General features: G+C 32.6%; 7 protein-coding genes and 1 pseudogene across 8 annotated transcripts; 7 read left to right on the forward strand and 1 right to left on the reverse strand.

Moving 5' to 3' along the window:
* Positions 1-5,468: 5,468 nt before the first annotated feature.
* LOC106642046 (uncharacterized) lies at positions 5,469-15,722 on the forward strand. Its single transcript, XM_089597273.1, has 7 exons — positions 5,469-5,663; positions 6,916-7,751; positions 9,273-9,855; positions 10,173-10,585; positions 10,675-10,861; positions 11,325-11,566; positions 15,581-15,722. The coding sequence occupies exons 1-7, from the start codon at positions 5,469-5,471 to the stop codon at positions 15,720-15,722; spliced, it is 2,598 nt and encodes an 865-aa protein (XP_089453399.1).
* A 3,339-nt stretch (positions 15,723-19,061) lies between these two features.
* Positions 19,062-23,231, forward strand: LOC106642047 (odorant receptor 70a-like). The gene is made up of 7 exons (XM_089597274.1): positions 19,062-19,122; positions 20,144-20,410; positions 21,199-21,691; positions 21,764-21,863; positions 21,941-22,057; positions 22,887-23,042; positions 23,145-23,231. The coding sequence occupies exons 1-7, from the start codon at positions 19,062-19,064 to the stop codon at positions 23,229-23,231; spliced, it is 1,281 nt and encodes a 426-aa protein (XP_089453400.1).
* Positions 23,232-29,902: 6,671 nt separating this feature from the next.
* LOC111643104 (uncharacterized) lies at positions 29,903-40,391 on the forward strand. The gene is made up of 12 exons (XM_089597275.1): positions 29,903-30,176; positions 30,489-30,975; positions 32,145-32,238; positions 32,452-32,574; positions 32,638-32,793; positions 33,217-33,265; positions 37,041-37,313; positions 37,786-38,266; positions 38,978-39,071; positions 39,164-39,292; positions 40,067-40,222; positions 40,332-40,391. The coding sequence occupies exons 1-12, from the start codon at positions 29,903-29,905 to the stop codon at positions 40,389-40,391; spliced, it is 2,376 nt and encodes a 791-aa protein (XP_089453401.1).
* LOC106642091 (uncharacterized) lies at positions 36,019-119,237 on the reverse strand. Its single transcript, XM_089597435.1, has 19 exons — positions 118,688-119,237; positions 93,748-93,979; positions 93,092-93,205; positions 92,773-92,910; positions 92,483-92,704; positions 86,788-92,152; positions 86,066-86,245; positions 83,481-85,274; positions 83,203-83,254; positions 82,669-82,743; positions 80,356-80,545; positions 79,981-80,076; positions 79,556-79,900; positions 74,050-74,223; positions 71,958-72,000; positions 71,772-71,881; positions 68,521-68,639; positions 64,888-65,037; positions 36,019-36,258 (listed from the first exon to the last, which is right to left on the reverse strand). The coding sequence occupies exons 2-18, from the start codon at positions 93,883-93,885 to the stop codon at positions 64,980-64,982; spliced, it is 9,213 nt and encodes a 3,070-aa protein (XP_089453561.1). The 5' UTR covers positions 93,886-93,979; positions 118,688-119,237; the 3' UTR covers positions 36,019-36,258; positions 64,888-64,979.
* Positions 41,882-44,685, forward strand: LOC106642048 (odorant receptor 4-like). The gene is made up of 6 exons (XM_089597276.1): positions 41,882-42,029; positions 42,395-42,881; positions 43,412-43,530; positions 43,755-43,843; positions 43,908-44,063; positions 44,614-44,685. Exons 1-6 carry the CDS (start codon positions 41,882-41,884, stop codon positions 44,683-44,685), a joined length of 1,071 nt encoding a protein of 356 aa, XP_089453402.1.
* LOC106642050 (odorant receptor 4-like) lies at positions 48,526-52,975 on the forward strand. 2 transcript variants are annotated; one of them, XM_014356680.2, is made up of 6 exons: positions 48,526-48,779; positions 49,729-50,209; positions 50,708-50,807; positions 50,888-51,016; positions 52,673-52,828; positions 52,916-52,975. In XM_014356680.2, exons 1-6 carry the CDS (start codon positions 48,632-48,634, stop codon positions 52,973-52,975), a joined length of 1,074 nt encoding a protein of 357 aa, XP_014212166.2. In that variant the 5' UTR covers positions 48,526-48,631. The 2 variants fall into 2 exon arrangements, with proteins under 2 accessions (XP_014212166.2, XP_089453562.1); XM_089597436.1 differs by having other exon boundaries at positions 49,735-50,209.
* On the forward strand, positions 54,545-55,417 carry LOC106642051 (uncharacterized; annotated as a pseudogene).
* Positions 66,498-67,683, forward strand: LOC149373376 (uncharacterized). Its single transcript, XM_089597445.1, has 4 exons — positions 66,498-66,671; positions 66,797-66,914; positions 66,990-67,143; positions 67,539-67,683. Exons 1-4 carry the CDS (start codon positions 66,498-66,500, stop codon positions 67,681-67,683), a joined length of 591 nt encoding a protein of 196 aa, XP_089453571.1.
* Positions 119,238-121,896: the final 2,659 nt, after the last annotated feature.

A 121,896-nucleotide genomic window follows, 5' to 3' on the forward strand; every position in this document is an offset into this window, starting at 1 on the left:
CCAGCGATGCCATCATCATCATCCGCTTGTATGCGTCTGGCGTTCGATGAAGACGTTATGACATCTAGATTACAATGGTTTGATCGTGGGTGAAAGGTACCATTGTAAAACGACGTGGGTGCAGTTGTCACGGAAAAAAAGGTTTTTTTCGCAAGAAAGAGACGAAGCGCGTGTATATCTACTTACTTGGAGCCCAATGATGAAAATCCAACGAGCCAAGCGTATGATTTGGGGCCCGTGCAAGTGCGCGCGAGATTGATTTACAGGATGCCTATTATCTTTCCACGGCATCATCCTTTCTTGCTCCTTAAATTTTCGTACGTATGTACATGTATGATTATTTCGGTCGATTTATTTTCCGTCGAGTGCAACGAAAAACCGCGATCGATTTACAAGTAGCCTGGGGTGAGTGACATATATATGCACGTGTACGGATGCTGGGTTAAAAATGTTGAACGTGAGAAATCTCTTTTTTTTTTTTCTCTCTTTCTCCTCGTACCGGCGCATAATTCGAAAGTGAGTTATTCCGAAGAAAGAGAAAATCCAGCTTGGTCGTGACTCTCCGCGAGAGATTTTTTATCAGCATTACCTTTGGGTCGGGCTTGGTTGGTGGTGCGCGGTGCGCTTCACACGAATGGTTGCGTAAGACGATTTTACATCCCGCCGATGACACGCGGCTAATAAATGGCAGTCGCAACCATTGTCGATTAATGTCAATTTTACTTGCCTCTTCTTATCTTCTACTTCACAGCTCTACTCGAAAATGTATAACCATCTACCAACTGAAATGGTATGCCAGACAGTTTTTGTGGTTACACATTGAAATGATTTATTATTTATAATAATTTTAATACCCTTTGATACCCATCACCCATACGTTATTGTTATCTTGGAAACTTAAACGGGGATCGTGTGATATTGCATAATTTAGCAGAGAGACAAAAAGACAATTGCAGGTGGAAAATTGGTCGTAATACTGTAAGTGTAAGCCAAGTGGCTTAATTCATACAAAACAGTTTGTCTTGCATGTTGCATGTGAGAAACGGCCAATCTACGAGTCACCAGAGCAAAAAGTGTTATTTAAATAACAGGACTTGATTTTGTTTTTGTTCCGTTATCGTATCCAACTGAGTATTAGTATTAATTTAAACCAACAAACGATTTTTTGGCCATTTTAAAAAGTTTTTCGATATTAAGTGTTTTCATAACAACCCTATAGGTGAAATTGGTCAATACAAACAAGTGTATTTTTAGAAGATCTATAACTTTTGTATTGAACATTTTGTCTAAAAATGTGATGAGCAAAAAATAAATGGCGTTAAACGATTTTTAGCGATTTTTGCCGATTGAACCGTTAATACAGCACTGTGAAAAAAACTTTTTGTACAAAAAAGTTTTATTTCATTGAGATCTACAACTCTATTTTTTTGACGCAAACGTGCAAAATGTATGTGAAAAAAGTTATTGCTGAAAAACTGGTTTTTTCGTCTTAGAGAGCTGCACTAAAATTGCTGTAAAAATTTTTCCTTTCTATGAAACTTGTACAAATGTAAATCACCAGCTTAGACATCCAACTCAAAGTTACGAACAAAATTTCAGCTCATTTGGGTCACAATTACTTCAAGTGGTCAAAAAACTTGACATCGTACATACATACTTCCACACATACACTATGTGACCGCTGATCACTGACTAACTCAAATCACATACACATTAGAAGACATGGAGAGACATATAGATATACTAATACGATACTAAATAATTCTGTAAGTCTACCAAGTCTGAACTACACACCTTCGATAGTTCAATATGTATGGACTACGAACACGTGTAATTTATCAGGATTAATGGAAACTGAAGTTCACCTGTGCAACTAAGAACGCCACAGCTCAAGTGGACTGGCGATAGGACATGGGTTTTTCTTGTCGTATACCTACAATCTATTAATGAGACTACTTTCTTCAAATCCAAAAACTAACTTCTTAAATGGAATGAACGTGGTAAAGATAGGAATTTTGTTTCATAGACTAATCACGGGCATCGTTTAATCTTAGTTTTACATGCCTTGATATTATCACGACAGAGGCCCACGGAGAATAAAAAAAATCCTACTTGTAAATAATCAAGTTGATAAAATCCATCCGAACTACGTGGCAGTATGGGTTATTTTTGTACTCAAGATTTGTGTGATCAAAATTATTGTAAATTTTTTGCTAAGATTTTATAGATTTATGGAGGACTTTGAATACACAAAAAAAGAGACAAGGAAAAAATGGCCAAGTCAGATAATCGAGAGCATTAAAAAAACATCTATGGATTACGGGTCAAGTAGAAAAGTTGAAATTGAACCGACATTGTGCATTTGCGTTTTATATTATAAAGTATTGTTAAAATTAAATTCTTTTTAAAGTATCAATATTAAGGAAAAAAAAAAAAAAACATTTTAATCCAACGTATCTGACATCATACCATTAGTCGATCTGTGAGAAAAATTAATGAAAAAAAATCGTTAATCAATAGCAGTACTGGGAGCGATATTAACAAAAAAAAAGTAGTGAATGTATTCAATACAAGTGCAGCCTCGATCTTGTCATACTTAAGCTCATTATTCTCCTTACAATTGTTAAAGATGTAGTCGTTGTTTCCCTGATGTGTGAAAACTTTATCGAGCACCTGTTCATCATAGCCGTTGGAATCACTTATACACACATAAAAATAACACGCGTCATGTACGTGTGCCGATTTTAGATCGCAATCATCTCATACACTTTCCATTCTGAACCAGATCATTCGTATTCTACTCACTATATTTATGCAGTACAGGGAATTTTCGAATAACACATTTTTCTATTGTGTATATTCTACCAAGTCTTTCAGGCAGTAGTCATACATTTCAGGGTTTTTTTTCTGCAAAAATGCTTTTTTTTTATTTTGGTTTTTAACTGAAGTTTCTTGATCGTAAACCAAAAAGACACGATAAAAAATCATAATAAACATATTGCTTTCTGGTGTCTATGTGTAGTTAAATGTTACTTTAATCCACGTCTTTGAACTTATCCATTGCTTTTTTCAAATAAATCTACGCATAAAGTATTAATTGTTTTTGCCAAATTTTTTTTTGTCCAAGAGAAAAAGATTTTTGTTAAAAAAACACAAAATTTTTATAGCGTAACTGAGAAAGATAAAGAAATTTGTCATTGTATTCTTGTAATATTTTGCTAGTTGAGAAGCTTTTCTGAATACATCTTAAACTACTTATCTCTGTTGACCTGTTTGCTTGAAATAGTATTGTAAAAAAAGCCTGATAAGAGACTTATTGTTCAAAGAGGAAAAAAACAAACTTTACTCAAAACCTTTCTACCGTAATTTTTTCTAAAAATTTCAGCATTTACTTTCGTAACGATTTTTTTGACAAACATCCTGTGCATGTGTGCAGCTCAAAACCAAATGAAACGATGACGTAATTTATCGATTGATCAATGATGAAATACACACGTACGAGCAAAAAAAAAAAACACCTTTAAAAGTTGTATTTTTGGGTATTGAAATACAAACGTCCTTTTCGCGATCAAACAAAATAGTTGGCTTGATTTATAGCTCTAGATGGAATGAATATTGTCAAAACAGAGAAAAAAATGCTTCTAAATTGCGTCCAAAACAGAGCTGAATTGGCTATTTTTGTTTTCCTTTCGGTCAATATAATCATGCCAGTCGGGTTTCTAGATTTACGAATCAAAGACAAACAGCAAAAAAAAAAAAAAAAAAAAACAGAGAGATACAAACGAACGGGACACCCGAGAAAGTAGAAGTGAAACACTTGTACAACACATTCTTATGTATGAATTTGACTCAATGACATTATTCACATCTAATACTTTGCAATATGTATATTTGCTTGTTTCTGTAAAAGTTACGTAAACATATCCCACCTTTTTTTAAAAAAGGATGTCGGAAAAAAAAAAAAAAAAACTCATAGTTTTTTGTCGCTAAGTAAAAAAAAAAAAAAACTTATTATTATTTTTAGATCGGATAATGTATGCCAGTGACAAATAAATGCCGAAAAATGTGCATTGACAGCCAAATTTATAGAAAACTCAGTTGCACCATTATCTAAAATTTTTCGAATTTCGCAGGAAAGAAAAAAAAAAAAAAAAACTTGAAAATACCGTAACATCGCGAGGGGGGGGGGCATCACCGCAAAGAAGCGACAAATCGGCAAAAAGGGCGCGGCGACGACGAGGGGAAAGGGTCCATCGGGGCCCACTGTAAAATTCACATGGATGCGCACACGAGCGCGACCGAGGGAAAGTACCACCTATTCGCCGGTCCGAGCAATTCACACACGGCGACGTGTAGAGAGAGAGAGAGAGAGAGAAAAAGAGAAAAGAGGAAGTAGGTCGGTGAGAATATAAGTCGCTGGCTCGAGCCGCCGCCGTCGCGTTCAAGCGGTGATAGATATAACACGGTCGGCAAGGCCCCCCTCGAGTCTACCGCGGCGACGATATGGGCCCGACAGTCAGTCTCGCCAGGCTATTCCGGGAGTTACGACAGGTGTGCGCGAGGAGAGCCCACGAGCAGTAAAACTGCATATATACAATATACACCCACAATTTGTACATGTTGGCTGCTGTCACTCGTTTGCCGGTCGATCGGTGTCCCTATACTTTGGCTGTCGACGGTTTTCTGGCTTGATTGATCTCGCGTCGAGCGAAAAATGGTGCTAGGACCGATTGCCACTGACTGTTGTTGGTAGATTTTTTTTTTTTTTTTTTTTTTTTTCCTCAACGTTTTGAACCTCCAAAGAAGAGTACTGCGACCAGTGGTTGCTGATATTTGATAAGCTTTCGTTGGTATCGGGGGTGAGGAAGCGAGAGCGAGTGCAACCGAGGATTCACAAGTACGTACGAGAAGAGGTCGGTTTTCGACTCCAAACAGCTATGGAGGGATCCAAGGTAATGATTCTCGATGTAAGAAAAAATAACATAAATTAACAAAAACATGGAGAAATTCTATTAAAAGTAGTACGTTGTGTCGATCACGTGAATTTTCATCACAGTTTACGAGGTTTTTTAAAATTTTGGTGAATCAACGATATTACTGGGTGTAAAGATAAGACTAGAATACTTTCTCTTGGCGGATGACATTTTCTGGCTTGACAATCGGAAAGATTACGACAGAGTGCTTCCTCGTTCTATAGATTACATGCGTTTGTTCGTTAGAAATGTGTCTCTTATTTACCGTAAATTTCACCGAAATTTCTTCCGCAAGGTATAAATCACCGCGGCAAAAATTACCAAAAGTGGGTAAAAACGTCCGCGACGCTTGCTCTGTCTTTGCTGTATTATATATGCTGTAAAAATATATATACCTGCAGCTTTGATCTCTGTTGTATGGCACATCCCAAACATCGTACTCATGCGTGAACCCACAGTTTCTCCTCCATAACGGGCGCATTTCCTCTGCGTATCATGCGACTATTAGTATTTCCTTCCGCGTCCATAGAGAAAGGAAAGCGAGTTCCGGATTCGGAAATACACATGCACGGATGGATATGCGGAACAAAGAGGGAAGAGATGCCGGGAACTAGATCGCGAGCAGCAGCTGTGCTATATGCAATTGCCGGACAGCCGCGGACGCACGGCCAATTAGCGCCTTATTCGCGCGTACGCTTATGAAAAAAAAAAAAAAATACTGTTCCTCGCTGGTCGGTTGTGCTCCCGTGGATTTCTGGAGCGCGAAAACCCGACGAAAACGGCGAGGATCGTGTACACGTACGCTCTTTTTTTCCAACGTATGCATCAGCCACTCGGTGGATTACAGATGAGATGGAATTATGTACACCTTTTTCCAGAGTTTTACATTTGCATTTCAATTTTCTTTCATTTATCGTTACGTGCGCTTGTTGTTGACTATGAACGGCCGAATCGTTTGGCTCACGCAAACATCGGGTAAATGTTTAAACTGGGAAGCTGCCAAAGGTTCGGGGAACTGAAATATTAACGAAAGCAGCGAAAAAGCCACAGTTACAACGGCTACATTGTTTCGCCCTGGATGTTCCGAAAAGTGCGAGAATTAGTGTACAAACGACCCGACTCGTTACGAAAAATTGCAAGAGCACTGTAAACGTCCTAATCGTCGCTCATTACCCCCAACTATCCATCAACTTTACTCCCGTCGAATAATCGACCACTGTTGTTCTAAGCGCGTCGAATAAACATTCATCGAAATATATCTCTTTTTCTTTCCCCGAATTCCAGAGCCACGAAAAAATGGTCCCTCGTGTTTCATGTCGTTGGATTAGGTCTCCTTGCCATAAGGGGATTGGTGATTTTCTTTTACCACAAAAACATAATCTGGCAAGTTCAATTAAATCACACATACTGTAAAATCCAAGTGTGTCAAAGTGCACGTTTATGTATAACAAAAGCGTATAACCGAAATTTTTTTTTTTCATAAAGTGCATTACAGTTATAATCTTGATAAATGTTTTAAGAAAAACCAAATTGATAGTTCGTGAACCATCCCAACTATTATATTAAATTAATATAATTAAACAATCTTTTTTCCCCTAACGATTGACATACGAAGGCTGTAGAGAGTAAAACGTCTCAGTAAAAGATTTTTACACACTCGGAAACGTGTTAAATTGGTTTTTGTCCAATAACCACTTGGTGCACCATAGATTTAGTTTTTTGTTTTTTAAATTCTCATCAACGCCACGATGATATATTTAAAAAAAAAAAAAAAGCGAAAATTTCAACTTGACACTTTAAACGTGTTATGTTGAGACACACTTGGATTTACAGTGACATGGTTAAACGCGCGAAGAGAAAAAAAAAAAGAAAAAAAAAAAAAAAGAAACAAAAAACCCTTGGTTGGCAGCAACCATTGGAAATATAATGTCTCTGCTCACAGGTGGTGCTGGCCCTGGCCCTGTTGGCCGCCGTCTCCCCGTCCCTCGGCGAAACCACGAGTCCCCCGGGCGAGCTGCCCAAGCCCAGTTACGCGCGCACCATGCTCAAGGTGTCCCGCAGCCTGCCCGGCGAGACCGAGGAGCTCAAGATCCGCACGGCCGAGGGCAGCCTGGCCACCCTCATCGTCAAGCGCCGCGAAAAGTCCGTCGTCGAGACCCCATCGGCCCAAGGGAGCAACGACACCGACGCCCCCGCGACCACCATCGGCTACCAAAACGTCGACGTGGACCCCTGGAACCGCTCCCCCGAGCACGACCAGCGCCGCCAGAAGATCGAGGCTGCGAGGAACTGGGTGCCCCTGAGCCGCACCGCCGACTCCTGGAGGCCCCTCGGCGAGCCCTTGTCGGGGCGCTCGTGGCCGGAGGCCACCCGGGCCGTGCAACGGGTCCCCGCGGACGCGAACTCGAGCGAGCAGCTCTTGCGGTACGCGCTCTTGCCGCACGAGCCAAGGCGCACGGTGCGCACCAACGTCGGGGCGAACCTGTCCAAGAACCGGGAGGGCAAGGGCACGCCGGCTGAGGTGGTGGTGAGGTCCGAGATAAACGTCAAGCCCCAGCCGGGGTCTACCGGGCAGCAGGGGAAGCGGGCGCCAGTGGCGGTGGACGCGGATGGTATGCCGGTGGTGTACGGCAGGCGGGTGCCCGACGAGCCGATCGACAAGGTGCAGGTCTGGAGGAACGCGCGGGTGATCAATGACCGGTTGGTCACGGAGCCGGCCAAGGGTCTGGAAGAGTCCGGGGGAAGCTTCGACACCTTCTTCGAGGATGTCAATCGGAGGTGAGGGGGATGATTTTACCTTTTGGGGCGTCTCTCGCGCTATGTACCCATTGTCTGCTTATCTGTCCGAGTGTGTCGGTGTCTCTACTGGGATATCGAGTTTTATTGTTATCACAACAAATTTTATCATGATGTTTTTTTTTTTTTCTTTTCTTTTCTTTTCTTTTCAATTTTGTGGCCAGCCACTCGAGTTTGATTTTCGAAAATACGTTTTTTAGCGATTTTTCCGGCAAAAAAAAGTTTTTGTTTCCAAAATAGTTACATACTTGAACAGTGGCTTTGTTTCTCATGGTGAAAGGCAATAAAATTTTTTTTTTTAATAATTTTTTCATAATATCTCGACAAATGTGCTTAGCATTTAATTAAAGTCGATGAAAATAAACAAATATTATGCTTTAATTTTTGGTACACATACTAAAAGTAATTGAATTAATTATTATTTACTTATTTTTTATTTTTTTAAATTCTATTTTACTAAAAAAAAAAAAAAAAGCGTTGCTTTTCGGTGTCTAAAGCTATAGAAATTGGCACGATTTTCCAATACATGTGAACTTTTTGTGCTACTGTACGTATACGAATGTACGAAATTAGTCGTATTCTAAAATTTCGGCCTTTTCATTCAATGATCTGTAGCCAAAAAAAAAATTTTTTTCTTTTTTATGTAATCAATATCAACACTTGATATTTATTTATTACCTGACAGCTTATTTGGCCAAGACGGGGACAGAGATGATGTCTCCAACAGGGAACTTTGTAGACAAAAAATACACGAATCAGCTAAAACATGGCCTCGTGCTAAATTTTACATAACTTTTTATACATACTGTGTTTCATTACGTCCCAACCAAAAAAAGATCTCATTCAAAGTATCTATAATTTGTCCGAACTTATAAAAAAAGCTTCACGTAAATTTATACCACATTCCTGTACAAAAAGAACGATTCGAAAAATATTTTCTTCTTTTTTACCCCAAGAGGCGTACTCTTTGAGGTGCAACGGCTGAAAATTCAACTCTGTGAATTTCTACCACAGTCGAGAGGATTTTACGACAATCCAAAGTATTCTAGAATGTTTTGAAATTTTTGGAAATAGTCCAAACCTTCCCAGAACAACCTGGAACACCCCGAAATGTCGTAGAGTAACCTCGAGTATGAAAAAATGCTCTGGACCATTGCAGAAACTTTTGGCCCTTACACCACCGAAGGTATACGCCCTCTACGGTAAAAATATAATCTTGATCAAAAGGGCACGAGAGGTCCCTTTGTCATGTCTTAACTATTATTCACCACCTAATAATAAATACATACAATTTGTTTCATATGATAATCATAAAAAAAATCTAAAGAATTTCCAGCAAGGAGACACTGTATAATGTGCCCGTAAGCTGGTGTGGTGTTTAACTATTATATACATTGATTAATTTTACGTGATGAGATTTGGTTATTCAATCATCTCTAAAAAAAAAAAAAAAAAAAAAAATTACCAGCAAATTCATTGATAAAGACCCCATCTGTTTCCTAGATATGGAAAGTTGGCGGACTACAGCGGCTCGCAAAAGCCCAAGCCCTACCGCAACGAGGTCCTCGGGGCCGAGGTGTACGAGTCGGCCGAGGACACGTACCGCCCGAGCATCCGCAAGCGCATGCTGCAGCCGGAAATCTTGTCAGCCGCCTACCCAAACTCCCGGTTCTACTCGCCGCCCGACACGACCAAGCCAAGCGTGGCGGCCGTGAAACCGGGCACCCGGGCTCCAGTCCTCCAGTACGCCCACCCAGAGTTGGGCGTGCAGCCAGCCAAGGCCGTCGCCAAGAGCGAGCTGCCCAACAACAAAGCGTCGAGGAAGCACGAGGAGACTATGACCTACACCGAGGCCCCGCTGCTCCAACAATACGCCCCACCTTCGGGGAGCAGCAATGGGGAGCAGAGGCACCAGAAGAGACGCTACGTCCTCAACGAGAAGAACATCATTGACTCGTACAACTACAAGAACTACTACCCCTACACCCCGCACTACTACGGGCTCAAGAGGCCCGCTGTCGAGCCTCCGCTCTGGGTCAAGATTTCGGAGGGCATCAAGAACCAATTCACCGATGGAGTCGCCAAGGTCAGGTCATTTCCTTCCAATACCAACCACATTTTATACATTTGGCTAAAATAAAAGACGAAGAACTTTTCCATCCGTTCCTTCATCCCAAACCCGTACGCAGGTGGAAAATAATTCTTTCACGAGTTTTAACGCTATTTCAAGCACAGCCGGGGTAACTTTGATCTGTCTCGGGCCCTATTGCGGAACCATGGCGTGCGGTATAACTTTCGACAATGTGGTCCGGGACAGATGAAAGACTGGGGGCACACTTGACACTTTTGATGGGCGGGATGAAAAAAAAAAAAACCGAGTCTAACGAAAATCGATGCGAGTAGATGTCGGAGCTGACCAAACCCGTGCTCGACCCGTTGGCCGAGGCGACCCGCAAGATCTCGGAGAACCTCGGCTTGTCGCGCTCCCAGGATCCCGCCCAGGACAAGGTGGGCAGCGTGGCGACCGGCTCGTCCATATTGATCCCGGCGCTCGGGCTCATGGCATCCGGTGCCGCGCTGGGTATTGGCGCCGTGGCAGTTGGCCGTTACCTGGACGTGGACGTGCTCAAGCGTTCCAACGCCGGTGGTGAGCATTTCGACGCCGATGACGAGAGAGCTCTCGAGGCCGTAGCTGGGACGCGTGGCGAGCTGCAAGGGCAACCCAGCGTCAATCAGATTTACCTGCTGGTGGAGGGTGATGGCTACGATGGGGGAGCGAGTAGGAAGAAAAGGAGCAGCGATGATACCGGTTCCAGGTGAGATTGGGATTTGACGTTTCGTTTGGAATAACTGATCGTTCGATTGTGGATTTTCATGAATGCCCGTCTGTATAACTCCACCGTAGGAATATCCAAAGAAAGGGTGCAGATCCGATCGCGGAAATCGTTGAGATCGATTCCCCGTCTCGATCGCTCGATGACACCATTTCCGACGAAGGCAACAACGTCCAACTGGACAACGAAGAGGACTTTGCCGAGGCCATCGTTCAAAAGGCCTTTGAGGCCATCACGAGTAGAACAAAAAAAGATAAAGTACGTTATAAGAATTATAATTGTTACCAATAGTATTTTCATCGTTAAATTTTATCTATCGAATAGCTCATACGATAGGTAGTCTGCTCTCGTGGCTTTATATGAACTCGTGCCAAAAATTACCGTTTCAACGAATTTCAAATCGGATGCTATCTATCGTTCGCTTTCCACAGTACGTGCATACAGTGTCGATTTACTGAGAGCTAATATACTTGGAGTTTGTTGAGTAATGTACCGGTGATCCTTGCCTTGAAGAACACATACTGCTTAATGGATCATACCTGGCAATTCCTCTTGACGAACAATATATACAACCGAAATAATCCAACGACAGTTTTATATTATGTTAGATATTATGATTAACCTTATTAGGAGGACACCAATACATGAAATAATAGTTAAACATAATTTCGTCGAGTTTGAATTTTCTAATGGAGCTTGATACCCTTGCATTTTCATGAAGAAGAGCGAGAGATTAACGGAAGATACGCCAACGGCACGAAAGAAGCGAAGCCTCAGTGATGACGAACTCGACGACGCCTTGCAAAATTTGGACAAAGTAGAGGTGGCTGAAGGAAGTAGCCATATACCTGGTGACTGGTCGAACACGCCCTGCGCCAAGAAAATATTCTGCGACGCCATGGTCAAGCGCGGCTCCGACGCCCACATGGTCATGGACAAGAAGATGTACGGGCTTTTGAGGATGTGAGTTTTTTTTTTCTTGTTTCGTAAGTAGTCTGGACTAAGTCACGGGTCCAGGTGGGATTTAAGGGATAATCCATTACTTTTGTCACTCGCTCTCCTTTACTGGACAGGTCGGTCAAATGATTTTAATTTGCACTGAGCAGAGAGATCGATGTCCCAGTTCTCGGCCATTTGGCTTATTTTTTCAATATAAATTTTCAAAACATAGACAAATCGGGTAGTTATTCAGACACTAAACAATTACCTTTTCAATACAAATCAACGTATATATCCAATTGAAGATGTAGCGAAGGCCTATAAAAGAAAAACGTGACCGACTATTGGAACATTTCGTCTGGTGCTTAAGTGACCGAGTACTGGGGCAACGACCTTGTGTGAAACGCAAAAAAAAAAACAGACCTTTGCGTCCTTGTAACAAAAATTGTATATTAATGTCGGATAAGTCGCAAAAAGTAGCTTATTTAATTTGATCATTTTTTCAAATGCTAGTCAATTTGAATTTTTCTACTAAAAAAATTTCCGATGATGATTGTGGCATGATGATGTACAAGCTGTTTGTTAATTTATACAACATGCGAGTTCCCTTTGCACTGTAACGTCAGAATATTTGCAAATTATTTTGCAAACTTCATCGGATGAGAGACGTGAACCTCCTTCCGATCGACGCGCATAAAAAAAATCTTCTCCGTAACCCGTTTCAATGGGGGAAAAAAAAAAATTCGTAATCCCTTCGAATATCTTTCGATACCTTGATCATCGTCCTCTCGAACGAAGTTTCCCTGCCGTAAATTTATACGACCCGACGGTTGCAAGCCCAGCTAGGAAGCGGAAACGACCAAGCAAGTATCTCCAACTTTCGCGTCGTAAAGAATCAGTTTCTTTTTTTTCTCTCGCGTAATCTCTTTACAACAGCGCGCTGAGTGTCCGAGCTGCTTCGAAATAAATACACCCTAGTATCGCGCGCAGGAACCGCCAAGAGTTGCCAAAAGTAAAAAAATTTGTGACCGGTGATTAACCGAAGGTCGATAGTATTAAAATATGCCTGTGATATTTTTCAAAAAAATTTCGGATATTTGTGAAAATTGTTATAATTTGACATCAAGTATCGTTTCCACGATTCTAACGTATAGAACATAGACGTGCGTGCGTTGGCCTAAAAATATTAGCTGAGGACCATTCAAATGTTTTAACTTTTAAATATGATTTATGTAACGCGTGCACTTTAAGAATTTTAAAAATTTACTGTGGTTGAAAAAAAAAAGATTTGTTCTCATTTTTTGAATAATTTTTTCGGCAATGAGCAAAGCTTCCAATTTTAAGCACTCGATATTGTCATCATGCAGAGTAATTTTTATTTTCTAATTTTTTTTAAGAAAATGACTGCATTAATAACTAAAGTTACGATTAAATTACAAAAACATGGCTTCCTAAAGTTTTCAAAAGCTGTGACCTACCTGTGGTGAGAAACGGTACATTCATTTATAAATGATCACTACACGGCAAAATAGGTAAAATCCTCTGTAATATACTGTAAATGTACTCCTTTGTATCACCAAGGAGCGTTAGAAACATTTTCCAGAGTATCAAAGAAATGTCAAAGCATTAGAAGACCCTTTCCGTAAACCAAAATTCACAAGGTCTATATACAGTGTCGGGAGAAAGAGGTGGTATACGACGGGGAGGAGGAGGTAAAAGAAAGAATGTGCTCGGATAACTTTCCTCTCGGCTCGTGCGGGCTTTCGCTTAAACCGCTGCTGCATATCGTTCCACTGACTGATACTCGGCTCGTCGGCCAGCACGACGAGACTTTTACCTCCTAGAATTAGCACAGTTTTCACTTGCTGGATGCAGGCGCGCGAATCGATCGTGTCGCCAAATCCGAGAATACTATTTTTTTTTTTTTTTTTTCATGGGAAAAAAAAACAATTTGAGCACTTTTTTTGACAAAAACAAAAATATGCACACTCAAGCTTAACCTTGACTCTTAATCGAATTGGATGTTACTTTTTTTTGGGGGGGTATTTTCAACCCCTTCCCCCCACGCTTACACTTTGACACTCTGTCAGGTGTAGTAGAGAAATTGTTTCATGCAGACACGAAAGCTAGTTGTTTACCAGATGTGTGACCATTAGGATTCAATACTTTTTTCACACGACAGTTACTATCTAACGGATAACGCGAAGAAATAAATTTTTTTTTTTTCATGTTTTATATGCGATACTTTGAGCTGATGTGTATAAATATTTTTCCTACCTCAAGCGTTTTTGTTTATCTAATTTTTTTTTTATATCTGGACGTTCGTTGAACCCTTGGTTGGAAAAACAGCTCAAGTATGGTTTGAATGTATGAGTAATAGAATTATAGCTTACTTTGAGTCGGTATTTTTCGTCTCGATCGTAAACTTTATCCACACAAAAGTTACCCAGAATGATATACTATTGACCATTATTCGCGAAAAGCTATATAAATCGTTTTATTATTCTTAAGGTACTTGAATTGTACTTGTTTATTTAATTACTTTCGGCTTCGTAAAGTACACAGTTCCGAACGCAAACAGTAACCAATGGCTCCGATGCCCCGCGAAACTTTTCCACAAGCAGTAACCGCCAACGAAGGGGGGGGGGGGAATAAAGAGCGCGTTCCAATAGTCTCGACGTCAAAAATAAATTGCGAATCAATCGTCTCGGAGCGAACGAATCGATCACCGTCGCCCAGCATATTTGGGTCAACCGCGCACAAGCATAAAGAAAAACACACCGGCCCATCGTTCTTGGCCGAAGCGCATGTAATGTACACGAGAGCATGCCCGAGGCGCCCCAAGTGTGTCCAATATATGGGCACGTACCTATTTCCGAGTTTTTCCCGGATTACTTTCAGCTGTTCAACACTTTGTTGCTCCAAGTGGAATGTACCTGCCGAGAGTGTTAACTCATAGTACATTTGATCCATCGATGAAGCACCAATAAACCCATCAAGTCGTGGAGCATCGAAATGACGTTTAACTAGCGTGTATTTCTATACCTATATCCACGAAAAATCGAATAAAAGTACCGGTTACGCGCCATTTGATTAACGCGGTGGGGGGGTCGAGAAAAGCGGCAATTAAAACGTGTATGCATATTCAATCGCGTGGATAGCTCGGTATGCTCTAATAATACGCCGTTAACGCTTTTAAATGGCCATTTATTTCATCGTTATCGCACGTGCGGGTAAATTTAGCCGTTCGATCTTTCAACGATAAGCCAATGATTGCTTGGATCCTTTTTTTTTTTTTTTTATCGCGCACTGGATGGTTCACACGTACCATTTCACACGCCACAAAAATCCTCGCTCCCCACAGCATTTGATATGTCGTTCGAATGAATTCAATGGCGATTGTACGCTTTCAGCTGATCTCATTTAATTTTTTTTGAGCCAAATAGGCTAATTCTGTACTCAGCATACAACTCCTGAGATCGGGTGTCGGGTGCTCAAGTGCTAAAATTCAACGTGCCTCTTGAGATTTATATTATAATTAAAATCAATTCAAACTATAATATAGTGAAAGCATGTTAACAACTGAAGGGTAAAGCTCAACTTTTTTCCCCGTGCAGTAAGTGATTTCAAAATCAATATTAAAATTATACTTGATGAGTTAAAAGTGTTCAATGCATCATGAAAATAAAATAAAAGTACACTTACCAAGTGGGTGATTCCTCGACGGGTTGCCGATGAATTTATTTCGATGTCGTTTTCGGTTCAGTAAATAAACTATGAAATCTGACGTGGTCACAAGACCTTTTACAGAAACCCCTTGACTTCGTGGTATTGAATGATCGTATAAATCACTACTTCGTCGTGTATTTTTACAAATACTCCGAACTTCCAGAAATCTGCAACAAGCCGAGCTCTGAATGTCTGAAATCAGACAACGAGACAAAAACACGCGTGTACAATCGAAAATGAATTAGCCAAGTGGCATCCTTTCTTTCCCGGAAGGCCAAGATTTCACAAGAGTAATTTCATTGCCCGCAGGATCCAGCCGGCAGCTGCGGTCCAAGTGTCGGCCCACTTCGACGAGGTCATGGAAGCGGTGAGGAGGCACGACTGCGCGGTCTTCTCGTGTCCGCAGGCCAAAACGCCGCGGTCAGAGACGTTCAGCGCCCCGAGCGCTTGACCGATCATTTCCCGGAGGCCGATTTTTTTCCCTCTCCTCCATTTGGGTGAGTACCTTATAATATTACGCGCAGCCTGTACTCTTCGTCCACGGGGTTTTGCTTTCATGGTTAATTTTGTGCACGTTTCCTTCTTACCCTCGTACCGTCATTGCTTTCGCAGTACCTTACGGTTGCTCAAACATTTCAACAAGAAATAAAGGATTCCTCTCTGATTAATTTCTGGAGATAAGATTTCACATTTTCTTTTCTTGTTTTACTAGTAAAGCACGTAATTTAAAATATTTCGAAGGAATCCTGTGTCCTTTGTTATAGGCCAATTATTGAATTGAATTTGATCAAGGACCAACATAAATACCCTTTGACGTATGCTTGGGTCGCATATTACAAAGCCCAACACAGTCGAAAGTTGCGAAGATAACCAAAGTAACCATTTGAATTTTTCATGGCACTACACGAAATAAAATTAAAAATTCTTCCGAATCAGTGTAAAAAATAATTAAGTATAGTAATCACGCACTTTTACTTGAACTGCTGTCATTTAAATATTTACCAAGACAATTCTTGTACGCACGAAATGAGTGTCCCAAACAGTTTTTCGAAAAAATTTCTGCGTTATATCCTTATACTCTCACTTTATTTGATTTTTCCCGTTCAGGACAAATTCACGGGAACTCACTCGCTGACTTTGAAGTCACAAAAGCTCCTCGAAAGACTTTTAAAATCTCTGACTCGAAACGACTAGAGACTTTTTGCATCGGTACTAATTTCAAAAGCGTATAGCTATTCGTTCACAGTTAATTAACGTTTTCTTGTTTTCCAGGTCTCTTTCTCGTTCCCGAAAGGACCATAGCTGCCGCAATAAAAGTGCGCAACTTCCCCGTCAAAGCTGTACATATACTTTTGTCTTCACGCGAAGGACAAGCTGCTTTTTGATTACCGATTTTTCTTTTAACGATTCAAGAGCATAATATTGAGACATTCATTACGGTGGCAGCTACCCTCATCCATCAAAACAAGTTAAATTATTTTGTTATATCAATACTATTATTACTTTTAAGTTTTGCGTACATGTGCGAGCGTCGAGGCTTTTACATTATAATATGTGTTGTTACGTCATGTTGTGGAAGTTGAAAAATACTTCATATTTTATTTAAAGATATGCGTTTCTGTTATGCAAGTGTATATATACATACATGAATATATAAATTATATTATGTATCGATTATTTTATTTAATTACTACTATTTTTATTGTTGTTGGAGTTCTACATTTTTTAAATTATATGTAACAAAATAATAATACATTATTATGTTTACCTACCTCTTGTGTTGTATTTATTATATCCTGAAGATTATTCATTGTATTATATTTAAGTATTTGTTTGTTTTCAAATTTGTTAAAAACATTTAATTTACCGTGGAGGGTTACGGAAGTAATACATACAAGTAGTGTATATGTTTTAAATCTGCTGGTTGTATGTCCATTTGTTTGCCTTAAACTACCAAAGCGTAATAATTACCGAGTACAAAAGCTACAACTTTTTGACACTCAGTGGGCGAAAATTCCGGCTTTGAGTTCTCTTCAGTTTTGTTATGTACGTGCAAACTTGTGTGAGAAAAAAAATCTTGGCTTATTCTATGTGCAGACATCCAAAGTTGAACTTTGTACACTATACGGTACAGAATATTATTTTTATACTTAAGCTGAAAATAAATTTTGTCATTTATAGTATTAAATTAACATTTTACATAAAATTATACAATACACTTTCACAAGTGTACTTGTAAAAATCAAACAAATTTTGCAACTAAAGTTTTGTTTTGAAATATCAAAAAAAAAAAAAAAAAAAAATTGAAATAAAAAAAAATAAAAAATAAATGTGCATGCTTTTTCTTCGAGCAAGTTCTTTCTTCGAAAAAAATAAATGTGTTCCTACCCTTAAAACAAAAATAAAAGTGAGAAACATTAAAATATTAAAATATTTTCTTAAAAAATTATTATTATTAGTACGTATACTTTAAATTAAGTTACAGTTTCCGATGATTTCTCACTACATGCACACATATTCTTTGACTATTCATTCATTGTACACCATATTACATTGTCAGTTACTCATCTCAAAAAAATATCGGATTGGATTTAAAATACAGTACGTAGCATTACTTAAAACTATTTAATACTAAAAAATCCTTCAATAATAAAAGTGTAAATTCCAGTAGCTCCAGACTGCAGAATAAAATAAAAATCAGTATTTTACTTATACCTTTTCTAATTAATATTTTAGAATAGAAACATTGAACTATTTTAAGCTAGTTTATCAAAAATAAAGAAACTAATAATGAATAAAAAAAAATTTTTTTTACCATAACTTGTACTTTTACACGTACATAGAACAGTTTGAGATCTTGTCAAAAAATAACTTTTTATGTAATAAATTTTCAAATAGAATGTAACTTGACTTCGAAAAATTATTGTAATAAAAATGGTTTTTTGATCACTGCACTAAAAAGTGGGCACTCTACAAGGAATTGCACATTCTACATTCTACAAGAAAATGATACACACATTACAGATGAGAAGTGGATTTTGAACAAACTACATATTTTAACAAGCTTTATGATGAAAAAAAGAAAAAGAAAATCGTATTAAAATTACTGATAAAATTAATCCAATCACAGTGACCATTATTATTTAGTGTTTAAGATCTATTTACGTCTATTTATGGTTGAAAAAAGTGAAGGAACATTGAAAAAAAGTTTTTTTCAATTATTTTGCCGTAAAAAGATAATTATTTTCACGCTCTACGAGCAAATAAATGTAATAATCAACAATACAATAAATTACAGAAAAGAGGGAACCCGACAATTGGTTACAATTTAAGGAAGATACCTTTGTAAAATTAGCACTGTCGAGTACCCATGTTACAATGATACTTTTTGCCGTGGAAAAGTTATGGCTGTTGTACCTCACGCAGAAAAGCGTCCCATACTCAATCTATTATCAATTGGGGAGATCCACTTAAACGTACGGATCAATTTAATGACAGGGTATAGGACGAGCTTGTTATTCGGCTGTATTATTGAAAGGTTTTGGATACTGCGGCCGCTAAAAATGAGCAATGTTCGAGCAAGTCTCTTGAAATATTGATGACCAAAAAAACGTAAGTAATTACGTGAAAAACGTACCAGCTATCGTTTAAAAAAAAATTAAGTGGCTGGAGGACGGTAAATTTCGTCGAGCATGCGCTCTTTATCTTAAAGCTTTACAGTTCTGCGAAATGGTCAGTGTTGTACGTATCTCCCGTACCATAGGGTCAGCTCGAATTTTCCGTAACTATGATGGGACTTCTAGAGAAAAAAGTTGTTTCAAAGAAAAATATTATAAATCAAACTACCAGTGGTACGTCTCATGTCAAAACTGATTTATTTCCTTTTGCTCTCTAGTGTGTAACTAAAAATAATTTTTCGCTACGTTAGATTGGAAATTAAACTCAATTATCCGAACGGGGCAACACAAGATAAAATAAATAACTCACAATCACGTATACAAGTTTTTATTCAGGACATTGTATGCTGAGTTTAAACTTCATCATCATTATCTAGTTTAAAAATAAATTTTAAATATCTTAAATAATAGTTTTAAATGTAATTTGAAATTTCACTTAAAAGTTTTTTTAAATTAAAGATAACTTTATGAAAATAGATCTTTTTTTCAACCCAACTTCTTTGGATTTTGAAAACAACGTAGTTGTTATTATTTTCTTCCGGCCAATGAACTTTGGACGGTAATGTGTTTTTAAAACTATTTTTTTTATTTTCAAGATTATTATTACTTGTCATTGTTTGTCATTAGGACTTGAAAAAAACGTTATAAAAATTTATTTGTATTTTTGTAGGATTTGTTTGCATTAAAAATTGTACAAATACTTTTTCAAAACTGCTAACTTGCGTGCAGTGCGCCGCAACACACACAAGTTGAAGTATTTTTTTCAATCATAAGTAGTTCAACGGTGTCCAGATGCTGTAATTGTTATAAATCGTTTTCAATTAATCCAAAAATTATTTTATAACAAACTTTTTTATTTGTGGCAAGCTTTCACATAAAAAATTTTCCCAGCAGACTATCGTTTTCCATTAAACTGAACAAAGGTTGTTCATCTTAAATTACGTTTTTTGCAAACTATTCTTGGATATTGTATCAATCCAAAAGAATTTAAGTCATCAAGAACATTATCCAATTCCACGTGTGATTAAAAAACCAATTTTTCTTCGTTTCACTTTCAGTCAATAGTTGTATTGTGGGTGTTTAAACTTTTTGCTCCGTCCAAGATTCAAAGTAGTCATGCTTCAAAATGAAATTAATAAAATTCGCAGTAATAATAAGTAGTATTATTATGAGTACAGTGAAATTATTATTTCAGGTTACGACCACGAAATCGGGCCTTGTCGTTTTTTCTTGCGCCTACTCGGAGCATGGCCTGATTTCGGTTACAAAAACGGTTGGACATCGATGATTCGGTTTCTAACATCTGTGACAACCATGTTTCTTTTTGCCACTGTCTCGCAAACCATAAAGATGTTGCTTTCATGGAGAGATCTCAATACTGTTACCAAAATATTGAACAACTGTAATATCCCTACGACGATAGCTATGGTGAAAATAATCAGTATTTGGTACCATAAACATGGTAGAATATTACAATTATAATAGAAAATAGTTAGATTTAAGAGTAAACCTGAAAAATGATACAAAGAAATGATCTTCCAATGATCGTAGCTGTTCAAATTTTATTAAAACTGACAAGGTTTCGCTTTTGTTATTAAAATATTTTTTAGTCTTATAGTATATATTACTCACCATGGAAGTAAAAGTAAAAAATAATGTATCAAATAGAAGGCAGTTGACAGCTGGTGAATAACATATTATGATTATCTGATCAGAGAAGAGTCTTTTGTTTTTCTCCCGTGGGTCATATGCGATGGTGGAAAAGAAAACTTCTTCGCCGTGCGCAGTAGTGCGAAAAAAGCCACTTTCTTACCACAATTATTTTCTTTTTACTTGTTACCGTAGCCCGGATATTTAAACGTTGTCATTTTTGTTAAAATTTAAACAGCCACTAAAAACGCAGTCATATATTATGTTCATTGACGCTATTTGCATGGAAAAAATGCAGGGCTAGATCACAAGAATTATGTAGCTTTTGTGGGCCAAAAAGCTGGTGATTTTCGACAGTGAAGACGAATTTTTTGGTTTAGCGTTAAATAGTCTTTTTTGTGCTTTAAAGTAAAAAAATTTCCATAAAATTTGTTATAAAAAATGTCAGCCTTATAAATATACAAAACAAATGCATTATTAATTATTTTTAATGTTATGACTTATCAAAGATAAAATTGATTGACTTATGTTTTTTAACGAATTTTTTTCATCGCATAAAAAGGATGGATCTTTAATTAATACGTCATTTTGTGCCAATAGATCTGAAATACTTGGTTCGTGAAGTCTTTACGGACTGGACAGTACAAAATTCCGAGAAAAAACTTGCACTTATGTGGAGAAACGCCAGGATGAGTAGATTTTTCTCGATGGGATGCATTTTTTTGACCGAAGGGACGCTTTTGATGCAATGTATGGTGGGCCTGCTCGAGCCGATATCTTATGCCCTTGGTAAGAAAACCAATGGAACCGAGTGGCCTTTGTACATGATAGGCTCATTTCCGTACGATACTCAAGTCAGTCCAAATTACCAAATTTCGATGTTTGGCCAGCTACTCTCTAACGTTTTTGCATCCATAGCATTTTCTACCAGTGATTCGTTTTTCGTCGTTCTTATGCTGCACTTGATTTCCCAGCTCTCGATTCTTAAGCTGGAATTACTTAAACTACCTAAAAAAATTAATAATATCAACGACAAGCTGGAATTCATCGACAGATTTTCTTTAATACACATGAGATACAATCAGTTATGGAGGTAAACGTGAATAATGTTAATGATGTTCTGCAATACAACCAATATTTGGGAATTTTTTAATTTTTTTCACAGGTTTTCCATGACCATAGAAGAAACTTTCAGTACGATGTTTCTCATACAGATGGTACCCTGTATTTTTGTTTTGTGTACTCAAGGTTATCAACTTATCATGGTATGCAGCTTACTTGGCTGTTAAAAGTATCTAACATGAAAGTAATTAGGGTCTCAAAAGATTTATAATATTTTTAGATAACAGCTGCCGAAAATACATCTCCATTGGAATTGTTGTTTATGATATATTTTTTGATTTTATTTTTATTCACGATTTTCTTGTACTGTTATATTTCAGAACTATTACGACAGGAAGTAAGTTGCTGATTTTTTGTAAATTTTCTTGTAATTTTCGATTTTATTTTTGGAACCGATACATTCTTTCAATATTTATAAAAATTGTAGTGACGTACATTGATTAGTCATCTTAGAAAAACAATGAAATCTTTCACTCCAAGTGTATGTAAAAATAAAATTATTTTCTATACGAGGGCCAAGACTATGTCATAATACGAGAGTTAAAACTCATTTCATATTTAATTAGAAACGGTTGTTTGTAACATTAAATTCTTTCTTTATATTGTTCTTTTTAAAAGCTTTAATTGAAAATACTACAATTATTTCAAACTCTAACTTGAGAGGGGGAAAATTCATAACTATCTGACCATATCACTTGAGTTTTTTAAATTGATTTCTGAAAACATGAAACAATGTATTGATACTATTGTTGAACGAAAAATCTTGAAGAATTAAAATTTATACTTGTATAAATAAATCCTGCAGGAATACCTGAAGGATTTCTTACACGGCAAAAAAATTCTGGCAAAAAATACAAAGCCAGTAATCTTTTAAAATGAAATAAACGCTTTGTTTCAGTTAAGAAAGATTTCTATCTTACAGGAAAAACATGAATTTCTTGCAAGAATTTTTGCAGAATTTCTTTATACGATTGAATTTCACGAATTAGTAAATAAATTTCACTCCAAGAATACAATACGATTTTTAATAAAAAAAATTCTCAAATTATTATTTTTACGAAATCTACATATTTTTTCTACACCTACATCACTTTATCCTTACATTACAACTGAATGTAATAAAAACAAATATTGTGCTTTTTAATTAGAAATACTTTTGGTTACAGAGTGTTGAAATCAGCCATGCAGCATACAATTGTGATTGGTTCATTTTGCCAGCTAAACAAGCACGATTACTAGTTTTCATGATTAATCGAGCACAGCATCCATTTTTAATAACAGTTGGAAAATTTGCTAATTTCTCGTTGCAGTTATATTGTCAAGTAAGTTTTATGCAGTATTCGTAAACATTAAAATTTTTTTAATAAGTTATTTAACAAAAGACATTTTAAAAAAGTACTAATGCAAATTACTATTTTTTTTAGATTTTAAAAACCTCTGCTGGTTATTTATCAATGTTACTGGCTGTGAAAAATAAAATGTCCTTGGAAACTTCTACTAAAACAATTTAAAGTATCAATAAATGCTTTTTATCCAAACATAACCATGATAAAAAATTTACAAAAAGTTAGCAAGATCCAGTCATAGTGAGAAAAATATTTTTGTGAACAATAAATAATTCCCTTAATCACAAGCTTCTCAGCTGGAAAACTCTGTAGCATCAAGGATTAAACTTATTTACTCAGTGCTCCTTACCTCTTTCACCAAATTACCCTACGTATGAGAGTTGGATTCATGAACTAATTATTTGTTGATGAATAATATTTTTAAAGATTTGTTTACAAGAGTGTGCAAGTGACTTCCGTGTTGTTGCTATAGTTTTAAAATAAGTCACTATTTTGCATTTATGGTTGGAAACTTTTGATTTTTCAGTAAATTATGTTTGAGCCCCAGTCGAAGCAAATTTCTTGATTTATAATACTAGGAAGTCTAGATGCTTCATTGATTGATGTAATAGTCAAATATGTAGTTACAAAATTTCTCAATTTTTTTGTCGTTTTGCACTACACTCATTAAAAATAATTAGCAAATAAATCCTTAACTTCACTTGGATAAAAAAAAAAAATTGAATAAATAAGCAAGTATAAAATCTCATTTTAGAAAATCACCAATTCCTCAATTTTGCTTTTTATTCTCAACACTTAAGTCTGGATACTTTTTGAATTTTCCTTCACCAACTTCTGACAACCAACAGTTACTTAAATTTTCCTTCACCATTGGACCAAGTGAAATATAAGTCCCATTCCATATTTGTTGCGTTGGCTAAAATCGTATCCATAAAACTTTAGGTTAATAGAATGTGAAAATAGTTCCGTCCACAAATGAGAGATCTACTTGACCTATAGACTGATATAGCAACATATCGCTACAAGCTTTGGTTACTTGTTAACTTTTTCTAGTATAAATAAGGAATATTTATTTGAGCAAACGTCTTTCATTTATTTGTAACTAAAAAGTTGTACTTGATTGTAGCCATGTATAAAAACTTTGTTTTATGCAAGTTTAAAACTATTTAATTAGTCAGTATCAACTGTTTCAATCGGCCTCATTTTCTAGTTCTATTTGTATCTTTTTGATTATTGTCTATTTTTCTGTCAATCCTTCGGAATGTCGTAGTTACTCGATTTTATCAGGCATAATCTTGGATCATTGTTACGAACTTCATTCATTTTACGCTGTTCAAATTTATGTGTGTGCTATTCTATATGTTACAAATCGCACTGAGATTTTTGTAGAAGTAAAAATGTATACTAAATTTTAGAACCAGAAGTGTTTATACCACATGGTTTAAATAGCATATATCTATCTATCTATCTATCTATCTATCTATCTATCTATCTATTTTGGATTCACGTTTTTTCGAAGCCAATGTTTTTTAAAATAAATTTTGTATGATTAATTATTATGTTCGATGCAAGCTTTATAATTTTTCCCGTATTATATGAAAAAAGAGCTAGTATGTGGTGAGCTGTATTGCGTATGCACATCAATGACATCAACGTATTCTATAATTACATTGTCCAGTAGAAGCTTGAGAGCATTGTCTCTGTATACTATAAAAAAGAGGCAGGCATATGGTGAGCCAAATTAAATATGCATGAAAACAACAACATATTCGTATAATTATCTTATGCGATGAAAGCTTGAGAGAGTTCTTTTTCCACATTTTATAAGAAATGAGCGGAACTTGTGGTAGATTAAATTAAGTATGCAAGCTATAGTATGTTATTTTACAGAGAAAATAAAATTCTCTCACGTAATATATTATTGGCTACTTATATCTTTTCAAACTTTTCATCAAAACAATGGACATTTACGATGATGGGTAATTACGTTTCAAATGACTAATTGTACTCTCCAGCAGATAGAAGGGCTTTCATGAGTGACATTTTTTTCTGCAATTTATTAACTAAAATAATGATTGAGCCAGGTTAACATGAATTAATTAGTATTACTTGTTATAATGTCCAGCTCAAACTTTTAACCATATAATGCTCGTAACAGTTTATATCTTTTAACAGAAATGAAAAAAAATTGGAAAACATCTACAGAAGATGAGCAAAAAGCTATGTGGAAGAACGTCAAATTATGCAGAATAATTTTAATTTCTTGTGCTGCTTTAACATATGGAACTGGAGTAACCTATGGTTTACATATGCTAATATGTATAGTAATTTTTTTGTCTTGAAATATCCACCATTTTTAATAGTATTTGTTGACATAATAAGTTGGAACATGATACTTCATAGAAGACAATAATTTCATGTCATGAAAAAGAAATTTTAATATCTTTTAATGCAAATAATTTAAGTCTTTATTAATATTTAAAAATGTTTAAAAAAAATTCATTCAATAAAACTCTAGTTGTTCACTGTTTCAACATGCGGAAAGGTAGTTGTTAAATATGTAAATGTTTCATTCAAATTGCATTCACATTTATGCAAATTACATATGTAAATATGAAATTTATATCATAGGAAACAGAGAAAAACAATAAAATATACATTCACAAGCTATAAATTAAGATTTTTATTAAATTTTAAGGCTTAGTTATTGCATAGAAGGCAGTTTCAATCCAATATTTTTGGTGCAGATGAATCTTTACATAATTACTATATGTTTACAAGGTTATCAACTAGTTATGGTAAGCCAATACACTTTTCTCCCATGATATGCTAATTAATATAAAAATGTATGTTATATGTAGATTATAGGTACAAAAAATCTTGAAGAAAGTGCAGCGACTTTAGTATTTATTGTAGTTTTTACATCAGCATGTATTTTGAGTCTTTTCACTTACTGCTTTGTTGCCGAAAAACTTCGATCCGAGGTATTTAAAAGTAAAAAATTATTTTTAACATCTATTTATTTATAGTATATTTGAAATGTGTAGAGCTCGAATATTTTCCACGTCATATATGATATACCTTGGTACGAAATGAAGCCTTCGGAATCTAAAATGATACTAAACATAATGCAAGCTGCAGCGAATCCATTTACACTTTCTGCTGGAAAATTTGTGGAACTTTCTTTTAATTAATTTATGCAAATTTAATAATCTTGAAATCTCTTAAATTAAAATTTTTTAAATACATTTTTCCAATTCAAACATCGTTTGGGTGTTCATTACTTAGTGCCCATCACAAACTGTATGTAGGAGGTGTTAAATGTTAACCCAACTAGTAATTTCTCATCCATCTTTCATTACCCATCTAAAAGGTAAACCCTGTCCCAACTTTCCCAATTAATTTTTTTGATGCCCATTTTTTCATCCTTATCCCGAACTTCCAAACTGAATACCCTACCCCAGGACGCCCGTGAAGTCTCCCCCTATGTCACAATAAGGTGCAGAGATAACTACAAGACTCGAGAACAAATCTCGACCAGATTAATCTTAATTTTTTTAACATCAAATTTTTCCTCAGCGAGTCTTTTTTACGAACTCGAGTGCCTTGAATGGTTAAAATAATAGCTGAAATTACCCTACCGCTTACAATCTCGCAAAAAACTTAAAATCTATAAAAATTTGCTAATTAATTATTGTCTTTAATTGTCCTATATTACTAAGTTGTTAAGGTGGAGCTTTCCACATTACCCCTCGCACCTCTAGTGCGCCTCCCATCATCTCCCCGAAAAATTCGATTGTTATCTCTGTTGCGTTAACCCGATAAAATAATACCCAGAGCCTACCGAGTCCCCCCTCCCGCACGAATTTTAGAGCCACCCGCAGCAACCCAGCAAAATAAGGAAACATTCCGTGAACTTATCCTTTATTTTCACCACATAAAACTTTCTGTTACTTTTTTCATGCCCCCTATGCCCCTTCCCTCACATAATTTTCAATGTTACCCTGCATCCACTTGCAATCCCCACACTAAATTTAGAACACATGCCATTGTTCCAGCAACCCCTTTAATTGTTTTGTTCTCGTCCCACCCTCCATAATATATTGAAAACCACTGTTGTCTTTAGCAGTATGTAGTTATCTATTTTTTCCCCACCGCTCAGGAGGCAAATAGACCGTTTTTATACTTATTAGCAACGAGAACAAAGAACATTAAATATGATTATTACTTCATACGAAATCGAATAAGCACAAAATCTGAGGTGTGTCGACCTTTGTTTGTTTTTATTATTTCTTTCGTACATTAAGTTTTAAATGGTCACGTACAATTCTACGACATGATATGATCATATGCATTATTACAATACGTTTATCACGGAGTTTTATGAGAGTCGAATGAGAATTTATCTCATGTTCATAAATTTTATAGGTACTGAATTGTTCAGCAGGATACTTATCGATACTATTGGCGATACAAAAAGATAAAAATGATACGCAATAGTGTGGGTTGGTATTCAAATTTATCATTTATCATGAGGAAAAAATAGCTAATATTTCCTACTGTGGGTGGTTTTTTTTTTTTTTTCTACCTTTAGACGTTTACTGCGTCCTCAGTAGGAAGAATAGAGTTCGTATCTGCTGCGCATCCATCCAGGACAATCACAAGGAGTCCTTCGAGCCCAGTAATCACTTTGGAGAAATGCACACCGATGGCGAAAATTAATATTTCATTTCATATTGATTCTTTTCATTGGATTTATTTTGTGACTTCTATGATTGCTGCCGAGACCACAAGAATTACAACAGTATTGAAGTGGCATTGAAAGTACAAAAAATGGCATTGAAGTAGACTTGGTATATTAGAATTAGTGAAGAAACACTACACTGAGTCGAATCATTGAACAAATAACAAATGGAAAAGTCTTTTTGGCCTCCACAAAGCGATAGCAGAATCATAACTACTACCAAGAGGTGATATCAACCTCATTTACAAGTGTGTTATTACAGGTGGTGCAGGGTTCTACGTATGAAAGTTTATTCAGTGGACCATGAAATGTCACGGCTATATAATATTATGGGGCTAGTCCGGTAGGATGTTACCTTCTACTTAACGCCACATAATTCATCGTATTTATTGATGATGCAGAACATCAATAAAACGCAAATAATTGAATTTATGAGCTGCTGTTAGAAATAACTTATCTCTCCATTAGAAACCAATAAATTTTTTATTAAATTGTGAATCTATTCATTTGTTTTTTTGTGGGTACCTTTAATAAACTTTAAAAAAATTTTGTGACCATCACATTTACTCTTAAAAGTACTTTACATATTCATACGTCCTTCCGTTGATTACAGTAACTTTTTTTTGTTACTCAGCCACATTTCTGCTCCTCAAAGTTACTTGGTTGATTACTTTCCTTTTTAGCTTACACTTTTTTTGTTGTACACATGTCTTGCCATCTTCATTTTTTCTAGCTGGGGCCCGATAAATACTACCATGTCATACTTGAAAACAATCCAATAATGAATTTTCATCACAATGACACGTACCCAGAAATGAAATGGACTTAAATTTAAATTAGAATACAAGAAAACAAAAAATTTGTTTTCCTGCTCTATTTTTTACAGATATCAATAGAGATGTTTGTGTGGTCAAAAAGTTGTAGATATTATTGAAACACAACTTTTTTGTATTGAACACTGTAGTTTTTAATTATAACTATAATGATTTAGAAGTCACTGATCATCTAAAAACAATAAAAAAAATAAATAAATAGTTTTTGGCCTGTTACGGTATAAAGTTGACCATAAAAAAATAAATTGTAAATACGAAAGTGGTGGATCTTAAAAAAATATAAGTATTCCAATTTTACACGTATATTTCTCAAAATCTGTATAATATATTCTCAAAATTTAAGAAAAAATTCATATCCAAAATATGATCATTGCGCTCAAAATAACGATGATTTACAAAAAAGTTTTTACAAATTGTACGAAAACGGTTATTGTATAAACTTTGTGCTCTAGCATTAAATCCAGCAGTAATCATGCCTTACAAGTGATAGGGTAGTTTTTGGTCGGATAAGTGCCATCGTCTCCAGGGCTATTTTGCGGCCCAAGGGATCTGCGAAGCAGGGCTCGAGGGACGTAATGTATACACGGAGCGACGGCGCTTACGTGGCGAATCCTAACTCAGGCGTTTTTGAGAGGCTGGTGTGCCCTCATTAGTAAAATTTTTTTTTTTTTGTGTAAATGAAACCCCTTGTAAATTAAAACTTTAGGAGTACGTTTGGCACGACTTACTTGATGGTATACCTAAAAGTTTGACCAACTCCAGGCTTTTAAATTACTGCAATTTATTCAGATTCTTCGGTATCTTGGTTTGAGATTTTTTTTATCGTATCTTTTGTACATCTAACACTTGGTTTTGTTACACCCCTTTTTTTAACGGGACATGAGTATCTAACATTTTATTGTAAAGTATTCAAGTGCAGTATTCGCTGCTTACACACGACTGAGGGATGTGTGAAATTTCCACGTATAGAATGCGGCCTCTCTCAGAAAAACTGTACAGCTAGGGAGCATATTAAGCATGCACCAACGTGGCAAAATCGATTATTGTAAGACCATCTCGCAGTGTGCAGAGAAATTGTCATGAAGTACGTAATTGACCATTTATACATAAGTGCTGATAACAAGACCTATTATAAAGTTTTCTTGGAGAAAGAAACACTAGATGCAATGTCACAACTTTACTATTATTGATGTTTTATTCTCGAAGAGAAACGCCACGTCCATTTGCAATATTACATTTACTGCAGTAGCAAGTTAAAAATGGTTCGATCAGGTTACGACGAGTGCGTCAATATTCCTCGTTTTATGATGAAAATTATGGGAGTCTGGCCGAATTCAAATGCCAATTTAGGCTCGAAGATTTTGATTTATACAACACTTTTTTGTATAATTTTTTTTGTCATCTCACCGCAAACCACGCAATTGTTTTATACAGAGGGTGATTTAAATCTCATTCTCGCTATTTTAACGGAAGCAGATATGATAATAACAATCGCTTGCATCAAATTCATTGGATTATTTTATAATAGACGTGGTAAGTTTATTCGACCCATTATACTCTTACTTAGATATGCATGTAATGATATTCCATCCACATGAGAATAATGAAATTCATATTTCATGGAAAGTCTTTTTTTCTTTGTAAACTTTTTAATTTAAGCATAAAAAAATAATTCACTAGACCAGAAACAACTATTTCTATAAACACAATCTTTCGAAAATTTGTTTAAACAAGAAACTTAATACATCAAAACTGTTAAAATTGTCCACTTATAGCTATAAATATTTCAAAATTGAAACTTCGACAGACAGAGATAATACCTAAAAAAGATTTTTTTGTCAAAAGATCTTAGCTATCTTCTAACTGAACTGGAAAAGGATTGGAAAACATCCACAGAAGCTGAGCAAAAAGCTATGTGGAAGAATGTCAAATTGTGCAGAATAATTTTAATTTCTTGTGCTGCTTTAACATACGGAACTTTGTTAACGTATACTTTACGTATGATAATAATTTTAAATGCCCATTTCAAACAAGAAAACAGTATTGCAAACATTTCAATGGATAAACCATTGCTACTTAATTCCAAGTTTTATTTTGACACACAAGAAAGGCCGATTTTTGAATTAATTTGGATCATGCAGTTTCTTTCACTGTTTGTCAGTGGCACAGCGTTTACCTCATTTGATGGGTTTTTCATATTATTAATTTTGCATTTGTGTGCGCAGTTATCCAATCTACAATTGTTCATACAAAATATGACCAAAAAAAACAGTCAAGAAAGTTTTGTAAAGTTTATAAGCCTATGTGTAAACAGGCACATTCATCTTCAGAAGTAAGTAAGATTAATGATATTAAATATCATCTTTGTCTTTTTGCTTTGAAGCATTTAACATTCTTGGTAGAGCTTGAAAAATAAATCTCTAACCTACAGCGGAAAGCTCAGTAGCATATAAAGGCTTTATATCACATAAAATATTTAAATGGAGTTTTTGAAATTTATATCGTTAAAGTGTAGCAATGTAACATAAAAACGAATAAGAGTGATCATTTTTTATTTGATTAATTTTTTTAAGGAATATTTAGACAAAAAACTGTATTAATTGTGAGTTTACATAAAATCAAATGGTACGGGATGTGCTAGTTATTTTATTATTTTCCTGTAATACAGCATGCAAGTTTTTTTTTTTAACAAAATGTTTTTATAGCATATCAAAAGAAGTAAAAAAAAAAAAACATTGGGGACATCGTAACACAAACTTTATGTGCAAAAATTATATATAGGTAGGAGATGTAGTGTGTATTCATAAAGACAAAAAAAACAAAAACACAACTTTTTTCTCTTAAAGTAATGTAGAGTTTGTATAATAAATAATAACATGTTAAAATATTTATAAATAGTTACAAAAAAAAAAAAAAAACAATAACTTAGACTGAACGAAGCGAATCTAACGTAACTATAGTGTATTTCAGAAATGAAAAGCTAAGAATGTTCAAAACATATGGATCAGCAATGAATAAAAAACTAGTTTTTAGTGTTTTACTATACACATATCAAATAGTCGAATTTGTATCAATACTATACGATGTAACTCAAATAATCCAAAATCCCTAATTTGCAGTAACTGTTTCTTCAACCTAAGTCTGAATTAGCTGTTTCTATAATCAAACTGTCAATGTAATAACATGCTTTTGATAACAATTTTATTTTCTAAAGTTTTATTGTACGAGTATATGTAAAAAAACAAATCCATTCACTATTCAACTAGACAAACTGTTAATATAGTATAGACATAATGTTGCTTATAAATGTATGTAAGTGTGCATTACAACTCCTACCCCATAGAATTGAAAAATATTTAAAAAGATAATACTTAAACAGATAGTCATTAATTGCCTAAAAATACGAAAAGGTAGTTTAAACTGTGAGACATAAAAATTATTTTACAGGAAAAACCTACACTACATACATACTTTCAATTAAGAAGCCTATTAATTTTACAGACTGGCTTACTGCATAGAAGATAATTTTAATCACATATTTTTGGTGCAGATGATTCTTTATACATTAACGATATGTTTACAAGGTTATCAAATAGTTACGGTAAGTAAACACACTTTTTTTACACGATTTGAATTCATACAATACATTTTTCCGCCTTCTAACCTCAAAATAGCGCCTTGGTGACTTGATTTTGGGTTCTCAGGCGGAAAAATAGTAAACGAAACGCGTTCGAAAAGGCTTCTTTACGAACCTCGTCATCGGATCCTTTGCAAACTCTTACGTAATATACTATTGTGTTATCCGTAGATTCTACGTATGAAAAATTTTAAAGACAGTATATCTACCATAGTATTTATTATAGTTTTTACATCAGCATGTATTTTGAGTCTTTTCACGTACTGTTTTGTTGCCGAAAAACTTCGATCCGAGGTATTTAAAAGTGAGAAATTATTTTTATCATCTATTTATTTATAATATGTTTAAAATGTGTAGAGCTCGAATATTTTCCACGTCATATATGATATACCTTGGTACGAAATGAAGCCTTCGGAATCTAAAATGATACTAAACATAATGCAAGCTGCAGCGAATCCATTTACACTTTCTGCAGGAAAATTTGTGGAACTTTCTTTTAATTTTTTTGCCAAGGTATGTTTATAAAATTTGTATACCTGCATTAATTCACATTATGAGAATTTTTAATAATACTAAAACATATTATCTGTGAGAATAACGTGAACATACGATAACGTGAATTATATAATTATATACCTTAATAACATATAAAAGAATTGCATAAATCAGATTTCTTTAGAGTGTATATGAAAGCGCCTAGATTAAATCAATCATAAAGTCGAAAAATGTATTAAGATTATGCAACAGATGTATTAGTGATTCTCTGAGTAACATGGCTCCAAAGCCACATGGTTATGATTACTTCGAGAATCACTATAGTCGACAGAAAGAAGTCCCAAAGTTTCATAAAATTAATTAAATTTTCATTAACGATGCGCTTGTCACGGGGCTTTATAAGTTGAATGAAAATGTATCTTACATGCATAAATGTTGTAGGTACTGAAGTGTTCAGCAGGATACGTGTCAATGCTGTTAGCAGTACAAAATGATAACGATGACATGCAATAACACGGGTTGGTCTTTAAATTCGGTGAATCAGAAGTAAAAGCATTATTTGTGTATTTACTCTTTTGATTAAACATATAATTGCAATGCCACCTAATATAAAAAAAAATTTCCACAGTGTGGCATCGAAGTTAGCGTAGTATTAGAATTAGCGAGAAACATTGTGTTGAGTCAAACACGTTAGCACATATGACGAATGGAAAAGCTCTCTTGGCCTCTATAAAGTCAAACCAGATCCATAACCCAAGATCTGAATCAACCTTTTCCAGTGGATCTTCACAATAACAGCTAGATTGTGCGTGCAACCAGCAGTGCATGATAGTAAATCAGCTTCATCGTAACTTCAAGCACGTAAGGCACTACACCAAGTGCTGATGGGTGTTCAAGTCTACACAAACGGTATATTTACGATTAGATGGTGGGTTCTAAGTATCATAGTTTATTAAGGGTGTCATTAAATTTTTCAAAGAACATGCTTATAAACATTACAGGGCTACTTTAATATAATGCAACCTTATGTTTAACGCCACTGAATGCTGCATTTGTCTTTATTGTGGAAAATATCAACAAAATGTAACTAGTTGATAAGATGAGCTGTTCTAAATAAACTTTTTTTCTGTTGGCACTTATAAATTATTGACAAAGTTGTGTACCTTCTTATTTCTTGTTGGATACCTTAATCATATATTTGTAAAAAAACTTGTCTGATCGTAATAATCGACAAGAAAGCATTAATTAACCAAGGCTACAAAGTGACGAGTGTTTACTGCCTGCTCGCGTTGGAATGGACTTAGATTGCATATTTAATGGGTATTATCTGAAACACGTCTCCAGCCAAAAAAATTAGAAAAACTTACATTCAAAAATCCAGTCCCTTTCAGCTCGGCCAATCCTGAAAACTGCGTTTTCCATTGCAGTCACCTACCGAATTGTCAATATTACAATATTCAACGTTTAGTTTTTGATATGTATATGTTAAAAAGTTCAACATCCCAATTTGTGCAACACGTATATTGTGTCTCAAATTGCACACTAGGATTTCAGTCTATTATTCCGATCTACGTTATGGCTGATTTCTAATTGGGTAGTGGTAAGTAAAAAAAAAAACAGACTGCCACCAGAGGAATGTTACGAGAAGTGCAATTTGGTCGTAAAATCAGGGAAGGCCAAAGATCGGAAGTGACAACAAACTGAACTTTAGGGTATTATGTAAAAATCCAACTCTACATTAATAACTGTAACTGTAAATAACTTACATTATCTATATTAATTTTAATAATTTTTTTGGATGCATTGAAAATGTTTTTTGGTAATACATGAGTTGGTAAGATAATTTATTTATAAAAATTACATGGACGATAGGTGATTTTGGGGAAAAATGTAATTTGGAAAAAAAATTATTCAAAAAACTTATTTGATATTTATTGTTTTATAATTAAACAAAAAACTGAATCACGTGTGATCGTCGAAAGTCCTTCTAAGAATGTTGATTGGCATATGTTGGTTATTAATAAATAATTAAAAACTTTAAATTATTACGTATGTATTAATAACTTAGTGCTGAAGAGTTTTAAGATAAATGTTCAAGAAAAAAACGATTTAAGCGTTTAGATATTTTTGTATGTGCGGTTGTTTTAATTTTTCAGGTAATTTATACAATAAAAAAAAATTTTTTTTTAAATTATAACATCGTATGCATAACCATAGGTGTGATTATGTCAACCACATCGTTAATCTGTGTCAATTTAGGAAAGAAAGCTTGACATGCAATAGTTGCTCGTATAACTTTAAATTTGAAGTATAAAATAGCTTAAGTGTGCTACATAGTGCATTGAAAAATGTACCACCATATTAAGGATAAGACGATATTTTTACAAAGTTTTTTTTGTACAGCTCCCCGACAAAACTCCTTATTAAACCTCGAGCTTATGAAAAACGTTCTTTAGGCATGAAAAAGACCAGTACAGATTAAAAAAAATATTGAGAGGACGTAACATGCAGTTCAATTGTATTGTGGGCGTGCTGAGACATCATAAAATATTAACAAGGCATACTAAACAAACTTCAACGACCGAACAACAACTTATACCTTGAAAAAGTTTGAGAAAGTATTCATCTTATACGAGTAAGTATATCCAATTTCTTGTCGTTAGTATAGTAAAATTAGTACAGCATTAGTATAGATGGTTACATTAAAATAATAATTAACATGATTAAAAAATAATATACATGTGGTAGTCGAAATTTTATAAAATATTTCTGTCCATTAAGATTTTCAAAGAATTGCAAATTCATTGACTCGTTACGTCAAGGCTTTTTTCTAAAAACTTCTCAGTAAAGGAAACTAATGGAAGTAAAGGGTTCATAAATGTAGAAAAATTTTTTACCTTATGCTTTGATCCTTCTGTGAAACAATTTATTTGTATAATATATTTGTGTTTCATTTACTTTCATATCTAAACTGTTTCGTCATTCAATTCCATTTGTACATTCGTAGTAGGGTATATATTTTTAAATATATTAGTTTTGTAAATGAACGATTCATCACGTAGTCAATCACTAAATCAATTCAAAATAGCTATCGACATAATCAACAAGATTTTTTTATCATATTTTTTTTAATTATTAATTTAATTCAATTAACAAATAACTTGAGATACTTTTTGTACTATGTCCTTTTATTTTAATGTTATCTGAATGAACAGATAAAAATTAAAAGGTTATAAAGTAGGTTTACTTTTGCGTTATCTGGAAATCAAACTGTTCGATTAGCAAAACATTCGAATGGCTTGTGCTCCCTCTCAGCTTATACCTCTAACTTTCAGTAAGTCCATAGTTCAAAAATTCGAGCATGCGCTGTTCAGTTCAAAACAAGAAAGACCACGATAAAAGTACTACTTATGGTTTGCAGTGCTGGAAAAGTTTGCGTCTTGTAAACTTCATGATGGACGGAATGGAAGGTATTGACTACATCTGAAATAATAAAAATCAATTTATTATCTGAAAGAATTACAATTTTCATAAAGTTAAGATATTTTTTAAACAGTAAAATAATTATAATACAAAATTTTTACAAGTTTACAGAAAATAAGTGAAAATTTAAGTTATATTGATACTTATTTCGAATGATATCGATTACAAGTTCTAAAGTATTAGCTATTTATTTGTCATAGTACGATTTTGCATTATTACCATTTTCTACACAATAAAATTTTGTTTATTTCTATAAAAGTAATCAATATTCAGTGACAGTAATTAAACCAAAACATAGAAATTTAATACCTTTTTAGTAAAATATTTTTAAAACCATTGGAAAGTTACGATTTATGTGGTTTTCGTAGTTCATCATCAAAAAATGAACTTACTTAAAGGGACGTTTTAATAAACTTTTAACTATAATAATTTCTTGTATCGCCCTCGATGATATCAATCTTATTGTATTTGATCTTTTCGAGAAAGAATTAGCTGTGAGGAAGAATTAGAAATTAAATTTTTTAATTAACTTCATTTCAGTCTTCTACTCTCAAACCAAATATACATTCATAAAATAGCAATCATAAGCATAATTGTAAGTTTTATTGAAATTTTTCAACAAAAATGATGAAATTGCACTTTTCTTAGTACTTAAAAAAAATTGTGCTATGCTATAAATCTATTTGATTTTTACTATTTTCAACCGTGCATATTTTTAAATAAAATTTATACTAAAATTTATATTATTTTCTAAAAACTTTTATTCCAAAATTACATTGCAGGATTTCGACATGCATTTGGTATTTGTCAGATGAACCTCAAGATAGTAGGACTATGGCCTAACTTAAATGATTCAAAAGCTAAGGATATTATTTCATTGTTACGTTTGATAATAACGTTTTTTACAATGATAACCTTTGTAACGATGGCCCAAACGACAAAATTACTTATGATTTGGGGTGACTTAAACTCAATGATAGATACCCTTTCTACAGCAAGTTTACCAATTACTGTGGCGGTGCTAAAAACAATTTTATTTATCAACCATAAGAGAGGTAAGCAATGTTTTTTTCAAGTATGCCAATAGTCAACATTACCCAGGAATCTCAGAATTTCTTCTAATATTATAGGACACAATAATAGACTTAATATTTGAAAAATTTATGTACAATTCGAAAGGTCTGAAATTTTGTACAATTTTTTAAGAACTCAGATTCCTGGCAAGCAATAAAATTTAATTTGCTTGATTAAAAAATCATTCAACTTATTCTTTACTGTTTAGTTTCAAAATTTTATTCTGCGTCATATTTTAAAGAAGCCGGGTAGCAGTGCAATTTACAATTTATTTTTCACAATTTATTTATACTCATTTTTTTGACTTTACATGTGAAAGTTTTTGTTTATTAAAGCCAATATAATTTTTTTTATGCATTAGGAGACTCAGAACTAAAATCATTAATGATATTTATTACATTACAAGAATTATGAAATGATAAATCTTAATAAAAAAAAAATTTTGTTTTAAAGAAATAGCAGCATTGTTATTATCTGTCTTCAAAGATTGGAGTGCTTATAAATCAGAAAAAGAAGTAAGAAATATGTTCACAAATGCCCAAACTACACGGAAAATATCATATATCTGTATGTGTCTTGGAATCGGTTCTGTTAATGGTTACGTAGCCATACGTATGAGCCAGGAGATGGATGTACTACCTGGACAGATAAATAAACGAGAACCAATGCTCATTTCATATTTTCCCTATGACTATAAGCCAAGCCCAATTTACGAAATCACTTGGCTACTTCAATACGCGGGAGCCATCCTAGCAACGTTTATCTACTCTGGTATCCATTGTCTTTTTGTAGGTTTAGTTTTACATCTTGGAGGTCAAGTGAAAAATCTCAGATTAAGTATGAAGGTCTTAGAATTCGATGATAAGAACCAGCATGAGACAAGATTCAAACAGGAGATAGGATTTATTGTGGAAAGACACGAACATCTGAACAGGTATTGGTCAATGTATAAGTGTACATATTTCAATGTGATACAACATAACGAAAATAAAAAAGTTTTTGTAACAAACATTTACTTAATACATTAAAAAATTCCAAATGACCTTTCTTTGGACTTGTGACTCATCTATATACGAGTAATTAGTTCATATAAGAGGCCCTCAAATATTGACCATAGCCGTTGAAAATTATCATTAGCCACCTTAAATTAGTGTTTTTCAAACAATACATATCTAAGACGCTTGTATTTAAAAAAATACATTGGAAGTAATTATTTTTCTGCATACCCCCGCCGAAAGTGCTTTATATATGCCCTGCTTCAAAACAGATAATCAGCTCTTTCGACGAGGGTATGCAGAAAAATAGTTTCTTCGCAGCCTTTCATATATGAATTGAAAAAAATGCATATTTAATGCTATGAAAATTGTATGTTATCTACTCTATTCCATAATAACAATACATCATTATTTAATTTAAAAAATTTTTCACATTATTCTTTACACCTTGTTAATTTTTTCAGCACTATAAAAATTAAAATATGTTAAGAAGTATATATTTAGTTTTTCTTTTAACGATCAAATAGTTGAAGTTTAAAGTTACATAGAATTATATTAGAAATGAATAGTTTTTGAAAGTTATTTTGTTAGATGTAAGATGCGTTCTGTAATATATTGAAATATTCTTAATCTCTTTAAAACATTTTAAGATTTGCAAGACGGATAGAAAACGTTTTTAATGGGATGCTTTTAGCTGAAATTATTTGTTGCACAGTAGAAATCTGTCTACAGCTATTTCTTTTAGTTACGGTAAATTTTTTCATAGATAAGTATGTACATATTAAATATTTTTTTACTTTGAAACGTATGGCTTAAATTATTTTTTAATGTTCTAGTTGATTTCTGCTGACAAAAAAAATATATACTTGCCACTTCTGCAAATTATTTTTATGATGATATACGTAATGCACATCGGAACTCATATATTTATTTTTTGTTTCGTAGCTGAAAAACTGCAGGATGAGGTATTTTTAAAGATAATCATATGTATTTATTGGTACCTCTACTCTTATTCGTAAACTTTCCCCTAAAACTTGTACTCAATGCCCGACTAGTAGATAAATCAATCTAGAAAATTAGTACCACTTTTTTTGTATTGATCATTTTGGTTAATATTGTCGTCCTTAAACTTGAAAAAAAAAATCGTTTTAAAATACCCAAAAAATCGTTTTGAAATGGTTGACAAATTGATTTGTAATATATAATATTATCTTATTACTTTACATTAGGTTAAAAAATATAATATTTACTTGGATACGATATTAAACTATAAAAATGATCTCCAACTAAAATCTTATAGTTAAAATAACACTTTCTGCTTTGGCAAACCGTAGATTACTCGTGCATTAAATGTAAGACTTAACTATTTGCGTAAATTTAGTCACTTGTTTTTTTTAAAACTATATCCCAGCTTTTGTTCCGTAACTTTGTCTAAAAATATTAATCCTGTATACGTATCTATTTATGTGTTTTATTAATTTTAATATGTTTATTTTTCGGAGGCTTTTTTTATAATTTCTCTTTGTATCTTTTTTTTTTAATTTAATTTTTTCTCTATTCATAAATTATTTTTGGATTAATATTATAACTGTGGTATTACGCACATTCTAATTAGACTTGTAATAGATTTTACATCTCTTGTTTTCAATAAGTCATCAATGTATAATTTTGTCATTTGCTATAACTTTTAGTGATAAATTTATTTCAACAAACTAATTCTGTGAATTATCTTGTTTTAGAGCTTGTTGATTCGTGAATCTGCATATAATTTCCAATGGTACGAGATGTCACCAGAAAATTCGAAACTTCTGTTGCTGATAATTCAAAGATCACAAAAACCGTTAGCAGTGACAGCAGGAAAATTTTGTCCCTTTTCCTTACATCTTTTTGCCCAAGTATGTTCATTTTTTATTATATTTTGTTTCTGATACTTACATTTTCATCTATTACTATGCACTTCTAAAAGAATTTTATTTTAGAAAATAAATCATGTTTGTATTTTAGATTATCAAAACTTCAGGTGGATATTTATCAATGTTACTTGCTATAAAAGATAGAATGTGAGTTGTCGTTTTCTATTTTTAGTAAGATCTAAATTTAAAAAAAATACAACTCCCAATGACAGTCCAAACATCACAATGAGATTATTTATTACAAACTTACAAAGAATTATACTTAATGATATAAAAAAAGGTATTTCGTAAAATTATTACGTACATTTATTTACAGAAGTCCAAAAAAGAGGTTTCCCACATACTCACATTATTGTAACTTTGCACCCCGTTGATAAGCTACATACAGTTAACGATATCGATAAATAGATATCTGCAGAAATTTTTATCGATAACATCATGCTTAAAAATATTGATAATAGAACATATGCTTCGTGAGTATGCGTACAGAGATACACGTACTAACACGGACAATTCTGCAAGACGTGTGTTCGTCGGCGAAGTCTGCTCATAAACATACAACACTTGCATATAACAACAAAAATGTTTTTAAGTACTATAGGATAGATCATTATCCACACAACTAACAATTCTGTATTTTTTGTCACATACTCCATCATCTACCAAAAAAAACCTACTACCTCCAGTAAAAATTAATACTCCTCCATGTGGGCCTTCTAAAAACTATAATTGGCTTTATTGACAATCGAAATCTTACTTGACGATACATCTTGAAATGTTGAAGTGCATATTTGTCATGACTAACTTGATAATACGTATAACTTATGTAGGCAGCATCCCAACTTCCGAACATGGCGATTGATACCTCAATTAATGGTTGGTCATCAGTAATATAATAAAAGTGTACTTATGAGTTTGAAATTTTTACATACACTTTCAATTAATTATACTTCATTTTTAACTACATTAATATTCTACGAACTAAAATGTATAGAAGTCCCGCACCAGAACAAACTCGAGCAGATACGAGAAAGCTCAAACTTATCTAGAAATTTTGGAACCTTGGATTATGATTACATTGAGCAATTTTATACATACGGCGAAATTAATTTGTCTACAGCACTTTTCTTTAGTACGTAAGTACAATACGTTGTACTACACGGTACTGTAACAAAGTATTTTATATCCCTACCACTGTAGAATACGTAAGATTTCTATGTGTAGGACAAAGCCCCTCTTAGAAAAAAAGTGTAGAGCTCGAGAGAAATATAAAGTATGCATGAAGATGGAAACAACGATTATTGTAAGACCAGCTCGCAGTGTGCAGAGAAATTGTCATAAATTACGTAATTGACCATTTATACATAAGTGCTGATAACAAGACCTATTATAAAGTTTTCTTGGAGAAAGAAACACTAGATGCAATGTCACAACTTTACTATTATGAATTTTCTTTTCTCAATGAAGAATAATTCGCTCTCCTATGCATGATAACACTTATTGTTGAATATGGTTCGATCAGGTTACGACGAGTGCGTTAGTATAACTCGTTTTACAATGAAGAGTATGGGAGTCTGGCCGAATGCTAAATCTAATTTCAATTTGCGCCCACAAATTTTGTTTTTCTTTTCACTTTCCTCAATGGTCTTCTTCATAGTTCTACCACAAACTACGCAGTTGTTTTACACAGAGGGTGATTTGGACTTAATTCTTGATATTTTAACAACAGCAGACATAATCATCACGATTGCTTGTCTCAAACTCATTGGAATATTATATAATAGACGTGGTAAGTTTATTCAATTTATTATACTGTTATTAGAACTAGAAAAAATATTTCATTCACATTATATAAATAATAAATTTTAAATTCAATACAGTGTAGGTTTCCTTCAATCTTTACATTTTTAAATTTAAGTATAATAAAATTATTGAATACACAAAAAAATAATTGTTTATTGATACTAAATTTCAAAAAAAATTTCATTAAAAAAAAACTTTGTATCATACTATGACTGTAAACATTGTTTACTTTTTACTATACGTGTATTTTAAGATAAAATTCGAATTGAAACAGTACTTAAAAGAGAATTCTTCCTACGAAAAAAATTGATTATCTGAACTAATAAGAATTACATTAATTTTTTATCAAAGATCTTAGCTATCTTCTAACTGAACTAGAAAAGGATTGGAAAACATCCACAGAAGCTGAGCAAAAAGCTATGTGGAAGAACATCAAATTATGCAGAATAATTTTAATTTCTTGTGCTGTTTTAACATACGGAACTGTAGTAACGTATGCGCTACACATACTAATAATTTTAAATGCCCATTTCAAACAAGAAAACAGTATTGCAAACATTTCAATGGATAAACCATTATTTTTTAATTCCAAATTTTTCTTCGACACACAAAAAAGGCCGATTTTTGAATTGATATGGATCATGCAGTTTTTTGCAGCAATTATTAGTGCTGCAGCGTTTACCTCATTTGATGGATTTTTCATACTTTTGATTTTGCATTTGTGTGCGCAGTTATCTAATCTACAGTTGAGCATACGAAATATAAGCAGAAAAAGAAAGCAACAAAGTTTTGTAAAGTTAATAAGCACACTTGTAAACAGGCATATTTATCTCAAGAAGTAAGTAAGATTACTACTATTATTAAATACAATCCTTATTTTTTTGCTCTGAAATATTCAACATCCGTAATAAAGCTTGGAAAAATCTCCAATTTACAACACAACATTCAATATAATACAACGACTTCGATTTTTTTAATTCTCAAAGTTTCATAGACAACCTGCAATATCAATTGTTTTTATACATGAATTAAAGAATGAAATAATAATAAGCATAGGTTTCTACGTATACATATATACTACCTAATCATTTCAAAGTGTGATTCAAATATTCTTAGTAGCTTGAGATGATCGTTTAAATAAAAAGTAATTTGGAAAATGTTGTTGGCATGAGACATTGTAGATATTCTTACAAAGGGAAAAATAGTAAATTTCTTCACAAATATGCATCTCTTTAAATTAGGCAGTGTTTTAGAATTCAAGTAGGCAATTTTAAAATGTAAATATAGATATTATTTTATAGAGAACAGGAAAAATCTACAATATGTACTTGTTCATGCCATAAATTAAGAATTCGAACAATTTTACAGGCTCACTTATTGTATAGAAGACAATTTTAACCAAATATTTTTGGTGCAGATGATTCTTTATATATTCACAATATGTTTACAAGGCTATCAAATAGTTACGGTAAGTTATAGTAATTTTTGTCACTGGTGTGCATCTTCTCTATGGTAATCACCGGACAGATGCGGACCAGTGGCGAATGCTATTCTCCCTACTGAGGGTGGCGTGAAATGCTAAAGTTAAAAATAAAATAAATAAAACGCCCGAGGTAGAGACAATCACTTTTTAATACTGTTCGAATTAATAAAAATAAAAATTTATTTGATACTTAGATTCTTGGTATGAAAAATTTCAAAGATGCTGCAGCCACTTTAGTATTCATAGTAGTTTTTACATTAGCCAACATTTTGAGTCTCTTCACTTATTGCTTTGTTGCCGAAAAACTTCGATCCGAGGTATTCAAACATTGACGGATATTTCTATTTTTTTGTTTATTTTTAATGCATCGAATATGTACAGAGCACGAGTATTTTCCAAGCTATATATAATATACCTTGGTATGAATATAAGTCAACGGAATCTAAAATGATACTAAACATAATGCAAGCTGCAGCGAATCCGTTTACACTTTCTGCCGGAAAATTTGTGGAGCTTTCTTTCCAATACTTTGCAAAGGTATGTTTATAAAAGAAAAAATTACAAAAAATATTTATTTAAATTATTATTTAAGGCCCATGCCTTGTTACGCAAATTTGAAATAAGACAAAATAAGTTATCGTTTGGGTACTTCAGTTTAATATAAAGATTAATTTCAGAGCGAAAAGGGTACTTTAAAAGCATTTAATGTTTTTTGTATACATACAAAGAAAATATTAAATGATTTATAATAAAAACATTAAATGTATACATACAAAAAATATTAAATGCTTTGGAAGATTATGATCTTAGGTTCATTACACAAATTCAATGACTTACGTTACATTGTCGAAAAATGTAATCAGATTTGAAACACATGGTTAGTGATTCTTAAGGAAATGATATGACTCTAGTGTCACATGTTCACTTATACTAACGTTACATTACCATTACGTTGATGATCACTACAGTTGACGGAAACAATAGTCCAAAAATTTAATAAAATTTAATTATTTTTTATGCAATACATAGCTTGTCATAAGGCTTTATATGATTTAAGTGAGAATTTTTATATTCATTAATATTATAGGTACTAAAGTGTTCAGCAGGATACTTATCAATGCTATTAGCAGTACAAAAGGGTAATAATGCAACCCAATAAAGCTAGATAGCATTCCATTCAGCAAATCAGAAGGGAAATATTTTTCATAACAATTCTCTTAAATGGGTATGTATGATTTTACGATGCTTTCTCTTTGATTAAGCCGAAATAAAAATAATTTAACAACATGTCATTAAGGTGAGGGTAGTATTAGAATTCACAAAGAAACATTATGATGAGTCAAATCGATGAATATATAAATGACACATAAAAAAGTCCTCTGGGCCTCTACAAAAACATTGGTCGCCAAATCATAACAACCAGAATTAGACCGAATCAGCTCCTCTTAGAGATGTTATAACAGCTATATTGTGGATGCTACCAGCCATGCACGCTAAATATTTAATTTAATAATTTGTCATTAATTTAAACATTTTTCTGATCGAATAAGAAAATTTTTCGATTGTAACATTCCTGACTCATGCGAAACAGCACAACAGCTCGCATAAATTGTACCATTGATTTGCCATACACTTATACTACTCACAAAAATTCTGCGATTTTCAAACACCAATAATTTCCATCAACTATCTTAATTCAGTTTGTTTCATTTTCTTTTTAGCCACGCTTATCTCTGAGTTTTAATTCTCTGTAAGTATAATTTAAGCTTTTTTTTCGAGATTTTCTAAAACTCTCTTTTTAGCCTTTCATTAATTTAAAAATCTTTTGCTTCATCACGCATATCTTTTCGTCCATTACAGTTTCTCCTACAGTTACCAAGCTATTTTAATATTCTTTAAATTTACTTGGTGAATAACGAATTTTTCTTTTTAATTTCTATTAAAACTATTTTTTTTGGCAACTACTCTTTTGTTTTTCATACAACCATTTCCATAGTCCGTTGGTATTTTGTATTCCAGCTATTCACTTAGTAACTTGTTATATTTATTTGCTTGGCAACTCTTAACATTTATTTTTTCTAGCCATAGCTGTAAAAGTTTTATGTTAAAAATCATATCATAAGTTTATTTAGATATTGCCGTCGAAATAATTATTCCCTGAATGATTTCTGGTAAAAGATGTTTAGGAAGATGTGTAAAACAAAATATCAAAATGTCAACTTAGGATTTCTCCTACAAATTTTTTTATCGCACAATTAAGAGGGAAAAATGTATTTTTTTATTAATGACTTTTACGTAAATTTTCAAGAAAAAATAGACAGTATTTTTAGGAATAACGGAAAATTTTATGAAATTAACGGGTGTAACATTTATTTTTTAAATGAAATTCAAATGAGCAGAAATTTGTTAACTACGGCCATGAAGTGGTACTCTAAATAGGTGCTAGCTTTGTTATAAATCTTTAAAACTGCTTTTTGATTCAATTTTTTTACTTATGTAAGTATGTTTGTAATCATGTAAAGTGATAAATATGTTGTGAATTAGAATATACTAGGTATTACACGATAAAAAAATCCCAAAATTGATTTTAGTTTTAGAAATAAATAGTGGCGGATACAAATAAGCTGAATAAAGTATAAAAAATTTCTAAAATCCCGAAAGAATATTATTTTATGTAAATAATAATGTTTCAGAAAAAATAAAAAATGTTAGCGTATGTATCTTTTTCATTCAATGTAGCATCGGAGCATATAAAAAGAGTTTACCTGTAAGTGCAGACATATTTTGACAGCAAGTAAAACGATTACCGAATGAATGAAGATAGAGGAAAAAGATGTCTTTCGCCCAATTGGAATCACTGATCTATCGGCTCCGGAAATTTTTGGGAGACTTTAAATTGCTGTTCCAAAATAAATTGTAAGGGTTCTTGTCAATACCATAAAATAAGACATTATTGTAGCAACATATGATTAAATTTAGACCAAACTAGTTGTTTTAATACTTCATAGTTTGACGTTACAGGTGATCTACATGGAGTTGCAAAAGTCGAAGTACTAGAAGAAACCATAATAGAAACAAAAATTAGAAAATAATTGAAAAAACATTATGTAATAAAAAGTTGATGAATATACTTTTATACATTCACAGTTATGAACAATGTTTGTCCACTACTGCATAAAAAACTTACTTTAGAATGATTTTGTATCTTATCATTTTGTTATTGCTGTTATGTATTTTGAAAATTTTTCGTTTACTTATTAGCATAATCATAAAAAAACTTTGTTTTGGTATGTATTTTGAATTTTGTTTTTACCAATTCACGTGGAATTCATTTCATTTTTTAACTAATTTTTTTAATTTTTAGTATTTTTTGTAAGAATAACTATACTTTTACTCAACGCTCAAAACTATACTTTCTTCCTTTAGAATATTTTAACTTTGGCTTTAGTCATCTATTTTTTGAATTTTTTGTAATACGACTTCTATTCCTACGACATTCTTCTTTGTACCATTTATTTATTTAGTTAAGAAGTGGTATACTTCTTCTAAGTTTATTTAAAAGTGTATCTTTCTCAATTGTTGTATGACACTTCAATTTTTGTGGATCCCATTCACGCCATGCAGACTTTATTAACTTCTACCACATGAATTTTATTTCACTCGAATATTCAAAGATATGCAGCTGACTTGTATGTTAATTTTAAGACCAAAAATTTTAAATGACTTGGTACATAATTATTCTGGAATAACATCATCTAGAAAACATCAGCATTTATTAATTTTTGAGATAACATTTAATATCAGTGTTGTATACAAATCACTATAGTTTCGAATACGTAAAAGAATAACAAATAAGTCTACAATGACCATGTATTGTATTAAGTACTCTTTTATAATTTATTATTATAATTAAAAATTATTTGAACTGACTTCGTTATTATGACACTTTTGTTTGATTAATTATCAGATTTTTTTATCAAAATAAGTATTATGTCTGTTAAGATAATAAATACATCAAAACTAGATTTTTGTAAAATAAATAATTTATTTTGTTAGCAATGTTCAATTATAAAAAAACACACAAAAATGTATTTAAGTATTTTTGTTTATTATAATAAACTGTATATATTATTTGACATCATAAGCATGATGCTCAACGTTAGAGAGTTAGTTAGAAGGTATTTATATAAGTGCTCTTTTGCATCGTACAGAAATTGAACTGTTCTACCTATAAAATTCTCGAATAGCTTAAACCCCCCTTTTTACAAACTTCTCTTGTATTTTAATATTCTAAAACTTTGAGCATGCGCCGCTCAGTTTAAACAGAAACGATCGCGTTGAAACATTTTAGTGGCAGTGCTCTAGAAGGTCGCGTATACACTCTACAATGGATAAAATGAGAGGCATACAATCTTTTTGAAATGAAAATAAATATAAAATTTATATTAATCGAATTTCAACTTAACCATGACAATCTGGAGACTGTTAGAAGAATCTATTTATTGCATCATCGTTAAATGTTTCAAATCAAAAATATTACATTAATGATAACATTCAGTTTTTTTCGACGTACTTTGTTAATGGATATGTACAATTTAATAGAGTTTATAATCGCTTATAAAATATATACGTTTGTTGTTTTTATTTTTAATACACTTGAGAGAAATAGTTGAAAAACAATAAGGTGAAATTGATTATATTATACAATTATTTGACATTGTGTCAATAACTTTTTGTTTATTGTTTTTCTATACTTTACATGTTAAAGTGTATTATAAAAAAACTCTTAATTTGTAATGGAAAATTTTGTCTTATATAGTATTTTATTGATTAAACTTTCGAAATAGTTTTACAGTGCTTACACCTGTGATAAATTTTTTTTTTTTTTTATAAACATTCGTACTTAGGAATTTATAAATCATGACTTTGTTGATAAAAATAAGTTTACTTTCATATATTTCAATTGCAAATGTTTTATAGGGTTTCAATATGCATTTGGAGTTTGTCATACGAATCTTAAAATAGTAGGATTATGGCCCGGTTCTATAAATTCAAAATTCAACGGTATTATTCCAGTGTTACTGTTAACAATAACGATTTTTATAATGATAACTTTTGTAACTATGGCCCAAACTACAAAATTACTTATGACTTGGGGTGACTTGGGCTTAATGATAAATAATCTTTCAACGGCAAATTTACCAATTACTGTAGTAATAATTAAAACGATTCTGTTTTACAATTACAAAAGAGGTAAGCCATACATGCCATTATTTTACTTGTTTTTTTAATACTAAGGTTTTTGTGTTATTCTAATTTAAATTTAAAATGGTTTTTTATTTACTTAACGACTTTACTTTTAAAATATTTTAGAAATCATTTTTTATTTAAGTATTATTTTTAGAGATGAAAAGAATTTATTTTAATTTTAAGCTGGTTCATACGTGAAATAAATGTGAATAAAATCAAAGAAAACTTTAAGAAATTATTTAAATATGAATAAAGTAGTCTCACATAAGATTTCAGATTAAGTTATAATTTTAAAATGCGAAAAAGGTTGTTAAAAAATGGAACTTTATATTCTTACTAAGATCAGTATTGTTTCGACGTTTTTAACTAAAAATAAAGTTTTGTGGACGGTAATGTTTGAAAAAACTAACACAAGAACTTCTTTCTTATTCCAAACAAATTAGCTCATAAAAAACCTGAAATTCAAGGAATGATGGACTCGAATTCCGTCTAAAAATATCGAGATTTTTTCTCGGAATTTTTTGGTAAGAAAACTATCGAGAAGACCAGAACACTACACCCCCACGAATCACAAAGGATAAGGTAAAGGTAGAAATCGGATACGTTAAAACCAAGAAATTAATCTTACACCATACAATACGATACAAAACTTATGGCATTTGTTAAAAACGTATGCGAGCTTTGTTCTCATATATTTTATGGTTTAATGCCATTTTCTAAAATCATTTCTATTATCTTTTTTATTAAAGCACAATCTGAAATTTCACGTGAGTACTTTAATGTATTTGATAGATAATGGTCACTAAAATTCCTTGTGAATGTCAACAACTTTTACAAAAACTCATCTGACAGTCATGAATGAACCTGCTTAAACCACTTAGAATGGTCATATGATACAAATTAAAAATGTGTAATATAAAATGAGAAATAAAACCTGTTAATAATATTTAAGAATTAGGAATGTTATTGTCATCTGTCATCAATGATTGGAATGCTGACAAGACGAAAGGAGAAGTCATAAATATGGTTAGAAACGCTAAAACTACCCGTAAATTATCATTTATTTGTTTGTTTCTTGGAATGGGTTCGGTCAATGGTCAGTTAGCAGTACGAATAAGTCAAGAGCTGGATATACTGCCTGGACAGATAAATAAACGAGAACCAATGCTCATTTCATATTTTCCCTATGACTATAAGCCAAGCCCGATTTATGAAATCACTTGGCTATTTCAATACTTTGGAGCAATTTTAGCAACGCTTATATATTCAGGCATTTATTGCTTCTTCGTTGGTCTTGTCTTGCATCTTCGAGGACAACTGGCGAATCTTAGATTTCGTTTGGAAACCCTAGACATTGACGGGAATAAAGCAAATCATAGAAAGATTACGAAAGATATAGGATTTATTGTAGAGAGACACAACATTCTTAACAGGTATACATTAATTTATGAATACACTTCACTTTAATACTAATTTACTTCGATATAATGTTAATATTTGTATAAATAATTAGTATTATAACATTGAAACTCTGTAACTTTTTATATATAAAGGATTTAGTAATTAGTCACAGAGTTTTTTTCTATTATCTTATAATTTACATCAAACATTTGATAACAACAGAAAAATAAATTTCGCTAGTTTTAATAACTCTTTTACTAATTTTATTTTGATGGCAAACCTATATGAGCTCTATTCCACGTCTTTAACTTTATAATAAATTAATACATTGGACAGTTTCAGTTAGTAAAAATGGGCATTTCATTAAATACCATATAGTTATTTAAATTTATTTACATAATTAAATTACATTATCTTATACTTATTGTTCATTGTAGTAAAAATTTGTAGTTCTTGTACTTCAACTAAAATTAGTCTTGACTACTGCCTGTAATAAAATATTTTTTAACTATTATTAAAAAAAATTCAAGATTCGCAAAGGAGATCGAAAATGTTTTTAATGGCATCTTTTTGGTCGAAATCATTTCTTGTACCGTACTTATTTGTTTGCAGCTGTTTCTTTTAGTAACGGTGAGTTATTCGAAACAATTTTTTATAATTAATTGATCTACACCAGCTCATTACGATACTGTTTTTCTATGTAATTTCAGTTGATTTCTGATGATAACAAGGACATCAATGTACCAATTTTACAAATTGTCTTTACGGTAACGTACGTAATGCATGTCGGAACTCACGTATTAATATCATGTTACGTCGCTGATAAACTACAGGATGAGGTAAAATAAAATAAATGATATGTTATTATCAAAAGTTTAGGTACATTAAAAAGCGTTCTTAATCTGTTGTTCACATATAATCTTATTATTATTTTTAGTCAAGATTTGTGATACTTTAAGCTTGTACTAGATAGTATAATAAGAGTAATGTATACGCCAGCTTTTCGCTCCGAGATTATGTCATAAGACTTATGGCGCAAAATACATGTAAAATGTAAAAGTGACAATCAGCGCCATTCTCCCCTCTAACATTCTCGGAGCGAATAGCTACATGGTATGTGGCTGTCGTGGCTGGTTCAGAGAACCGATTTACAATTAACAGTCACCAGTACTGGAAAAGTTGTTGGTGTAAAATAGCAAAACTCCATAGATGTTTTCCAGGGCCCTTAAATTAATGAAAACTTGACATTTCATTGTGTTTTAATCAGGGAATATTGTAACCTTAAAAAATGAGGAATTTGCAACGTCCATAATCCAAACTTTTTTAATACAAAATTATTTGGGTACGTCTCAAAAATGTTTACATAAAATTGCAGATCGTAATCTTGAGAACTATTCTTGAAACGTGGGAATCTAAAGTGCTAGTCTTTCCTATACATTTAATGAGTTTCGATTTTTTATCAATTTCAGATATTTTATTACTGTTGTCCTAATTTTTTGACGCGATGCGTAAAAAAATATACTGTCCATCAGAAAATACGCATGAATGGATATTGTTTTACGTATTTGATAAAAAAAAAAAAAAAAAAAAAAAAAAATTAATAAATAAAAGCAACAGTGAAATTTCGAGAGTTAAGTTATTAAAAAAGCCCATTAAATTCCAAAGAGAATAATAGCACATTAGGACTATATTTTTTAAAAACAGTTCTACAGATACGTACAAAAATGTGATAAAAAAAGCTCGAACATCTACGTCACAGCGAAAATTTTTTTTACAAAACTCGTGTTAAATTCTGTTGAGAGCATTTTATGTACACATTATAGGGACATAATTAAATAATTATTTTTTGGTAAAGTTTGGATTTTTAAACATTTGAAGATCCATGGAAATATGAGAATATACATGAATTTTAAGAACTAGTGGTTTGATTGTAACTTGGTGCTCCAAATAAAATAAGCATCCCGTATAGATATACAGTCCTTACTGTGCAGTACACTCTTGATAACCCTAACGTTGTTTTTGAGATTTTGTGTGCGAAGTATTCAATTATAGCACAAATGCGCAAAGTAAAAACTATACACCCAGCTTCTTGCACACGGATGAGTAAAAAAGTTACCGGAAGTTAAAATGTTTGCACAATAATGGTTAAAGTCGTGTGTTGTGCATCGAGTGCACAGAGAGCATGTGAGTTTTACACGAGTATAGTATTTAAGAAAGTGAGAGACATCGGAAATACGTGGGTAATGAGTATATATTTATGATTCAATGTGCACATGTTACAACATTGGTGTTTTTTCGACTAGTACAATGCAAACATTTATTAACGAATTGGTTACTTTACCCATTAGTATGAGATTTTCCTCTCTTATTTAACTCGCTAGATTCACAATATTTCATGTGTTTTTAATATTTACATACTTGTATATTTAAGTATATCTTCTCTGTTTCCACGAATCATCAATGAGAAACTGATTAGATGAATTATATCACTCTAGAGTTCGGCAATTAGCCAATCTGCATACAATATTCAATGGTATAATATGGCATTCCAGAATTCCAAACTTTTGTTAATGATAATGCAAAGGTCAGAGAAGCCACTGAAGTTGACAGCTGGAAAGTTTTGTTCGTTTTCTTTACTACTTTTCATACAAGTACGTTAATCTTTTTATGTGTTTTTCTCAATGTATACGTATACAATTGAAATGCTTTATTAAACGTTCTCAATTTGTATTTTTTAGATTCTAAAAACTTCAGGGGGATATTTATCAATGTTACTAGCTGTGAAAGAAAAAATATAAACTACATTCACAAATTTTTAGTAATAAAAATTCCAATTTAAAATGTATTATTATAGAGTTTTGATTGAGAGACTTGTGTAATAGAACGTATTATTAAAGGAACGTGTTATAGTAAAAAAAAATGAAAAAAAAAAATTGAAAGAAAAGCAAATAGACTCGGTGAAAAAAAGAACCAAAGATTAAATATTTTACTTACACTGGTAAAAATATATAACAAATTAATGGAGCACCAATGTCTTAGTGGGTATTGTGCTAGTCTCTTAGTTGGAGAAACTTGAGGGGTGGTGCAAGTGGGTTCAAAATCCGTCCAAAAATATTGAGATTTTTTTCTCGAGTTTTTTTTAAAGGATGCCTATCCAGGATAGAAAGGGGAAAAAAAAAGAGAGAAAAAATAAATAAGGTAAAAAAAAACAAAACAGTATTTCCCAATATCTAATAACTACATAATATGTGAAACAAGCGAAAGTGACAAAAATTTTAAAGAATCGTATTCATGTATGAATACTGATTTTTAGCAGAAGTATAAAACTGTAAGTGGTGTATTAAGAAAAAACTATTGAAGGAAATGAAACAATTATAAAAATATGTTCTTAGATCTTGACAAATACGTATAACAAATTGTCATTTCTTAATTAAATGGGGCAGAAAGAAAAAGAAATCTAATTGTAATAATACGATGAACTATTTGTTACTAGAAAAACACAACTAAATAATTATATGTAAAGATTGAAAAAATTTCTAAAATTAAAAAAGTATAACTGTGTAAGTATGTCATTTGTCCTCCTTTTACTTATTGTCACAATGGATAGAAAAAATTTTTTTTTCAACCAATTAAGTACGTTTTGATCTTTAGTCAGATAAATAATTGTGTTTAATTTACACACCTGAAGCCTTAAGGTTTAATGTACTCCACAAGAAATACATTATTTCTCAATGACTAGAACAACTTTTACACGAAAAAAATTAATATTTGTTTTAATTTGTAGTTTATTGTCAAAATAATCATTCAAATTACATTATTTAGGCAATTTGAGTAATAATTGTAACTTCAACAAGTAACAACACCCGAAACATCATACATCATGATGATGATGCAATAAATAAATGACAGGGAACTACAGCTGCATCGTTTGTCAAGTTCGTTAGTTTACGAACTGAATTGTCCGCAAGCCCCCTCTCCAAATGACAATCTGTATTCCTCGCACATGAATTAAGCATGAGCACGCGTCGATATCTATAGCCAAAGTTTTTTTCACCGTCGTACCGAGTCGTACCGAGAGTTCGATTATAATTTCAGAATTTACTGCACAGTGGTTAGACAACGCAGCCATCAAATGGAAGGTAGCATTGCTATTAAGTATTACTGACGATAAGAACCGTTTAATGTATTAAAATTTAGTGACAAAAGAGGCTTACTATTTTATTTAAAGGTTTTTTTTTCATTGATTTCACGTTTTTTTGTAAAATTAAGTGAACATTTTTTTATAATGTTGAAAGTTTCAACTTGCATTTTCTTAATTACCCTAATGATTAAGATGAAAATGGTATTTACCAGATGCCAATGAGATGATGAGCATTAGCCGTTGGAGTTTGTGCGTTGTCGGTGTTTGGCCAGATTTAAAATCCTCCAGACAGTTCGCAACAATATCATACATTATATTTATGACTTCGATAGTCAATATGACATGATCGTTAATATTCTTTGTACCGCAATTATCCCTCAGATCGTCACTCTTATTTATATGAGTATTTTTCGTTACGATTCTACAGGTATTTTAGTTTAAAATTTTTTACATGTCTAATATTTTATTGAATGTGGAAGTATTTAAATGTCTTTTAAATTTTGCAAGATTACATAAAAAAGTTATATTACCATGAAAATAGATGTAAAAACTAATTATTTGTGTATTACTAATAAGTAATTGAAAAAGTATTAAAATGTATTTAAATTTTCAACAGAAGTAAAATCTTTATTGCACACTATATACAAAGATTGGAATTCAGAATACACGTCTGAGCAGGTCAACATGATACGTTACAGTGCAAAAGTTGGGAAAAGGATTGCAGCTGCTTGTATTGGCATCGGTTAAATCACGACAAATATTTTTTTTTATTTTGAGACTTATACTACTTCAAGAAGAGAAATCATATTCCAGTGGACATGTGTTTCTCTTTGAATCCCACTTTCTTATCGATGTCTCTAATTCGCCTTGGTTCGAGGTCATCTGGCTGCTTCAAGGCTTTTGTACCTTTTCCATGGCTAATGCTTATTCCGGCATTGACGGCTTTTTTGCAATTTTGGTCCTACACCTTTGTGGACAACTTGATGTTTTGTTGGACGAAATAAATATGTTATCCATTGACAATGCAAAAATGGATGTCAAAGAAAACAGTCGGAGTATAATAAAGCGACAGAACGAAATTAATGCGTTAGTATCTTAAAATATATATATTGCTTTCATACCATTAGAATAATAACATAATTAGCAAATTCTTAAAAATATTAGAACAATTTTATACAGAAATTTAAAATAAATTTTCTAGTAAAAAGTACGTCTGTACTGAACAATAAGAATGAGATGAATCAGAACTTACAGCAAAATGAATTCGTTGCTTCCCGGTAACCCTGTTAAGAGGTTGCACGAATCCCGAATCATTTATTCAATTTTAGTGATGTTTTAAGGGTCAAACAGTTTTTTTATATGTTCCTATTAGTGTTTAGTAATTAATTATAACTTCAAGTGCAGTTATCTTAAATCAAAACTTTAATAACACTCAACAAGTAAATTAAAACTAAATAACGTCACAGTACATTTGTCACCCTCACATCATAATAAATTAAATAAAAACTTCATTAGCTTGCTTACATATTTACTTGATCTATATTTAAAAAATTGGCAGTATTATTAATATACATTCATCTGATGTTATTCTGGTGAGTAAAACATTAATTGATGTTGATACAATAAAAAATTTTCAATAAGCTTGGTATATCTGCTCAGCAAATAGGAAATTTTAAGTTTAATTTCACTTTTACTTATTCAACTTTCAATGGAATCAAAAACAAAAATCATTATCAGTTAACATCATGTGCTGTTTTATCAGCTAAAGCCGATCTCATTGTATCAAGAACGCTGGAAATGAGTCACGCGCAAATTTTTTTATAGAAAATTTAGTTCTTCAAAATTTACGTTGTTCCAATAAATTTCTCATGCCGTATTAAAGTTCAAAAATCATCAAGTATACATATACCTAAGTGAAATCCTATACTATTTAAAAATACTACATTGTTCATAAATCCTCCGTTGATATTATTCACAATGAAGAGAATGGAAAAATTATTAATTGATGATGAAAAGAAAAGGTGCACGTTCAGCGTTTATGATAGGAACGGCTTTTACAGACAAAACATCACACAATATTAAAAAATAATTACCCTATATAAGTAGGAGGGTGATCACTGTTTTTGATTCATTAAAATTAAAGTTATCTTGGAGCAATGCGAAGACTAGAAAATCACTTGTGATACAATAAAATATATTGCATTTTTAATGTGAATTTATACGTACTAATAAGTATATAAATAACTGTTTCACAGAGCTTAGAAGTATCACAGGCAGTTTATAATTGTAAATGGTATGATTTCAAGACAAAGGAAGCATATGATATTATTTTTATCATGAGCCGAGCTCAGCACCCACTCGAAATCACTGTTGGAAAGTTTTGTTCCTTATCATTAAATTTATTTGCCATAGTAAGTTACTTTCCCTGTTTGTTACCATACAATAATGTAATATGCAAATTAAAGTAAGTTTCAATAAATCAAAATATTCATACATAAGTACAACGAAATTGAAAAACACTCTTCAAGGCACGGCCAGTATAGTGGGATCGAATTAAGTTTTCGGCAATGGAAATTCAGACTAGCTCGAAAAAAATTTGTTCTAGAGAATTAAACAATGCCAATCGATTGTAATAAAATCGAACAAAAAATATTTTCCGCTAAGGCTTCAAAAAAAAAATGGCAAAAATGGTAAAACACGGTTTTCAGCGTCGGAAATGAACAATAAGCCTTTAAATAAAAAATTAAATTACATTCTAAACAGGTTGAAAAATTAAAATACTAAAGATCAAGACGAAGCGCTTCTGAAGAAACGAAATTTACGCTGAACAAGTCAATATTATTTTTTTTATAAAAATCATAAGAAAACACTTGCCAAAAACCGTTCCAAAGTGGTACCTTTACCTTATAACACTCATAAAAATACTAACAAAAACAGTAGTTAAACTTGTGCAGAACTCTATAAAACTGTTTTTTCTTCTATTTAGACGTACTATTACATATTTATGTACCACGATTCCATTGTTTAGTATACAAGTTACATATATGTATGTTATGTATGAAAATAATAATAATAATAATAATAATAGTAAAAATAATACTAATAAGATAATAAACTCTTAAAAGACCTCACTTAATATGGGATATTTGAAAAAGTCCGTTCACGTTCCTATAAAGCACTATTTACAAGAATAGTATTTTTCGTCATTACAAGCACCATCACCGGGGCTGTTTTGCGGACCAAAGGATCGGTCCGAGGAACTATTGGGAATATGCCTGTACCACGTGACATGGCGATATATATATATGACAATTAGAGGAAAAGTAGTACAGGCCTTATGGGAGAAATTAAGTTTTTATTGTTCTTCGTGTTGGAAAAGGTATTGAATACAACAAGTTAGTGGATTACATATTTTTAGCATTACGAGAGTTAGTTTGTTATTTATTTCATATGATGAAATTGTTTATTAAGGCCGTAAACAGCGTTTTGAAGGTACGAAGTACAGTTTAACCTAAAATCAAGTTGCTTGTTTACCTGTGAGCAGGTGCAACAGCAACAGCAGCAGCAGCAGAAACGTTGTTGTATTCAATACCTCTTCCACCACGAAAAACAATAAAAACTTAATTTCTCTCATAAGGCCTGTACTACTTTTCCTCTAACTGTCATATATATCGCCATGTCACGTGGTACAAGCATATTTCCAGCCCCAGTTGGATGACGATTTTGTGGCGAATGCTATGTGAGTTAGAGTTAATGGTAAAAAGATTATCGAGTTACATTATGTTAAATTTTGGATGCATCGCATATCGTCATAAGGCTCTCGTAGACTGGCTGTGCCTTGTATGCAAAATTCTATTCAATTGAAATAATTATCAGCTGCTTGTTACAAATATGTTGTAGGTAAATCAATCTGGTAATAAAACTCAAACATGAGTTTTAACTACCTATAAGATCTTTTTTACTTTATTTGAAATAAAACTGCTTTCAATTATTGCATGTATATTATATTATTGTATGGATGGTAAACAAGTATAACCACAACCTTTAAAATATACAATTCAGCAGTTAAATAATTCTTTTACTGTATGCTAACAGTGATAATTATATTATAATTATTTATTCAAGGTTGGGAAAACTTCACATTCATTACCTTTCTGTGTTGCTGGCAGTCAAGGAAAAAACGAATGAAAATCAAAAAACGACGGATACAGAGAAATTAATAGTAATATTTAATGAATTTGTAGATGATCTAACTGAAAATTTATGAAGAATGTATACATAAATGATACAATAAACAGATAGAATTATAAAAGTGCATATGTTGTTTTTATACATTAAAAAGTTTTATTTTATCGCAATAATATAAAGTTACTGTTCTGTATAAGGTGTTTATTAGGATATAACATCTTTTTCATAAACACTGCATACTATTGATCTGAATTCAAAATAGTAACCCTTTTTGTCAATACTTAGCTATTACACTAATGGTTGCCATACCTTTTTGCTCCTTAGTCTCTAAACTCACATTAGTGAGATTTTATGGTGTATGTCGTACATTTCAGCATAGAGGACACCTTGATGACAAGATTGACAAGTTGTAAAATTTTTATGCATTGGTGTACACTAGAGTACATATATATATGTCAAGTTTATTGCCAGTGTCGATTCAGACAAACGTTTTCCAATAAATTATCATATTCTCAGGTTTTTATACTTATACATATTCACTGTCGGTAGTGTTTGTTAAGCTTGGCCACACGATAATATTGTTATTAAAAAGATTTTTTAAATTTTTATCCTATTTTTTTTTCTTTTTTTTTTTAAGTGGCTAACCTAAGTTACCTTTCGTGCCTATAAAATAATTTTGATAAAGATTCAAAACTACAAGATAAAAGAAGGATAAGATCAAAGAGTGGACTAATGGCACAGTTTACACAGTTGCGACACTTCTTATGAGAACAGTGTCTCACACCGCCATGTTCCTGGTAGTACAGTCCACACAAAATTTGAATAATACTAGTATTTCTTTTATACATTTACGTACTATCCTAGTGAAATCAAAAAATGAAGAATGCATGGTAGATAAATGTATATAATAGTAGATATCTCTTATTTCTTAGTCAAGTAAAATATAGAAAAGCAGCATATTCAACTTCCATAATATTGTCTTTAGAATAGTAAAACCTTTTTATTCAACACACATGTTGAGGGATTTGAGACAAAAAAGCCTGTTTGACATGTCATATCGATATTATACTACAGATTGGACCTATTTTAATATTAAGTCAATTATACGTCTGATTACATTGAGAATCACAGGTGTGTTCCAAAATTGATTGTAATTGGATATCAAAAAGCGTGGTTCACGAATTATTTCTGTCAAACAAACAGAAATAAATGATAAAAAAAGCTTGTGAAATAGCCGTACTAACATTTTGGTAAAATTCATTACATGTCTCAGTGATAGTGGAATTTTATGGAGTAAAATTTTTTTTTCTATTAAATAAAAATAATTTTAATATGAAACAATTAAAAATTAACGACTGGCCTAATGAACGAAACATTAGTAAATTTACTAAACGTTCAAATATAAACATTTATCAAATGCACAATACTACTGGTATTTTTAAATTCATGAAAGCTTCGTTTTAGTCGTAACAAAAGAGCGTTCAAGTTATTTTTAAATTTTACTCGTATTATGCACCAGTGCACATATTTCTTGAAACTTCATGTGATACCCTCACCCCTCCTTAGCGGTACACATGTGTAGAGACTTTAATAACCTTTAAGTGGATTGACCAACCGCAAAGAAGAAAGCACGTATACGGTTTTAAAAACTTTCTCGTTAATCTATTATGCACCCTTCAAAGAGTTTTTCTTTTTACAACAAAGTTTCTTTCTGTTCGCTGTTCTCATTTCTGATGTTGTGGACGTGCTTGCTTACGTGCTTGATAATCGCTTGGCAACGCTATGTTTTGATACTTGGTTGTCTGGCAACTGTGCTCGCGTCACTGGCACTTTCTGAACTTTACAAGAAAGGGCAAAGATAGCTTCCTCATTTTCTAGAAATGTTTACAGATGAGGGATGCTCTTTCTAAAAGATGCACGAAAAAATGACTTGACATGGCATAAAATTTTACCAGGGGGCAGATTTTTCAACGCCGATTTATCATCTAATTACGAAGCAACGCCAGTAAAACCTTTATAATTACCCTAATTATATTGCCACCAGCATCAAACCAAAGTTTTATCGTTAAGAGCTTAAAAAACGATCAAGCTTAAAAACAAACGAATTTTGCATGATTATTGATTTGGGAGTAGCTATCAACAATTTCGTAAATTTACAAATTAAAAAAAGAACAAAGTTTGAAAAGTGAGGTACTGCTATTAAAGACTCAAATTTTTTCTGAGCAGTTATTATCCCAAAAACTTTTCCACGATTTTTAAAAATATGTACCTGTCACGTATGCGAGTTAGAAAAAATATGAAGTAATGCATAAACCAGTGAGGCAAGATAATTTGCTAGAAAAAACATAACTTATAAATAATGGTACAAAACTACAAGTTGCAAAATTTTATTTTTTTATTTATTAATATATTTAATATTTTAGTCTCAGGATGTTAAATATTACCATGCATCGGTAAACCTTGCCTGCTTTTCGATGATTTGATTACAGAGTTATTTCTATTGTTGAAAGCGATACTGGGAAGAAAATTATAACTCTACAAACATGACATTTTTTCAAATAATTTAACTATGAGATAATCTATGCCACTAGATAGAAAACATCACTTTAATGTACTGGTTGTCTCAGAAGACTAATTGCGACTTTGTATACTCCTTCTTTTGAATGTTGAAATACTCTTGTGTAATACCTGCTGTATATTCTTTTATTTTGTGCTTAAAAAATAAAAAATATCAATCAGACCTTTTAGTCGTCACCACTATTTTCTTTAACTCTAATCTTAATAAATTTGGCATGCGTTGGCTGAGAAGACACCCCGAGTCCACGAAATATCCTCGTTCCTTATAACTCTAGCCTTATATTTTGATCCATAAATTTAATAACAATCCAAAACTTTATCCATATGGTCATATGGTTTGAGTAGCTTCCTTTATAATTTCTATGACTTCGTCAAGATGAAAGATTTGCAGACCATTCTCAGCTATAATTGTTTCAAGTACTATACTTTCACTAGATCCATATACGCTTTTCAATGCACTTGGATTGATATTTACATTCAAATTCCTCAACATTAACGACGTCTTCATATATGGCTTTATGTATCGATTGGCAAAACTACGACCAGTGTCTTATGTATGCGAGTTGAAAAAAATATTTTTATGAATTTTAATCATTCAAAATCATTGCTTATTTCGCGATACCTCCATTATTTACGGCGATAGGGGCATTAAAAGTTTGGGCAAAAATTTTAAATTTTAAATGATTCCATGGCTTTGGAGTCATTCGTAGTGATGTAGTGGGTTGTTTATATAAATAAAAAAAAGCCAGTTTGCTTAAGCTGTATAACCTTTGAAATATAAAGAAATTAAATTCATGTAACACTAACGATATAAATTGATACTGATTTCCAAAGAACACTAAATGATTAATGCAGGAATAAGATTTTTATGGCTTATGAGTATAAAGATAATTTATTGGCTTCAAGGGTGTCGTAAAAAAATTAAAATGAACTTTTTATTAAGCAAAGATAAGTACAGTAATACTAAGAATCAATTATGGGGGGTTGTGAGGGGCACAGGGATTCTAAAAACGGTATGGTGATATGTGAATAAAATAGATTAAAATAGTAAATATTACATTTTTAATGTGGAATAAAGGGGGCTTAATAAAACCTGGGGCTTTAGATGTTTATTGGATAGCCTAAATAACGGGAAAAATAAGCAATTTTCTTCCTGTAAGCGGGGGGAGACGCTACCAAGATGTTATTCAAAGTGGTAGAGGGCAGTAGCGGAGGGGGTGTGGACAGCTCTACCAATATATTATATCCTTGTGTAGTTATTTGTACAGGTCATTTCTCACAACTTCCTCCCTCCGTAAAATGAGGAAAGATTCAGCCATTTTTTTCGTTACTTCAACTTATTACATTTTTTCCTCAGACCCCTACAGTCCCCCATCTCGTACGCGGATATTCTAAACTCCCATCGCCCCATCGGGACCTTAGACATACTTGAATACATATAGTTATTTGCATACATTTTTCTACACCGCTCAGAAGGCCAATAGATGGACTTTTTATATATACGAATGATAAAGTTATTTGTTACGTATTTGTATTATATTCAATGCTAAATTTATTGCATTATAAAAATTTTTATGGAATAGTATAGATCTTTAACAAGTTAATATAAATTATTAAATGTACAAAAATCGCAAAAATTATCAGAAAAACATTAAATTAATAGAAAACCTGGCAAGTTTTATTTAGCTAATCTAAAAGTTACATGTGTGCTAAATGACAACCTTGAGCTATTTTTTTATTAAGTAAATTACTCGATATGGTCGGATTGATACAAGCCTTTGCATTTAAATTCAGGTCGACCATTTCGGTTTGTTGCTCCATTTTATACTTAATAAAAGCGAATACATATTAAGTATTTGTTTACTTGTTCTGAACCTCAATATGTACAAAAGCCCCATTTTTTAGACGGTTCATGTTATATTATAAGCTTATCACAGCTCTTGTGGCTTATGGATGAACCTTAGAATTAATATAATAGTGTAGAGGGAAGACAGGCTTAATTTTGGTGGTAATAGAATGGTAGCGCAACTACTGCGTCTTCACAACATGTAGGTTAAACGTACTTTTCTGGTACATGTAAGTAGTAAACCTGATATTAACACAATGCATAGGTAAATGATTTATTTTAATTAAAAAGTCGATCTTGTTACCCAAGAAAAGTTTAAATGAACAGTTGGAACGGTGGGGCCGTCAAGGAAAATTCTGCGGGGGTCCACTGAAGGGCGGTGGGGAGCCTGAACAAAAAGTGAGCTAAGCTGTAATCAGGGAAAAAAAGATGGAATTTTACCTCATTTCGTGGGGGGGGAGATGGTCAATGGGGGTATTTGCGGAACTTCTTAAGCAAACAACTAAATAATATATGTGTGCGTGTGCGTATAGTCAGACATCAATGCTGCTTGGCAGTTAAATGCTCTCAAGTCGAGGTTGCTGGACTCAGAATTTGCATATAACGCACTTCGAATGATTTTGAACGAATGTGCTCTAAAACTGAAGCTAATATAATTTAAAATCAAGTGTACTTACAAAGAGAAATTTTTGAAATTTTGAAGTCTTGCAGCCCCATTTTTTTCCAGTGTATCTATTCTTACGATGAGCAGTCAAAACTGTAGAAGGCTGCAGCAGGCTATAAACTATGGTGGAATTAAGCGCTAGTAAATTATAAGAGACAGTATCTCGCTAGGGAAAGCTTTGGATTGCTGAAGCCAGCAGTAGACTCATGTATAGTAAATAGTTTGTGTATATCTAGCCTATGAATGTTAAGCCTTGCCTTTAGAAGGAAGCAAACATTGTTTTTTCTACTTCGGGGAATTTTTCGTGACATGTGGATGTTTACTGCATTCTCGGTAGAAATAATAGTGGTCGTTACATAAGAGCCATTTAACTAGGCCTACCATTCAGTTATACTGTGGGCCGAAAATAGCCATGTTAGTGATGGCGCTTTACGACGAAAACTATTATCGTATGGTAACAGTGTTAGTAATTCTCATACAATCAACAAATAATATAAAAATTTTTTACAAACGCTTTATTACTATCACTATTCTAATAATTTTTTCATCATATGTCGAATAGTTAAAACAAACGTTCTCCTTTCAAGCACATGTGTTGAAAAAAGTGACAAACTTTCGCAAAATAATAAAATTTCTTTTTCTGTTAATCGAGATTTTAACGGTAATTAAAAAATTCGGACTTTATGATGAAAGCTACGGTTCATAGAATGAATTAATTTTTAATTACCATGCTACGAAGCCTCGTACGCAACACCATAGTCCAAAAAATGAATTAAATCGTTAGATATGAACAGTTCTAATACTTTTTAAAAATTTGTAAGTATAATAAGTCGTATTTATTAATGCCAAAAAAAATTTACGGCTGGTTCTATATTACAAGGTAATTTAGGGGGTTAACTCTCGTTAAGTACGAGACTAATTCAGTACAGTGGGGTAATGTGGACTTAAGGAGGATAGAGGGGTAAAAGGGATTCATTGAAGAAATTGGACAGGAGCTATGGGTTTAAATTAATCATTTCTGGGGTGTAAGAGCTACTTTTTTTTGTAAAAACAGAGCATTCAAGAAATAAACCTGTGTTTTTTTAATAACAAACCGGCTCCTTGGACAGTATTTTTTTCAGCGACTAGAAAGCTGACCTACCGAGTCAACAACTACGCTCAGACAAGTAAAATTCTAATAATCGGAGTTATCTCAACGCTTACTATGATTTATTGATAATTTTAGGTATTTTTAGAGTTATATACATGTATATAATATTAAAAATTAAAAGTGTGTCACCATCATAAAACTTACCTCAGACTTAGCGAGTTTCTACTTCTGAGTAATTATATTGTATCTACACATTTATGTGAGACGAGCCTTAGAATTGTTGCTCGAACGAAGTTTTAAACGCATAACTTTTTATGTTGGTTGTATCTCCATGCCTTTAATGTCCAGTTAAGCCTAAAACGATTTTAGAAAACGATTGAAATTAAAGTGATAATTGAACATGTAATTTATTTCGACAACTCAAATACCAAATATTTTTATGAATTTTTATCACAAAATGGTTTTCTTCATGAAAAATATAACTTATTTATACTATTATATGCTGTCACATTCATTAAAAATATGAACTTTGTATTTTTATCGTAAGCTTCGTACTGTTGAGTAGGAAGATCCCTATTACAGACACCTCAAAAATTACTTCTCTGACATAAAAATCAGTGACATTAGGAAAAAGATTAACTTCGTTACGATAAGTACGCCAAGAATTGAGACTTCAATTACTTATTTTACAGGCTTGGCACTGTTCTCCTGTAATTTATTAGACATGGACATAATAATAATATTGAAAAATACGGGATTGCTTTGCTTTTTTTATTTTATGGATAATTGGTGCCTACACGTTTGTTTGAAGTTATTGTTACAACGCAATGACTAATATAAAAACTTTATAATTTTTACGAACACTATGCTCCACAATCAACTGCATACCATTACTGATAGTGCTTTTAACTATATTTCAAGTTCATTAAGTATTACTATTGATACCCTTTTCTATACTGACTACTTTTAATCCACAACATAACAATACATATGACTGCCAGTGACGTGCACGTATACCATAATGTCCATTTCTCACATCCTTGTACTTGTTTTGTATGATATAGTTACTCCTTTTTTTCGAATAGAAAAAAATTCGGTTTAATGTGCATTGAAAACTTTAATAAATGCATGAATTATGAAAATAACAAGTGTGAGAAATGAAAATTAAAAAAAAACTGTTCCATTGTTCAATGCTCAACTTTAAACTAGTGCTATGATAAATAATATAATCAGTATTTGTTCAAAGAAATTTATTCCACTTACTTTAATCGAAACTTTTAGAAATTTCATGGGTAAAAGTGAATTTCATCTGCGTTAGCATTAAAAGAAGTTGAAGTTAAAACAGGTGTGAATTCGTCACAATTTTTATTTCATGTGGGGAGTACGGACTACCAAACTAAATTGTGTAATTGCAGCTTTTTCAGAGAGAAACTCTGTTAATAGTGCGCTGACCAAGTAAGTGCAGCGCTAAGTGTAACAAAAAAAAATAATAATGATATAAGTGGACAGCTTTCCCCACTCATTTTTTCCATCAGAATATAAAACATTGGGCGAATTACTTATCATCCTGGCGCATCTTTAGAATAGAAGAAATCTTGTTGCGCTACGTCAGTAGAGCATAAGAAACGCGCTCGTCACAGAAAACATACGCATGTATATAAAAAGAGACAAAACCGTGGAGCTGACAATTCGATTTCATCCAGTGTCCGGTGTGCAAGTGTGTTTGGAAAATAGTTGAAGACTTATTCATACTTTTCAACGATTTTATTTATAATATTATTTTTAGTACAATCAAGCAAGATATTATAAGTATAATGAAGATTTCACAAGCCTTACTCTTCGTCGTTTTAATCTACAATGCTGTTGCGCTGCCTAGAGACAGTAATATGGTTTATTTTGACAACGACTTGTTGGAGATGAGAAATTCGAGATCAATGCTCACTGATATCGCCCACGAACTCATCCAACGATCTGCCAGTTCCAGCCAGGTATAACCGTATCTAAAACTAAGAGTGAAGAAATTGTTAATTAAAAAAGCATTTTCATGATTTATTTCGTGCTTTGAAACAAATTTATAAAAAAGTATCAAATTGAAATGTTAATTGTTACTTAGGTTTTAAACTTAAATCTATCCAACCTCCTTTTGCTGTTGGTCTTGAAAGCAGTTGTTTACGGAGCTGGGTTTATCGGCAATCATTCTTTTAAAAGTCGACGAGGTGTTACCGCTGAAGGTAAAATTCCGGACCTGTTTTTTAATTAACAGATATGATTGATACTTTGAACCAATGGCGAACTTTTTGTTCAAGACAATATCATGTCAGAGGGCGAGATAGCTTTGGCTCTTGGGTACTTGATTGGCGATACCTGTCTTTATCGTGCCGCTTGTGAAGTTCCTCATACTGCTAAAGATTACCTTGGAGCTGCTGAAATGATCTTTGAAACTATGAAGCTAATGCCTCAGTAAGTTTCGACTCTTCATCAACTAATTCACTTCACTAAACACGTTCAACACTACAAAAATATTCAGCATTGCGTAGAATACTGCAAATATTACGTTAAGTTTTTTTTTCTCTAAAAGTCTGCTCATGAATTGTTATCGGTTACAATTTCTCACTATATAGATGTGTTCTCGATCAAACCTTGAACATAGCTATACTGATTTTGTAATAAGTCAGAGAAAGCTTAAAAAAAAATAATACCTTGAACGTGTAGGGTTTAAATAACATAATACTTGATACATCAAATAAAAATTGCAAATTGCATGAATCCTAAATTAATATTTTATCAAAAAAATTCAGTAGTATCCTTCTTTTTCATAAGTAAGCTGCTACTTTGCTGACATTTTTTTGTTTCAGAATAATACCCATCGATGAGGAAACATATGAAAAAACGTTATCGGAATTTCAGAAAGCTGTAGACCTTGGATTGAAAGATGAATGCCCTTTAGAATACAATTGTAAGAAGAGTAATGTACGCCGGTTTCTGCAGCCATCACAGTAAATCAAGAAATATTAGGATAAAACATATTCATTGGTATACGTTTATCAAATTGAAATCGGTGCATACGTTTTATTTCTGCATTAGCAAACATTTTTTACAAATATGATCTATAATCCTTAAGCATTAATTATTAACAATAATCTATTGTTTAGACAAAAATCGCGTATATGTGTGGAGAAATTTTGTACCCGCTCTTTGTTGGAAGTTAAATAAGAAAAAGTCCGAGTATATATGCGTATATAACGGCACCGACAATGCAACATACTTTTCTTGTTGGTTATATTGAAATCGTTAAAAAATTTATGTACAAAAAAGAAAAAATAGAGTGAAAGAGTTTTGTAAGTAAAATACAAAGTACACACTATTTTTTAAGGAATATACAATATCTGAGATATTCTAAGCTTATAAGGGTAAAAAAAAATCATTGACTAATGCAATTTTTACCTACATAGTGATATAAAAATTGTCTTTTATCTTAAATGACACCTATCACGATTATACGTAAAATTGAACAAGTACAATTTCTTTATAAACTAAGCATGTAAGAACTCAGTGTAAAATTGTCATTAAAATTGATTTTTCTTGTGTAATCGACGATAGATGGCTAATTTTATCATATAAACAAAAATAAATTAGCATTATCTCATAAGAAAAAAAATGAGGACAGGCTCAAGAGAGAAAGTGATAAATTTAAAATTTTTAAAAACTACTTCATTGCTCACTTTCACTCTTTTACCGGGCTCTTAGAAATTATAGCCTATCACATATTCCTGATTCTTTTGCGACTATTAATGATCTTTCCGAAAGTAACATGATTCATACGTAGGTCATATGTACTTTGTGCGTGTGAGTGCCTGGCTCGGGTCCTTGCGGTTCCAGTGTGTGTGGCCAACGGTGAAACCCACTACTCGCATTTTATCTTGACGCTTGCGCTCCTCTAGATCAGCCCATCTCACCTGTAACATTATTTGAGCAAATACATAAATTTTTAAAAATTGAGACAAGTAAAATCTAGAAAAACAAATTGGTAAAATTAACGTGTCTGACGAACATTAGACAGCATTCTTACAAACGTAAGACTATGTAAACGCACCCTTAGGTATATATCAGGCATTCGTAACTAATCGAGGCGTGCCAATTTCTAAACGTGAAAGTGACACTTTAACTATATTCCGAACAATTACATTACCAAGTTAGGATGAATTCTAATGGAAGCTTGTAAAATTATACACTAGAACATTTTCAATAGCTTCAGAATGAAATTTTAGATGAACAACACTTGGTTTGGAAATCTGGTAATTTATTTATATTACGACATGTTTAACAGTATTAACAAAAATTTTTTAAATCTTTTGTAATATCAAGTTGTATAAATTGTAATTACAATAAAAAAAATTGTATTAAATCAACAATAATAGCGATACGTTTCAGCGTGTATTGAGCAGACTAGACAGAGGCAAAAGTATTTACGTTAGTGTAAATGAATTTTTAAAACCAAGTTGCATTATTAGCTTTTCAACATATTCAAAGTTCAAGCTTTAATTTATCGCTTTTTTCGTCTCATAATTATTGGCAATATAGTGTAAGATTTGTTTGGATATTTTTTTTTATACAAAGATACTTAACTAATGATTCCTGGCCGAAACAATGCGCTACTATTGTTTTTCAAATGGATCCGTTGATTGCATCACTACTAAGCATATTTAGTATAGTTAGTCTAAGAATTTCTTAAATTTGTATGCATTTGGTAATTTACTTAGATTTAAGAATTCTAGAGAGTTTATAAAGATTTACTAGACGTATTGTACTTTATTACACTTTAGTGCTGACGACGAATTTTAAAGTAATCGATAATATACCGCATGTATCAAATGCCTCGATTGAACTCCAGCTATCACGGAAAATTCAAACAATGCTTATCTCGCTTGTACTCGCAGGATTTTCAATTATATGTAGCCAAAAATTTTAAGATTTTTCTTTGATGCTCTACTTAGATTGCCCTGAACTTTTTTTTTTAATAGTACGAAAAAAATATAACTGTCATACATGCTTTGAGAGTAAGTGTACAAAATATCAAGGCCCAATATGCAACTAAAGATATTCGAGAAGCTATTTAGTCGAAAGAATTAGCATTGAGCGGTGTGTCGTTTGATTAAGTTTTTATCAATATCTTTGTTTATAAACAGACGATTAGTATTAAACCTTTCTTCTTAATCTTTGTCTTTTAACGACTTACATTTGGCCAAAATTTAATACAGCTAGTAAATACAGTTTTAAGGAGGTACTACATCATAAAGAATTAACGGAAGAATTTTTTTAAAATTTAGACTACAGGTTGATAAGCTAATAAATAGAGTACGTGCAAAGTTTCAAGACCTTTGATTGGTTTCGGACCGAGAAATTATTGAAACAATTTTTTGAGTTTTAACATGGCTTCTTATGAAAAATCATAAAAATTTCTTTTCCATTCTGAAATTCTGATTGAATTAACGGATGAATTTCAATAAATTGCATCTGTAAGTGCCATTAAACCTGCTTAAGATGTCTCCAAATGAAAAATATTCAATGGTTGGTTTTTTTCGTAACAATTCTCAAGTGCCAACAAAATTCCAATGTTAAAAGATAGGACATAAGCGCGCACCTCTAACCTCAAAGTGTCAAAAAGTCGGATCTCTCTCTTGCACACTCATTTTGACTTAAGTAGTTAGTGCGGTACTTCCTTGAAGATGTTTCACGATGTTTGATTTGTAAAAATAAAAAATAAAAAATAAAATGAATTGTTTACTATATAAGTACTTTGTTGCTGTTAATTATTTATTTACTCTTAACTGATAAAATTCTTCATTTGTGCAATATGACAATTCAGGTGTAATTATATTTGATACTGTTCATTTTTGAAAACTCGCGCACTTGAATGAAACCACGTAACAGATAGACAGCATAGAGATATAAGGATCCTTATATCTCTATGTAGACAGACGTCTGTCTAATAAGAATGAAACTGTTTTTTACTATTTTTCTGGTTAAATATTGTAAAAAGTGATCCATTACTAGGAATTTGGCTAAACAGAATTAAAAAGAACGGAAATTTATCTACAAGTACGTTATAATGTGTCTTCTCAAGTTGTCTATTGCAAGTTGAAAAATGTCTGTACAGCTGATTTTTTAATGCACTGCTATTCGCTGCGTGCAAGTGAATTGGAGCAATCTGATGAAACGGTGCGTAAAGTTACACAGCCGTAAAGTTACGCGGGTATGACGTAAATGACAGTGAGTGAATCTCCACTTGCTTTATTTTATTAATTACCATTCGTATTATTGAAGATTAAATTCAATATCTTTTTAATTAAAAAACTGTGAACCATGAGTTTATCATGATATTATTTAATAATAATATTTACCTTCGGTGATTCGAAATGTTAAAAAACACAATAACACGCAATCAACAATGTTATGAGTCCTCAAGAGTCCTGAAATTTTGCACATTTTTCCCACCAAGGGCTCTTTAAATAGCTTTTTTTACCCCCTCCAAGGACTTGCGTACAGCGAATACAAGCGTCGTGTTGAAAGGTACAACTTTCATCTAAAATATCTCGAGACTTTGGCCCACTTAAGGTACAAAATATTAAGGACACCGTTGGATTCAGAGGATCAAAATCTATCAAATAAAACTTATTTCATTTCACAGGTTTTCGCAAGGGAGGTACCTTAAATGTATATTCATTTGTCTGCTAATGCATACGGAATGTAAACTTATACGACTTACGATACATTATATTCATATATTGTCTGAAGACGGCAGAATATTAATTAACAGAATTATCGACAGTTTAAAGAGGCTAATACCTTACTTTTTTGTCAGTTGAACGTCAAATGAATGAAATCATTTTCAATTTAGTATTCCAATAAAATAAATGAAATGCTTAAGCACTTGATATTTACTTAGTAAACGTTTCTAATTGTTAAACAGCTTTAAAAAATATTTTTTGAAAATTGTAAAAATATATTAATAAAACCCTTATCAGTATTTAATTAATATTATGTAACCTAAAATTATTTTAAGTTTGGATTATGTGAGTATTCCTTACATGCTTTTTTCCAGAATTATCATCTTTGTTGTAATAGTCAGGAACTTGTAAAAAGTCTTCCATTGTTTGAGGTTTGTGATCAGTTTTTCGCTTGATACCATCCAGCTTATCTGCAAACATCAAAGATTAATTTAATGTTACAACCAAATAGATAAATAGTATCAAAATACAAAATCAATATCTTACTTAATTTATCTTCTGCTTCCATTTTTTCCCATTTGCTGACAATCTAAAAATAAAAATTTTTGAAACCATATATTTTCTGAAGAGGTCATAGCTAATAGTACTAAAGGGTAAAGTAGGAACTTGCATTCCTGAAAGACACAGATGTTGTACGTTTGTGCCCGAGTCGATTGTTTTTCTTACCGAGAGTGAAAAGTGCTATTTCTTGCGCTTACACTTTGCGCTTCGTAAATTAATTTCTGCTCGTGGGCGAAAATGGAAGTTACACTTTGCACCCTGGATAAGACAAATAAATTAGCAGAAATCTTTAATAATAAAAATTTGAAACTCAAACTCCTTTTCACTCTCAATAACGGATTTACTATTTTGGGAAAGCAAGCCACTAAAATTTCAAAAAATAAAATTATGAAGTTAGATGCTTGTACGGGTTATTTTACAAAACTAATAAGGGACACTAGGTAACATTCAAGTTTTAAGGATTATATTATATTACTTTCTATGCAAAAAGTGTTTTTTCTCTAATATTCGAGGTAAGCCACGAGTAGTGGCAATACGTAGTGTCTGAAAAACCAATGAAAACTTTTCATATGTGAGCATTAAATGTTAGCAGTCAAAACCTACCAATACAAATTATTAGCTTTTTTAAAATTACTTTTCTCAATTTTATTTATTACTTTAAAGATAAATTGTCGAATTGTATCAAAAGCTTGATTATAACAAGTGCTCAATATATATTTTACAGCGAAATAAATTCTTACATGTAAAGCTAGGTAGGCTACATGTAGGTTAGGTTACGTCACACATAGCGATTGGTTGACTTGTGATTCAGAGGCATGAAAGATTTTATTCTATAATTTTAGTAGTCGATTGAGAAATAATACAATCTGTAGTTTTTTTTTTGTAAGATACGCTACAATAAATCTGATTTGATTTTTTGTTTATTTTATAATTTTTTTTTGATATCATATTGTTTACTTTAAACTTTCAAGTTGGGAGAGGTTTTAGTTCTCTTTTCAGACTACGTATCGCCACTGTAATCGCAACGTACCTCCGTTTTGAACCTTTTTTTAGAGTAAATACAAGTACAACTTATTAATTTTCGTACCATGGATGAGAAGTACAAATTTAACCCGTGAGCTGCGAACGATTTTTTTTTGCCGAAAGCGCAAAGCGGCGAACGCTATCTTTTCTACCGATAGTGTTGTAAACGTCCAAGTGTTAAAAAAAAACGCAAGAGGTAGAAAATTTTACACCTTCATAAAAAAAATATATTTTAGACATTATAAGAGTATAATAACAAGTATTACAAACTTATATTGAATACGAATAGTTTATGATCTTTTTTTTAAGTGAATGAGAAAGAAACTTCATCAGTTATAATTAACTTTACACATAAGAATAAAAATAATGTTATAACTTTCACTTTTTTATATAATTCTATATAATCCACGAACTGGGTCACAAAATAGCGGACAAGGTAATGGTGGTAGGTAACTAGATACTCCTAGAGTGTCACTAGGCTCTCTTCCCTGGCGCCTTTTGAGCTTAACTTGATTATTACAAACAATCTCCATACACAGGTTATCAAAAAGATGATGTCGCCAAATGTGCATTCTCAAACGTATTTTTAACATTTGACAACTATTTAAAGAATCAGTAAGATATTTAAATATGTTGTCACACAAAAATTTCTACAAGTCCAGCACTAGTTTTATTAAAATGTCAGCACAATTCCGTTGATATAGTGTATTAGTATGAGGCAAGCAAAAAGAAATTCATGTACGTATATTAGTTTGGTATCGAAGCAGTTGATTAATACGTTATTGACAATGAAGACATGATTAAAATTATAACAGAAAATGCTCCAGTTAAGAACGCGTGTTAAATCATGGACCGTTCACAGCTTCATATCTAGTAAAATTTGTGACGAGTGCACGCTTTCCTCTAGATTACTAGGTGCGAAGGCTTTTAAGCATCTTCGAGCTTAGTGATCGCCCTCGACAGACGCTTATTAAAAGAGATAGAAAAAGTATATTCTGGCTTATGTACGCAAAGCTGTACATCCGAGGAAAAAAAAATATGTAGGTATATTTACCACGAATTCTGAGTCATCTTGGCTGTCTTGACTGTCATCATTGGTAGCAGGTGTTTCATCTGTCTCTTTTTCGTTAGTTTTATCCTTTTCCTTGTTTTTATCCTTTTCCTTGTTTTTATCATTTTCCTTGTCTTCTTCTTTTGGTTGTACCTCTTGGGCATCCACCATCTCAACCTTAAAAAAAAATGTATTTATTAAATAAAAAATATCATTGCAAAACTCGATAAAACGTCTGAATAAAATTTAGATGTTTAGTTATTTGCTTCTTTCACGATTCTTTTTTTTTTTTTTTTTTTTTTTTTTTAATTTTATTTTAATTGATTTTTAGTTTATTATAACAAACGGCCTTTCCGGATTCACACCAATCGCAAATATTTTTTCTACAAAGCAAACGTTTGAAGTTAAAAAAAGCCTGAGGTAGGAAAAAGGTTTCTTGAATTAGGAGTGCAATGAGCATATAATTGGGTAAAAAAATTGTATTAATTATTATACTTATACAATAGAACATTATGTGCTTAGTTCGAAAAGTAAACTTAGTTATAGCTTGTGCGATTGCTGGCCGAACCGAATGCTAGAATAAAATGAGAAACAGAAACAAAATTCTATGAAAACTATCATTGATTAAAGTTGACAGCAAAAAATTAACAAAGTTTAAGTATTTTTCTAATAATACGTAAACGACTTAGATAAATTTTCAAGTTGCAGTCTAAAATCAAGTGACATCGGGTTTAACAGTTCCCTCGTCGAGAGTCTTAAATCAGTTTAAGAAATATCTAATACAATATCAATTGGGATCGGAACTAAGCTGACATGCCAATTACAAATGTAAATTTACATAAGATGATGAATTTTAGAAACTGCGAAAGTAGGCTCTTATTGGCTTTCCGACAGCAACGCCCTCTTATTTTTCTACTATCCTTAAACATTGTGGCAAACATTAGAAGCTCCGAGACTAGGCTCTTGAGTTCCGATCCCAATATTGTATATAATTATTTTGTGATGATTTGAATTGAAATAAATTATTTGCTTAATGCACTGTATGTTAATTTTTTCTTATTTGCTAATTAACGTTTTTAACACCCATGGGCATAATGCGGTACATCAAATTTTTCTCATACTTCAGCCAAAGAAGCAACTTTGTTCTCTGTTTTCAGGGAGCAAAGTGCAAAACATTCTTTCCAGGTAAAAAATCACATGCACTGCTCGTAGTAAAAGTATTCTGATGTCTTCGACATGGTTGCCTCACAGACGATGCCAAAATACTTGTTCCAATAAGCAGTGAATACGATTTTTACCTGAGAGGTTATGTTGCATTTTTTTCCCCTAAAATTACGGAAAAACGTCGTATTTTAAAAACCAATTTTATATTTAATGGCTTAAAAAAAAAGTGCTAAAATTAGAAAACATTTTCTCACCTCAGGGCATTTGGACGTTTCCAGCGCCCTCGATGAGAAAAATAGCATTGGTCACACAACCGTCCGGGCTACCCTATGATTTCTCAGTTTCTCACGCAACGAAATAGCTTCGATGATGACGCTTGTATGACGAAAATTACTATATATACTATGGGCCTTTTTTTATCAACCGGGACTACCATTTTGTCTTTTGTACCGAAAAATAGCCTTGGTGTCCTACTATTACTTGGCTCTATCATCAAGTCACGTATATATACTACCATTGTTATATGGTATAATTGTTTTTATGTGAAGACATGTAATTTTATACGTGAATTAAATAGTTGTTCAATTAATATGCATATTGATATCATCCGAAACAAATCTAAACTAAATTCTATTATTGGTAGCTCGTTTGATAACGCTATGTCCCGGTATGAAAGAGATCAAAATTCGAAGCATGATCGAAATGGCAATTTTTTATTGCTGCGTATGTTGAGTTAAATGTCAAAAAATTTTGAAATATCCAAAATTAAAAAGACACGGAGCCTAGCTAACAGCTACTGAATCTACGTGTGAAGAGCCTTTAACGCTTACTTAAAATTTTTAGTTACGTAATAAATATTACACAATAGTATACATTACTTCTAGCGTTGAGAATTCTGTAAACTTTGTTATACTATAAATTTTAAAAAAATAAATAAACAAAAATAATAATCTTTGTAAATGCTACTTCTAAGTGTCAGACAAGAAAAATATACCAATTACCCCTTAAATATAACTTTTTTTATACTAAAGTGAACAAATCCAAGTGAAGCATGTCTACTAAAATAATGTACTTAGAAATGATTTCAAGATTTGACAAATCGATAATATCTTTTAGTATACGTAGATTCCATAAGAATCGTGAAAGACACGAGTGTCCAGCAGACTTAGAAAAATGTTAAAATATACAATAATCGGGTAGAATTAGCCGATTAAAGCCTAAAATAAAGATATTCAATAAGTTGAGTTTTTTACTTTGTTTAAATATTCTGTATATTTTAATAAAAAGTTTTTTGTTATTAAGAAATGCACAGTAAAAAGAAAAAATTGAATGAGCTTTGTTGATTCCTAATCGGTTCAGTAATTTTTGAATCAATTACAAAAAATCTCATTAATCTGGCGAATACGAGAAGTTCCATACTTAAAGTTCTGCTTGTGCATCAAAAGTCTTTAGGCACCTCAAAGCCCGTACACGGAGTCATGACATTACATTTATTCTGTAAAAATCAACTACAAATTCTCCATAACTTCGTTAAGTTCTATTCAGGGTGAGATACTGGCCTAAGATTTTTGGTGCGCTGAATCAGAATTTAAAATTTGTGCATCACGTCAAATTTTCCAGATAACTTGACCCAAAATCATAAAAAATACCGTTTTTGCCAAATTTTGAAGTTATGTAGTACCGTAAATTTTTCTTCTGTTAAAATACACTAAGAGACATTTAAAGCGTCAATCTTATTAGTTTAAATGCCGTTAAGTTTGCTCAAGAACATTTTTATGTCGAGATATTGCATTCTCAAGTTGACATGCTCGTGAATTAACCTATATCTGAAAACCCAATAAGTTAACGTAGACACGATAGTCAATTTTTTTATGAAAAAGCCAAAAAATTGTTTAAAAACCAAGAAAAACGTCATATATATATAAAATACAGTAAATCTGAGCTATGCACTGACATTCGAGTCATGTAACCCTTAGATATCACCCCAGTTCAATCACAAAAACTTTGACCTGCCTAAATCTGTAAACAGTGAGTTTAGTGAAGAGGCCATGTAAACAGTTTCCACCCTCCCCAAAGCCATTCACTAAACACTTAAGAAACGTCTCTACTAAATCCCAAGCACGATATTTTATCTCATCCTGGAAAGAGCGAGCTTTTAATAGTTCATCGTCTATTTCTTTGTTTAGAAAGGGTGATTTTAACAGGTAAAATGGGTTATCCTACTAATGGTTTGGTTCCGAGAGGATAATTGGTCAAGAGGTTAGCGAGTAGACGAGTTAGCTTGCTTAGTCTGTTAAATCAATTTATTTGAAGTAAAAAATAAGTGGTCAACTTGATATTTTTAGGGTTAGGTTTTTCAGCCTGCTTGGGTTTGGCAGAAGAGTATTTCAAGTATTGAGTGGTTTGGAGTACACGGATTAGGTGAAGACACTTGAAGTGCAGAATTGAATTACAAGGGAAATTAGATTTATTGTAAAAAAATATAAATTTCACAAGGTAGCTTACTTGTGGTTAGGTAGAGGTGATTTTTAAGGGTCAGATGGGTTAGCCTGCTTGTGATGAGGAGCTCAGCTAATTCAAGAAAAATAAGCGACTAAGCTTGCATGTGGTTTCATAAGGGTATACTTTCTAGAGATTAAGAGGTTAGTAAGGATTAGATAGGTTAAGGTGTAGTAGGTTAGCATTATAAAATATATATATATATATAAAAAAAGATTTATTTCAAAATAAATAAGCGACTAATCTCGGTGAATGAGGCATGTAAGCCTGCTTGTAGTTTGATAAGGGTGGTTTCTAGAGGTTACATGGGTCGAATATCAGCGTGTTAGCCCAGATTTACTGTATTTAGTAAAAATTAAACTTTTATTAATTTTTCAACAACTTTTTTTATTCTCTATACAAACTGTATTGACTAAATCGTGTTTATTTTAACTTGTTGGATTTTCAGATATATGTAAACTCACGAACACGTAAACTTTGAAATACAATATCTAAGAAAAAAAAGATAAGTATTTAATCACACTCAACGGAATTTAAAAGAGCAATACTGACACTTTAGGATCCTGAAGTACATTTTTGCTGAAAAAAAATTTGCGGTGTTACATAACATCGAAATTCGGCAAAAATAGTGTATAGGTTAGAATTCCTCAAAAACTCGACGTGATAATACATTTTTGAGCCTTGAATTTAATTCAGCATCCTAAAATCTTCAGGATGTATACAATAAATTTAGCTTTTTCACCTCTGTAAGCCTGTGTAGTAAAGAATTGAGGTGTAGGCAATAAGTATGCAATATTCCATATTATTCACTGACAATCGTTCATATAGGAGTAGTGAAGTCCTTACGGTAGTGACTTAAGGTAGCTTATTCTGATGGTGACGTATAAAGGTTGGGCCCTACAGAGGGTCTCGTTTGTTTATTTGTTCAAGATACCGAATATTACATGTACGTTACTATAAAAGAAGAATTTTTCACATGGGTATACAGTCACTTTTTCCATACAATATTTCATAGTGTCCCCTGATGCACCCTTATTTTTTCGATATTTCGAAGCTTACGATTTGTTTAATCAGCATCTAGTTTTATAATTAGATTTAAAGTGTACTTGAAAAGATATTGGAAGATATGTGATTTAAGTTCCAAGATCTCTTTGCACACCTATGTTAAAAGTAAATTTTTAAGCGACTCGTTTTTAGTTTTTTAGAGTGACATGGTTCGAAATTTCAAGGTAATTCGTTAGTAATTAGGATGTTTCAATTTCGTAATGAGCCACCTTAAACCATCAAGTACGATGCATATATGTTATACGGAACACACGTTCTACCTAATTTCGAAATCTCGATCTTAAGTAAGTAGGGACGAGAGTTATAGATTATATAAAAAAAAGCGTTTTTTTCATTTTACTTAAGAATTACTGAACCCATCGAAATTTATTTAAGTTCATTTAAGTAGTCTTTTTACCACGCATTTTTACCCTTAAAAATCATTTTTTTCTAAAACGGTAAAAACGGTTTGATGGTTTTACAAACTTTTAGGAATTACTGAGCCCATAGAAATTTAATTGAGTTCATTTAAGTTGTCTTTTCACCACGCATTTTTACCGTTAAAATTGTTTTTTTTCTAAAATCGTAAAAACGGTTTGGTAGTTTAAAAAAAACTTTTTTTTATATGCTAGACAACATCCACGTCGAAACTTCAAATTTTGAGGGTTTGGTGTTTTCGTTTGTGACGTTATAATCAAACAAAAGAATAGAGAATAAAAAACTCAAGTTATTTACTATATTTTCGACTATGTGACCGACAGATGCAGTTAATAGTATGTTCAGTTAAAAATACTTTGCTTACGTCTTCAATGGCTTGTTCTTGAAGCAATGATGCAACTTCCAATTTATTGTGGTGACTCGGTGTTGGTTCAAAGTAATCAACTATCCTGTTGATTTCATCTTCTGATCTTTGGTGAATATTTCGCTTGAGGCATATTTGTACATCCATTTCCATTTCACAAACGTAAACTTTGAAGCCTTTTGTTTTGGCAAAACTCCACATTTCTTCGTAGTCTGTGATTTTTTCATTAACACTATCTAGTATGATGAAGTTAAAATAACCATCAGTAATATTTTTCTTAAAGGCTTTTTTCAAATGATTGACGTATTCTGGCTCCATAGCTTCTTCATATTTATACTCCATGTCCTATGATTGAACAATGATTGTAATATAATTTTTATTTGTAGATATAGTTGTCAAACAAAAACTCGTAGAAGAATTCTTACATCAGCGTTGTCTTTTTTATCATCTTTTTCAACTAAGAAGTAATCGTCAATACTGAGTATTCTTGGTGCAGAACCTCCTTGAGAAACTTCTTTATCCTAAATTAAAAAATTGTAAGATCGTGAATTATACACAGAAAACAGTCTCACAAAATGATTTTTTAATTCTATATTTTTTAGCTGTTAAACATGTGTCATGATTTTGTTGATTAGTATTGCTTTCATTTGAAACATGAGTATCTCAACTATAAGTCGAACCTGAGCTCAGTCAAAAGCTCGATATTTGACTGAGCTACCATATGAGCTATCAACTTTATTCCTATCTTAGACAATTAAAATCTTTTCTATAAACGAAAATTAAAATTAAAGTATTTTTACCTTGATTATTTTTGCCACGTATGATTTTCCACTACCAGGTGGACCTCGAAGAATAATGGCAATCTTTGGTGGTCTCGTTAACCGACTGGGGGGAAGTAATAAATCTTCGACCACAGTGAGATTCGATAATTTTGGCATTTCCAGAATTTTCGGTAAACTATCGGATACATTATGCTTGGCTTCTGATTGGCTATAATTACATATTAATAATTAATAACAGATAACGAAGTAATCGAAAAAATAGACAAAAGCTATACGTAGGTAAATTTATCACATATCACATATTTAAGAATCATTAATTTAATTATGGTAATAATTTATTTAAATAATCATGAATTAAATATGATTGAAGATTTAATACATATAAAACATTGATTTCTGATTATAGATTAAATTGTATAGACAACATAAAGTGTGATCATTGAATAAAAAATTATTTATTCCTGTTACTTTCTAAGTTTTCGAAATTGTGATTTTCTGCAAGATATTGCAACAGTAATGCTTTCTAGTCTAGTAAAAGTAACTGCAAATGAGCATATATATTCATTTTAGTTTCGCAGTTTGTGTTAGCATATGTTGTTTTCAAGTTATTTCTGTGTTTTTTGGTGTCTGACTTGGGGTATGACTTGTAGAACATTTTTTTTAATGCTGCAATATTATACTCATTGAAAAAATATTTAAATCTCCACTTAAACCATTGCAATGAGAAATAAAACAAAATTTTCTAATAATTAACATTTGAGACCTGTATAATTTTATATCGTGTCTTAATTGATAGTGTGAAATTAAAAATATCTTCAAGATTGGTGAAAATATGAAGTTACAGACGATTAGAAAATAGTTACGATGTAGTGCAACTTTTCTTACACTAATAAGAAAAATATGCATGCAATCATTATTTTTAAACCTACTGTAACTCAACATAATCAAATAATTTTGATGAAAATTTTTATCTAACACTTAGATATTATATCTTAGTATATAGAAAATTTCACCATAGTTTCTTAAAGCAATAAATGTATGTTTTTAATATTCATTCAATGAGATAATTCAGGAAGCTTTTTGTATGCTGTCAGCGCTTTCACTGACCTTAGAGCTTACTTTTTGTGAGATTCATATTGAATGACATTTCAAGGCACTTGCTACAAAGGTTTTTTCGAAAAATCTCTTATATATGGAGTGAAAATGTAAAATTAAAAAAAATTTATTTTTATCCTATTCTTACAACAGAAAATCAGTCACTGATCTTTACATTACTAAAATGTGAAAAACCTGTCTGAAATGGGAAATACCTCTTATAAATAGAGAATAATTAAATTTATTTTATTTTACCTAGAATGAGTGTTACTAGAGATTTAACTTCACTTTTCAATTTGCGTTTAAAATATTTTTTTTAAACATGCAAAAAAAACATGTTTTATGTATACATTTTTAGCAAGTTTAATATAAAAAATTTTAAAGCAAAAATTGGAAATTGCTAAAATATAAAAAGTGAATCTCAATAAAAATCTTAAAATTGTATCCTCCTTAACAGTATTTTTGAAGTTAAATTGATTTATACGTTTTGGCACAAGAGTTTTGTTCTTTACCAAATCTTCTGAGAAAATTTGAAAAGTTACTTATATTTAGTTAATGAGCTTTGTTATGATTTTTTTTTTTGTTCCAAAAAAACTGTAAATTTTTTTTTTAAACTAGTTAAGTCTTAAAATATTATTTACTTGTCAATTATATATATTTTTATTAAGTAATAAATTTCAATATATTACTAATGCCTTTTTCTTAGCCATTAAATATTTTTTTTTTCTCGATGATTTTATATACATAATACAATTGTATACATATGGCAGCTCTTTATAATTAATAGGTTCATCTGTTTTTCAACATAATTTGAAAAACTCAAAAACTCTGACACTATCAATAGCATTCTTGCGCCAGCAATAAAAAAAAGTAGTCATAGATGGGTGCTAAACACAGAAAACTACAAATCGTTAGACTCCTTTGAAAATTATTCCTTTTGATTACGAAAATCGTAACACTTGTGCATTTTTTTTTTTTTTTTTCAATTAATAATTCAAAAAGTTATATCATTGCATTCATGACATTTCGGGCGTTAGTACAACGTAAAAAGTAGTTAAAATAAGTTGTGATCTGTAAGTTTTAAATATGTGACTATTTATTTCACCATAATGACAGCATAAACGTAGAAAAACATGCTGTATCAGATTGATATTGAACTGCGATTAGTGATTTCTTACTAAACAAGGACACTGAACAGACTAAAAAGTTTGGGCCATAGAAAGGACAACTGCATACCTGGGATCTTGTGGGGTAGCAGTGTCAGTTGAGACAGTAGAGGTAGTTTCCTGCTGGCTGATATCTTCTTTAGATCTACCAAAATTTATAAAATCATCAAAATACTTTGAGTAAGAAAACTTAACTATTTGATTAAAAAGGAAGTAATGTGTATGAAGGACCAAATTGTGTAACTTTATGGACTGTGTTGCTAGTATGTTTCATGGTAAAGGGGTAAAGTTTAAACAATGTGATCACAAATTATATTGGTGATAATATTTTCAACATTGACATTTGAAACAGTTTAGCGTGTCTCGTATCATGTAAATATACATACACATGTGTATTTTATAATTTTATAAATAATAATACTTATACATATATAATTAATAGTTTTTCTAAAGATATAAAGTATTGGTTCAGAGATTTGTTATATTGAGTTATTATGTAACATGCCCTAGCGTTTTTGGAAGCTTCAAGAATTGTAATATAAAATTAAAAAATTAAACTTAATTTACAAATCAACCTGATCGTGTTAACAGCTAAATATTTTACCTGTCGTCACTTTTTTCGGGATCACTAGGCTTATTTCCTTTGTCGTGTTGTTCTGTTGAATAATCAAAATAAATTATATTTTAACGTTAATAATAAACATGGCTTTAACCAAAAATATTTCAATACAGCTATATTCACAAGATTTGGAAATTTTTAATAATGAATAATGATCTAATTATTTATCCTAGTGTTTCATTGATGAAGAAATGCCTTAGAAAATAGAATCTTGCTGAACTACTTGTGCAAAAATATTCTGTGAAAGGAAAACTACAATGTACCTGGACAAGAAGATTTATCATCCGTAGAAGCTTCGCTTTCTAGATGATCCATGGGCTCATCATCCTTTTTATTTTCATCAACTACATTTGCATCTTTATCTTTAATTTCACTCTTATCTTCAGTATCCACTTTATCTTTATCTACAATATTTTCATCACGATCCTTATCAGAATTTTTAATTTTCAAATCTTTGTCCACCTTATCTTTGTTGTCTTTGGGCCTGTCATCGCGATCCTTTTCATGACTTTTATCCTTGTACCGGTCGTCTCTTTCCTTGTGACGATCTTTGTCATACCTATCTTTGTACCTATCGTCTCTATCTTTATCACGCCGATCATCACGATCTTTGTACCTGTCATCTCGATCCTTGTATCGTTCATCCCTGTCACGGTTTTTGTCACGATCACGCTCGGAACTACGGTAACGGTCGTCTCTGTCTTTATCACGACTCTTTTCTCGTAACGATCGTTCATCTCGATCACGATCGCTTCTGCTACGATCGTTACGATCTCGATCACGACTTCGCTCTCTCTCGCGTTCTTTGTCGCGCGGCCTTTCGCTCACACGTTCGTCCCTGTCACGGCGCTCGTCACGATCTTTACGACGTTCGTCCTGATCCTTTTCACTCTCTCGGTCTTTCTTTTCTTTGGGCTTCAAGTCCTCTTTCGATTTATCTAGCTGTCGCGTTGGACTCACCGTCCACACTTGGCCAATCCTTTCACACCGCTTGATCATCTCATCGTTGTACTCTTTTCTAGTTTGTTCATTGTCTTCCCAGTTCTTAAAGTCCTTGTAAAAGTCCGGTACGTTCGGCTTCAGACTCCCGTGTTGGTATTCGTACACACACAGAGGTTTGACAAATTCGGACACAGCATTTATTGATTCGTGGGAATAATCAATCACCTTGACCGGCGCTTTGTGATTGTAATCGAATTGCTTGCCTACGTGGAATTCTGGGTCTGCGTTTGTGATTTCTTCACCGCGTCTTGGAAATCTACCGGACCTATCAAAACGACTACCAGATCTGTCTAGTGGAGCTCCCGGTGGCTTGTCCATGGACTCCTTTGATAATGGTCTATCTAACGGACCTACTGGTCGGTCTAAAAGACCGACAGGCCTGTCCAGGAGACCTGGCTTGCCCAAAATACTACCAGATTTTTCTGATAACATTCCTGGTCTATCTAAAAAGCCACTAGGTCTGTCTAATGGACCTCCTGGTCTATTGAATGGACTTGCTCTATCCATAGGACAACTAAGTCTATCTGTTTTATCTCCTGGTTTACCTAGAAGACTAATTGGTTTGTCAAGTAATCCACTGTGTCCATCGAAAGGTCTTGATTGAGGGCCTCTAGGTCCAAAATCAGTGATAGGACCACCAGATAGATTAAGAAAACTCTCTTTTTTATCACCCATATCCACTGTTGTTGAGACTTTTTCATCTACATCCATTTTATTTGCAACCTTTGGATCAAGTGAAAAATTATCACCTTCAATACTCTTTAATTTATCACTTTTTGGATCCAAAGGATGGAAAATGTCGTCTACGAAGTCTCCAATGGGTGAAGGTTTGATGTCTACTTGTGTTTTATTTTGCAGAGAAGAAGACTCTGCATCCATCGGTAGAAGAGATTCACATTTTTCAGTAGAGAGCCGATTTCCTTCCAGCATCTCTGATGGTTTATTTTTATCCATAGGTTTGCTTGGCCCAGGTACTGCATCTTTTAAGAAAGGACCTGTCCCAAGTAGTCCTTCTTGCTTTCTGCATGAATCAGCGAAGGTACCCAACTTGTTAACTGTTAAGTAAAAAATTGCTTGTCAGTAAAATTACTACGTGGTACAAAGTTATTTAAAACGATTTTTAGTTACAATTAATCTTCACAGGTAAGCTGTTAATCGCATAACCGGAGGGACAGTTTAAAATTATCTTCATTTATTTACGTAAATTTTTAATCCTTGCAAATATTGTTTTACCATGGACACAAAGTACAACTGCTGCTTTGTGCCCTCAAGCTACACTTTGATCCTTTGAAATAATTTTGCTCCCTAAAGTATAAAGTTATGTACTGGGCGCAAAGTGTGCTTAAGAGCGTAAAACTGCAGTTTGTGATTGAAAACAATTTTTAATGAAACTGGAGTTATTGGGTAATGGGTTAATGAGCTTACAGCATTCAAAATATGTAGTTGAGTTGACGCATAATTCAAATCTCAAGCTATTAATGCGCCATGAAGTGATTGGGAGCTTGAGATTTGAATTGTGCGCTAACTGGAATGCCCCTTTTGAAAGTATTGGGTGTCAAAATGAATACACCTTATGACTATGTGGAGTGTTTTACAAATACTACAATTTTTTTAGTGCTCTTATCCTTCAGATAGGTTAGATTATTTTTATTTTTTATGCATACAACTATCATTATTGAATAAAAAGTATATAAATTGACACTTTTTGGTCATGTGCACTTAGAAACAAAAAAAATGCTAGATGAGTGAAAGTGGGCCGCAAATTAAAATCTTTGCAGTTATGGTTTAAGCACTCATAGCTACTAAAAAAAGTATTGAAAAATATTAAGAAAAATTAAGTACTCACTATTTTGAAATGGTCTGTTTTGTCTCTCATTTTCAAAAGGCCTTGGCCCAAAAAATCCATTGCTTTCATAAGGACTTGCCCCAAGAAGTCCATCATTTTCAAAAGGCTTAGTTTCTGCTTTTTCAAACAGCCTGTTTGGCCCAAATGGTCCATCGAAAGGTCTTGGTCCCAGAAGGCCATCTTTACAAAAACCATAAGATTTTGGAGTTATTAATTTAAGATGTAAGATTGACTTGAACAAGACATTCAATAGGAAATTTCTAATGGTTTGATTTAACTTTTCTTAAGAAATGAAACAAATTTTTGATATTTGGCAAAGACTGTAAGTAATTTAGTGTAATACAGATACATTATTAATTTATTTTTCATGACTTTTCGTTTTAAGCTACTTAATTTATACTGTCAGTGCTAATAAATACTCAATTTTTAATTTTGTTAATTTCCCTTTCCCTTACTCAAATAAATAAATATGATAGTTGTTACTGTATGTGAAATCTACACATTATTTATTTTTATATTTCCATTATTTATTTGTTCTATTTATGCATCTAATTATTATGATTAATTTTTGAAATTAACCAATAATAACATTACTACTTATTAGTAATCTGAGAATTCATATGAATTGTGGGATACTATTGCATTTCAAACTACTATGGTTTTAGTTGAATTAGTGAAGATTCATTCACTAATGGTTATAATAAAAAGTTTGTTTAATTTACCTGAGGGTCCATCGGGACCGAACGGAGGTCTGTTAGGTCCAAATGCAGCAGGCCCAGGGCGATGACCAAAGTTCCTATCCATTGGTCCATCTTTGCTAAAGGGAGGTCTGTTTGGTCCAAAAGGTCCTGGTCCAGAGCCAGGAATAAAGTGTCGGTCCATTGATCTATCGTTGCCAAATGGTGGTTTGTTAGGCCCGAATGGTCCAGGACCATGATTTTTGACTGCATCCATGGGCCCATCTTTACTAAACATAGGTCCATGTGGTCCAAAATGATGAGGACCAGGACCAACGTTTCTATCATTTGGTCCGTCTTTGTTAAAAGGAGGTCTATTTGGTCCGAATACCCCTGGTGCAGAACCGAAGTTTCTTTCCATTGATCTGTCGTTGCCAAATGGTGGTTTGTTAGGTCCGAATGGTCCAGGACCATGATTTTTGACTGCATCCATGGGCCCATCTTTACTAAATATAGGTCCGTGTGGTCCAAAATGATTAGGACCAGGACCAACGTTTCTATCATTTGGTCCGTCTTTGTTAAAAGGAGGTCTATTTGGTCCGAATACCCCTGGTGCAGAACCGAAGTTTCTTTCCATTGATCTGTCGTTGCCAAATGGTGGTTTGTTAGGCCCGAATGGTCCAGGACCATGATTTTTATCTGTATCTATGGGTCCGTCTTTACCAAAAATGGGTCCCTGTGGTCCATGAGTAATTATACCAGAACCAGGACCGTAGTTTTTATCATTTGATCCGTCTTTGTCAGTAGAAGATCTGTTTGGTCCGAAGGATCCTGGTACTGCACTGAAGTTCTTGTCCATTGGTCTATCGTTACCAAATGATTGCTTGTTAGGTCCAAACCCAGGACCATGATTTTTATCTGCATCTATTGTAGATACATCTTTTTCACCGTTAGGTCCACAAGACCCAGGTCCAGAATCTTTTTTGTTATCTACAGAATCATCTTTATCAGGTGTATCGTTTGTAGGTACCTCTGCTGGAGGAGCAATTTTCATACTTAATAAAGATGGAATCTTCAAAGATCCTGCTGGAACCGGTGATTGATTGAATACATCATGCCCAAAATCTGGTGAATCAGATCTGAATGGTACTGATGGAGGTCGATTAAAAATAGGTTGATTTTTTGGGCCACTAAATGGTCCCTCATGGAACGGACGGGTAAATGCTTCTCGATCAGGGTCATCCGGATTTTTACTATCAGCTTCTGACTCCTTATTAGCTACAGTAGGAGTAGCCGGTTTTTCTAAAGTTGTGGTTAGTGCTTCATCCTGTTGTTCTGTAGCCTCTGGAGATGGGTCCAAGTTTAAATCTTTCGCTTGAGAGTTTTCAACTCCTACAAACAGAAGCGAATCAGGATTTTTTTTTATTCTAGAATCCTCATCGTCTTCGTTCGTGTCATTCTTATTTTCATCAGCAGTTGTTACTTCACTCTCAGCTATCGGCTCTTCACATGGAATCCAGGCAGACTCATCTAGCATGGGATTAATAGGTTCAGGGGTTTTGACAATACTACTACACTCTTTTTCTGCTAAGGAAACATCACCTTTGGCTTGATCTTTACCACTTTCGTCAGATGGCCTTTCACTAAGTTGTTGAGTACTTTCTGCTTCAGCATTAAGAGAGATAAAGTCAGATTTAATTGTCTCTGGCGTGCCTTGTTTTCCAGAATCTGTATTTTCTTCAACAGATTCAGATGATAGAGCAAAGCTATCTTTATCTTTTTTATTTTCTGGGGGATCCTGATTGGAAAATTGTGTTGGATCCCTACCTCTAAAGTCATCAAAGCTGTCATAATTAAAATCTTTGTTTTTATCAAGTCCTTCATCTTTAGTCTCAAAATTACCAGTACTTTGATCCCTGCTATTGTTAGGACCGTTAAATCCAAATTGGTTTGGACCGTTATTACCCGACTCGTCGGGTCCAGTATTTTCAAAATTGTTCGGGGTGTTGTTGCAAAAGTTGTTTGGACCGTTATTTCCAAAGGTGTTCGGACCTCTATTCTGATTATTTGGACCATTATTTCTAAAGTTGTTAGGACCAACATTTCCAAAATTTTTGGGACCAACGTTTCCAAAGTTGTTAGGGCCGTTGTTAGGGCCGTTGTTAGGGCCGTTGTTTCCGAAATTGTTGGGACCACCTTTATTGTTACCGAAGTTATTCGGGCCTCTGTTATTATTGTTATTCGGAACGTTATTTCCAAAGTTGTTGGGTCCGTTGTTTCCAAAGTTATTGGGAGGGTTATTGCCAAAGTTATTCGGACCGTTGTTTCCAAAGTTATTAGGTCCCATATTCCCAAAATTGTTAGGGCCCTCATTTCCAAAGCTATTAGGGCCGCCTTTGTTATTACCGAAGTTGTTTGGGCCTCTATTATTAAAGTTATTTGGACCATTATTTCCAAAGTTATTAGGACCATTATTACCAAAGTTATTGGGCCCGTTATTTCCGAAGTTGTTGGGTCCCATATTTCCAAAGTTGTTCGGGGCATTATTTCCAAAGTTATTGGGGCCACCTTTATTGTTACCGAAGTTGTTTGGCCCTCTATTGTTACAGTTGTTTGGACCGTTATTTCCAAGGTTATTTGGACCGTTGTTTCCAAAGTTGTTGGGTCCCATATTCCCGAAGTTGTTTGGTCCATTATTTCCAAAGTTATTAGGACCACCTTTGTTGTTACCAAAGTTATTCGGCCCCCTATTATTGTTGTTTGGACCATTGTTACCGAAGTTGTTTGGACCATTGTTACCAAAGTTGTTTGGTCCATTATTTCCGAAGTTGTTTGGACCGTTATTTCCACAGTTGTTTGGACCATTATTTCCAAATTTGTTTGGACCGTTATTTCCAAAATTATTGGGACCGTTATTTCCAAAGTTGTTGGGACCGTTATTTCCAAAGTTATTGGGACCGTTATTTCCAAAGTTATTGGGACCATTATTTCCAAAGTTATTGGGACCGTTATTTCCAAAGTTGTTTGGGCCACCTTTATTGTTGTTACGGTTGTTATTCGGACAGTTATTTCCAAAGTTATTTGGACCATTATTCCCAAAGTTGTTGGGTCCCATATTTCCAAAGTTGTTAGGACCATTATTTCCAAAGTTGTTAGGACCATTATTTCCAAAATTATTCGGACCATTATTTCCAAAGTTATTTGGACCTCCTTTATTGTTATTACGGTTGGTATTTGGACAGTTGTTATTTCTGAAATTGTTGGGTCCATTATTTCCAAAGCTATTAGGGCCACTATTTCCAAAGTTGTTGGGGGCATTGTTTCCAAAATTATTGGGGCCATTATTTCCAAAATTGTTGGGGCCACTATTTCCGAAGTTGTTTGGGCCACTATTTCCAAAGTTATTTGGGCCATTATTTCCAAAATTGTTGGGGCCGTTATTGCCAAAGTTATTAGGACCACCTTTATTATTATTACCAAAGTTATTTGGACCATCATTGCCAAAACTGTTGGGACCAAATTTGTTGGGGCCGACATTTCCAAAGTTGGTTGGACCGTCATTGATCACGTTGTTGCTATCATCTTTATTGCCAAAATTATTTGGTCCACATTTATTATTACTGTTATCATTTGGAGCTCTTTCATCAAAGCTATTGGGATGGGAATTTCCAAACGTATTGGGACCATCTGGGTTGCTATTATAAAAGTTATTTGCACCTTTATTGTTACTGTTATTTGGACCAATATTTCTGAAATTGCTTGGACCAGCATTTTCAAAGTTGTTAGGACCAGTTTTGTTATTGTTACCAATAAACTTGTTTGGTCCTCTGTTCCCAAAGTTTTGTTCTGTAGTATCATTATTGATATTTTTAACATTGTTGTCAAATTCATTAGACCCATGGTTCCCAAAGTTGGAACCTTTGTTTGGAACACGATTTCCAAAGCTTGACGAATTATTACCAATATCACCTTGACTTTTATTTTGGAACGTATTTGAACCTTTGGTTTCAAAGCTTGGGCCTTCTTTTGGATCTTGACTTGATTGATCGAAGTTAGCATTTACATTATCTGAAGAGTTAAATCCACCGGGTCCTTGATTATTAGAGCTAAATTGAGTTTTTGTATCTTTGTCAGTCATTGCTTTTTTAAAACTCTCACTAAGTGAACCAACACTTGAAGAAAATGAGGTGCTTGGTTTAAAAACATCCATTGCAGCTTTACGTTTTTCAAAAACTTTAAGCAATTCAGGAGGTACATCTTCCTTATTTTTATTTTCAAACTGCTTTTCATTTCTATCTCCATGATTATCACTGTAGTTGACATTATTTTCACTGTAAATCTCGTTACTATTATCGTTAAAATTATCTCTGTCATTATTTTTGAAGTTCCCTCCTTTGTTCGGTCTGCTAAAGTTATTTTCATTTCTTTCATTAAAATTGTTGTCATTTTCGTTGTAGTTATTTCCTTGGTTATTTTGTTTGTTATTTCCAGAGTCATTTCCTTTGTTAAAGTTTGGTGGTGGTTGATTGTAATGGCCACCCGCCATTGGTGGTGGTTTAATGAATTGATTCTTGTTTCTGTTATCATTGCCTAACGGCATCTGCTGATTAGGTGGTATGTTTTGATTGATATTTTGATTTAAATTAGGGCCCATATTTTGGCGTTGCATGTTTACAGAACTCATTTGCTGAGGAGGTGGAGCATTATTGTTACTGACAGCCATCGGTGGCTGAGAGAAACCAGGCGGTGGCTGCGAAAAGTTTTGTGGTGGGAAACCGGGTGGCGGCTGGGACAAATTCGGGACCATAGTCGTCTGCTGAGTTTGCACTGGAAGTGGTTGAGTCTGCATTGATGGATGCTGTTGCATTTGAGGTGGTCCCATCGCCATTGGTTGTTGCATCGTATTGTAATGTGGTGGCATAGCCGAAACCATTGGCTGAGCCATGGGTGCGGTCATACCTGTGCTCATTGCTGGGTTGTACTGGTTCCACTGGTTCCATGCTTGGCTCATATCAGGCTGCATCACTGGTGGCATTGCTGCCATTTGCGGTGTCATCATTTGATGTGTTGGTCCTGGTTGGTGCATAGCCATTGTTGGACCAGCTGAGACAACAGCTGGAGTGGGATGGGGGTTAACCATTGTGGTCGGCGTAGCAGCCATCGTCGGTTGATCAGATTTGCTAGTCGTCAGACCTAAGGTTTTACCTATACCTAGTAGATTATTTATCAATCCCTGATTTTCAGTACTAGAAAGAATGTTCATAATCTTATCTCCACCCGGAACACTCTTTTTATTCTCAGCTTCTTTAGCTGCCATTAGTTGTTCACGCTGACGTCGCATCTTTTCACGACGTTCTATTAATTTCTCTCGAATAGATGTCCATTTAGCTTCATACTGCTTGTACTGAGCCTAAATTAAATAAAGGATGAAAATAAAGCACGTTATAACTATATATTTTATTGATTATTTACTTCACTAGAATATAATAAATAACGAAAACAAAAAAAGTTGCATGAATAAGAAATAATATTTCACAAGTTAGTAGATCATAGGTATGAATTTTTTTTGGAAATTTCATGAAATAAAATCAATCTACTGTAAATTAAAAAAAACAAATAGTTGAATTAGCGAAACAAACAAATAAATTTACTCAACTTATTTCCCACTTAAAAGAATCATTATGAAAAAAAAAAAAAAAACATTGATTAAAAAAATTTTTCAATTCATAAATAACAATACCTTGTCAGGGTGATTGGCATTTTGCTGTTTCCATTTATTAAACTGCTCTTCCCAGGTTCTAAATTGTTCGTCAAATTGTTTTTCAGATTTAAGAAGTTTCAATTCACTATCATCTTTAGCTTTTTTTGCGCTCTCCGACTCAGAATCTGAAGTGGATGGTCGTTTTGTACCAGATGTAGTAGCAGCAGGAGCAGGAGCAGGAGTGACGGTAGTTGGTGGAGGCTTAATAAAAATCCAAGTTAAGAGAAATAATACTTCACGAAGAGAAAAAATTAGTTATATAGACTTACAGGTGGCGCTGCTGTGGTATATCCGTATGTATTAACCGTGTTGGTAGGTGGTAATGGAGGTTTGTCATCTTTTGGTGGTGGAGGAGGCGGTTGCGTTGACATGGGCAACGGTGGAGCTTGACCGTATTGTTGCTGGTACTAAATTATATATTAACTAGATTAAAAACCGAACCGCATGAAAGAAAATTGTTAAATTTACAAAATCAATAAATAATTTTAACCGAACTGGAATTTCAACGATTTCTTTAGAATGATTAGTTCTAATGAAAAATTTTCTCAACAGATGATTAGTAGAGAAAATAAGACTAACACTTAGTACCTTTTCTCCATACTGAGCTTGCCATTGCTGATACTGTTGTTGCCACTGTTGCCACTGAGCCCAATTTTGTTGCTGAGCAGCAGCCCATTGCTCAGGTGTGTAACCATTTGGTGCCTACAATTAAAGAATGTTGCTTTTCTTTCTACAAAGGTTTTAAATTAAAAAATGCATTTAAATGGTAAATCATTACAACTAGTCCCTGAACTTGAAAGTTCCATCAACTTAGTTTATTTTTTTCCATTTTTTTTTTTACTATGATTATAACAAAACATTGTACATAAAAAAAAGTTAGTAAAATAACTACCAGTACTTTGTAAATTTATTTTGTTAGTGAAATTATGAAGTGTTGTTACAAACATAATCGTTGATTTATTAATATTTTATTCGATGACAACACTTCATTTAACGTAAATAATTTTTTTTTGGCGTTTTTTTGAGTGAGTACTAGTTATTTATATATAGTATGCCGAACACTGTTTTTTCTACCGAAGGCATACCCGACCCTCAAAAACTCTTGAGGTACAAAAATTGCCTTATTAAAGTTTGTGTTACAATTTGGCACCTATAATTGGTTTGATTTAAAAATACGTTAACTTCAATATAAATATTTGGAATAATTCCATAACAGATAATAAATATTATTCTTGTATACATACCGGTTGGTTATAGTATTGCAAGTAAGCTTGCATTGCTGCCATGGGATCAGTACCAGGTGGTGGTGCTGAATACCCCGTTGGTGGTGGGGGCATTGGTGCAGTACCAGAGGGTACTTGCCATTGGTTCCAGTTTTGCATTTTTACTTTTACTGCTTTATTTTTTAGCTTTATTTCATTAAGCTAATGCATGGTTTGCCGATGGTTTTTTAAAAGCTGTCCTTTTGGCTAGAGGCTATTTAAATTTGAGGAGAAAACATGTTTGTTATAGTTATTTCTATTAATTATTAAAGAGTAGATCTCAAGGTCTACTAAAATGATTAAATAAGGGACAAGAATCAATTTCAATTCGACAATGTCTTATGTAAAAACAAGAAACCGATCTAGTAACTTAGTTACTTCAACTTAAAAAGTAGTCTGTAAAAAATTCGGCTAAGAATATTTAGAGTAAATTTGTCTGAAATGAATGAAGTAAAAATAGTTACAAAATTATATGTTTATAATATAGTGTACGTATAACAATAAAATTTATCATCACTATTGCACATTAATGTAAAGCTATTTATCATGCAGTTTTTAATAGTGCATCAGAAAAATATAATACAATACATAACTACGACTTAAAATTTTCTCAATTTTGGAGGCTATCCTCTATTATATTCGTTATTCTGTGGGTCAATATTTTTACTACTCTTAGAGTGAAACAAATAGATAAGCAAAATAATATGAAATTCTACTAGATTGTATATGAGAAATTAGATGTAAGATGAAGAGATTAATAGTAAATTTACATTATTAGAAATCGACTGTAAATTGAAAAATTGCCGAAATTATTGATTTGGGATTTTTCTAACAAGGAATATACTTGTTAGACAAGTACTACAAGGTGTTGGGATTCCAATAAAACTGCGAAATTATTTTAACCAACGTTGATTTGTTGTATGCAGAAAATTAATCTCAAGTTATCCAAAAAGCTTTGAAAATTTTATGGGCTCCTAAATAACAGTAAATGTCTTAACAATAAAAATTAGTTTTAGATAACTACAAAGTGTTTTAATAAAATCGTTCGTTAAAAATACTTCAGCATTAATATAATACTCGGTTATTTATAGCAAATGATCATATATAATGTGTATGGTTGAATTCAAGGTGCTCCAAATAATTCAATTTCTGTATTAAAATGATTCATAAACGTAACATTACTACTTAGCAGCTGCAGTGCACATTATGTGCAATCCGAAACTAAAATTTGTATACAGGTACGGTGTCAGTACATCTGATCATATAAAACGAATTTCTTTGAACCATTATAGCCACAATAGATATATATGTAAGCAGATAATATTACGCCTATCCATAAGAAAATTTTTAAATAAAAGTAGCATAACAAAACAATTTTTCTTACTATGGGTGAATGAACTGATTAATGGGCTTCAAGTAAGCGTAAAACAACACTTTGCACCCTAGGTAAAAAAATTTCTTGTGTTGGGAAGAAATAGACGCATATTTTTTACTTTTTGCCTATGGTACGAAACGTAAAATTGATTTATACAAAAAAATTAATTGTTTTCAAGTTTTTTTTATATAACAAACATGAAAAACGTCATCTAATCTGAAGAATTCAGGCAAAGTTTTTTTTTACTGTTTTCGTTACTTTCATCATGGTTAATATTGATTTTTATTATGCTATCTACATTGTGCATACCATGAGTAACTCAAATTGGCATTACTTTTACACACTCTCTCACTCTCTCATAAGGTATCCCTTTTAACATCTTCATGCACCTCACCAATTATCATTTTAAGCTTTGCGATATTATCAACTTTGTCATGCGTCATTGTTTAACCATAATAACTTGTTCTTTTCTCTCACCTCATATTCACCCTCTCTACATTCTACCTTGCATTCCACTCATCTGCCTTACCAGCCTTCTCTAGCCATTATTATCATTTAGCCTTCTTTTCGTCCTCTAATTTATTAACTCAGCCCTTCCTTGGAATTTCACTAGTTTTTACGTATATCTTTATTTTTTATTTTACTTCTGTTTCATTTTATTTTGGTTTTTATTTTTTGTATTTTCTATTTTTAGTAAATGCTTCGCTGTTATTTTTTAGCTTCTGAGAATTAGTTGTAAGTTTGTTAATACCAATGTAATTTGAATCTGGCCACATGGAGATCTTTCCTAAGGCATAACAGATTCTACTCTCTCTCTCCGCGCGCGCACATGCACACACAAGCGCGCGCGCGAAAGATCCTGATGTTTAAATCTGCTACAAATCAGTATTTTTCAATTTTTTCTGGATAAAGATTTAGATAGTCGGATCTCCATTAATTTGGTTTAGGCTTGGTACCCGTATTAGTAAAGCAATTGGGTCACAGTTTTTTAAAGTACAATAGTCAATTTGAATAATAAGAAATGTGGATTACTATGGCAATAAAAATATGGGGAGTATTACCCTCAAGTTTTTACACGGAACGAGGCACAATATTAAAAATAGGAGCAACACTATGAAATGTATCTCAGTATACAAAAATATATAATATTCTCAACATAAGGGTTCCTTAAAGGCTTCGTAGCCTTAACCCAATAATCCTAGAGCCTTTAATCTATTAATCCAGATTCTATAACGTTATGGACAGTCATATAGATGAGTTTTCCCTATGTTTTATAGACTTTGTAGTTACTAGGATACGGGGTTTAAGACTCTGGAAATACTGGATTTTTGGGTATGGGACTCTAGAAACACAGGGTCACGGGGTTTGGGGGTTGAGAATTATTGGGCTAAGGTACATTCTTGAATTTCCCGCAGATTAGATGCCACTTTTGGTATCCCACCGCTATACAACCCAGCGTAGCTACTCATCTTTTTTTTTTCGTTCCTGCGCCACTGAGTACTACTGCTACATATGATAGGAAACTATGACGTAGCTGTAATGGGGTCTTAACTAGACCTCTGTTACATCTAAGAAAATAACTTATACAGAGTGCTTACTATGTCGTTTTATCGCTCTCTCCGTCTTCCTTTATATTGAAAAATGGTATTACGACAGCATTGACATTAAAAGCTTATACCTTCACCATAGGCCCTATATGAAGAAGTCACGTGACTATTTTGGATTTCAATAAAACCTGTGTGTAAAATTTTTAAAGAATCGAAATGAAAATACTTTCAAATATTTCAAGTTTGAAATATTACAATAAACGCTAATAAAATATTAAAAAATTTTAACAAAAGTTAAAGCATCGAATAACCCAAAAAACGTATTTCGAAGGAAAAGTTAAAATAGGTTAAAAATAACAATTTATATGGGTATTCTAAATGGAAACAAAATTATCGAAACGCACAAATACAAAAGTGTTAAACACTATGGAAATATAACCTCAATTTTTTTTGTTTCAGCAGTACTCTTTTACAATTGAGATAAAATTTAAAAAAAATTTTAATATGTATACATAAGATGTTAAGAAAATTTGTGAAGACGTTTAAATTTCTTTGTTTTACTTAACCTTCAAAAAATATAAAACCAGAATTTCTTGACGGGAATGCTAAAAACGTATCAAGAAGTTTTTCGAGTTTTCAAAGGGCAACGAAAACATTAAGGTACATAAAGAGGAATTGGTAGATAGATATACAAACATAACCTTAAAAATGTTTTCCCCAGTTATTTTATTGCGTTCAATTTTTTTCTTGAATTTAGGGAGGTAATTCTTCTCCCATGAAGAAGTAAAAGGGAGTACGAGTTCTCATAAGACGCTGTGTTGGTCAGCGGAACTAACCTACCTAAAAATGTCTACCCTCTTGATTACAGAAAATTTATGAGTTTAACTCGACAGTACTTGACGAAATAATAAAAAATTACATAATATACCTTAAGGCATCTAGTTTTTTTCATAGACAAAGCCAAATATATTATTTTTCCTGTACCAGATAAAAAATATTAAGTAAACAGCCTTGTAAACAGCATAACAAGTGTGACCTTTCGATACAAATGTTTTCAAAAATGTTACTTATTAACATTTACTGTTAAATTTTTCGTCTCTTGTATAAGAGGCTTTGATTTTTTTCAAAAACTGAGCTGTGGATCGATCAAAAATTTCAACGCAATATTCGTAAATTAATACAATAGATTCCAATACTCTTATAATTTTCACTAGGTAAACCAATCTTTACCTCATACTTTTATATAAATAAACGGAGAAACTTGATAAGTTTTTACAAACTTCAACAGAAGCTTTAATACTTTTTAAAAAGGTCATGATTGTTTTGTAATCGATTAGAAATGCAATTTCAAGCTATTGAAACGCCTATTGGAAAATCAAGCATGCCTTTGCTTATAAACTACCATTATTTTGGCTAAAAATAAAATGAACTAGAATAAGTCGATCATACACGTTGAAAACACAACAGGCTAACAATCGTTGTATACGCAGAGGCTTTTATAAGTTGAAGAAAGTTCAACAGTTTTTGTAAGATGCAGAGAAAAATAGTCGAGTAAAAAAGAATAATTGAGAGTGATAGGAAACTGACATTTTTTACTATTTCTTATATATTCACAGAAAAATCAAGTTTTAATTTTCAACAGGTTACAGTAAAAGACAATAAATTTTGAGCTATTTTTTTTATAAAAAGTTTTGAAAAAAATTATCAGAGATTCTGAACGAGATTATCGAATTCTGAAGAGATTGGCATCAAGAAAGTTGTAGTTTCTTACACATTTTTAAGAGATAGGCCATTACACAGATGTAAAAATGTTAAGACAGGTCACAACAGATCTAAAACTCTATAATACAAAATGCATAAAAAGTTCGATGTCGGCTGATAACATTTCACGAAGCACGACTTTTTTGCAAACTTACTTACAGAAACCGTTTTACTAAAAATTATGATCTGAAAGTTATAATAGTTTTTTACGAGACCTAACGCTTTGGTTTATCACTCCAGATCATTATTACGAATTAAATTTCTGAAATTTTAAATATTATTCCAATCTATTGCAATTGATTTCTGAAGGTCTTTAAGAAAAAATCACGTTATGGCGTATTTAATAACACAACAAATAAAAAGGTTACATGAAAATTTATCTTTTAAGATAGGAGTTCTTGTCCTACTTGTTTTTTTGAGTTGGATAATATCTGATGTGACACCTGCAATCTCTCAATTTCTATTACTGGTTCAGTTCTGCATTTTAAAGTATTAATAATCAAAACTAGACTTGATTTTATAACGATATTTGTTTTCTGGCTTGTCTTTTCTTATGTTTTGTTCATATAACTACTATTCTAATTAACTGTACTTTTTTTGTACATCCATGTTATTTTATTTTGTCACTTTTCTCAAATAATTCACAAAGTTTCCTTTTTTTCAGCATACTCAATTGAATATTTCCAGAAAAATTAGTTTTTTTTTTAACATTTCTTCATCAAACTTAGTTTTTGAACTTAATTCATCTCTCTCTTTCTTTCTTATCTTATTACGTTGGCACACCCTTAATTTTTTTTTTTTTTTCTTTCCTTGCTATTGTAGTTAGGTGCTGACCTGATATTTTCTTGTTCAAATCAATAACTAAATTTTATCAAGATTCTTTTATTACTTTACGTTGTTTCTACTTCTTGCTATTTGTTTTCTACACATATGATTATATAAGAAATAACTTACTGATACCAACTTTCTTATTGGATTTTGAATAGTATCAGTGTAAAATTGAAAGTTGATAAGTGACAAAAATGTAACTTTTTTTTAATCCATCTCCGGTGGCTATGTGACTGCAATATAAGCATATTGTTGAATCATACGGGAATAAATATTTTTTGAAATTAACAGCTTACATAAAGCAAGAAAGAATAACGAGTATTTTTCCTATACCCTTCGAGTTGCCAAGCCATGGCCTAATTTCTTAAGCTACATCGCCTTTTTGGCCCAAAACACTATTTGGTCCAATCAATCGCCAAAAAATGTATGAAATGTTTCAGTATTGTAGTATGTTGGTAAAATACCTTGTTTCATGCAATTTTTTTTTGTTTGAAAAATTAATATTCAAAGACGGGAGTTCGAAGAAGTACAACTCACTCAAATTGAAACAGCATCGAATGTTGAAAGAGATACTTTTAGTTCAATTTCAACAAGTAACAAAATTTGGCTGTAAACATCAATGAAGATGCATGTAAGCACAATTGCGGACAGTGAAGGAGAAGTTATGAAAGTAGTATTTAATCTTTACTAGGTCCACTGGGAGTTGAACACGCTGTAGTAACTGTAAATGGGTCTGATACATCCACATACCACTTTAACTTTGTATTAAAATCATGAATCTATATTTCAGCGACGTTGATTTTGACTACAGCGACAGCTCAATACAACAACTGATTATTATTTCAAAAGCTAGTCACGAAGCCGTTTAATATGTTTTTATATTTTTACTGCTTTACGATTGACTGTCGAAATAATAAATAATCGTTGCACTGAGCTGTCACTGCCATCAAAATCAACATTTACAGTTTTACTACAAAATTGAAGTGCACTGTCGATATTAAGGACCCCCCTTCTAGTAGTCAGAGCGGGTGTTCAAGTCATCGACATCACACTTCATTGTTGTAAAACTGGAAATTTTTATTCTAGCAACGTTGATTCTAACGACATCTTAATCTCAATAGCTTAAAGAATAATTACTTATATTTTGTTGAGAATTTATTAAAAATTATGAGGCTACCAGAGTATTAAATCCAGCAGTTTTCTACTATTCACCTTTACTAATATCTACTGAAATCATCTTGAACCAATTGACAGGATATAGCAGTATTTGACTAGAACAGGATTAAAATGTATCCTTAAAATAAAGAGCACGTTACGTTTAATTTGCCAGCACTAAAACAATTTTTAACCTAACACAAATTTTTTTACAATACTTTCTTTAAAACTTATGCAGAAAAAGTAAGCATATAAAATCACAAGAAATATCTAAAAAGTTTTGGTAAAAAAAATTAGTTATTACTTAAAACTATAATTTACTGGACATTATCGACTAAAAAAGATCTTTTATATTTAGATGTAGACGAGAATCACAGGAATTGATACCGTAAAATGAACGGTTTTTTAGAGATAGTTTGTCTATACTTTAATTTTTATTACAGCAGTAAGTGAGTATTAACCACACTTTGGGTTAAATTTATGAAATCTATAAAGCTTGTATACGCCTAATTATACTTTTTACTATTAAGAAAGAGTAGAATTTTTCTTGAAAAAGAATGTGCAACTACTCGCCATGTAAATTCATGTCTCATGAAAATTTTCTCAAGTTTTGCAAAATTTTATCAAAAGTTAACGTTTGGTTAAACTTGAGCCAAACATGGGAGGTGAGAAAAATACCATTATGGGCTTTTGCTTAACCAATGTTTGACTTACGTGTAACTAATGTTTATATAAATTTTACGATACAAATGGCTACAGTTTTGCTTACCTAATATAATATTAATAATGATAATAATAATAAAAATTAATGAGAAACTAATGAAGAATACGATTCTTATAAGTATCACTGATGCCATTGGTATTTTATTCTGAAACAATACTTTTGAAAAAAAGACAGACCATTGTGATCGAACTATAACTACTGAGAATTCTCATACGACACAAGTACGCTGAAGGAGAATAGAACGGGCTGGTGTCATATCAAATTGGGGGCATATCGCTGCGAAAAGAATTGTTACTTTCAACTCGCTAGTACTCGTCTTATTGTTCATAAATCTGTAACGGAATTTTTTATTCAAACATATGATATTTTTTTTTTTTAGTCCGAGTCTTAGACATCAACAATACACCTGCTAACTATGAATGTTGAAATCAGAAACCTGTTAGTAATGAAGGTTATTCTACCGTTATATAGCGATGGTGTGCCCATGTAAGATTTCCACAGAACTATAACTATATGTTCATTCGTATATAAATAATGTTCTGTGAAAATCTTACATGGGCCCACTATCGCCATCTGACGGTAAAATAACTCTCATTAATGTAACAAAGTTTTCCGCGAAATCGACCCAATGGCTAAGCGATAGAGTTGCAGTGCCGTCCATCACCGATGTAAAGCAGCATTTGGCGGTTAGTACTTGGATGGATGACCGTTCAAGTCTTGCCGTTTTGCCTCTGCTGTTTGCTTCGTGGATTGATTAACTGTTTCTCTGTCCCTTTGACATCGTGAACGAGAGGTATACCAAATTTCTGCCCCGTTGTCTTAGTCTGCAGCTTGGACACCGGGTCAGAAATGAGGCAGATACACCGGGCTGTTCCTAATCAGGTTTTTCCTACGAGAGATTTCCCGGGGGTTTCCTGATCCACATTACAATCGTCATGGGCGAATACGAAGCATAGGGCCTTCCCATCCTCATTCCCTCCTAATCCCAAGTGCTAAGTACCCTCAGTAGTACCTCTACAAAAGAGCCGGACCTAAAGCACTAAAATATAAAAAATTAAAAAAAAAGTTTTCGGCTTGTATTATATTGAAACATTTCACAAAACCTATACATTTGCAATTGTTGTACATATGTAGAACTACTCATACACGTTATTTGATATCACATGATTACAATGGAGATGGCGGCTAAAAAGAGCAAAGTATGCTAGCAAGCAAGCATTGACAGAACACGGCAGTCTAAAAAGAGAGCGATAGTGAGTAGTAAGTAGTAAGGCTCGTACCCTATAGCTCTTACCGTTCTCTTTATATGGCTCAAGCAAATTTCTATGAGGAAATCAAGCAAACTAAATTGTAATAAATAACATTAACTCCGAATATTCTAAAGAAGTAATGCCTCCTTTGTTGGTAAATTATTATTGCAATGCAATAAACGTAAAAATTGATTATTAATTACTAAATGCATTAATTGTTTGTTTGCGTTCCGTACTATGAAAATGAATGTCACAAAGACGGCTTTAGGTTCGTACCCTATAATGTTTTTCCATTCGTATTTTCGATTTACACTTCCTTCTCAAGCAAAAAACAATCTTCTGCATCACATGCGACGACATCGACACAGATAATATCGATTACTGGAACGAGGTACACTTGAAGGACAAAGTCAACAATCATAAACAATATTCTTTTCAGGTGAAAAGTCACAAGTACGGCTTGTAGGAAATAGTAGTTTTCCTACGAGTTTGAAAAGTCTCTGTTTGCGAACCGAGAGGTTTGCAGTCCGAGCCGAAGGCGAGGAACGTAATGAGGTTCGTGAAGGAGACTTTTCGAACGAGTTCCGGAAAACTGCTTTTTCGCCCGAGGAAGTACCAGCTTCCCAAAAGCACCTGAGGGCGGAAAAGTATTTTTTTTATATCCTCGGCATGGTTGCCTCGCAGAGGATGCCAAAATACTTTTTCTAATAATCAGTTAATGAGATTTTTACCCCAGAGGTTATGTTGAACTTTTCCCCTTTAAATTGTGGAAAAACGCCGTATTTTTGACAAGGAAAGAGAAAAAGTTGTTTATGGATCTTGGAAAGATAATACAGCATCATCTTCTGCTAATTTTGCATCCTCGCCTTCGGCTCGAGTAGCAACTCATGCCCAGGAGGACATGCCGTATTTTCTTCTCTTAGTGCGTAATTTACTATTTTGGCTATTTAAGCAGTAAAATATCGAAATTTATTGTAGGTAGCAAAATACATTGTAATCATCTATTACTCGCCAAATTTTTAAGATAGCCACTAAGCGAAATATGCGACCTTAAAAAATGAATAACTATATAAAAACTGCATTTACAAACAAATTAGTATCTGAGAGCTCCTAGAAAATGAGACTACATCAAAAGTTATAGGTAAAAAAGTAAATAAATAAAAGTAGAGGCTTACATGGAAGTTCAACAAAATTGTACTTGGACTTGTCCTACTAAAAATTTTAAACTGAAATTTTGTACAAATGTTCTTGAAAAATAATAGATGTGAAAAAATCTATTATCAATACTTTTTTAGCACAATTTAAAAAATTTTTTTACATACAAAATTTTATAACAAACTTTGGGCAATTAAAGCAATTGATACCATAATACTTTGCTCATTTGTAGGTTATACTTTTTTAGAAAATAATACAGAAATTTATCTAGTTTTGACTAAAACTAACAAAATCAACACGACGTCAGAAATAACTCAAAAATTTTCCGTGGTGATTTAATAACAATTAGGAAAGTACTAGCGAGTTAAACACACCACTTATTTCACAGTGATATGTCCCTAACTTGGTACGACACTGACCTACTCTATTCTCTTGAAGCGTGTATGTGTCACATACGAATTCTCGGTGGCTGATGTTTGATTCGAGAACAGTCTAGCTCTTTTTCAAAAGTATTATATTTCGGAATAAAATACTTATGGTACTAGTCATGATTATAGAAGTTGTCTTCTCAATAAATTTATGATTAATTTTTGTATTATTTCAGCAAAACTATTACTCTGCATATGGTAAAGTTTATAAACATTTGCTAAACTTAAATACATGCATTAGTTAAGCAAAAACTCAAGTTTAGGATTTTTTTATTGCTCATGTTTGGCTCAAGTTTGACCAAACGTTGATTTATTCCAAAATTAAGCAAAACTTAAATTTTTTTCGCAGATTAAAGATATTGTTTGGTTTAAATATGAAGTACAAAATAAACTAAACAATTAGTATAAATTCTTAATTGAATACTAGTAGAATTAGATTATAATTTCAACATTTAGAACTTTGATTTTTATACATTAAAACCTGTTATTGTATCTCGTGAAAATTTTTTAAACAATAAGAGCTTAATTCTATTTTATGGCATTAACATAATAGAAAACGCCTACATATATACTTGCATAGTTGCATGAAAGTTGGTTGAGAAAACCCTGAAACTAAGCTCTAACGACAGAAATCTTTGTAATCAACCTTTAAATGTGGAGTCACATGGTTGACATCTATATACAATCATTTATCGATTGTTCGAGACTTATTTGAGACATCAAAAGTTTACTTTAGAACCTTAACAAAATTCTTCTAAATACACTATTTTTAGCTAAAGTAAATGACTTGATTCTAAACCGAAAATTCATTAATTTATTTGTTACTTGTTCATGTTAGTAAAAATACGTGTGTGAGAGCTACTTATTTGGAAAAAATAGGAATTAGTGTCATATCTGAGCGATAAAAAAGAAAAAAGTATTTTGTGACTTAGTTGAGCATCAAAATTTCGGACAAAAAAAATTGTATCCTAAAGAGACGGAGCTTGCTGCTCCCACGAAAATTGTTAACATTTCAAAATTGTTTTATTGAAGAAACTTAAAAAAACATGTCTAGATGAAAACCTACTATGTAAAATTATTCGTAACCACTATATGTGCACAAGGCTAATATATAATAAAACTAATTTAACACATACGCAGAATATATAGACGCGATCGCTTACACACATACAGAGATATATGAATGCATGCAAGAACATATGCACAAATTTGTAAAAATTTTCTATCTAAAAAGATGAATGTTATGTATAAATTTTTTATCCGCTGTCAAGGTTCTTTTTATTGGTAACCAGGGGTTAAGATGAGCCGTCCATACAATAAATACATTTTAAGAAACTATGAGAACAAATAACTATAACGATTTATTTAAAATATAATCCTTAAGTTGTGGGTTGTTTTATTATTAATGGCGTAGAAAAGTATGAAATACAATGGTGCACTAGTCATGAGTTTCTGAAAAAGTAGTTAACAAATAACAGAAACCATCATAATCAATATTCACAAACTGATAACAATCCATAGAGGTAGCTTTAAAAACTAGTTAGATTTAAAATAATTTTCTAATTAACAATTATTTATAAGTAATCAATAAAATATTTATTGTTTGACGCAAAGTTTCTGATGGACATATTTTGATTTAATTTTCTTGATTGTAGTACGTCATTGTTCGTTTCTATTGTATAGAATATATATACATTTTTTGTAAATGTTTATATCCTTGACACGACAGTAGTATTTATGTTTGTTAAAATTTATCTGTCAGTTTAGTTTCTCGTTCAACAATCTTTTGTATTGTTTTTTCCTCCTTTAATTTATCTCTTATTTTTGCCGGTTCCAAGCTTATCTACTCTTTACTACCACACAAATCCCACATAAGCGTAACTCCTATAATCTACATAGTTTCGTGATCTAATAACACGTTAAATTTTCTTAGGTTTTTTTTAAACTTATTTCTTTACTCCTACGTTCTTATATTTATATTCATGTCATTTTTCCAAAATACACCTCATATCTTATTTTACTAATATTAAAAAAATTTTTTCTATGTTAAAAAATAATTTCAGGATATCTTTCCAGCACATATGCTTGAATATCTCTTGTCTCTTATGAATATCACTTGTCTTTTTCTTGAATATAATTCAAGGCTCGTTAATGTTTTGAGGATGTATAGAGGATATTTTGTACTCTGCACATTTTAACTTTTCTTTTAGATTAATTCTGGTCATTTGTCTTTTCTTACATGTGCTTTATGCAAAATATATTTTCTATTAATTTTTATTATTTATATTTCTAAACTTTCCTGTTAGTCTACATCTTCAACGTATAAACCGGTACGTTCGTATTACTTCCAAGAGTCATATTAAAAAATTTTCAACAGTTTCCTTTTATTATATCCTCTAACTTTTACTCTTTATGAATATTGTATTGTGACTTTAGTATCAGAAGGTGCAGCTTCCTCCTAAGACTTCTCCGTAGTAGCTATTTTCCATACCATATTGACTTGATCACGGCCTTGTATGTCGTTTTTTATACGTGATAGTTAAATGTATTGGTTGTTGTGAACCAAAACCTTATGTACTTATATTTGTTTACTACTCTTAGTTTTTGAGTTCTTGATGGACCATTTATCTCTTTTTCTTTCTCTAACCACTTTCTCAGCCTGTTTGCCAATATATTCGAAAATCTTTTCGAATTCATTTTAACTCGAAATATTACAAAAAAAAAAATAGATTATAAGTAGGATAAAAAAGGATTTATGTCAACTGAAGGCGAGATTCTTAATTTTATCTCATAAGAACAAACGGAAGTTAAATTTAAGTGTGATTTCTTAACCTCAAAACAGTACTCTCTGTAAATACAATCAAGTTTTTTCAAGATTATTAACAGGTAATTTACAGGATTAAAAAATTCATTTTATAAAAGAATGGTTTCAGTAAGTAGCATCAGATTTTTCGAGCAAGTACTTAAGAAATGCATTAATATAATTTTACTGATCACATAAAACTTTTAAGTGTTTGTGCCTGTTTTTAGATAAATAAGAAAATAAATTATGAAGCTTGTTCAAAAGTTATGCTCTCCCATATACAGTGATCTACTAGTGTTGTTAGTTAAGACATGGAGACCAGTAACAGTTTTGCAAAAGCCAAAAACTAAACATGCTGCATCTTTTTGCAGATTTAAAGGTATATTTCGTTGATACGAGAAATTCAAAAGGTAATCCGGTAATGATTTTTTCAACTGTTTTGATAATCGAAAATCATAAAAAAATTTGGGTTCAAAATGTTTTGTGCATGTCAAGCGTAGTTAGTCAGTTTAAAGAAATAAAGTACTAATTTGGTTGAATTCTAAGAACGGCACTTATTTGGCTGAGCACTAGTACAGGTAATACTTTGAAGCTAAACAAAAATCTAATTCTCTGTTTAAAACGAGACGCAGTAAATCTTGCCTTATTAATCCCATGCATACTAAAACTTCTATATAGATGCTTCAGCTTAAGATTAAATTTGTTTACTAAACACCATTTTTGTCTGTAAGTCATATTCGGTTTCCACAAAAACGAAATCAATTGTGTATTGACAATAACAGTTTTTACAGTTATATTTAAAAGGGAATTGTTGTTTGCTATATTTTTAGATTTCAAGGACACGTATAATAAATATTGTACTTCTAAATGTTGTGAAAAACTCATTAGACATCTAGTTTTTAGTACTTAGTTTAGAAAAAAAGGTCACAAAGCCATGGAACCATAAATGCGAAGAAAATAATACCCGCATAGGTATAAAATTAAAGAAGATGATAAAAGGAACTATGTGCAGAATAAAAATAAAAATAGATAATGCAATAATGAGTAGTAATAATAAGTGTTGAAAATGAAACTCAATTACGGAAATCTTAAATTGAGCTTAGAAAATACGAGAATAGCAAGTGCCATAAGATTAGAGACTTGGGAATAGAACTATTCGACATGCCGTGGCCAAGGAACTCTTTTTAGGTTTTATTCGCAGTGGAAGCAAAAACTAGACAGCATTGGCATGTATTTCTATATTTATGAAGCACAAGGCTTGTAATGGATATACAAACCAATGCTGTATATGCTTTCTGCTTTCAAGCCCTTAAACCATCTGATTTGACAGTAACGACTTAAGTTACAAATGCAACTCATAGCTCGTGTGCAGCACTGCTACGAACTTGCGAAGATGCGTGTGTACGTCAAGTCTTTACAAAGTAACAATAGATGGCTCTAAATCGAGTTCCTCGCGCATGTCAAGTCACAGTTGTTTACACTACACGTGCGAGAGATGACTGGTACGCATGAGTGATCACGTACCTCTTGCACTAGTACCATAATGTACTATATAACTATGTTAGGGGGAAACAAGGGAGACCTGGTAGGCATGAGAGTAATGTTTTAGAGAATATGTATCGATCGCTTTCATTCTGTATCGAAATGTCGCGATCATACCCCAGCACTGAGGTCCCTACGGTAGTACGGTCTACAAACTCAACATAGATGGCGTACTACAGCTAAGAGAAAAATGGAGTCACGTTGACAAAAATGGACTATCCGTGATCTTCTGACGGCAGTGTGACGGAGATGTTGTCACATGAGTAAGTCCACATTACCGTATATTGTCATTACTTATAGTAATAGTGTGTCAGTGACGCCATTTTTCTCTTAGTTACAGTACGCCATCTGTGCTGAGTTTTCTGATCGTAGGGACCTTATAGTGATATGATCTTTACTCCATACACGCAAATGTGATGAGAGCAAATGAAAAAAAAAGTTGTTTGATCAAGTAAATTATATCCAGAGGACTTTAGCTTTCACGCTTATTATAACGTGTACAGGATGAGCTGGAAACAGCACAATTTATTCTAATATCAGTGTAGTGATACGTATAGCTATACTCGGACGTAGTAGTTGTGTTTACATTTGTATCTAATGCTTCTGCTATACTTTGCTCAAAAATACATCGAAAGTTTTTTTTCGATAACTTCTTACGCACATGTACAATGATTCCTTCATATTAGATCAACTGATACATATAGGTATAATAAAAAAAAAATTACTGACTTTACAATGTATTGTTTGACTGTAAGTAAATACATGGTAAGCAAAATTTTGACTCTAATACTCTGAGCTCTATTTGATGCAGACGCTTGAGGTACTTCATGTAATAAATGCTCGAACATGTAGCGCTAGTTGCTGATAGCCATTAGTGGTCATTTACGTAGTGATAGGACTATGTGTTCACGTCTTCTGGTTTAGATCAATATAACAGCTAGTAGTATTCCTTATAAGCCACTGTACGCACCATATTTGGTCTAAATTGGAAATACCAAAATTGCAGAAACATTGTCCACTCAATTCCTCGTATTGGTAGACGTTTGTGTATTAGTGACACATCTTCTTCTTGCGGACAACCAAGAGATTAGTGGCTGCGGTACAAGACATGGTACAATAGCTAAGACGCTTCGATAGCTCCCAAACTCTAAAAGCACAGCATCACGCGAGTTTGCTGGATGCGTTTGGATGGAGTATCAAACTTGTCAGATTCGCAATAAAAATAAAAAGAACAAATTTGAACATATTTTTATTAAATGTACAAAGAGCACGCATTTATAATGTACATTTTTTTTGTACCTATTTAAGTTTTAAGATTTTTGACACGGTGTCATGCTACACGTATTAAATAAATTTGTGTTGAAAGCTCATATCTTGAAAACTAAACAAAAAATTATTCTAAAATTTTAATAGACTTTTAATCAAAATTTATTAAGGTTTCGATCCAAATCACAAGAGAATCTGATAAAAGTCGATTTCTTGAGGAACCCTTGAGAATTTCTTAACAGATCTTAACAGATGATGGATCTAATTAGCGACTAGCACAAAATTGTAAATAAAGTTTCTTCTATATCGTCTTGGCATGGACATCGAATCGCATCAAATAATCGAATTCGACAGGTAGTTTACAATAAGTGAGTTTGATCATTTATTATGACAGTCGACACTAAGTGACCAACTAGCTTAATACTTATAAACCCTTTTTACATGTGTGTCTAATAAAGCGAGATCAGTTATTTCCTAACGTAGATATCGAATAAAATGTATATGTATAACATGTATGACAAGCCGAATATAGAAAATGTAAGAAACATCTTAACTTAGATGTGGCAGTAACTTAAAACATCGATTACAAATTTATTTCTAATTCTTTTGCTGTTAGTTAATACGATTTAACAAGTAGAGCTTATAATAATAAGATATCGTTCTAAAAGGCTTGAAATATTTAAAATTTAGAAAAAAGTTCATAATTTTTTCTTTAAGAAAAAGAACCACTTCGAGTAAAGCCAAAATAAAGCGATTAAAGTTGGTTCGATGGTAACAGCAACAAGTTGTTGGTAGGAACTGTTAGAGTTGCATATATACTATTGATCATAATTACAGCACGAGTAGTTCATTAGACTAACAAGTATAACTATGTAATACACTAATTTTTTTTCGACAAGCTATTTACTGGGTTGAAAACGAGACTATAGTATACTACTCCCTTGGGGAAGAAAAATAAAGAATATCTTAGATCGCAGGGATTTTGTACATTTGATAATTAGTAATTGTATTTAAATATAAATGTTTACAAAATGCATTATATTGTTATAGTTAAGCACCATACGTGCTGCGACTTTAGATTTGCTATAATGATACTAAAAACTAATTATAACCTGAAAAAGAGTCAATAAGTTAAGGCTAATCTGCAAATGTCGTTTCATTTACAACATAGATATTCAATTGTATAGAGCAGCACTAGCAGAATGTTGAAGATGTTTGAACGCAGATACACTCACTCAAAAAAACAAACAAACTTTGTTAAAGCAGATGGTGTTTAAATACTTAAAATTTTTTAAAAATATATTTCTAATTTAACCTATCTAAAATTTGATAGTTCCTGTTTGAAGCTACCTAACACTATTATTTATTGTATAATGAATGATTCTAATAACAGTAAATGATAAAATAATAATACGTTTAAGTCATTGGTTACATAGCAAAATTTTGTTTATTGTTGGAATTTAGAAATAAAAGCATATTTAAAAAAAAAAAAAAAAGTTTTGGTATGTTTTTGACTATTAATTTTAATTTGACTATTAAGTTCACTAGATGCGCTAGATGGTGGTTATTTTAAAATATAAATGCGTTATTATTATCTGTAGGATAATGAAAGCAGACACCTCTAATAAACATTTAGTAGAATAATTTCTCTCTTAAGATGTGTTAATTTACCAAAAAAGTTTTCGAACTGAAATAAATTTTTTTTCGAATTTTTATGAACAAATCTAACCACTCTGCGAGTAATTTTATCTTTGAAATCAGTTTTTAAGAAGAAAGGTAGAGAGAGCGAGAGAGATAAAACATATATTTCGAATAATTTTTTATAACACTTTGCCGAATACAGAATAATACCTAGCCACCAGAACTACAAAGAGGGTGCTGTTTTTCAACTAAAGAATGGTGGGGACTTTATACGAGTAAACAATACATCTGAAAAATCGGTATTTTAACATTAACATAAAGTAATGAAAAAAAAATTCCAGAAACATAAGTAAGAACATAATCAAGCAGTATGAAGGAATATTGTTTCATTGAATCTCAATATTAAACCATACTACGTTCCTGTATTAAACAAGGGTAGTGACAATAAACCATGGGTCTAGTAATTAGTGTTGCAATGACAGAAGTTTTGTACTTGCTCCACCGTACTAAATTATTTCTTTAACCAATTATTACACTTGTATTCACGATGCTTAAGTCTGTTTTTGTTGTCAGTATACTGAATGATTTCCCGAAACATGATACTATTTTTAATATTTTTAGATATTCTTTTTAATTGAAATAGTGTTTCTTCTACAAGTTATATTTTAATACCTTTTTACCTCCTGAACAAGCTTATCAATAATTGATTGCCCTTAAATTTACACATCAACAGCTGCTAACGATTTGCGTAATTAAATTTCAACAAATTTAAAAATGCAATTTTGGTCAAAGAAAAGTAGTTATTTACGTAACAAGTGCGGAAAAGACGATTTCCCGCACGAGTAGTGATTGACTCACATGAGTGGCTGGAGTTGGCGGGAACGAGTACCAGTTGAGCACACGAGTGCGTAGCACGAGTGTGATCGCAAGGTACGAGTTACCGTCACCGGCCACGAGTGCGAGTCTATCACACGAGTACGGGAAATCGTCCCGCATGAGTTGCGTACAAGTTTTTTCGCAATGTGTGAGGAAAATAGGTACAAAATAGGTATGAATTTTGATTTCCAGTGTGTAGCAAAATTTTTTCCGGTGTGTGGCAAAAGCTTTTCCGCACACTGTGCGGCAAAACCTTTTCCGCTCACTTTTTCCACACACTGCGACAAAAACCTTTGCCACACACCTTTTCCGCACACTGTGTGGAAAAACCTTTGCCGCACACCTTTGTTGCACACTATGTGGGAAAATCGATTTTTCACACTAATACCAGTGCGGAAAACACCCATTTTCCGCACACTATTGCGAAATAGTAGTTTTCCTACGAGTTTCAAAAGTCTTTGTTTGCGAACCGAGAGGTTTGCGTCCCGAGCCGAAGGCGAGGTCCATAACGAGGTTCGTAAAGGTGACTTTTCGAACGAGTATCGGAAAACTGCTTTTTTGCCCGAGGAAGTACCAGCCTCCCAAAATCACCCGAGGGCGGAAAAATAATAATTTGAACGTTTACTGTAAAAAACCTTCTAGCCCATTAATTTTTCGACATTTTCTTTCGAAGGCTGCAGAGGAAGTTTTACAGTTTATATTCATGAGTTGTAACGTATTAAAACGTCTTGTTTTGGGTACTTTTGTGGAGCTCTAAAAATCAGAAAAGACGCATTTTTCGAAACTTTGAAAATTTTTCAATTCTATATATTCTATATTCTCTATATATATATATATATCTTGATTAGGTTTTTGTTCCAAAAATGCTGATGGATATGAATTAATGTACGTTACTATAACTATATAATTTTCAATTAAATAAAAAAATTGTTAATAACAATTAATGTGCAATTTTAATTGCAATCAACCATTAAAAAATCGTTTTCAGCAGGTAGATATACATGAAAAAAACTTGGATGAGCAATTTGAATCGAATAAGCCATGGGAACCAACCTGGCTCCTTCACTTTTGTAAAAAAAATTTATTTCGTGGTTCATTGACTGATTTGTTTCATAATGTTTGTAAAGGTTGAACTACATGCACCATCGCCTATGGTGTTCATTATGTAAAACCTGGGGGAAAGCCAGTGGCACCAAATCTACGTAGTATGTGGGTATCTTTAAATACTCAACAGAGTAAGTATTATATGCTACCATAAAAAGCTTAAAACATGTAGTAAATTTAATAAATAGTAAATACTTTTCTATCCCATGTAAACTATTGCTGGCATTTTATCATTATAGCCGTTTAAATTTTGATAAATTCAAGCAAGGACTGTTCGTTGCATCTGCATAACCATACGTACGGCAACATTGAAAGCAAAAAACACCGAGCAAACGCACCGTTTGGAAATACATCATACTCTCGCAGGATCTTTATACTTTCAACGGCTGTTATATAATAACGCCTATTTAGATTTATATGGAATAAAGATGTTTACTTATCAAATTTCCTATAACTTTTACGCTTAATGTATTGCCACAAAATACTTAACTTTCAATATATTCAAAGATATCAACTATGTGAACTTGATGCTACTGGTTTCCGTCCAGGATTTCAACTTTAACCACGGGCTGTGGCGTCATATGTCATTCGCGGTCTCAATAGCGTCCCTAGTTTTAGATTAGCTTCGGTAGTTACAAGCATTGTGAGCCAGAGATATAACATACTTTGACAAAAGTATATTCTATATTCTCTGTCAAACCGCTTTGAATCATTTGAAATCCGAAAACGAACGCGCGGTCTTGCTTTGAGTGCTTCAAGTCCTCATAACCAGGTAATTCAAAAAAATCCAGTAGGGAACTATGAGTCAGCTTAACCTCTTGCATGTAGATAATGTACTTACACAAAGGTTATACAGGCCAAAACACGGATTTTTTTTAGGGTACTTGAGTCAAGAGCACTTAAGGACGTTTATTACATATAGCGTTTTCTGTACGATCTTCCTGAAATTTCAACAGGATGCTCGTAATGCTGTGAGAAAGTCACATGTAAAATTTGAGATCGTTTCATAACACAATACCACAATACTGGTATTATTCTCAAATTTCAGTAATATCAAGTAACTTTTGCAATTAAATAAAAAAAAGGTATCAGACGCCTATATATAGGTATACAAATGCATTAAATACAGTTGCAGGCGCTGCCGCATACTCGCTCCCCCATCACTGCACTCTCTAAATTTCCCCTGTAACTGTGATGAACGTTTTCAAAGCACTCGGAGCGAGAACGCAAATTCGGGCTAGGGATCATAGTATTCCGAGCGCTACAATTGAACAAATTTCAAAATGGATGCCTTGAGAAATATGTGCCACTCAGGAGTTGTCTTCACGTAAGAGATAAATCTCAAAATAGCCATGTCAAGTAAACCACAACTTCAAATATATTTAATAAGTTGGTGACAACTTTTATTCACTTTAGTTAATTACAAAAGTAAACGTTCTATAGCAATTACAGCAGTCTACCGTACTTTTTTTTTTTTTTTTTGATCGAATTAATCTATGTTTTTTATCTGCTTACATGTAATTTGAATTTTTCAAGAAATATTCGTAGAGCGCGCGGTGGCTCGGTCGGCTGGTTTGTGGGACGGCACGCGGGACACTGCGGGTTCGTTTCCCGGTTAGTGTGACTCTCCCGAGCAAGTACCTCTATGAATTATCACATTTGCTTTTTAACCACGCAATGCTCCTCGTTAAGTGATGGGCGATCTTCTAGCAGTAAAATGGACTACCACATAGATCCTTCGCTCTCGAGGTGGTTTATGTGACGTCATCAAGGTACCAACGAACTACAACTGTATCTAATAATGTGAAAATGTAACATGTCACCTTTACTTGTAATATGTAACAAATATAATGTAACAATGTGTAACAAATACAAAATACAAACCAAAGGGCTTAAAAACCAAATACACTACGTTAGTGGGTATTTATTCAGAAAAAAAAAAAAAAAAAAAAAAAAAAAAATTCGTAAGGATCAAATCATTCATCTCTAAAGTAATTTTCAATATCATTAAACACTTATTTACTTTGTAATTATTGCTATTACTACGATCATAATTTTTATTTTGCATTAGGAATTTGAAAGTTAAAATTAGGTCCACTGTTGCTGTCATCAAGTTTCATGATTTCCTCTATCAAGACGGTTTTTTCATGAAATAATTATGAACAAAGTAACATGAAACCTTGAGGAATCATTTAATAAGTTACAATACATTACTCCTCAAAATTTCAGAGTAGGCTGACGAATATAAATGCAAGAAAATTATAAATGAAAAGTAAGTTCTGAACATGTGCGTTATGGCAACTAAGCTTTCTTTTACTGAAAGTTGTAGCCCTTAGTTATTTATTTACTGACCATAATTAAGTAAAATACTGACACAATAAAGCTTATGTAATATTAAACATACTGTCATTTCGAAATACATGGACTTACTCAAAATATATTAAAAGAAACACAGGCATGCATTTTCGTGTCCTATGTTGAAAGCATAGGCAAGCATTAACTGCTAGTATTTGGAGGTTAAGCGCAAATTTTACATAATCATTCCAACAAACTTTCATATCGGATATCATGATAAAAAATTTTGAATCTTAATTTGACTCAATAAACAATATGTACAAATAGTCGTTCGAAATTTAAGCAGAATTAATGAATATCAACTTGATAGTCGCATCTTTGACTCGGGAGTCATAAAAGAACCACCTTAAGTTGTACAGAATTTTATAAGAAGCTATGCAAAAGAAAAACTTTTTTCTACATTTTACCTTTTTACAATTGATATTTTAAAAAAATTTTTTAAACTGGATGGAAAAATGTCCACATGTCTATTTTTGTCACGCATGTATTTCTTCTTGTTTGGATTTCAATACTTTACAACTGATCTAAAATTCTTACTGGTGATCAGGCAGTGATAATACATATATTTAGATGTCTTAAGAAAAAGAAAATAATACGCTCATATCAGCAATGTTTGTACATTGACAGATAGTTTTTCATTAACTTATAAAGATAAACTGTAACTTCATGCTCACATTATACTGTATTCTGTACTATTTCCAACTGTAGCATCACATCTTAAAGGGGTTTATGTGATACAGAATTATTTTGCAATGAATTTAACTAAAAGATTTAATTTACCTTATGCACTAGGAAAAAAGCACATCATATCTCAAAATAAAACAAGGGAAATAAATACATTATTTCAATGAATTCTCACTTTTTATAACGCTCCAGAGCACTAAAGATTGTTCACGTTGCCAAAAATAAAAATTAAAAACTGAATGTTCAACTCACTTTTAGGTAAGTTGGACATATTACGTCACAAACATATATTCAAGATATGTAATGTTTAAGTGCCTTTTGACTTGGTGACCTGAATTGTAATTCTCAAGTAATCTAGTGACTAGTTTTAGTAGATAACCATTTCTAATTCTACAGAATAGTTTCTGTCTGTTACTTATATGACTATCTGTCGAGATCTCACTATCTGTTGTACGTATATACCGTAACTGCTAGCTCTTTGATAAATCATTTGATTTGCTTCCACTATCTTGTGTGCTAATAAACTAAATAATTAAAGCCCTTTAACTAATCGTCAAAACTTAATTAAACATAATGACTGAAAATCCATCTAATATACTTTTCTGCAAAAAAACAAGTGTATCAAATAGATGACTAAATCCATCTAAAGAAAAAAATTTCGAATTTTTTTCTAACAGATACTTGTACAGAAAAAAAAGGTCTTACATTGTTAGACTTTTACTTATAAACTCGACTAAAACAAGATATTATTCACTTCAGTTTTGGGACACCTGTTAGTGATTTATTAGTGATCTTCGACAATAAATGCAGGACCTATTGAAATTTTTTAATCCAACGTATCATAATGACTAGTAAACTTAGCTTGTAACATTTGTCTCCTCAATTTTTATAAACTTGAATGGTAAAAAATGTCTGGGTGCATAAAAAAATAAAATAAATTATTAAATACTACTCAGTTCCTATGTCAGAGTACATGAACCTACATACTACAAGCAAACAAAAGGAGTACTAAAGCATTTAAATCTGATTTTTTTTACTTGTATTACTTTCTGCTCAAGATAAATTTCTTTACTTTTATGAAAACTGGAGTATACTTTGCAACGTTTACGCACTTTCTCGCCAACGGAGACTCCTAGCGATAGACCACATGGGCCCATAAACGCACACGAGTAATAAACAACACATACACATTATATAATTTATGCAAATGCTTAAACATAGCCAAGTAATGAGTATTGATACATACTCATAGAATTGTAGGTAATTATGCCTAAACAAATTGTAAAGCAAAGCTCGAAAATCGTATAAGAGTTGACAAAAAACAAAGTTGTGTTTAAATAGACCTACCTATAGAGGTTAACCGCGGCAAGCTAGCGCGTTGTGATCACCTATATATACACATACAAGCCTCTCTTTTCCTTGTGTATTTCCGACTGAAAACGACTGCCAGGAAGGAAATCGCAAAAAAAAAAAAAACAGCACGAGAGGTGATAAACAATTCACAAGTACTTTGGCTGACAACACGTGTTGTGCAAACTGCAACGGACCACAGAGGCAATCGGCAGCCTACGAGTCCCTTCATCGAGCTATAGCGAGAATCACACAGCAGCCATTTTAGCTGTACCTACATCCCCATAATACGCGCAATATACCGTACCCTCGCGGATATGACGCACAACATTTTCTTTGGCCCTCAACAAACGATTATTTCAAGACGGAAAAAAAATTAAACAAAAAAGAAAAATTTATTTACAATAACGTGCGCATGATAATTGACGTTGAAAACATAAAGACAGAGAGAGAGAGAGAGAGAAAGAGAGAGAGGTAGAGAAGAAGAGTCTATCGATTCTCACGATGTGATGTTCGTGACAACCCGGAGGACGGTACTTATGAGTAGGGACGAAAAAATTTGATCTTAAAACGCAAGGAAAAAAAAAAGGCAGTCGGAAATTCGCGGAGAGCATACAGTATGGCGTGCAAAATGTGATTAAACTCGGGGAAATGAGCTGGAAGGGGAGGGAGGTGTACAGTAACATGAACTCGTCCAGAGAAAGCGCAGACGCTCTATACGTGTGTAGATAAAATATATTATGCATCGCTGAAAGCTAAAAACCGCAAGTAACCTCGGGTAGAAAAACGTACGAAAAACGTTAATCAAATTGGTCCTTGCTCCGTACGATTGAGTTGTTTACGCAACACACGATATATACGACGGCTAGCTAGCTAGAAAATCGATGCCCAGAGAAGTAGGAGAGGAGGAGGTGAAGTAAAGTCCCCAGCAGTCGTTTGTCGCGATTACACATATGATCGCAATAATTAATAACAACTTTATTGGCAACAGTTTAAATATTAGGCAAAAAAAAAAAAAAAAAACAAGGCTCAATTATCAGGTATAAAAAAAATGTAGCTACGGACTGGATATACTTACACAAAATATGTCCTCGCTCGTTGCGGCTACAAAAACACACCGAGTATCTCGGGTTTATCGGCTAACTTGCACGATGTCAGTTGTCCTCGGCTCTGCCGAATACTTTATCAACTTGTTTTTTTTCCTTGACGGCGGTAAGAATACTTGGGTTGCAACCTTGAGTTTCCGAGCAGCAGTTTCTTTGTCGTCGCCGCGCGCACGTTAATCCTTCACTGCGTAGAGAGAGGCACACCACCACAGTACCCCACACACTGTAGATCCCCCTTTGCTTCTCACCCTCCCTACAGAAGAGCGTCTCTGTCCCCTCGCAGTGTCGACGAAAAACTTCACGACCCCGAGGCGAGCGAAACACTAGGTGCCTACAATTCGTGTGGATGGTGTACTTGATTCAGCGTCACACTGTGCTTGTATCTGCTTTCCGCTGTAATATGCGCGACTGCAATGCGTAGGCGATGCGATACTGTGCAGGACGTATATATAGATTTATGTAACGCCCAAACTTCCGAAGTCCAAGTTCTCCGATTGTCGGAGGTTGAATGTTGAATGTCTTCGCGTTTCGTTTTACCGTCCGGACGAGCGCGCTAGCTGTGCATTATAACCCAGCTGGTAACGAATGTAACGATCGACTGAGCGTCGATACCAAGTGATGTCGATATAAATTGATTCAAGTCGCTTTCGATTGCAATTAAACAAGCGGGAGATTTGAAATTAAAATTTTTCGAGTTCTGCAACACAGTGAGGCTGCGATTACATGGACCAAAAGAATATCCTAAAGTTGACGTAAAAGACGAGTAAGGATATTTCCTGTACATGTAACCGCAACCTAACCTCAGATCTTACACACAGGTATGGCATATACATCTTTTTTCAAATACACGAGCCTATATATATGAAATAACGTAAGCTTCTGAACTATTTTCCAACTATGATAAGATACGCAATACCCAAGAGAGGTGTTTCAGTACTTCGAATCTGTAATATTCTTTCAAGATCTAAGTTTCAAGACCGCGAGATTCAAAATCATGAAACTATTTATAGCAATAAAGCCTTAAGCTAAAAAAATTCAGCAATAACCAGTAACAACTGTTCAAGAATTAATATTCAGCCACGGCTATTATTATAACCCATGGGTAGGCCAAGCATGAAAAAACAATAATCAAAGTCTAATTGCACAGTGTTTAATTGCGCGGAATCTGTTTCAATCACTTTCTTTGCTTTATTTCTTATTTTTAAAATTAAAAAATATTATTTTACCATTTTTAATATACTCATTTCATAAAAGATTTTTTTTTTACCCTTGCTCTTAATTGGCTCGGGACTGAAGAAAAAAAAAGTTCGTTACAACTGATCCCTTGCAAGGACCGTGAATTCGCCTTGGCAAGTTATAGTGCCATTTTTTTCCCCATTGGCAAGAACCTTAACGGATAGCCCTGATCAGGATTGAAAAGCTTCCGGTGTACTGTCGATCATAAATTTTTCTTCAGTAAAAAACTTAAAATACATGCCCAGAGAGCTGCGTAAAAATTAGAAAAAATGGAAATTAAAATGTAATCACCGAGTGGTGGTAAATGAAATAAATTAATCGTATACATGAGTGTTTTTTTTTTAAATCTTTATTTATGGAGACAAAGGGAGCAATAAACCTTTGATGTAGTTTCTCAGTATTTATGAAATAACGCATGTTCTTAATTACTGTCACATTTTCATAGTATAATTATGTACTCGATAGTATTTGTGTGCACGTATGATTAATAATTCAAAGATAATTAACTTAATAATTGTGACACTCTTACAATTCACACGCGCGTACTTTCGTCCTTTTACTCGATCATATTTTTTTTTTTTTTTTTTAATCTTCCAATCTCAACGCAATAATCGTCAACCAAGCACACACTCTGTAAAGCACATTACTATAATCTCTCACTCTTACATTAAAAATTGTCTGTTTTTTTGTATTATCTTCTTAATAATTCATTATTATTGTATAACTATTATTATAGTGTTATCAATAATTTTATTTGTTATTACGCTTCCTCTCCTTTCATATTTATACATGTATATATAACATTTCTCTAATAAATATACGTGATTATGGATTCTCGATCGAGACTCAACTTTATCCATCTAACTTCACGCACCATTCGTTTCACGATCTCAACAGCAGATCAACTTTTAGATACACTTGATCTGACATTTGAAAAAAAAAAAAAAAAAATCCAAAGCGCAATTTATGGACGTGTATGCAATCTTACTATTATTAGGCATAAAAAGAAAAACATGAAAAATATCATCTTACGTCGTTAACGTATTAATCAGAAAAGTAGATGATTTTTAACTTAGTATAATTCGCTGACGACAAAATTTTTTACGATTCATCTGTATGTATGTTTACATTTTCTAAAGTCAAAAATCTTAACTCTAGTCAAAGTAAACCGATACGATACAGTCAAAAAGTATTAAATTCACTGCCAATTTAAAGACTAATTAATAATAAAAAACGAGAATGTAATTACGCATAAGATTGCATGTAGTTTATTATTTATAATACATATTTTTTAGCGTGTAATCATGTATATACAACTTCCTATTCCATTAAGAATCATAAATTGACCCCTGCATCAGAATTGCAGACATTTTTTAATTAAGATGTTATATGTTTTAACTTAAAAATACATAAATGATGTGAGTACTCGTACGTATGTGTATATATAAAATATAAAGTTAATGTTGATTATAGCGGCAGCATAATAAATTTGTATCGTGTTCATCAGTTCCTACTGCTTCTGAATAATCACATTTTAATTAGCAATTCGTATTTTTGTCTAAGTCATCACAACAAACTATCGCCAGTGCCAAGAATAATATACAGCATGTAACGTCTTGAAAAACTGGCACTGCAGAGTTTCCATTTTTTTTTTTCAACAGAAAAATCAATGACAATAGACTGATACGGTTTTACAAAGTTATTTGAGAAAGCAGTATCACGATTTACAAGTTTAATATCGTTTGAAAATTTCACATAGGATTTTCTGACAAAACACTATAAGTAAACTAACTTAGTACAATATTACCCTTGAAAAAAAAAGATGATACGTTTTTGTGAATAAATATTGTCTACTTTCTACAGCTTGATGTATATAAACAGAAAATAATAAGTCTTAATGTCGTACAGTATGGATTCTTCAGAGACCAAAAAAATTAAAGTACTG

The sequence above is a fragment of the Copidosoma floridanum genome, unplaced genomic scaffold, assembly GCF_036245765.1.
Source record: "Copidosoma floridanum isolate Cflo_tuat_1 unplaced genomic scaffold, Cflo_Japanese_pri ptg000032l, whole genome shotgun sequence".
In the NCBI taxonomy this organism is placed as follows: Eukaryota; Metazoa; Arthropoda; class Insecta; order Hymenoptera; family Encyrtidae; genus Copidosoma; species Copidosoma floridanum.

Coding starts and splice junctions, on each gene's coding strand:
- LOC106642046 (XM_089597273.1), top strand. CDS start 5,469: ATGCGACTATTAGTATTTCCTTCCGCGTCCATAGAGAAAGGAAAGCGA. Junction 9,856..10,172: donor TCACCGATGGAGTCGCCAAG/GTCAGGTCATTT, acceptor CGATGCGAGTAG/ATGTCGGAGCTGACCAAACC. Junction 10,586..10,674: donor AGCGATGATACCGGTTCCAG/GTGAGATTGGGA, acceptor ACTCCACCGTAG/GAATATCCAAAGAAAGGGTG.
- LOC106642047 (XM_089597274.1), top strand. CDS start 19,062: ATGGGACTTCTAGAGAAAAAAGTTGTTTCAAAGAAAAATATTATAAAT. Junction 21,864..21,940: donor AAGGTTATCAACTTATCATG/GTATGCAGCTTA, acceptor TAATATTTTTAG/ATAACAGCTGCCGAAAATAC. Junction 22,058..22,886: donor CAGAACTATTACGACAGGAA/GTAAGTTGCTGA, acceptor TTTTGGTTACAG/AGTGTTGAAATCAGCCATGC.
- LOC111643104 (XM_089597275.1), top strand. CDS start 29,903: ATGGTTCGATCAGGTTACGACGAGTGCGTCAATATTCCTCGTTTTATG. Junction 37,314..37,785: donor ATTTATCAACCATAAGAGAG/GTAAGCAATGTT, acceptor TTTGTTTTAAAG/AAATAGCAGCATTGTTATTA. Junction 39,293..40,066: donor CTGAAAAACTGCAGGATGAG/GTATTTTTAAAG, acceptor ATCTTGTTTTAG/AGCTTGTTGATTCGTGAATC.
- LOC106642048 (XM_089597276.1), top strand. CDS start 41,882: ATGGTCTTCTTCATAGTTCTACCACAAACTACGCAGTTGTTTTACACA. Junction 42,882..43,411: donor AGGCATATTTATCTCAAGAA/GTAAGTAAGATT, acceptor ACAATTTTACAG/GCTCACTTATTGTATAGAAG. Junction 43,844..43,907: donor CCGAAAAACTTCGATCCGAG/GTATTCAAACAT, acceptor GAATATGTACAG/AGCACGAGTATTTTCCAAGC.
- LOC106642050 (XM_014356680.2), top strand. CDS start 48,632: ATGATAACTTTTGTAACTATGGCCCAAACTACAAAATTACTTATGACT. Junction 48,780..49,728: donor GTTTTACAATTACAAAAGAG/GTAAGCCATACA, acceptor ATAATATTTAAG/AATTAGGAATGTTATTGTCA. Junction 52,829..52,915: donor CTTTACTACTTTTCATACAA/GTACGTTAATCT, acceptor TGTATTTTTTAG/ATTCTAAAAACTTCAGGGGG.
- LOC149373376 (XM_089597445.1), top strand. CDS start 66,498: ATGAAGATTTCACAAGCCTTACTCTTCGTCGTTTTAATCTACAATGCT. Junction 66,672..66,796: donor GATCTGCCAGTTCCAGCCAG/GTATAACCGTAT, acceptor ATTGTTACTTAG/GTTTTAAACTTAAATCTATC. Junction 67,144..67,538: donor ACTATGAAGCTAATGCCTCA/GTAAGTTTCGAC, acceptor TTTTTGTTTCAG/AATAATACCCATCGATGAGG.
- LOC106642091 (XM_089597435.1), bottom strand. CDS start 93,885: ATGCAAAACTGGAACCAATGGCAAGTACCCTCTGGTACTGCACCAATG. Junction 80,077..80,355: donor ACGTGGCAAAAATAATCAAG/GTAAAAATACTT, acceptor TTTTTAATTTAG/GATAAAGAAGTTTCTCAAGG. Junction 71,882..71,957: donor GGAAGCAGAAGATAAATTAA/GTAAGATATTGA, acceptor TGATGTTTGCAG/ATAAGCTGGATGGTATCAAG.